This window comes from Suricata suricatta, chromosome 8 (assembly GCF_006229205.1).
Source record: "Suricata suricatta isolate VVHF042 chromosome 8, meerkat_22Aug2017_6uvM2_HiC, whole genome shotgun sequence".
Classification (NCBI taxonomy): Eukaryota; Metazoa; Chordata; class Mammalia; order Carnivora; family Herpestidae; genus Suricata; species Suricata suricatta.
In genome coordinates, this window is record NC_043707.1 from 29,292,778 (window position 1) to 29,405,615 (window position 112,838).

Here is a 112,838-nt window from a genome sequence, read left to right on the forward strand (position 1 = left end):
GAGAGAGAGAGAGAGAGAGAGCATGAGCAAAGGAGGGGCAGAAAGAGACAGGCTCTGAGCTCTCAGCACAGAGCCCGACATGGGGCTTGAAGGAGCCATGAGATCATGACCTGAGCTTAAGTTGGACACTTAACTGACTGAGCCACCCAGGCACCCCTTGCATCCTTTTTTCTTGAAGAGGGCCCCAATGTGCATCAGCCCTTGTGAAAGTGGCTCCAAATCCTGCCATGGTCCCTTAGGGACCAGTTGGCAGTATTGTGGCTCCAAGTCAGCTGTCTTTCCTTCTACCTCCTCCTGTCCTTCTTCCTGCCCCTCCCTACCCTCACCTTTATCTTGTTCCCACTATCCTCAAGGTGATTGGTTGCTATGTTTCCCCTGCTCTGTTTCTCTGCAAAGGTGGGAGGTAGGTTCATGAGAACTTATTGGCATAGATACTCTTACTTCACATCATATTTGGAAAATAAGTCTATAATCTCTGTTAAAAGGGATTAGGTTAACTGAGATTGTAAAGGTAGAAATGACACGGTTATGTATGTCAGCTCATTCAAAGGAAACTTAAACCAGCCAGAGATTTCACAGATGGATGGGTTGCCTGAAAAGGCAGTGAGTGCCCTGTCAATGGGTGCATGCAAAAAGTGGCTGGAAGCCATTAGTGACTAAAGAAGCAGATTCTGTATCGAGGGAGGGGTGGCGTTCGGGCAGGTGCTGTGTAAGGTAGAACCCTGCGAGTCCGTGAGGGCACAGGGAAAGAGACCAATGTCGCAAAGAGTGAGTGAGCACAGGACACAAGGTCTCAGGGCTGGGTTTGGGCAGGAGGAGGCTTGGAAGTGGGGGTGGCCGTGGCTGGACAAACACTGTCAGCTCAGCGTTGCTACATTCGGGGCAAGCAGCTGTCACGAGGGTGGCTCTCCTTGACTTTCCTCCCCGCCCTTCTCTGCCTTGTTGTGGGGCTCTAGCTTTTTTTGTTTTTTCTTTCTTTAAGTTTATTTATTTATTTTGAGGGAGAGACACAGAGAGAGAGGTGGGGAGAGGCAGATAGAAGGAGAGAGAATCCCAAGTAGGCTCTGCATTGTTGGTGCAGACCCCGAGGCGAGGCTCCATCTCACCAACCACAAGACCGTGACCTGAGCTGAAACCAAGAGTCGGACGCTTAACTGACTGAGACGCCCAGGCGCCCCGAGGTTCTTGCTTCCTGAGAGCCTGTCTCAGGCCCAGCTCAGCCCCTGCCCCTGCTGGATGCAGAGTAAGATACCTCCATGGGGTAAGCTTCTCCAGCTGGGACCCAGGAAGAACTGCTCGTTACCTTCACACAGGTGCGGCAGCGGGAGAACCTGACACCCGAGAGGGACCTGAGAGCCTTCCTAAACTGCCAGCCCATCCGCACACAGATCAGGTTCTCATCTGTATTATGGGAACATTAGTACACATCTTTTGAGATGGTGTGACATTTTTTGGTTTTTGTTTGACAGAGAGAGAGCGAGCGAGCATAAGCGTGAGCTGGGGAGGGGCAGAGAGAGAGGGAGACACACAATCCAAAGCAGGCTCGAGGCTCTGAGCTGTCAGCACAGAGCCCAACTCAGCCCAAATCAGGGCTCAAACTCATGAACCATGAGATCATGACCTGGGCCGAAGTCGGTCGCTTAACTGATTGAGCCACCCGGGTGCCCCTCAAGATTGCGTGAGGTTTTAGTGAGGTCTGTGGTTCTCAAACCTCAGCCTCCAACAGCATCACTCGATGGCGGGGCGGGGTGGGGGGGCTTTCGTTGTCAGACAGATTTTGGGATCCCTGCTCCCCCAGAGTTGCTGATTCAGTAGACTTGGGAAGGGGTCTGAAATTTGGCATTTCTAGCCAAGTGCCAGGTGTGATGCCGGTTTAGGGACCACACTTCAAGAATCATTGAACGACATTGGTGCCCAGGAGACCACCAGCCCCTCTGGGCCAGGGGTCAGCTCTCCCCCACTTCTGTTTCCGCTAGGTGGCCACCCAGCACGGGCACACAATAGATGCTTTCAGTACATGTGCGCGTGCAGTTTGAACCGCGAGTGAATGGAAGCCAAAGCAGGCTCTCCCCGCTCAGAGGCCCTTCCGAGATGGTTGTCAGTGGGTTCTGGTCACCATGGCAACAGCTGGCCGCAGCCAGGCCATCTAGGGAACGAAGGTAACCACGGGGCTCTTTGCAATATTGGGGAAAGAGCACAAAGGTCCTGGCCAAGCGCACATGGACAAGAAAGACAATGTGGCTTTCGGAGCCTCCCCTTTCCAGGGCACTGTTTTGCTGTTTGTGGGCAGCCAGCATCAGCTGCAGGTAAACCCACAAAGGATTTAAACTTTGGTTGCATAACAGGGAAAGGAACAAAGGGAAGGGTGGGTGTTGGAAAGAGGAGGGAATCCTGGTCCCTGAGAACCTCTAGGCGCTTGGCCTTGACACACATAGACCTCTGTCATCCTCACCCAGGCCCTAAAGGGGCCACATCACGTCACAAGGGTCCCCTGGGACTCTTCCAAGGCCACACAGTTTGCAGGGCTTTGGCAGTCCAGATTAGAAACCCAATCTGCGTTGCCAAAGGCCATGTTTGTTCCTTCACTTCAGAGCCACCTCATTGAAACTGTTGAACTTTGGACTTGGTTAGAGGGAGGCGGGGGTGTGGGAGTAGCAGGGAGGTGGTGAGGAAGGCTCGGGGAAGTGTTTTCAACACCTCCGGTAGCCAGGCCGATGTCTGTTGGTTGTATTCTGGGTGTTGCCCTTCATAGTAGCCGCCCCCTCCTCTTTATCAGCTTTCGTGTGTGGATTCATCTGAGCCAGACTTTGGGTGACGCACCCCCGCCCCCAGCTCTGGCCAAGTTAACCCAGTAAGGCAGTGGTTCTCGTATTCCCTTGTGGGTAAGAATGAAGATGATTTAAAATGTCAACTTCTGCCTCTGCCTCCAGAGATTCTGACCCAGTGGCTGGGGGCAAGGATGCCCTAGGAATTGGCATTTAACAGGCCCCAGGATGACTGTGATGGATGAGCCCATTGCCTGCCCTTTGAGACGTCCAGGGCCTCTGCCTTCCCCTGTATGTTCCAGGTGCTCTCTGGAAGCCCCCAGGTTTCAGGGCCCTCTTATTCCAGTGCCCCAGCTGCTTCTGCCCTCTCCTCTCTGCTGGTCCCTGGGAACAATTTATCCAGCCCCCATGGCATGGTGTACACACAGCAGAGCCACAGCTGTCCCCAGCTGGCCAGCTCACCCTGCGCCCAGCCGGGCCACATACACCTGACACATTAAGCCCAGCAGCCAGCCCCCATGCTCTGTTTCATAAGGACCTGGCTCATGACCAGAGGCATGAGCTGGGCGGCTGTGCGCAGGCCGGGCCAGCTGTTCCTGACATCAGAAAGGAACTATGGTGTCTGGAGCCCTTTGGACAAGGAATTTGGGCAGAGAAGCATCCCATCTGTGAAGAAAAAAAACGGACTTTGGAGTGCCCCAGCCAGATGGGGCTGCTGCTCCATTTCCCTGCCTCAATTTCCTTACCTGTAAAAGTGGGGACAAGACCAAGGGCTCATCAAAGAGCTTCAGGAAGTTCAGGGTCCTCCTAGGCATGAGATTTGGCCATGAGCTTAGAGGTCAGGGAGATGTGTCTTCAGGCTCTACCCTACTCCTCTCTTTGACAGTGAGCCTCACCTGGGTACCTGCCTTCTGCCCTGCTGTCACACGTCCGCGCTTTTGCTCATCATCACAAGCCTTGGGATGCTGGGAGAAGTGGCAGAGGCAAGCACAGGATACTTGTCTGTCTGCCCCCCCCCCCATTTTGCTGAGAAGGAAACTGATTTTTTTTAATGTTTTTTATTTTATTTTTGAGAGACAGAGAGAGCACGAGCAGGGGAGGGTCAGAGAGAGAGGGAGACACAGAATCCGAAATAGGCTCCAGGTTCTGAGCTAGCTGTCAGCACAGAGCCCGCCGCGGGGCTCGAACCCACTAATCATGAGATCTGACCTGAGCTGAAGTCAGATGCTTAACCGACTGAGCCACCCAGGCACCGTAGGAAACTGATTTCTTATCCAGGAAGGGAAATAAAAAGACTAACCATGCTTCTGGTTAGCAGTCAAAGCAGAATTTGGCCCTTGATCTCCTGTTGGAGGTTTTGTGCTTCTGTGCTCTGGTGACCGCCTCATCCCTGGCCTGTAGGTATCAGGAAATCTGTGGCATCAGGAAATCTGCAAAATCTTTCTCCTGCACACTCTTGGAATCCTCCCAGGGCAAAAGGGCCAGGGAAACGCTTAATTCAACAGACTTGGAGGGCCACTCGTGGCATTTCAGATACCGTGGCAGAGAGCTGGTGTGACACTAGGGCTTCTGAGCAGGGAGAAGGCCTCCGTCAGTTTCCCAGCTGCATCCCTCTGCATCTGTGGGAGCTGTCAACCCCACTTCTCTGAGCGCCCAGATGATCTGGGATCCACTTTTTCTTCTTACAAGAGGACAGGCCAGCCCCTTTCAGGCAGGCTTGGAGTTCCTGCTCAGGGCAAGAGGTTGTATAGCATGACCTTGGAGATTGTTTGTTTGTTTGTTTGTTTGTTTAGAGAGAGAGGAGGAGGAGATTTATTATTTTTTTATGTTTATTTTTTGAGAGAGAGAGAGAGAGAGTATGTGTGTGTGTGTGTGCGCGCGCAAGCAGGGAGGGGCAGAGAGAGAGGGAGACACAGAATCCAAAGGGGACTCCAGGTCTGAGCTGGATTGCAGGTCCTGAACCCACAAACCGTGAGATCATGACCTCAGCCGAAGTCGGACACTTAATTGCTCAACTGACTGAGCCACCCAGGTGTCCCATGTATACTTCTGAAAGAAGATTTGCAGTAACATGTGTAGGACGTTGAGCACAGAGCTTGGGATCTGCTTGGTACTCAATAAATGGTAGTTAGTCCCCTCTATCCCATAGTCAGCTGGAGCCCATTACAAGTGCTCAGTAAGCATGTGGTTCTCTAGAACAAAAGAAGGCTCCAAAGGATTATGGTGATCAAAACGTAGTGATACAAGATAAGATTAGCTTTGGTGGATGCTACATATTTAAAGGCTGCTCCCGGGGAAAGACAATGAGTTTTCACCTTGTTCATGTTCTGGAGAACCCGATGGGGAGGAGTATATGGGACTGGATCGCCTGCAGCAGACAATAGCCCTGGTGCCCGCGCCCCACCCCCCATCACTCCCTTAGAAGATCACACGTTCCTGATGAACCGTTAATGCAGCCACACCTGCACCTGTTCAGTGGAGATAGACACCCCCCCACCCCCCAAACCCAATAAAATAGGGCCCTGGACAGGCCACCAATTCCTTGTCCTGCAGTGACCACAGTTCAGTCCCTATCTCCCACTGACCCCAGCCTAGTCTCTGTAACTCCAGCCCACCTTTCCCTTGGCTCATCTTACACATGCCTTCGGTTGCCTGCATCTGGGAAGACTTGGGGGCAGAGAGACAGACAGAGGAGACCCCTGACACAGACCTGACCTGGAGGGACTCCAGATCAAAAGGAGACCAATATTCTGGAGACGTGACTTAAAGTAAGAAACAGTTGGGGCCTTGGAGGGCTGGACAGTAGTGAAGAAGCCGTCACTCCAGGAGGGATCAGGGCAGCTTTCCGGAGGTGGGCACACTGGTGGGACATGGACATACAAACATGAAACAAGTACGACATTCGTACGACATTCCTGATAGCTCAGAGGAATAAACAGGCACAGCGCATAGCAGGATTTGTTCAATTTTGCTGGAGTATAGAGTTTACGGAGGAAAGTCATGAAGACCAAACTGGAAAGAGAAGTCAGGGTAAGCATTTGAACACCCTTGCACTCCAGACTAAGGAGGCCCAGCCATTCCACACACTTTGATTGTGCACCTGCTATGAGAACTGAAACAGATAGGAATTCACACTCTGTCCTTGACAGTGATTAGTCTGGTTGGGGGCAGGCTATTGAGAACCCTGGAGGGGGTCTCTGGAAAAAGCTTGATAAACCAGATCCGGGGAGAGATTGAGGATCTGTTTCTTTTACATCATGCCAGGGCGGGGGGAATGAACCTTTGGAAACAGGGCGGCTGCAGAGCGGGTGATTGGCTCATCTGTGCACACTCTGCCCAATGTTACAAGAGCATCAATGCCGCTTGTTGACTGGACTCCCCACATGAGTCAAAGCCAAAAACACGTGTAGAATGTTAAGCATTATCAAGCTCATTCATGAAAATGTCGAGTGGCAGATGGCTGAAGGTGGGAAGCAGAGGCAGGGCAGAGAGCAACGAGGAGATCAAGGATACCGATAACGTTAGTCTTCGTGGAGTGTGAAGAGATATGCCTGCAGTGGATGGACGAGAAAGGTCCAAGGCTGCTACTTCAATTATAAAGATGACTAATAGAGGAAGTAAAGTAAGTTATAAGTAATTATGTTGAATGTGTGGGCAAGGGAGGCAGGTTGTGGTTTTAATAACCATTGGCAGGAGTCAAGAGGTAACAGCTCAAATATAGGACAACAGTCAGCCACAAAGACATTTATTTACCAGTATGGAAATAAGGACCAGAAAAAAGTGCTAAACAAGAGATGATTCTTTCTGGGCATTGGAGATAAAGGAGAAAAGGAGGAGAATTGGCAGGAAACGCTTGTCTGTAACACACACATCTGATTTTAAGAAAATTAAAGTGTGTAGTTACTAATATTAAGGAACTGGGAGCCAGTAAAAGAATTGGTTCTTGGGGCACCTGGGAGGCTCAGTCGGTTGGGCATCTGAATTCGGCTCAGGTCATGGTCTTGGGATTTGTGGGTTCGGGACCTCCATTGGGCTTTGTGCTGACAGCTCAGAGCCTGGAGCCTCCTTTGAATTCTGTATCTCCCTCTCTCTCTGCCCCTCCTCCACTCACACTCTCCTTCTCTCTGTCTCTCAAAAATGAATATGTTTAAAAAAAAAAAAGGAAGAAGAAGAAGGGGCGCCTGGGTGGCTCAGTCAGTTAAGTGTCTGACTTCGGCTCAGGTCATGATCTCACAGCTCGTCAGTTCAAGCCCCTTGTTAGGCTCTGTGCTGACAGCATGGGGCCTGGAGCCAGCTTCATATTCTGTGTCTCCCTCTCTCTCTGTGCCCTCCCCTGCTTGTGCTCTGTCTCTCTCTCTCAAAAATAAATAAACATTAAAAAATGATATTAAAATGAAAAAGTTACCCCAACTAAGTTTTGATTTGCATTTTTTTATGTGTGGGGTTGAAAAACTCTTCCTATGGTTAAAGGCCACTTGTATTTCTTTTTTTCTGTGAACTGATGATTCTTATCTTTTGTCCACTTGTGTTAATTCATCTTTTCTCATTAATTAGTGTGACCCTTTATGAAGGAAACTAATCCTTTGACTCTTAATAATAGCAAATATTTTCCATTTGTCTTTTGACTTTGCTTGGAGGTCTTTTTTTTTTAATGTTCAGTTTTGAGTGAGAGAGAGAGAAAGAGAGAGATAACACAAGAAGGGGAGCAGCAGAGAAAGACAGTCAGGAGCAGAGAGCCCAATAGGGGGCTTGAACTCACGAACTCAAAGATCATGACCTGAACCAAAATTGGTTGCTTAACCAACCGAGCCACCCAGGCACCTCCTGTTTGTAGGTCTTCGCCACACAAGTTTTTATTTTTATGTGAATAGATTTCCCAATCTTTTCATTTATGTCTCCTGGAGTTTGTCATAACTCAGAAAGCCCTTTTGGAGATTAATAGGAAATCCTCTAATGTTAGGACTTTGCCTTTTTCTCCTTTTTTAAATCCTTTAAATTTTCTTTTCCTGAGACTCCTTTAAATTTTTTACCCATCAGAAATGTATATTGGTGTGGGGTGTGAGGTGTGTGTACCCAACTTACTTTTTTCCCAGCAGGCCAGTTCTGGGAAGGGCTGGAACAGAGACAGGAAGGCAGGGTGGTGAGCAGAGAGGTACGTGGAAAAGCTTCCCTGCAAGTGGGTGTAGAAGAAACCGGAGTGACACGCACAGTCAGGAGCCACTGAGATCATCCAGTTGTTCCCAGGGAAGCCTGAACTAGGGCAGAGGCAGCAGATAAGGTGAGAAGGGGGAGGGAGGGTCCTGGATATAGAATCCATAGGGCTGGGTTACTGGTTCAACAGGGAAAAGCAAAAGAAAGTGCAGGTTCCTGCTTCAGTGATCTGTAATTAGCAGAGAGAACTCAGTGCCTTAATTTCTGGCCTCACAGAAGCAGGGTACAAGGATTTGGAGTCAAAGGCTGAAGCCCCTGGGGACACCCAGGGAAGATGTTCAATAAGATATTGGGAAGGTGGGAGGGAGTAGCAGAGATCTGGAAGATGAATTTCCTCATCCCTCTTTTGAGGGCCAAGTGAAGGAGTCACACCTTTCCTAGCTTGGTTGGACAGGGTGTGCCCCACCCTGAGGGCTATGACATTTATCACATCTGTTGGAGGGACTGGTTCTTGACAGACTGGACCCAGAAGCCTAGAACTGGGGTCCCCGGAATAATCCTCTCTCAAAGTATTGTTGTTGGTTGGTTGGTCGGTTGGTCCTGTGTTTCAAGATGGAGAATGGGCTCTGAAGGAAGTGAGTTGTCCACTGTTCTAAATGGAATTTGCAAGAGAGCCTATATTACTACTACTGTTGGCAATGACTTCCCTTTCTAGACCACTTACTGCTGCACTAAATTAAATCTTTTATTTTATTTTTAAATTATTTTTAAATGTTTTTTATTTTATTTTTTTTTTTTGAGAGACAGAGAGAGAGACAGCACGAGCAGGGGAGGGTCAGAGGGAGAGGGAGACACAGAATCTGAGGCAGCTCCAGGCTCCGAGCTAGCTGTCAGCACAGAGCCTGACACGGGGCTCGAACCCACAAGCCGTGATATCATGACCTGAGCCAAAGCCGGACGCTTAACTGACTGAGCCACCTAGGCGCCCCTAAATTAAATCTTTTAGAAACACAAGTTGTACCACCTAATGCTCCAAAACCAGTAACAAACAGGCTCCCAGCGGTCAGTGCACAGAAACTGATGCAGGGCTCAAACCCAGAAAACCGTGAGATTATGACCTGAGCCGAAATCAGGAGTAAGATGCTTAGCCGACTGAGCCACCCAGGCGTCCCCAGAGGTGGGATTCTTATCCACGACCAAGGAAGCCAGACCTTTCCAGCCGGAGGAGTCCTATGCCTCCTCTTCCCCTCCGCGGCACAGTGCTCGCCCCCAGACTGATCACTTCCCGTCTCCGCCCCAAGCATTCCCGTCCTGGCCCTCCGCGAACGAGGTTAGGGAACTGGGCCGCGAAGGAGAGGAAGCGCGAACACACGCAAGCGGCCAGGCAGCAGGCCAGACGGCGCGGCGCACAGTCACGGCCTCGCGGTGACCCACGAAGCGGGGCAGCCAGCCTGGGCATCGACAGTGTCTAGGGCACGGAGACGCCAACAATCGGCAAAGCCCAACGCCAGGTTCTCGGGGCTGGCGGTGGGGCGGGGCCTCTGAGGGGGCGCGGCCACGCCGGGCCGTACCAATAGCTCGGATTCTCCGGGGGGGAGTGGGGCGGAGGAGTCTGGCCCTGACAGTGCGCGCGCGGCTGGGTTGGGCGGGGCGGAGTCCCCGAAGGCCGCGCCCCCACCCCCGCAGCCGGCGCGGGCTGTGGTAGCGCCTCAGTGGTGTGGGCCTGCGTCCGGCTCAGGTGGCCTCAGTGTTGCCGGGCCGCCCGCGGTGAGTCCTTGCGATCGTGGGTGTGGGGTTGAGAGGTCAGCGCGTCAGGGCTCGGGGTGTCGGCGCTCCTGAGCTCGACTGCTTTCGGCTGCTTCGGCTGCCCGAGCCCTCGGCGCTGGGGCAGGCTCTCGGGCTGGGTCGCTGCGTGTCTCAACTGGCGCTCTCAGGAAAAGCGCGGCTCCCACCCTGGCCCTTCCAGGGGCAGCCTTTCCCCTCGAGCTGACCTCTCGCGGCGGCTTGAGGGTCGTGGTTTTCACCGCCGAGGGCGCCCGACGGGCCCTTCGGCCCAGGGCCGAGCCTCGGCGTCAGAGGGCTCAGTCTGCAATCTCCGCGCTGCCACTCTCTGCCGAACCACTTTTCCTCTCTGAGGCTCAGTTTCCCCATCTGTACAGTGGACCTCAGGAGAAGGCCAGTTATTGAGGTAACTCACGTAGGAGATGCTCTGTGAATGCGACTGGGACCCGAATGTGACCCTACAGCATCCGGTGGACTCAGTCGAGGGCTCAGGGGAGCCTGCCAGCCCTCCCTCTCCTGAGAAATTGCACGGAGTGCGGGCAAAGGCATCCTTGGGGAGCAGTGCTCCTCCAGGGCAGGTGCCTTGGCCGCGGCTGCGACACACCGTTGCTCCGGGCTCTGCTGGTCAGCCATGACCCCTTGAGCTTATGGGAGCAATTGGGTAAGAGGTCGAGGTCTTCTGGGAGGCGGGGCGGGAGGGGGCTGCAGGGAACTTGACCTCGACATTTTGCTTACATTTCTCAAGACCGTTGTGTAAGCTGATGATAAGTACGGAAGAGTTTGGGTCAATTTGGGTCCATTTCAGTGAAGGTGGCTGCCCCTTCTCTGCGACCCATGAAACACGGCCTTTCCTCCGAGGTTGGCGGAACTGGTATTGGAGAGCTGTCGCACCCAGCAAGATGGGGCTGGAGTGGGCTGTTCTGGATTTGAATTTTGGCACCTTGGCAGGACACTTAGCTTCTTGGAGCCTTGGTTTCCTCCTCAGGAGTGCAGCTAGGGATACAAGTCCCATCTGCCGTCCAGACGGAGTGGAGGGTCTGAGGATCACAAAAGAGGGTCTTGGAGGGTGCCATTGAGAAGTGCCTGTGAGCAGAGCAGTTAATGAATCCTCTGGGATCCAGTGGCTTTACTGTGCTGTTCCTCAGGCCCTCTCATTTGGGGAGAAGACGTTGATTCCAGCTACTCACAAGTTCTGCCTGTGCAGATAGACACCCCCCACCCCCTTTGAGTGGCTGTGGGCAGAATAGTCCAAAAGTCCTAGTTGGTAGAGTGGTGAACCCAGATGGGAACACGTTCCTTTCTCCCTGCCCCTCTACGGAGGTCTTCTTTTCTTTTCGAGAGAACGGACAGTTCTTGAGTTTATTGTGGCTTGTGTAAGCAGCTGAGATGAGAAAATGTTTCATCGGGCAGGTAGCCTAATCATTGGCTGGAGTGTCCAAAAAAAAAAAACAGGGTTGCATTTCAGAGAATGAAGGATTAGCCTCTAGCTGTGTTGTGTTGAAAACTGCAGAGGGGTCTTTTTTTTTAATTTTTAAAAATTTAAAAAAAGTTTATTATTGAGAGACAGAGAGAGACAGAGCATGAGCAGGGGAGGGGCAGAGAGAGGGGGGAGACACAGAATCCGAAGCAGGCTCCAGGCTCTGAGCTGTCAGCACAGAGCCCGACGTGGCTCGAACTCACAAACCGCAAGATCATGACCTGAGCCGAAGTTGGACGCTCAACTGACTGAGCCACCCAGGCGCCCCTAAAGGGGTCTTAACTGCCCCAAATTCTTTGTGTCTAGGACTTGGGGGAAAGTAGCAAGTAGGTTTGAGATGGAGAGAACCCCAGGGATGTGGTTCAGTACCTGGAAAGGTCAATGACTGCAGCCCGTGTGGGTCAGGCAGGTGAATACTTACGGGCGGTAGAGGTTAGTGAAGGGCCACGGGGTTGGATGGTTGCCTGACCTGACATTTTAGGACCTGCCAGTGTCTCTGAGTTGGTTCTTCCTTAACCCCTTGAAAGTCAGGATCTGAGTTCCAGAAGCCCACCTGTGCCCCAGAGGAGTATTTGGGATTGGAACTGCTTGGCACGTCTAGAACATTTATTTGCTAAACCTATAGAACATTTCAGGTTAAGAAGAGTTTAGCTTTTGGACACAGATCTTTCCCTCTGATGGAAGCTTCTGTAGCTGTATCGCCTTCCGTGCTTTCAGAGGTCCCACTGCAACATCTCTGCTTCCTCAAAGCACAGGACTGGGGGGTCACGGAACACGACTTCCAGCTCTGGCACCGGCACCATGTGGCTTTTGGCAAACCACCCTGGGCCCGTGGGCCTCGATTTAATGCTTTGGGATTTGACTTCTATGTCAGATTCATTTGAAAATTAAAATCAGAGGGGCGCCTGGGCGGCTCAGTCAGTTAAGTTTCTGACTCTTAATTTTGGCTCAGGTTGTGATGTCACAGTTTGTGGGTTTGAGCCCAACTGCAGAGCCTGCTTAGGATTCGCTACCCCCCGCTCCTCACCCGCTCATGCTTGCCCTCTCTCTTTACCTCAGAACAAATAAATAAATAAAAATTAAAATCAGAAAAAATTGAAATGGAGAAATCACTGTTTTTATAAAAGCGTATTTTTTCTGTTTACAAACTATTAAGTGCTCATTATTAAAGTTAGAGAAACGTGCAGTGTACTCATAGCCTTACACTGAGACAAAAAACCACCACTGGTTTTTTGCTCTGTACATATTTTTCTTCACATATAAAGACATTTGTTATCTCACCTTTTTTTAACTTAAAACAACAGGAATTTTTTACTATTTAAATTTTTTTAAAACATTTATTTTTGAGAGAGAGAGAGGAAACACAAGTGGGGGAGGGACAGAGAGAGAGGGAGACAGAATCTGAAGCAGGCTCCGGGCTCTGGACTGTCCGCTCAGAGCCCAGTGTGGGGCTTGAACTCACCCGCTAGGAGATCATAACCTGGGCTGCAGTCGGACACTTAGCCAACTGAGCCACCCAGGTGCCCCTTACTGTTTAAATTTTAAACACAAAATCATTCTGTTAAACAGTCATACTGTTTTGAGGGTTGCTTCTTATTCCTTACCATGATGTTTGTCTATATCACTTTGTAAAGATCTACCTCATTCTTTTTTAAAATGACAGACTATTCCAGTAACCAGTATTATTGAAAAAAATGTATTTTTCTGCAGCTTTTTGCTGTTATGAATTCTGCAGCCGTGAGTAGCCTTTGTTCTTTATCTTTGTGCCATTGGGCAAATATTTTTGCAGTATGAATTCTTAGAAGAGCTGGAACGATGTTTATGAGCGTTTAAATGTATTCATCTAACAGACTGAATACCATATACCAGGCACTACTTGGGTCTTGGAGGTTTAACTGTGAACAAAACAGACACATCCCCATGGGTCTGACCTCTTCCTGAGGACAGACAACATCCATGGTTTGTCAAATGATGATACCTAATTTGGGATTTGACTTTTTCTTATATAGCAGATTCATTTAAACACGAAAATCAGGAAAAAAGTAAAATGGAAAAACGACTTTTTATAAAAATGTATTTTTTCTGCTTACCAAAAAACTAAGTGCTCATTATTAAAAAACTATTACAGAAATATACAGTATAGACTGTGAATGCCCTTCATAGCCTTCCACCGAGACATTTTCTTTATTGAGAAAAATACAAAGGAGTGTGTGTGTGTGTGTGTGTGTGTGTTTATAGAAATGGTGTGACTTTAAATGTCAATGGGTATTAAACTCCCTTCCAAAAACAATACCTTATTATGTTCCCACCAGCAGAGACTCACCATTTTTAAAATCAGAATTCTCAGGTCTGTTGTGATGATGTGATGCTAATGGCAGAGAGTGCTTTTATTTCCGGAGAATTTACCCCAGACGCTGCTAAGTTTGTCTTATGTATGCACACACAACATTGTGTGCATGCGTGTGTGTGTGTGTGTGTGTGTGTGTGTGTGTGTATTTTTAAGTTCTTCTGATGACCCCAAAAGGCTAGTGTTTTCATGCCCCCTTCACAGCGAGGGAGGCCATCTCAGAGACACAATCAGTAGTTCAAGGCTGAGGGTGAAGCCAAGGCCTCACCAGGGACCCTCTGTTTCCAGAGCCTTCACTTTCCTTTTGTGCTGTTATCTCATTTTCTGACTGTAGGGGAATTTTTTTTTTTTTTTTTTTTTTTTGGTGGAAGGGAAATCATGTAATACACCCAGTTGCTCAATCATATGATGTCCCTCCTGACTTCCGATACCAAAGCACCAGTAAGTATGTCTGTCTTTTTTAATTGAAAAAAACCCTTTTTTTTAAGTAAGTTCTGGTCTAACTCACACCCGTGAGATCAATAGTTACATGTTCTTCCTCCTGAGCCAGCCAGGCGCCCCCTCAGTATGTGTCTTATATGCATCTCTCTGTTACAATGTAAGAAATATAAGTGAAATGAGTATCTTATAGAGAGACAAATTCCATTTCTTTATCATCATCATCATCATCATGGAGACTACAGAACAAAGCTGCTTTTTCTGTGTAGTTCTGTTGTCTGGCACTTGATAGAAATTTAGACCCCTGACAGGTGGGAGAAGCTGCTACCCGGTTGGCTCGCTCCAGGCTTTGTTTGGCTCAGCCATGAAATGGGAGAAAGAATCCACGCTCCACCTGCCTCCCGGAATCGTTCAAAAGGTGTTTATTTTCCAGTGGTTAATTCTCCCTATTCTCGGCAGTGTTTCCATCCCTGTGGAATGACACTTAAAAAACATGTATTTATTTGGCCCTCAGGCTCTAAGCGTCTGTGTTTGGAGCCTGGTGCAGGCGCCCTTGAGAATTCTGTCCGGGAGGGGGACAAACGTAAAGTAAGCAATTACGGCAGATTGTGTTGAGGTTGCTCTGGAGATAACGCGGGCGAGATGCTAATCCTTGGTGCTGAGCCCAGCGCATGCTGAGGAACACTCAGGGCCAGAGCTACTTTTATTTGGGGGTCATGCAAGCCTCCATAGAAGAGGTGACATTTGATTTGGGTCTTGGAGGGTAGGCTCACCTCCCCCAGGGAGTGTAGGGTGGAGGTTTCCTGAGGCTTGGAAGCAACCCCGGCTTATCTCAAGGCGTCTTGTGATCCATTTCTGAGTGATGAGAAGGCTTTGAACTAGGTGGGTAATGTGACTAGGACGGGGCAGTGTATTCTTGTACTGGGTTTTCAGACCTCATTGCCAGCATCCTCCTTCCTGGGTGAATTGCTCATTTGGCAATCTTACTCTGCTTAAATCTGTATCCTACCGTTTTGGCATTTTACACCCTGAAAGTGTTCCTTTACCAACTCCCTTCCCAGGTGAGGTGTTCACATGAGTTGTGTACCTGTCAGGATGTGTGTGTGTGTGTGTGTGTGTGTGTGAGAGAGAGAGAGAGAGAGAGAGAGAGAGAGAGAGAGAGGGAGGGAGAGAGAGGGAGAGAGGGGTGGAGGAGCCTTATGGGGCCAACTGGCTCTTGGAATGCTGGTGGCTCCTGTGGGTCGGGTCCACTGGCACCAAATTCATCAGCCTGTTATGCCTGATGCTGGCTGGTGTGGCAACTTAGTTAACAGGCTAGAGTATGTCGTCAACAAAGCATCTGGGGGACCTGGTCCTTCTTCTGGGTGTCTTGTGGAGAAACTAATGGGGGGCTTTCTTTCACTTGTAAAAAGGTGACTGTGGAGTGGGGAAATCTTATTTGATTGAGGTGCTGGAGGGGGAGGCATTCTGATCTTTGCACAGCACCTGCACACAGCTCAGAGGGCTGGACACGCACCTCCCAGAAACGAATCAGTTTCGAGGCTAAGCTAGAATATACTGATGGGTTAAGTGGTGGTATTGTCAGCCATGGACTGTTTCTCAGAATTGGAGTCTTTTGTGTTTGTTTTGAGAGAGAAAGAGAGCGAGAGAGAGGGGGAGAGAGGGAGAGAATGAGCAGGGGAGGGACAGAAGGAGGGAAACATAGAATCTAAAGCAGGCTTTAGGCTCTGCGCTGCCATCACAGAGCCTGATGCGGGGCTTGAACTCACGAACTATGAGATCATTAGCTGAGCTGAAATCAGACACTCAACTGACTGAGCCACCCAGTCTCCCCTCAGAGAACTGAATTCTTTCAGAGATCCTGTGGTAGGAAAATACAGTGGGAAAAGCTGGCTTCTTTACCCGGTGGTGATAATGGAAGAAGATGGAGCCTGTGGGGTGTGCCCTCTGATGTGGGACTTATGTAATTTGCTTCTGGGTGAAATTTATGAATTATGTTTAGTCATTTTCTTTTTTATCTCCCCTCGTTTAATCTTAAGTGCCTTTTCCGGTACCCTCCCACCCGCTGCTCCCCTTCCACATGATCTGTTGCTTTGGTGCTCACGTAACAACACTGTGACCTTCTGATACTTTGATCCTTTGGCACACCTCCTCACTGCATTGGGTAGGCTGGGTCTGTACAAAGGTTTGAGAACCCGGTAGGAACACATGAACTTATGCTCACCTCTGAGTCCAGAGGTGTTCTCTATCTGTAGGTCACTTGGGGTCGGTTTTCAACACTGCAAACAGGGATGGTGGTTCTCGACTGTGTTAGCCAATTGGGCTCAGCTGCTTCTGTGGGTGGTGGGGTTTAGGTTGGGACACATTCCAAACATCAGTAGGTTTTTCTGGCAGGGATCTGTGGTCTCATGAAGAGCATTGTTGGTTTCAGTTAAGGATGTCAGAACCTTTGTGATTGTTTAAGAAACCACACAGTGTCATGTGGACAGGTTGGGCGCAGTCCTTTATGTAATGTGATTTGCAAACTCTAAAAGGTTGCGTAGCATGGCAACAGAGGTGGAAAAGCTCACTCCTCCTGCCTTGAAACCCCACCAGCCAGGTCTCTCTCCCTGTTAGTGACCTCACCCAGTTCCTGGTCCCTGAAGCTCTAAAGGCAAAAGACAGGTTGGCCTCTGCTTTCCTCTTCATTCTGGGTTTCCCAATACCATGCAGTCCTGTCTCTTTTTACTCTTTGACTCTCTCCCCTGCTGTGGTCTTATTACAGCCCCTTCCTTTCCTGCCGCACTCACCCTGAATTGGCCCCCCTGAATCCATAATTCCTTCCCACTCCTCCCCAGCGCTTCTCAAGATTTGTCCATGGTAGCTTGGTCTCCAAGCCCTGCTTTTTTTTTTTTTTTTTTAATTGTTTATTTATTTATTTTGAGAGAGAGAGAGAGAGTGTGTGCTCGCAAGCAGGGCAGAGAGAGAGGGAGAGACTCCCGAGCAGGCTCTGCACTGTCAGTACAGAACCCAATGCAGGGCTCCATCTCACGAACCGTGAGATCATGACCTGAGCCGAAATCAAGGGTCGGACACTTAGCTGACTGAGCCACCCGGGTGCCCCCTCCAAGCCCTCCTTTTATCACCCCTCCTTTGCTCAAAAATTTACAGTCGCTCTTGCTGACTTTCCTTCTGCCATTTACCTCCATGGAGGATGTGGGAGTGGCGTATAATAAAAAGGAGAACCCAATTCTCTCTCTCTTCCTAATGGCAATGTGGTTGGACTAGAACATGAATTCAGTAAGAATAGGCACCTCCCCATCATGGGCACGAGAGTGAGCCAGTGTGTGGTACAGTGCCAGGCGTAAGGCACTCTTGCTGAATACTGACTGAACAGAGGAATGAGTGAATGAAGGGGTGATTATGGCCCCTGTCTCCCTAATTGCCTGCTAAGCTTCCTCCTGCATTTTGACTGAGCCCAGATGCCAATGTTGGGTCTGATCTGCATTTTTCGAGACTATTTTAGGGGGAATATAAACCTTTTGGAGGATGTTAGTTTTCCATCTAGGTATGAAAATTTAAATGTTTCAAGTTCCTCCAGCAATTAATTGTTTATTCATTAACTCAGTAATTAATCATTTTATCACTGAAAAAGAGAAGGAGCTTGGGTACCTTCCCCACAGTATTCTAGGTCTTCCCAGATACTTCTGGATTGTGATCTGGATGCCAAAGACATGCAAAATTTGTTTATTTAAAAAATTCTACTGAAGTGAAAAGAGGGTTCTAGCGTAACCTTTGATCACTTCTCAGCCTTTTGGCTAAGATCAAGTTTGGTGTAACCTTTGAGTGTCTGTCGTATGTTAGGTCCTGTGCTGGGTATTTTATATCTTGTGTAATCATCCTAACATTGTGAGGATGGTCAGTGAGGGGACTGAGGCTGAGTGACAATGTGCCTAGGGTCCCATCGTGTGTAGGTGGCATATCTGAACCGCAGTCTATCTGCCTACAAGGCCCGTGTTCTTTCCTTTCGCAGCTGGGTTTTAAGTTAGTTGAATTCCAGGGCCAACCCTCTTCTTAGCCAAAACCAAACCCAAGGAGACAACTAAAAGCCGAGAGCCTCTTCTTTGAGAGAAAGACCCTGGGAGGCAGGTAATTGGACCAAAAGGGGGTCAGGGGAAGCTATTGGATTAAGCACAAAAAAACTCAGCTGAGCACTTCCTAGAAGGCAAGCCAGAGAAGGATGGGATTGAACAGCAAGCATTATTGGAAAAAGGAAGCGGGGCCAGTTTAGCACAAGAAGCCTTTTCCTGGGCCTTTGTCCGAGGCTCATTGAGTAAGGCCATGGAGCGGGTTCCATGCCCAGCAGGCATCGGTAGAGCACCTGTGAGTACCAGGCCCTCTTAGAGGTGCTGGGACTGCACCTATGTGTGGACAGGATGGACAGGACCGACAGGATGAGGGTGGCTCAGGCCCGGGCAGAGGGAATGTTCTGTAGAACAGAGGAGCATGGCCCACGGGGAGCCCTTCCTGGGACCCCCTGGGGTAAAGGCAGAGAACTTCAGTCTCCATTGTACTTCTGCAAGGGCAGGTCTTTGGGGGATGGGAGCAAGAGAAGGCTCCGCATGATGTGTTCTGTCAGGCCAGAGGGAAAGCAGGAGAATCCGGGACAGTGAGTGGGGAGAGTTCCTTTGCCAGCAGCGGGAGGCAGGCAGGCCGAAGTGGAGGCCCTGAGGGTCTTGGCACCTCCCACGTGCAGTGTCCTGCCACTTTGCTGTGGAAGTTGAAAGGCTCCGCTTGGCTTCTTGCCCACCCCGGGTGACCTTGGGCAGAGCTGAGACTTGTCAGAAGTCAGTACTGATTCCGTTCCAGTGCTTCTGGCTGAAGGGCCAGCAGGCCATGCCGTCGGGTGTGGAGTGGCGAGTCTGGCCCAGGAGATTTTGGTGACTCAGTCATGTAGCAGCTGTATGTTGAGCCCCATGTTATACCAGGCCTCCTGAGCACCAGGGGTACAGAGATGCCAGGTAGCTCCAGCTGGACACCAGCATCCACATGTTGCCAGGGATGGTTTAGTTTTGAGCAACACCTTTCAGTACAGCCAAGGTGTTACTACCTGATGAACTCCTGGTCATTCAATGAAGAGCTTCCATCAATAATTCTGCCCTGCTCTGAAAAGGTTTTGAAGGGCAAATAAATGGAGGAGAGGGTGCCTGTGATGCCCGGCTGGTCTGGGTTTGAATCCTGGTTCAACCACTTACCTGTTCCCTGCCTCGGGACGGGGTCCTTTAGCCTGTGTGGTAACTGCTGCTCCTGCACCTCAGAGAGTTGTTATAAAGACGGAATGAAATAGTGGAAGGTCGTCTTACAGGTGCTTAATACATGTTAATTGTTGCCACTAGTATTTGTTTAGGAAAAAATAAATAGATGAGGCAAATAGAAAATGATGACAGTGGGGAGCCCAGGGTTAAGGATGGTGTGTGGCTGCTGAAGGCTCTTCAAGTTTGTCCAGAGTTTCCTGATGTCCAGAGAAAGAGTAGGGGGATAAATCAGGAATGGGGAGTGACTGCTGATGGGTACAAGGCTTCTTTTGGGGGTGATGGAAATGATGCTCGTGAATTAAGTAGGAGTGGTGACTGCACAGTGGGTGAATATTCCAAAAACCACTGGGTTGCATATTGTGAAATGATGGATTTTATGATATGTGAATTAGATCTCCATTTCTTACGTATATTTATTTATTTTGAGAGAGAGAGAGAGAGAGAGAGAGAGTGAGCACGAGCAGGGGAAGGACAGAGAGAGAGGGAGAGACAGAAGCCCAAGCACACTCTGCGACATAAGTGCAGAGCCCAGTGCGGGACTTGGACCCACGAAACACAAGATCATGACCTGAGCTGAAATCAAGGGTTGTATGCTTAACTAGCCGAGCCACCCAGGTGCCCCTAGATCTCCATTTGTAAAAATCTGATTAATAGGCCATGAGTCCTTGAGTAGCTGGACTCCCACTGACCCTGCCTCTGGCCTCCCATGCCCTCTAGCAGGTTCTGTGCACCTGTGACACACACATTCACTGCTCACTGCATATTTCTGTGCCTCCCCACATTTCCAACTCTCTGGAGAGCCAGTGTGTGTCACTTCCAGCCTGAAGCATTTAAGAGCTGGGGCTGACCCCTCACCTGGTCCTGTCCCCACCACAGCATCATGGAATTTATGCAGTGAGGTCATGGGGTCACAGTGAGAAAGCTGCTTGAATACCGAGTCCCCTTATGGAGGCCAAGAGCCTAGCAGTCACCCTGCTTCCACCAGACATTGCATAAAGTTGGGCATTAAGCCGGCTGGGGGGTGTCGGTGTCAGAGGAAGGCGGCTTTTCCTAGTAGGGTGGCCGGAGATATGTCCTCATTGCCCCTCGCCCAGGTGTGCTGTGTCACATGGCACGTGTCTTCCCTAGCAGGAAGCCACAGCCGATACAGCAGAGCAGTGGCTTTCATAACCCAGGGGTGTCCCCGCGGCTTGCCGTGGCCAAGTACTCAGCAGCTCTCCTGGCAGCATCCATCAGAGGGAGCATGAGCCCGTCAGCCTCAGGATCATCCCGTGGTCCCGGTACCCCGAGTGACAGCATGGCGCCAAAGGATTTTGTTTTCCTCATCTCGAGGAGAACGTGGTTCTTGTCTGTTCTGTCTGGGGAGCACAGCGAGGGTTGTAACCAGCAGGGACAGAGAAGGTCTCAGGCCCTTCACTGTCCCTCTGGATTGCTTGGCTGAGGGACCGCCAGTAATCTGCTCGCCCCTTAGGTCTTTGAATCAGTGTCTGTAAAATGGGTGAAAGATGTGTCGTAAGAATTCAAGGAAAGAGTTCGTATGAAGTACCCAGCACGGCGCTCAGTAGGACTCCGTGGGCCTTTCTCTCTCCTGCAGTTCTGATGACTTGTTTTTTGAGACCCAAGGGCATCAACCCTTGTCTCTTGGGGTTTCTGAGGAATCCAGGTCATCAGATATTTGTTCGGCAGTCGCTGGAGGAGTACAGAGATAAATAAGCCAAAATTCTTGATCCTAAGTTGTTTGTGATTAGGTGGGAGACGCAGGTGTGGAAGTAGGAGAAGGCAGGTGCGGCTTCATGCCGTCACGAGCAGGACCAGGAAGTAGGGCAGGTTTTACAGAGGAAGGTGGTGCTTGAGTTCATCTTGAAGACACAGTTTTGATAGCTGCAGACAGAGAGGGAAGAACGTTCTTTGGAGGGAGCACAGCAAGGCAAAAAGAGGCAGCAAGTCGTGTGGAAGGCGTTGGGGAACCTGATGGCGAGGCCTTGGAATAAGAGTGCCGCTGGATTTTTTTTTTTAAACTTTTTATTTTTAACCAATTTTGGACTCACCGGAAAGTTGCAAAAATGGTACAAAACAAGTTTCCTTTTATTTCTCACCCAGCTTCTCCTGACGCCAGCATCTTATGAAATTATAATACAGTTACTGAGAATAAGAAATTAACATCGTGTTCAGTATCATTAACCATTAACAGAAGGCTGGCAAACCTTTCCTGTACTTGAGGAAACACTTGAGGCTTTGTGGGTTATGTGATCTCCGTCACGACTTCCCCACCTCTGGTGTTTCAGCAAGCCAGCGCCGGTCATCCGTGCGTGAAGAGCATGGCTGTGACTAAAACCTGATTTTCACAAGGAGTCAGCCAGCGGGGCCAGCGCTTGACGCTGATTTTCCAACCCCCCAGACTAAACGACATCCCTTATTTGAAACCCATCCGTTGTTTTTCCACCAAAGTGCTCCCCCTGTTCTAGGGTCCTGTCCCACATTCTGCCTGGCACTTAGATGTCATGTCTCTGTCACCTCTTCCCATCTGGGACAGTCTCTTCACCTGTCCTAACCTTGCTATTTTCGGAGAATACTGGTCCATTATCTTCTAGAACACACCCCGCTTTAGGTTTGACCGATGTTTTCTCAATGCTTGGAGGGAGGTTATGCATCTGTGGCAAGAACACCACAAAGATGGTGTCTTCTGAGTACCTTGTCTCAAGGGGTTCGTTACCAGTGACCTGGGCCTTGATCTCCTGGTTGGGTTGGTGTCCACAGGGAAGGTTTCTCCTCCGTAAAGTTACTATTTTACCCTTTGTAGTTAATAAGTATCTGGAGGTGGGGGGTGGGCTGGGTGACTCAGTTGGTTGAGCATCTGACTTCAGCTCAGGTCATGATCTCATGATTTGTGGGTTCGAGCCCCGCGTCGGGCTCTGTGCTGATAGAGCCTAGACCTGCTTCGGATTCTGTGTCTCCCCCTCTCTCTGCCCCTCCCATCAGCATGCTCTGTCTCTCGATGATAAATAAGCATTAAAAAAAAAAAGTAATAAGTATATGGGAAGTGGTGACTTCAATACAATGCAAATCCTGCTTTTCCTGGGACCTTTGCCCAATAATTTTAGCACATCTGGTGGTAGGTCTTATCTGCATTAATTCTTACTGTGGATCTGTCTAGTGGTGAGTCTCTACTTCCCTCTTCCCGTCAACATTTATTAGTTGGTATTCTGTGAGGAAGAGCTGTGTCCATTTATTTATTTGCTTATTTGCTTATTCCATTATTTATATCAGTATAGACTCATGGATATTTATTTAACTTACTGTTAAAAACCCAGTAGTCCACTAGCAGTTAACAATCCAAAGAGGAAATTGAGAAAACAACTACATTTACAATAGCATCAAACAGAATAAACTTAGGGATGAGTTTAAACAAGGAGGTGGAAGAATTTTCCACTGGAAACCACTGAATGTTGCTGGAAGAAAATAAAAACTTAGTGGGAAGACGTTTTGTGCTCATGGAGTGCAGATCTTCATATCGGTAACATAGCATCACCCCCAAGTCAACACACAGATTCAGTGCGGGCTTTATCAAAATCCCAATAGCTTTTTATGCAGAAAAGGAGAAGCTGATCCTGAAAATCCTGTGGAGTTGCAGAGAACTTCAAATAGCCAAACCATTTTGAAAATGAAGAACAGAATGGGAGGAATCCTACTTCCTGAGTTTAAAACTCATTACAAAGCTATAATCATTAAGGCAGTGAGGTGCCATTATAAGGATCGACCTATGGTCAACGGAATAGAATTGAAATCTAGAACTTAATTTATGTGTATGTGGTCAGTTGATTTTTGACAAGGGTACCAAAGCCATTCTATAGGGGGAAAGTCTTTTCAACAAGTGGTGCTGGGACACCTGGATATCCACATGCAGAAAGAATGAAGCTGGACCCCTTACCTTACTGTGCACCATGTACAAAAATCAACTCAAGGTGGATCAAAGGTTTACACACACGTTAAAGATAAAACTGTAAAACACCCAGGAAAAAACATAGAGGTAAATGTTTTTTGTCTAATTTTTTTAATATTTATTTCTTTTTGAGAGAGAGAGAGAGAGAGAGAGAGCAAGCGAGCATGAGCAGGAGAGGAGCAGAGAGAGAGAGAGAGAGAGAGAGAGAGAGACAGAATCTGAAGCAGGCTCCAGGCTCTGAGCTGTTAGCACAGAGCCTGATATGGGGCTTAAACCATGAACCGAGAGATTATGACCTGAGCCGAAGTCAGAGGCTTAACTGACTGAGCCACCCAGACACCCCACAGAGGTAAATCTTAATGACCTTGGACTTAGCAGTGGTTTCTTAGGATGTCAGAATCGTAAGCGACAAAAGAAAAAGCAGATAAATTGGGCTGTTACGAACTGAGTGTTTGGGTGCCCCTAATCATCATATGTTGAAATCCTAATCCCTAATGTGGTGGATGTAGGTGGGGCTCTGGGGAGGGAATCAGGCCATGAGGGTGGAACCTTAGAGAATGGGATTAGTGCCCTTATAAGAAGTGACAGGAGGGTTTGTTTCCTCCTTCTGCCTTGTGAGGCTGCAAGAAAGCAGCTCTCTGCAAACCAGGAACAGGACTCCCCAGCCTCTAGAGCTGTGAAAAATAAATTTGTTTAACTGCCTCTTCTAGGATGTTTGTTACAGCAGCTAGAGCTAAGACATGAACTTCATAAAAAGTAAAAACTTTGGTGCATTAGAGGGCACTATCAAGAAAGTGAAAAGACAACTCACATGATGGGGAGAAGTATTTGCAAATTCCATATCTCATAAAGGTCATGTATCTACCGTATATAAAGAACACCCATAACTCAACAACAACAAGAAAACAACCCAATCGAAAAATGAGCAAAGGACCTGAATAGTCTTCCAAAGAAGATACACAGATGACTGCAAGCACAGGAAAAGATGCTCAACATCATTTGTCGTCAGGGAAATGCAAATCTAAAGTGCCATGAGCTACCATTTCACACCATTTAAATAGCATGACTATTTAAAACAAAAACAAAACCAGCCAGTAACTGATATTGGGGAACGTGGAGAAATTGGACCCCTCGTATGCTGCTGATGGGAACGTAAAGTGGTGTGTTCGCTGTGGATACAGTTTGGCTGCTCCTTAGTGCGTTAAGCATAGTGTTACCATGTGACCCAGCAATTCCACTCACACTCCTACCACAGGAGAATTGAGAACAGGAACTCAGACTGTACTTGGACATGAACGTAGCAGCATTATTTACGCTAGCCAAAAAGTGAGAACAACCCAAATTCCATCACCTAGTGAAGGTGTAAGAAAAGTGTAGTGATTCTGTACTGTGGAATATTACTCGGCCGTCACCAGGAATGAATGGCTGACACCTATAACCCGGATGAACCTTGAACACATTGTGCCAAGTGAAAGAAGCCAGTCACAAACGACTGCTGAGTGTATGGTTCCATTTATACGAAATGAAATGTTCATAATAAGCAACAAATTCACAGAGACAGAAAGTAAATGAGAGGTTGCCAGGGGTTGGACAGTGGGATTGATTGGTTGCTTCCTGGATACGGTGTTTCCTGTGGAGCGAGGAAGAACTTCCATAACTAGATGGTGGTGACGGTTGCACAATATTTTGAATGTACTTAATTCCACTGGACTGTACTCTTTAAGGAAGCAAATTTTACATGTACTTTGCCACAATAATAAGGCAAAATAACCTTGGAGATGAATTACACCTCCCTGATCCAAAGATATTATTTATCTGGGTGCTTAAATGGTTCTAGCTTTAGCTGTTGGGACCTCTTTTGGGAGGCCTCCTGGTTCTTTCGATAGCCCTGTGTTTTCTTGAGCTTTTCCTTAATTTACAGCACTCAGGTGTTCCGTGCTTGCCTTCCAATTTCCATGCTCCAGCTCTTTCTTTAAGGAGCCCTGGTTTCTTTTTTTGTTTTTTTTTTGTTTTTTTTTAAATGTTTTTTTAATGTTTTATTTATTTTTGATACAGAGAGAGACAGAGCCTGAGAGGGGAAGGGGCAGAGAGAGGAGACACAGAACCAGAAGCAGGCTCCAGGCTCTGAGCTAACTGTCAGCACCGAGCCCGACGTGGGGCTCGAACCCACGAATGTGAGATCTGACCTGAGCCGAAGTCGGAGGCTTAGCCGATGAGCCACCCAGGTGCCCCTAGGAGCCCTGGTTTCTTTTATTGGAGAATGATCTTTAGAAACCAAGACATGGGTGCTCGGGGACACTGCTGGTTTTCACTCTGCTCTGCCCCAAAGAATAGGAAGGGGAGGACCCAGCGTTCTTTGAGCATCTGCCATGTGCCCTGTGCAGTTTCTCCTGTGTGACTCCATCTCCATGGTGATGATCCTCCATTTTAGATAGGAAAGTGGCCGAGGGAGTTGAGATTTGCCCGGCCTCCTGGAACTATTTGGTGGCAGAAGCAATTTTGAACTGGCTTTTATTTTTTTTCTAAAGCTGCGACCCTCTACTTGCTCTTCAGGCCCTTGTGAACAGTCTCCCCCCAACCTCTTTGTGACCTGCCATTTGTGCCTCCTGTCAGGAAGCCCTCCCTAGCCACGTTGGCTCACACCAGCCTCACCCGACTGTGACCTGGCACTGTCCATCCTTCCCATTCATTTTGGCAAGGAAGTCACTGCCACTGGTCTCTTTTCAGCAGAAGGGCAGAGAACATTCCCTGACTTAGTTTCCCCTTGTACAGCTGGCATGGTGCTGAGCTCATGATGGATGTGGAAGAGCCACTGTTTAGTGTGAGTGGAGTGTTCCACCTCAAGGCAGTTTTACCTCTGACCATTGTACTCAACCATCAGCATTTCTGTGACCCTTCACAGAATGCTTTCACAAGCATCATTTGCACCAAAGCCTATCTCGTTGGCTAAGCTTCAACGAGGAGAAGTTATTTGCTACAATTATGGGAAAGCCAAAACCCAAATGTGATTTTTTTGAACTCCACCCTTTTCACTATGACCCTCTGTCTGCTTTGCTACTAATACTGTTTTATAATCCAGTGGACTAGAGAGAAATCAAAGAAAAAACTGGGGCTGTTTGCTCCCCTCGAGGTTATGGTCCCTTCTCTGTGAAACCACTTCTAACTGGAAAAGTCATGATTTGGGTTGAAATACTGCTTTTGGAAAGCAACCTTGATTTCCTTCACTGTGCCTGAAAGCTCGGAATTCCAGAGTCACTCCCTTTCCTTAGGGCCACCGGAATGGGGCGCTTGAAAATTTGATGTAGTGCTATCGCTGTGGAGTAAAAGGTGGGTTTTGTGTTCTTCTGTCTTCCTGCTGAAATGGTCTGAACAAGTACGGGCTGCCCTTCACCCTTCAGGGGGAGTTGGATAAAGGTGCCATCCTTTTCCATTCCGGCTAGTGGAAATTCCCAGAGACTGAGGTTTGCAAAAGGCTAGCCTTGTCTACTAATGGTAGACACGAGGCTTGACAGGATTTCAGAGTCCTAACCTGTGAGGCTAGCAGAGCTGTTACTGTACCTTTTTGAGGGTCCTTAGACCTTCTGGGCTCTCCTCTGTACCTGCCCTTTGCCAGGCATTGTGTTCTGTCCCCCTCACAGTAGCCTTTGTCCACTCCCTGCCCCCTGGCCCTTTAACTAGAAGGACTTGTACCGTGTCAGCTATGAAGTTGCTAGGCTTAGACATAATTAAGGTTTTCCTGTTGGAAGTCAAGGTGAGCTGATCAAGGACTGTTGAAAGACCATGCAAGTGAACTCACCCTGCTCCTGTTGGGCTGCAGGGGGGGGTGGGCATGTTTGAGGGAAGGGAGCTGGTCCCTCCAGGTCCAGTTCAGCTGGAGGCAGATCTCTGGGCAAGTCCTCTGATAGAGGAAAGCCAGAATTGACAGATTCTGGGAGTCCTAGACCTCAGAACCCAAACCTTGCTTTCCCCTCAGTAAAGGTTGGCTTTCTCCAGAGCTCTTTGAGTTTCTCCAGATCCTGTTTCTCTAAACTCTTAAGGAAATCCAGGAGCTTCTAGAAGTCACCCAGACTGGCTTCCAGGGGGTAGAGCTGAAGTATTCCATCATTTATCTACAATTTAATTCTCATAGTTTGAGGCATAGAACTGAACAACAGTGGTTCTTTTCTTCATTATTTACCCTGCACACATCATTGTCTTGAATGATTCCACCAACAGCAGCCCCATTTTATAAAGGAGGAAACTGAGGCGCAAAGAGATTTTGAGATTCGTGTGTGAGTGTGATGTCAGGACATGGATGTGGGAGAGCCGCTGTTTGATGTGAGTGGAGTGTTTCCAGACACAGGTGGTGTAAATGATGACTGAACTGTGCTTCCTCAGGACCCAGGTTCTTCCTTCCCATGTCTCCCACTGCCCTGCCTTGACAGTGTCCCACCAGGGAGGGCCCCAGGGACCAAGGAGCAGCAGGTAATGCATACCTCCCAGCAAGTGGAGGACTAAGTGATGGCACTTGTATGTCCCCAAGCTTGGGTCACTGTGTGGCCGTGACCCTGGGCCAGCACCTCCTCGCACGCACCTTTCCCACTCTATACCACAGGGCATCTTAACTCCTGGGAATGATTTCCATCGTTGGGAAGGCCCGTCTGGTCTGACATCTATATTTCTGGTCTCTTCTCTCTGCTCGCCCTTCTGGGACACAGGTGTCATGGCCTCCCTGGAGTGGTTACTGATTCTTGGATTTAGGGTTTGGTTTTTACTTCTTTTCCTCCCAGGCTTCTGTGAGCATGATGCTTTATAAAGTTGTCCAGGTCAGCAGGGTGTCCTGTAGAAGGAAAGCTGAAGAGAAATGTTGAAAATAAATTACTCTTTGGAAAATAATTTGACAGTAAGTCTCCTGACTTACCTTAAATGTGTTTATTCCTTTTGGCCCACCTGACTGGCTCAGTCAGCAGAGCATGTGACTCTTGATCTTGGGGTTGTGAGTTTGAGCCCCATGTTACATTAATACATGAAAATAAGCAGGACCAAATTATATGTGGTATAAAACTAATATTGTTAAAAACGAACTTACAATATACACCTAAAAAAATTGGTGGACCAGGGGTGCCCGGTTGGCTCAGTCAGTGGAGCGTGCAACTCTGGATCTCAGGGTTTTAAGTTCGAGCCACATGTGGGGTGTAGAAATTACTTAAGAATAAAATCTTAACAGACTGTTGGAACAAGAGCAACTAGTACGTGTGTGGGTTGTATTTTTTAACTTCATGTGTTTAAATTTAGCATATTTTCAATGATCATATGTATATATTTTTTAATGTTTATTTATTTTTGAGAAACAGAGAGAAAGCACTAGCAGGGGAGAGGCAGAGAGAGAGAGGGAGATACAGAATCTGAAGCAGGCTGCAGGCTGTGAGCTGTCAGCATAGAGCCTGACACGGGGCTCGAACTCCTGAGCCACGAGATCATGATTTGAGCCAAAGTACGATACTTTGGTTATGTAAAAAAATGCTCAACTGACTGAGCCACCCAGATGCCCCAGTGATCATATATATTTTTTAATTTGTTTTATTTTGAAATAGTTTCATTTATAGGAAAGTTGCAAAAATAGTAAATTCTTGAATACTTTTTACTTAGTTTCCCCAACTATTAATATTTTACCATATTTGCTTTATCATTCTTTCTCTCCACATATATATATGTGTGTATATATATATATATATATATACATATATATATATATATATATATATTTCCCCCTTCTAATCTACTTGAGAATAAGTTACAGATAGGGTGTTCATGTATCCCTAAGTACTTTAGTGTTTATTTTCTAAAATTCAAGGACATTTTTTTACATAATCAAAGTATCGTAATCCCCATCCTGAAACGCACATTGATACACTATTTTTCTAAATGTGGAGTTTATTCATATTTTGCCATTCACATCTCTTATGGCAAAATAAACTAGTTTCTTTTTCTTTTCCTGGCCCAAGATTGTATTTGACTATAATCACTCTTCCATGCCCTGAAGAAGTTCATTATTTCTTTATAATATTTGCCCTTGACATTTTCCAAAAAGGCCATACTTTTGTAGTATGTCCCTCAGGGTGGATTAGACAATGATAAAATCCAGATTGTGTATATTTGGCAGAATATCACAGAAATGACTCTGTGTCCTTTAGAGCACCATGAAAAGAGGCGGGCAGTGTCATTTTGTCCCAGTATTGGAGCCATTACCATTTTTATTTTTATTTTTTAATGTTTATTTTTGAGAAAGACACACACACATAGACTATGACTGGGGGAGGGGCAGAGAGAGAGGGAGACACAGAATCCAAAGTAGGCTCAGGCTCTGAGCTGTCAGCACAGAGCCCAACATGGGGCTTGAACTCATGAACATGAGATCATGAACTGAGCCAAAGTCGGATGCCCAACTGACTGAGCCACCCAAAAGTTATACGTGGATTTTTGACTATGTGGGGAGTCAGTGCCCCTCACCCATGTTGTTCAAAGCTCAACTCTACATTTTATCTGCTTTTGGTATGAATGTATATGAATATATGATGTATTTATATGTGGAGGAAATGAAGGAAAAGTCTAGAAAGAAAACAGCTCTGTGTCTGGTCAGCTTTTGGCCTTTTCCCCTTTAATATATAGCATTTGAGCAGGGGGAGGCTAGGACGGGAGGTAGTGAGGCTCCCTGTGGCTGGAGACTGCCGAGGCAGAGGCTGGAATTTCTGGACACATGGTGGTTGTGGCCCTGACGTTTTGGAGTCGGGGACTCCCTTTCCTCTCTGCCACACTTTACAGATTTGCAGTCTTCCCCCTCGAAGCACAGGAGTCAGGACAAGACCAGCAGGGAACAGCATCCTGAGTGCACAGACCGAGGTGGGTGGGTAAAGACACAGTGTAGACATGATGAAGGTGTCCCTGGAGAGCCAGAAGCCTCATTTACCCCAAAGGGGCTCCTCATTAAGGGCTGAAAGCTCCACTGTGTGAAACACATGCTGTTCTTGGGACTGGCTTCCTAATCCAGAGAGTCAGTACATCCCCCTTCCTTTTTCAGAGTTCTGTTCTCAGCCTCCCTGTTTTTCTTCCTCTTTTCTGAGTCCGTAGGCTATACTGTGGGATCCCCTATCACTCTGTCATCGTCTGCCTTTGCTTTCCATGGCTCTTCTTGACCGTGAACTAGAACTCTGTGTGTGTGTGTGTGTGTGTGTGTATTTCAAAGGGTTCAGTGAAAGAGACCCTGGAACCAATATTTAAGTCTTAATTCAGGTCAGAGACTTGGAGTTTGCCCCGCTGGCATTGTCACCAACCTTAGCCAGTCCAGTTTAATGAACATACACTTGGTTGGTCTATGTCTCAGGCTCCGGGGGTGGCAGGCCCTCTCTCTGTCATTGAGTAACCCAGCCTTCTGTTGACACATCTCCTGGGATGGGGGCCCTGACTCACAGCTGCTCATTCTCCCTTCAGACCCCTTTGTTAGAAAGTTCTAGTTGAACAGCATGTAAATCTCTGTCCTCTGTTACCAGGGCTCACTCCTGCCCTAAGAGGCCTTTGCCTCCTCTGTTCTCTGACTACCCAAGGAGCGGAGGGGCCCGCTGCCTCTGAATCTTCTTTTCTTTACAGTAAACCTTCCTATGCTGTTTCTCATGTGGCATGTTTTGAAGACCACTCAATCCTCGGACTCTTTTTTTTTCTTCCTAATTATTTTTAACGTTTATTTGTTTTGAGAGAGAGAGGGAGAGAGAAAGCAAGCAGGGGAGGGGCAGAGAGAGAATCCCAAGCAGGCTCTGCACTGTCAGCACAGAGCCTGATGCGGGGCTCGAACTCACAAACCCTGAAATCACGACCTGAGCCAAAATCAAGAGTTGGGCCACCCAGGTGCCCCAGGAGACTACTCCATCCTGAGAACTCTTTCTGATTATGTTCCAGTTTGTCCGATGCTAAGTGCAGAGCCCTTCTTCTGTAACTCTCTTAATGAGCCCTCGATGTTTGGGAAGACCCTCCTGGTGCTGGCCAATCGCATCTCCATTTCTTTTTTTTTTTTTAATTTAAAAATGTTTTAAACTTTGTAAAAGTTTATTTGAGATAGGGTCATGCCTGTGCATGCACGGGAGAGGGGTAGAGAGAGAGGGAGAGAGAAAATCCCCAGCAGGTTCTACACTGTCAGCACAGAGCCCAACGTGGGGGTGAGATCATGGCCTGAGCTGAACCCAAGAGTCGGATGCTTAACCAACTGAGCCACCCAGGTGCCCCTTGTTGTTTTTTTATTTTTATTTTAGGGCGGGAGGGAGGGTGTGCGCACACGCGTGCAAGCCGGAAAGGGGCAGAAAGAGAATCTCAGGCAGGCTCCACACTCAGCATGGAGCTGATGCCGGGCTCGATCTCACAACCCTGGGATCATGACCTGAGCCAAAACCAAGAGTCAGATGCTTAACTGACTGAGCCACCAGGTACCCCCTATATATATATATATATTTATATATATATATATATATTTTTTTTTTTTAATAGAGAAAGAGAAAGAGCTTGAGAGCCAGGATGTGCAGTGGAGAGGGAGGGGGAGAGGGAGGGAGAGGGAGGGAGAGCAAGAGAATATCCCAAGCAGACTCCACGCTCATCGTAGAGCTGACATGGCTTGATCTCACGACCGTGGGATCATAACCTGAGCCAAAATCGAGAGTCGGACGCTAAACCAACTGAGCCACCCAGGTGCCCCCATTCCCACTTCTGTACGCGGAGGAGAGCACCCTCGTACGCCGGGGCTTGCCGCCTGGATGTGCCCTGCAAACCATAACCTGCCCTGCGTGGGGAGGGTTCGGATTGTCCTTGGGGCTTCTCATCAGCCAGGTCACTCCTTATTCCTGCTGATGCTCTAGAGGCAGAGCCGACTTCAGAACTGGTCTGCCCAGAACTTGAGTTGGGCAGGTCCTCCAGCTTCTTGTGTTTCTCTTTTCCTCATTTGTATTCAGAATTGAGGCAAAGGGTTAGGCAGCAGGATGAACTGGTATGACTTTACATTAGAAAAGCCCAGGCCTTCCTCCTGTGTCTCATTTACTGTGACATTACTGCCACACTCACAGCTCGTCTGACTCTAGATGTGGGGATGGGCGGAGTCCCCCACAACAAGCAGTTCTGTGACATGAACTCGGTACCCTTACAGTTTCACTCTACTCTGACTCTACCTGGAGCTGATGTCAGATCCTGCACGTGAAGGGCTCAGTCCCATAGGACTGCTCCCCCAACCTCAGATGCCAGTCGCAAATTTATGTTGTCCCCTGTGCATCTCACTAATCAGCAGTAAATGGGGGTTTCCTACAACGCTCTCCTCAAGTTCAGTTTACTTGCTAGAGCAGCTCACACAACCCAGGGAAGCACATTTATTAAAGGACACGATAAAGGATACAGGTGAACAACCGGGTGAAGAGATACACAGGGCGGGGCCTGGGAGGGGCCCCAAGTGCAGGAGTCGGGGTGCATCACCATGCTGGTATGTGGACGGCCTCTGAACCCTGTACTTTTGGGGTCTTTGTGGAGCCTTCCTCAGGAGACATCCTCAGTCACGAACTCCCTCTCTAAAGAAGGAGACAGGCGGGGCAGAAAGTTCCAAGCTCCCAATCATGTCTTGGTCTTTCTGGTGACCATCTTCCATCCAGGAGCCCACCGAGAGAGTCTCATTAGAACTAGAGATGCTCTTTGTGCTCTTAGGAAATGACAAGGGTTTTAGGAGCTCTGTCCCGGGAACTGGAGGCAGAGACAAATACATATATTTTCTGTGATCTCACAGAACTCCCGTGAAGCATGTTGTGCCCATCAATGGTCCTATGCTAACTTGTAATAGTGTTCCTAAGTACACCCACCAAGTGCCCTGCATTCATTTGCCAAGGGTATCGGGGAGCTGTGGGTTCACCCCACTTGGAGTTCAGGCCAGGTGGCCGTGGCCCCGGCGGGGGTGGTAGGAGCAAGCCCACGTGGTCCTCCATGCCCGCTGCAGCCTGGTGGTCTGCTCCTCGAGGCTTTGTCAGCTCAATTTGTGCTGAGTGATGCTAGCTCTCTCCTTTCCTCCTTGCTAAGTCATGCTCTGACACATCCAGTTTTCCTGGCTTCCTTCCTCTTTTACATCATTGCATCAGACACAGGGCCAGTCATGTGTCTCCAGACCACACCCACCTTTTGTGGGGGAAAAGTCATCAGCTGGGGACATTGGGGGTGTGCTGCGGAATGTTGGCCTGAGCACAGTCCAGATTAGGATGCCTTGGTCAAAGCTTCGTGATTGTACTGACATGGTGGGTGGAGGCACCGTTGTCCAGTTTCCCACCAATAGTATAGTTGAAATCATGCCACACCCTGGCTGCCCAGGGCCCAAAGATCCCAGACACATACAGAGGTGCACCCTGGCCTCGGCCTGTTTCAAAAGGCTTGTCTCTTACTGCTCGCGCACCCACACCTGCAAACACATCCCGTCGTAGCACCCTTGAGTCATGCCAGATTCTGTAGCTACTGCTCTTCATGGTTTGAGCCTTGGTACGCACTTCCTCTGCCTAAATCCTCTTACCTCCCTTATCTGGCTGCTGGACCTGGGTCATTTTTTCGCCACGTTAGTCCCTAGGTGTCCCTTCTTTGACTGTCTCGGATGATCTTGCTTTCTCTTTCACCGGAACTCAATTTGTCCCCCCTGGTGTCATACCTACTGGGACATGTCTATGAATGACAACAATGAGTTGGCGCCTTCCATCCCCCAACTCGCATGGTGGCAGAGAAGACCTGATAAAACAGAGCATGTATTTAAGACTCAGAAGTATAACAACGTTTTTCCCAGAATGTCTAGGACACAATCACAAATCACTCCCCATACTGAAAACTAGGAAAATTTCAACCTGAATGAGAAAAAAAACCAATCAACAGTGATCAAGGTGACATCAATGTTGGAATCCTACAAGATATAAAGGAGAGCCAGACAATCATCTTAGAACTGAAAAATACCATAGTGAAAACTGAAAACTCCATGGATGGTAGAATGGTGAGGCCGAGGAGTTGAAGATGGAGTAGTTAGTAGGATTATCCAATCAGCAGGGAGCAAAATACATTGCTATTAGGCAAGAGCAGGCTTAGCTCCCTTGAGGGTTTTTCCTCACTGTTTTTTTTTAGAATTTATTTATTTGAGAGAAAGAGAGAGAGCACAAGTGGGGGAGAGGCAGAAAGAGGGGAGAGAATCCTAAGTGGACTCCACACTGTCAGTGCAAAACCCGATACAGGGCTAGAACTCATGAAGTTGTGAGATCATGACCTGAGCCAAAGCCTGACGTTTAACCAACTGAGCCGCCTGGGAGCCCCAGTTTTCCCTCATCTTGAAGCCACTGCTCCTTGGCAGAGATTTGTGAACTTGAGTACATGTGATTCCTACTGCAGCTGAGGGGGAATGCCATGAGGTGCCAGTGACTGCCACTGGGTGATGTGCACGCCTTAGAGACCAACTAAATCACTGCTCAGGCTTTTTCCCTCCTTGTTGCTTTTGGAGACCAGCTCACCCCAGTGTCACTGCCAGGTTGCTTGATCCGTCTGTTTACTGACCAGAAATTGTGTACAGTAAATGCAAAGCCACGAGGACTTCCTAGAAGAGGATTTTATGCTGCGGAGAAAGGGCCCTTCTGCCTTGTTTGCCTTTTTCAGAAGTACTAGGACAGGCGGCCCTTGGCCTGCGGCATCAATTGTTGAAATTCAGAAGGAATAGTTTCTTATCTGTCTGCCTATCTATGTACATCCTTTTCTGTATGTAATTGTCTTTTATAATAAAAACTGAAGTTCTCTCTACAGACCTAATTTGTAGTAGAAGATCAGCTCTGACCTGCTCTCTGTAGGGTTGGCAAGACCCAGTGGGGCTGCTCCTTTCATGTGCCCTTTTTTCTGTGCCTAGTTTTCCAGAGGAGGACATTAAAGCCACAGCCCCGTGGCTGAGAGCCTGCTCTGTTTTCTCATGTACATTTCATTTCTGGTTTTGTTTTTTATTTCTTCTGTGGACAAGTGTTGCGTTTGACCCCCAGAGCTCTGCGTTTTCCAGCGTTCCTCCTTTTCACTGAATGTGGAGGGAAGAAACGGCCTACAGATTAGAGACTGTTCCAGAGCAGAAAGAGTGCCCAGGGCTCCCGGACTCTCCTTGGAGTGTCTCTGGCCGACTCTCAGTAATCCTGCCATCCTCGAAGTGGGGGACGTTCACGTAAGGCAGGGTGCCCAAGATTTTCTTGTCACAATCTTGCAGTCATCAGAGGAGAGTGGGTTTTTTTTTCTTTTTTTTATACCAAACCACGTGGAGGTGGCTCACGGCCAACCGCCAGAGGCACTGAATTTCCCAGCAAGGCGCAAGTCACATCTGCCAAACTCAGCGTGAAGTATACCAGCTTGGGTCGCTGGACAGTCTTTAACATTAGATCACGCTGCCTTCCTTTGGAGGACTTGGGTCTTTCCCAAGCTGGGTTTTCAGTGGCTGTTTGGACCTGACTACTTCATAAACAAAGCTGTTTGGGCTTTGGGCTTGGGGAGACCACAGAAATTGTACTGAGCTACTAGGGGTCCATGAGCTGAGAAAGTTTGGGAACCTCCGTCCCAGCCGGTTACCGCCTGGGCACTCCGCCGGCCCCAGATGTCATTTTAATCTGCTCATTATGTGTTATTGGTTCATGCAAATTTTATATTCCACGTGTCATTGTATATCATTGACGCCTTCCATTCGTTCCAGGCATAGTTATTCTGCATTTCTGCATTACATTGTGTGCCAGGCACCGTGCCAGGAATGTGTGACCCTGGCAGAGTGCTTGTGAGTGACAGTCAAACTGAGATTGTCAGACCTCAGGTCTGAAGCAACGTCTCGGGTACGGGTAAAGGCACTGGGGCAGGATGCAGAGACTTAGGCTAGGGATATGGGGGGGGTGTCTGTCTCGTGTGTGTGCATCAGTGTGAAAACAGTGACTCGGTGTGAAAATGATGGTTTAGCAGCTCTCATGGCTTCGGCCCCGGGCACAGTGCTCCCATCCTCGGATGGAAGCATAAAGGGTGCTCCCCTCAGCGTGGCTGCTTCTTGCCAGTCTGCCAGTCCTTCCTTCCCACCATGTGCCAGGTACAGAGAGAGGTACTTCCAATACTGTTCTTCATTCAGGAGCTCACAGCAGAGCAGGGAAAAGCCTCGTGTCTGAAGGGTCATCCTGCCTAGATGGGCCCTGAACACAGCCCTCCCCTGGGAAGCTGGGGCCCCTTTCTTGGTTTCACTCCTTGGAGCCTTCATTCCCCACTGTAAAAGGAGGCCTCGGAGAAAATGATCAGGCTCGCCAGGTCCTTTCTACTGCTTCTCTGCCGCTCTTGTCTGAAGCTTTAAGCCTTGGCAGTCAGAGCTGCTCTGGGGGACATTCTCAGTGCTTTTGAGACCCCTGAGTGCTGGCCTTGTCGTCCCCCCCACCCCCCATCCTGGTGGGGCCTCAGGGCCTGAGCCCCTCCCTGGCTCACTGCCGGGAGTCAGCATCCCAGTGAGCGGTGACTGGTCCTCTCACGGAATGTGGGAATGTATGGAGTCCTTCCCCTGAACTTGAGCGGAGTGGCCCAGATGCCGAAGGAGAGGGTATATGCAGAGATCAGAGCCAGAGTGAAGGAGAGAGTGTAGCCTCACAAACTGCGGCAATGGCGTGTGTCTGTGTGGTGCTTTGCAGATTATAAAGCCACCCGGTAATCTGTAGGCTATGAACAAAGCGAAGTCCTGCTCTTGTGGGCTGACCCTGCAGTCAGTGGAAGAAACATATAATGCTAGGTAGTGATCGGTCCTGGGAGGGGGTACAGGGAGGGAGAATGACCGGAAACTATACTGAGGCAGAGTCTCTCTGAGATGGTGACATCTGAGCAGAGACCTGAATGAAGTGAGGCAAGAACCCTACAGATAACTAGAGGAGCCCAGCCCAGGCAACAGCATTAATGTGTGCAAAGGCCCTGAGGCAGGAGCGGACCTGGAGGCTTGATGCGCAGCAGGGAGGCCAGGGTGACTGGTGGTGGGAGGTGAGAGAGGTAAGAAAGGTGGAGGGGGCAGACCCTACGAGGCCTATCGGACAGCGTTTTGATTTTGTGCTCAGTAGGACATGAAGCCACTTGAGGGTTTGGGTTAGGGAGGGACATGATCTGGCTTAGTTTTTAAAAGGCTTCCTCTGGCCTGTGGGGCAGGCCCCTTCAGGGTCTGTGGCAGTGGCCCGGGCAGCCGGAACCCAGGGTGGGACTGTGAATCCACTACTGCCCCCAAGCACCCGGCTCTCCCCGCAGGAGCCCCTGCAGAATGAGCTTTCTTAGTGGGCGGCTCGTGTATGTGTCGGGAAAGGGTCATTGGTCGTTTTGCCTCATGGCTAGGAGTCTCCCCTTGGTAAGGGTGACCGAGTTGGAGGGAGGAAGGGCTGTGGGACAGGGAGCTGATTTCTGTTGCTCTGTGAGGGATACCGGAGGGGTGGGGGGCTTTCCTGTGTCAGTCAGGCTCTGGGGTCTGCACGGCATGGCCCTTTGGGACGGATCCTCTCCCTCTGTGGTTGTGAGAGCTTGACGGACGGAAGGCTCATGGGCGTGCCAGACCACACTGGCGGGGGTGGCCGGGAAGACATGTGGAGCGAACACTGAATAAATCCTCAACGCGCGTGAACCCATCCTTAAATATAAAATATATCAAACATGATTATCGCAGGAACTCAGCCATTAGAAAAGCACCTCAGATGAGCAAGAAAGCAGAGAGCCAAGCTCCAGGGTCCGCTCTGAGTGGCCCCTGCCCGACAGGCCCCAGAAGGGCAGAGGGATGCCAGGGGCTGGCCTGGGGCCCTCAGATGCCAGGGCAGCTGCGGGCCCGGCCCCGGCGTTTTTTCCCAGAGGCCGGGACAGTGAACAGAAGGCAGATGTGACTCAGTCCCATGTGCCTGAGCTGCCCAGATGTGACGAAGGCTTTCCCCACCATGGCATGGTAGTGGTGAAAGCAGCCGCTAGGTAACAGTGGCGGTTGTGAAATCGAGTGACGCGCGGTTGCAGAGGTGCGCCCAGCCTCGTTCCGTGGCAGAAGTGTCCTGCCGGGGCCTCAGGTGCTCCACGTCGACCTTTGTTGACTCGGACCTGCCTCCCTGCTGGATTTCAGGGGTGGAAGGACCAGGGTGGCATCTTTCAAGGGAGCGGACGAGGTTGGTGTGCTAGGAGTCCCCGGGAACACTGTCCCGGCTCCATGATTCGCCAGGACTGGCAGAGCTTCGAAAATTTCTCTACCCCCTGCCCCCATTCCACTTTATTACAGCAGAAGGATATTAGGGCACCGATGGAACCAGCAAAGGAAAAGGCTCCATAAGCCCGAGTCCGGGAGAAGCCAGGCGCGAGTGTCCAGTGGGCCTTGCCTGCTGGAGTCCGCAGACAGGGCTTCACACTCCCAGCAGCACAACACGAATGCAGCGTTGCCGACGAGGGGAGCTCACTGATGCCTTCACGTGCGGGGTTGGTATGGGAGTCAGCCCAGTAGGCATGGGGCACCGTGTCGCTAACCTTATCTACCCCATCTCCCACACCCCAGATGTCAATCCCAGACTATGTGATCCAGAGCCCCGGGCATTCACTCTGAATGACACGGTTAATGTAAACCGTCTGCACGTGGCCCCGCATCTCAGTAAACCGTCTGCACGGTCCAAAGTGTCAGGTACACAGACGTGCTCATCAGTCAGTGTATTCCCAGGGCTCAGAAGTGATTTCCCAGCAGGCAGCCCTGGAGGCCTTTGGGATGTGCAGGGTTTGGGGCAACCCAGGCCTGTCACACAGTTGGGGGAAAGGTTTGCCTCGAAATGGCCCCTGTTTGCATGTGGAACTGACCCTTCCAAGCTCGTGTGGGGCAGAGGATGCTTGGTGTCACTGGGAGACTGTGGCTTCTGTTCTCTGTTTGCAGGGGGCCCAGTCCCAGCTCCAGCGGTAGGACGCCCTTGGACTCTACAGGGCCATTTAATATTTTAGTTTCCACCCAAGGCTGCAACTGTGTCGTGGCGGGGCTGGTGGCCTTGTGTACCCCAGCGACTCCTGCCCCAGTGCCTGCCTCTTGTAGCAGCCCTTGGGGCCCCAGGACCCCAGGCTGAAGGCTTCAGGGGGTGTGTCCCTGCAGGCCTCAGGCAGATGTCACTTCTCCCTGCTCATATGCGACCTTTTCTCTCCCTGCAGATTCCCGTCACCATGGGCGATTCCAACGTGGACGCCAGTGCCACCGTGTCTGAGACAGTGGCTGAAGAAGTGTCTCTTTTCAGCATGACGGACATGATTCTGTTTTCACTCATCGTGGGCCTCCTGACCTACTGGTTCCTCTTCAGAAAGAAAAAAGAAGAAGTCCCTGAGTTCACCAGAATTCAGCCAGTGTAAGTGACAGTGCTCCGGGTCCCTCTCCACCATCCAGAGCCCGTTCGTCAGTTCCAGCGATGCCCTGTCCTCTGGCCTCGGGCAGGAGAGAGCCAGGCGACAGAGGTGCAGGCGGCCTTGCAGCATTTGGGGCTGAATCGGGGCTGTCGCCTTATCAGTGGCCTGTGCCTCAGAGCTGCCTTAACCCCTCGTGTTTCCATGGCGTGTTAGGGTTTATGAGGTTCTGTTATGTCCGTTCGCTTGTTCGAATCTCTCGTTGGCACCTCACAGAGACCAGAGTAGAAGGTGCCATTTCACAGGTAGATAACCTGAGGCTGGGGGGCACGAAAAGTGCTGCCCGAGGTCGTCAGCACATGGCAGAGGTGCAGCCGGCACCCAGTTAATACTTTACCTAGGCCCGTGATCTTTCCGTCTTGCGACAGTTTTATGAACAGATGGGTCGTAGCGGAGCTGTTTGCTCAGGACCGCCTCGGGCGGTGCCAGTCCTGATGCATTACTGCCTCGGCCGGGGCTGCAGTTTGGTGCTGCTGCGTCTCTACTACCAAACGCTTGCCGATTTCCCTTTTCAAATGAAGAGCGGCCTCGGGGTTAGAGCTGTGGGGGGACAGCAGGGGAGGAAAACTGTGTTTCTCCTCTTCCCGAGACCCACGCTGCACACTTCTGTGACCGGATGTGTGGGGAGTTCTCGCCCAGCATCAGGATGCCACCGGGTGTGCTGCTGCCTGCCTGGAGTTAGCCTCAGATCCCATGGGTGGGGGGCTCGGTCCCACAAGACGACCCCCAGCCTCAGGCCCCAGTCTCAAGTCCCAAACCAGAGGTTCCCAGAACCCCCCTCAGGTTGGATTCATTGGCTGGAGTGGTTCATAGAGCTCAGGAAAGCACTTTCCTTATTACTCGGTTACCGGTTTATTTTAAAGGATAGAAGACAGTGATAGCCAGGGGCGCCTGGCTGGCTCAGTCAGTTAAGTGTCCGACTCCGGCTCATGCGTCAACTCATGGTTCATGAGTTCAAGCCCCACAGTAGGCTCTATGGTGACAGCTCAGAGCCTGGTTCAGATTCGGTGTCTCCCTCTCTTTCTCTGCCCTTCCCCCTTCTCATGCTCTGTCTCTGTCTCTCTCTCAAAAATAAACATTGAAAAAATGAAAAAAGAAAAAAATAAAGAAGTCAGTAATAGCCAGATGGAAGAGATCAGAAGGCAAGGTCTGGGGAAGGCTGTGGAGCTTCCTGCCCCCCTTGGGGGCGCCACCCTCCCAGCACCTCCCAGGAAACATTCAGCAGCCTGAACTTGAAGCTCTCCAAACCGCGTGCTCTTGGGTTTTTGTGGAGGTGTCCTTATGTAGGTGCAGGTGTGACTGATTATGTCATGTGCCACTGGGGGTTCATTTGCCGACCACCCCTCCCCACCTCCCTGGAGGTCAGCGGCAGGCCTGGAAATTCAGACCCTCTGACCTCATGGTTGGTTCCCCTGGCAACCAGCCCCGTCCTTTGGGGCTTTCCAGAGATTGCTTTATCCACATAAACTCCAGCGTGGCTGAAAGGGGCTGGTTATGAGAAGAGGAAGACACCTTTATTATTTTTATGACTTAGGAGATGCCAAGGGCTGTAGGAGCTCTGTGCCAGGAGCAGTACAAAACCCAAGTACGTCTTTATTATAAGCCACGATATCACACACAGTCTCCGGCTTGAGTTTACTAATGACGTTATTTTTTTCCCCCTAAGTTTATTCCGCAAGAGAGAGAGAGGACATGAGCAAGGGAGGGACAGAGAGAGAAGGGGAGAGAGAATCCCAAGCAGGCTTCTCGCTGTCAGCCACCCAGGCGCCCCCATTTTCTTTTTACTTTACTGATTTTTTTTTAACCTTCCAGAAAGCCTCCTTGTAAGAAAGTGTAAGTACAGAGGTAAATTATCTTAGAAGTTAAGAGTGCAGCTGATTGTTAGCCACAAAAACTTGACGGTGAAGGTGTGATAGGGTGACGAAATCACTGTCCCCCGAGACTGAGTTCCAGACTCTTCCTGCAACCAGATCACTTCTTCACGTTTGCCGTTGGCTATGTTTCCCCAAACCCCAACCTCAGAGGCCTGCAGGCAGCTTTGAGTGAGGTCCTCTGCTGAGAGAGTCCCGGGCCCAGCCCGGCCCTTGGGGGGGCCCCCCAAGTCCTGCCCAAAGTGGGTCTCAGGTGCAGGCCATGGGGTCACACACTCAGGCCAGGATTCCCCAGGCTGGGCGCTCGGGGTCACATCCCCTCCTAATTCCTTCTCCTGTTTTGGTAACCATTGTCCCCCTCTGGAAAAGTTACGGTCTTCAAACAGAACAGGAGATATTCAGGGGACTCATTTCTTGTACCACCGACAGGACATTAGTTTCTGGTGTTAGAAAGCTCAGCAAATATCTACTGTGGCTCCGCTCCGTCCCAGGTAGCCACAGATAAAATAGAGGAAGTCCCCATGTTCAAGTTCACATCCTGGGTGAGGTCCTCCCTTCGCCTTGCCTCAGTGTTCCCCTCTGCTAAGTGGAGGTCATGACCCCACCCCCTGGGGCTCCTGTGAGCACTAAGTGAGGTGATGGGGATGACGTCACCTAGTGCATCCCTGCTAGGAACACGGAGTCTCAGAGTGTTTTGTGTCCAGAAGACAAAGGTGGTGTTTATATCAACGAAACCGAGCAGTCAGGACATTGAGAGGTGCTTGTCGGAATGCTTTCCGTATGTATCGTCTAGTCGTGGCTTCTGTGACAGCTCTGTGCTGGGCAGGGAGCGGGGCTGGGAGGTCTCAGGGCCAGGCCAGGAGACACAGGCTCCGGGAGCTCTAAGAAAGAGGGGCCAGGAGGGTGTGCTGAGGGAGGTGGTGTTGAGCAGGCCCCAGAAGGTGCTGGCACACCCCGAGGCTCGGAGGGCTTTGCCCGCAGGGGGCCAGCGGGAGGACGGAGAGACCAGCGGGCGAGTTGGCATGCAGCCTCTTGCACCAGGGCTGGTCAGGTATCTGGGGGGGCGGGGAGGGTGGTACTCAAGATCTGGGATCAGTGTCCAGGTCCTTGTTTGTAAAGTGGAGCTGTCCCACCACACTCCAAGCCAGGACGCAGGGGTGCCATGGGAGCACATGGACCCACCGCGTCACCTCTCTGGCTTTATAAGACGGGCCTGAAATAACACCACTAAACTAGGGGCGCCTCTAGCTTGTAGATTCTGTCTCTTTGCAGGGATGCGAAAACTGCCCCTCCCTCTGTGCAATCCTGAAGTTTTGGCCTTCTCACGGTGTCCTCTTGATCCGCAACGCTGCTTGTCCCTCGCTGCCCCGTGTGGAAGCCTGCTGGGGCGGGTCACATGTGTCCTCCGCAGGGAACCCCTTCACAGTGCAGTGGGCAAGTTCCAGGCCCCAGAGTGGGGTGACAATCAAGGTTCCAGTCCTGTCTCCATCACCTCATCTTCTTATCTCTATGCTCTGGAAATGATAAGGATTCTTATCTCATGGAACTCTGACGCTGAAATGACATCATCATCAGTGAGCACTTTGCTCAGGTCCTGGCCTGGGCCATGGTCATGGCCCTGCCCTTGAATGACATGTATATTATTGTTATCCTTGCTATTAATATCACATCCTGTCTCACCGTCTTACCCCACTTTGCGGACAAGGAAGCTGAGACACAAGCAGCCGAGGAGTTTGCCCAAGTCGCCCAACTTGCACTATCAAGCCACGCCTGCTGGCTGCACAAGCCATGCTTCTCCCTTCGCCAGCTGCCTGATTTCAGCAGGGCCCTGTGTGGACTGCAGGGCGGTGGATGGAGGGCAGTCGTTGGGGGCGGGGGCGGCGCTGCAGGACGTGGGCCCAGGAGAGAAGGGAGTCTGGGGCTCACACGGTGAGGGCACAGTTGACAGGAGAGTGGGCATGGCTGGGCATGGAGAGCCGGGAGGACCAGTCTGCACCAGGCAGCTGCTCACAGTGGGTTTGGGAATCCGGGAGACTGGGTGCCTCTGGGTGTCGGCGGCAGAGCAAGGGAGCCGAGCCAAACCCAAAGTGAAGGGATTTGGACCCTTGGCAAGCAGCAGGGGATGGGGTGACTAGGAAGAGCGGCCAGGCTGCTAGAAGGAAGACACTGGCTTTTTCTTTTAGGCTTTTGTTTCTTGTGTGAAGGCTGAGTGGGAGCTGTGGGTAGCCCCTCGTCACTCCTTTGTCTCTCTGGTCTCTGTGGCCAACGAGGGGAGATGAGGAGCAAGAGACCAGGGAGGGTCAGAGGGAAGGTCAGTTCTGGAAGGACTACTTTGTTTCTGTTCATCACCTTTTTGCCAAAGTGCATATAACACACAGACACAAGGACACGGGTCAGAGTGCATGATTTGAAGGACGTGTGTAACCAAAATGGCCCCACGTTGTCTGTGTCACAGCATGAGCTCTGAGGTTTACATGGAGTTCTCTGGTCTCATTTGGCATCCCATTCTATGAATAACCTGGGACTTGCTCATTCTGATGATGACGGACATTTCAACTGTTTCCAGCCGGAAGAACGGTTACAGAAAGTACTGTCGTGAACACGCTAGCAGACGTGTCTCCGTCCCCGTACGGCCGTGTTCCGGTTCCGAGTGTGCTGTGACGTGGCGCCAGCACGTCCCCACCTCACGCTTACTTTGATCACCGTTTTTATCGAAACCATTCAAACAGGCGTGCGGTAGCATCCTGCAGTCATTTGCGTTTCTCTGAAGACCTATGACCTTGTCTGTCATTATGTTTATTGGCCACTTAGGTACCTTTGTGAATGTCTGTTCAAGACTTTGCCCGTTTCTTCCTCTGGGCTAGCGGCCCTGTTCATTTGTCAGGGCTCTTTATATTCTAGATATGAGGCCTTGGATAGATAATGCACTGCAGATAGTTTCTCCCTTCCGTGACTTGCTCCTTCCTCTCTTACTAGTGCCTTTTGGCGATCAGAAGTGCTTGACTTACACTTAGTCCAATTCCTCAAATTGGATTGACCTTACACCTTTACGGTTGACATTTATGTGTCCAGGTTAAGAAACCTTAACTGATGCCATAGTCACAGAGAACATTCTCTTTATGTTTTCTTCTGAAAGTGTCCTTGGTGTAGCCTTTAAACTCAGATCTCCACGCAGCTGACACTGACTTGGTGTTGGCAAGTTTTTCCCCTGTTGGGTATTCGTCCACTGGACCCAGTGCCAGGTGCTGGGAAAAAGCCATTCTCTTCCCACTGCCCTTTAGCGCCACTGGCGACATAAATCAGGTAACACAGGTCAGTTTCTAGACTCTTCCACCCTATTGATATGTTTTCTATTGCTTCGTCAATACCACACTATTCCATTTTCTGTGATTCCATAGTGACTCGACATGGTATCTGGTAGGCCAAGTCCTACAGCTTTGTTCTTTTCAAAGTTTCTCTTGGCTTCTTCAGGCCCTTGACATTTCCATGTAACTCTTAGAACCAAAATGTCAATGTCTACCGAAACCAAAGGGGGAAGAAAGCAAACCCTGCAGGGGTTCTAGTTGGGATTGGGTCAGATCTATAAATTAATTGGCACCTTACAGTATTGAGCCTTTTATTTTTTATTTTTTTAACATTTATTATTTTTGAGAGAGAGAGCGTGAGCACGTGCACATGCAGGTAGGGGAGGGGCAGAGAGAGGGAAACAGGATCCGAAACCTGCAGACCTGATGTGGGACTCGAACTCACGAACTGTAAGATCATGACCTGAACCAAAGCTCAAACAACTGAACCACCCAGGCGCCCTTCAGTATTGAGCCTTTTAATTTACAGACATGATTGTATGCCCTGGGGAGGTCTTTTGAACTATATTAATAGCAATTAAAGGCTTGATAAAGAGCAGAACGTTCTCTTAGTGACGATGGTAGTAATTCAGAAAGTGCTGCTCCTTGCGATCCAGTCCCACCTACAGCCTTCACGCCGCTCGCGCCTCTGGACTGAGCGTTGCATGCCAGGGCAGCTCTTCGTCACAGAGCCCCCAGGGTGCGTGAAGCTCCGGGGCCCCGGGACCCCCACTTTGCTCGCACATGTCACACGGCTCCCTGCGTGGAGCACCCCTCTTGTCGCCTGGGCTTTTGTATTTCTGCCTCCCGCAGGGCAGAGAGGGGGCCCCATTCCTGTCTGGGCCCGCTGTTGAACCAGTGCTAACGTGTCCCTGCGGCTGCCTCGTGGGCATAGTGGCCCCCAGACTGGCCATGGCTTACATGGGAGTTTTACATTTTTATTTATTTATTTTTAATTCAAAAAAAATATTTAATGTTTATTTATTTATTTTTTTAATGTTTATTTTTGAGAGAGAGATAGCATGAGCAGAGGAGGGGCAGAGAGAGAGGGAGACACAGAATCCAAAGCAGGCTCCAGGCTCTGAGCTGTCAGCACAGAGCCTGACGCGGGGCTCAAACTCACTAACTGAGATCATGACCTGAGCTGAGGTTGGATGCTTAACCGACTGAGTCACCCAGGCACCCCAAGAGAGTCTTACATTTTTAAATTACAAATTTGTTTTAAATTAGAACATTGAAAAGGGTGGCACATAAAACCCAGATTTTCAGCTTCTCTTGAAAAAAACCCGAGGATCTGGGCCCACGGTGATGGCCGCCAGCGGTGGCTGAGCTGAGCAGGGCCACCCTCCCAGGTGGCCGTCCAGTCCAGGCTATTGGGCTCCTCCTCTGCTGGAGGCGGGAAGCACCCAAGTAGCCTTCACACATACCTTGGCTTCGAGTCTGGCGCCTGAGAGTGCTTTAAAGAAAAACAAAGCTTTTTATTATGGGACATTTCAAACAAACCCCAAGGACAGAGCAGAAGCTGTGAACTCCCGTCACCAGCCTACACAGCCCCCCACCTGCTATGGAGGCTCGTATTGTCCAGGCCCCGCCATTCCCGACTTATCTTAAAGTAACCTTATTTCATAATTAGTCACGTGTGAATTCTGAATAAAGGAATCAGGATTTCTTAGCCAGTTGGAAACATTTCCTAGGAAATGTGAAAACAGTTCGGTTTCTACAATCCAAGGGCTCTCCTTTTTAAACATGACTCTGTGTCATTGTCCTCACACCCCTGAGAGCCAGCAGCAAGCTTCAGGGTCCTGGGGCACTCAGGAGCCTTTGTTTGCAGTTCCCCGATTGACTGATATGGTGGTTGTTTTTTTTCACGCTTCTTCAAAACTCCAGGATCTAAACAAGATTGCAGTTGCACTTACAAATCTTAAAAGTCTCTCCGCCTCAGAGGGTCAGGTGTGCGGACGTATAATTTATGTGCAGTAAAACACACCTTCTTAAACCATACAGTTTGATGCATCCTAACAGAGGTATGTGGTTGTGCAGCCATTGTTACAATCAAGATCTAGAACATTCCATCTGTTAGGGTGGCCAGTGATGCGGGCGGCAAAGGATTGCACAGAGTGGAGCAACAAGCAGGGCAGAGTTTATTCCCTCGTGAGGGAGGAGAGGGGCCAGACATCACGACGGATGTCACCTGAGTTTCTGTCGGGCTGGACCTTTTTTTTGTTTTGTTTTTTTAATTAATAGTTTATTACCAAGTTGGTTTCCATATAACACCCAGTGCTCTTCCTCAAGGGCTGGGCCTTTTAAGGGCTTTTTGTTTTGGGGGCTTTTTTTTTGTTTTGTTTTGTCTTGTTTGAAGGCTGTGAGAGGAGTTGCAGCTGTTTCCTGGGAGGGTTATGGAGAGGGGTCGGTTCTTGGGCAGGCAGAGCAGGAGGCGGCAGGTGTTTCTGGGGGGCGCTCATCTGGGATGTGGGTTATGGTCAGGCTAGGGGAGAATATGTTTTGTAGTTGGGGTCTGTTTTCTGAGAATGTAGGGCACCTTGACCTAGAAAAGCAAAGAATTAGGGCCAAGTGTAGACACCTGTGAGTTTGACTTTAAGGGTTGGGGAGGGGGAGGGGGAGGGACTTTGAATAGCTTCCTTTTACCCCATATCCCCCCGCGCCCCCCCCCCCGCCATGTCCCTGTGCAGTTAACACCCACTCACCCCCACCTCTAGTGACCAGTGATCTTATTTCTGTCCCTCTACTTTTGCCTTTTCCCAAATGTCGTGGCAAATGGAATTATGTGGCTATAGCCTTCAGGGCCTGGCTCCCTCCCAACATGACAGGAAGTCCCACTGGCCGGGCTTCCCCTCCACGCCTGGTTTTTCCCTGCAGCGTTTTTGCTCCAGAGACCAGTTCATTTGTTTCAGTTTCCCACAGTCTGCATTTTGTCGATCCCACTGGCGCTGGCTTCTGAAAAGCCACAGAGGAGCTCATTTTCCTGTGTGACCTTTATCTGGGGGCTTGCTCTCGACAGAGGGGCCAGGGAAGCCAGGCGCCAATGCTGCCAGCTTGGTGTCCATCCATCTGCATCTTGTGGGTGCTGACAGATGGAGAATGAGCCAGACTTTGTCCACGTCCAGTTCAGGGTCACTCTTGCTCAAGAGAGGGCCTTGGCTCTGCCGATCGTGAAAATAGAAACACATGGGAATTGTACACAGAGGAGAATGCATAGGACAGGCATCTGTGGACGTGGAGGGTGGACGGTGTCTAAAGCCTCCCTCCGTCAGGAGACGCGGCAAGAAGAGGGGCGCTGGGGTGTTCATGGCACCCCTACCAGCCCAGGGCTGGGTTCTCCACTGCCCCTCCTTCCTCCCTGGCTCCCGAGGAGACTGGAAAGGCCTTGCTGTTCTGCCCTCGCCTGCAACTCCAAAGTGGCCTGTCCGGGAAGGCATGGCCACGCTGAGCCTCAGTGGACCTCTTGACCTCACTGGGCAGCACCCAGTGCTCGCTGCCGGTGGCTCCGTCTCTGTGCCAGGCACCAGGGTGCAGGGATAAGCTGTGTTCTCGGGGGCTCACGAGCATGTGGGCGAGAGGAGTGTTTCCAGAGGTAGTGGGAATGCAGAAGAGGGTCACTCCTCCATGGGTGAGCACGTCAGGACTGAGGTGCCCCCAAACTGAGTCCGGGAGGCTAAGTAGAAAGCTGGCATTGGCATAGACAGGTGGGCCTTGATGAGGGCCAGTGGCACAGAGCAGGGCACACAGAGCAGTGTCTCTTGCTCTCCTGCACAAGAGCACTGGCCCTGCCTGCACCCAGTCTTCCAGAGGCACCGCCCCGGGGAGTCTGTAGGGCTGGTAGGGAGAAGCCAGCGTATCTGGAAGGCAGGCCGCCTGGGCCATGCACGGGAGGTGTGGAGGCCTGATGTGTGTTGGTGGATACGCATCGAAGGCTGTATGGTAGGATGTCCCTGAGCCGCCTCGAGCCTCAGAACATGCCAAGTGAGAAGGACCGGGGATCCCTGGGAGGGGCCGTGAAGTGTGCTCCCTGAGCGTGCCCAGTGAGCCCTGTCAGCGGTGGTTGGCCCCACAGGGTGGGATGGGGGCTCACAGCCTGCTCTGCGCGTAGGGCCGGCCGTGCGCTGCCGTGGCTCTGGGCTTCCATTGGCCTGGAGTTGGCGTCCCTCTGTCCCCCGAGCCTCGCTGCCCTTGGCTGTGAAATCCAAGAGCCCATTTGGCAGAGTGAGGAGATTAAATGAAATAGAGCCCCTTGAATACTAGCTGTCATACAGTGGGCACTCATTAAGTCACACTTCCCGTTCCCTGCTTTGGCTTTGACCCATGACCTCTCACCTGCCAGAAGCATCCTCCTGGGGGGCTCCCCTGCTGACCTGCCTTTGTTGGGCTTAAGTGCCTGTTTGCTTAGCCAAGAGAGCTGTTGGTTCTTACTAAGCTCCAGAGAATCACTTTGTTTTCACCAAAGGAGGCTCTTGCACACAGTTAGTTTTCAGCCACAGCCTCAGGCCTGCTTTGCCCGATATAGAAAACTCAACAGAGAAAGCAGGGCAGCACCTCGGAGCCTTTTCCAGCGGCCCACCTGCGGCTCACCCCTGCGCCTTGCCCCCAGCGGGGAGGACCAGCCACCACACCCGGCTCTGGAAGGCAGCTGGTCCACAGCGGCTGCCCCGTGTGTTGCCAAGAGCAGGGAAGAATCGCAGGAGAAATCCGTGCTGTAGAAAAGGACACTTGAGTTGGAGTTTTCCGAACTCCTCTGCGTGTTGCCCGGGACTATAAAGGAAGTGAATCACCCTGGGGACATCTTGGTTCATCTTCATCCAAGTGACTCAGTGCTTTCATCCACCCTCCATTCCATGCGGTCTGCAGTTGACTTCTGAAGCATGAACGGAGAGACTCCTGCTCCCAATTTGGGAGTAGAAAGTTCTAATTGGACCCTCGTGGTCTCTGGGCTCCAAGCCTGGCCCAGCTGCCATCTCCTCTGCTGGCGTTTTGTCCTGGGAGCCGTCTGACAACCCCCCCAGGAGAAAACTGTCTGCAGTGAATGTGGGGTTCACCTTGCCGGCGGCAGGCCTGCCCTCTGCCGACATGCTACTCCCAGGTGACCTGGGCCCCACATCTTGGGCCCATAGTTCTTTTGTGGGGAGGAAGACGGGAACCAGAACTAATCTAATATGATCGTGAGGCGCCCTGGCAGCAGGATCACTGTGGCTTCCTTTGTGGAGAGGCAGCCTGGCCATAGCAACCTGCACAGCTGCCTTCTAGTGTCTGGAGAGGCTCTATTCAGCCTCAAGACTTCCTTTTTTTTTTATTTTTTTTTTTCAATTGGGAAAGGGGAGGAAGTAGGGAGAGAGGGCTCCGATATAAACAGTTACCAAGGAGACCAGAGTCGGGGTTGGAAAGGTTTTCTCCTTCCCTCAGTCCATAAGAGGGAGGAGGGGTGTGCGCCCAAACGCAGGGGATCACGGGAGGTCTCAGGCTTAAGTCCCAAGTCCTTCCTGTGCCCGTGGGGACAGATGCAGGCGGGGACTGGGCAGAACTTTGAGAGTCCGGGCCAGCCTGCCTCCGGCAGCACTGCGGAGGGATGGACAGAGCCTGACTCCCTAGCTGCAGGCTCCCTGCCTGTTTCCGCCAGACAGCAGGGACCTGCCTCTTCCCTTAAGTCCCGGGGTCGTGAGAGAAGCCATGGGGTGCACGTACTCCTCTCCGCGGGACGAGCCCACCTTGAGAAGGTCAGTTCCAGACATGTCCCTGGCTGCAGACCACGTTGCTGCCCCTTGGTGTGGAGGGGGGGCTTCCTGGACAGGGACACCCCAGAAGCATGAAGAGGGTGCCCTGTGGAGGTGACCAGCAGAGTTGGGGCGGTCTCCCACAGGCTCGGCGGGGTGTGGGACCATCGGCCCCTTCGGTCCTGGTTTGCAGGCTGCATTTCCCCACTTCTGAAGGAAGGGATTTGGACTGACTAGAAACCAGGAAGGCCCTAGAGTCCTCCACCTGGGAAGATCAGGTTCCATATGCACATCCCAGTGTGAAGCTGTTGGATGGGATCAGACCCTTTGAGGGCACTCGGGTGTGGGCCCGCACAGGTCACGCAGGTGAACTCTGCCCACTCTGAGCCTGGCGGCAGGGCTTTGCAGGGGGTGGAGGGTGGTGGTGCAGATTCTGCTGCTCCTGGAGGCCATGTGTGACCAGTAGGAACCTCAGGAAACTGCATCGTGTCATGTCAGGGCGGTGACTGGGGGGCACAGGGGTCCTCAGTGTCTTTAGTGTCCTCAGCTTTCCCTTCCCCCCTTGGGGTCGTCCACCCCATCTCGGAAAGCCGGCCCTGGAGCCAAGGGGGACGATGGGAGTATGCCTCCTTTTCCCCAGGGCTGAAGCCGGTGCTGGCCTTCAGAGGCGCTCAGGCTTCTTGGGAGAACTTCCCCTAGAGGCAGGAGGGTTTGCCCATCTCTCCCTGCCTCAAACATTCTCAACCAGACCTGGAGGGCCCCCCAGCTTCCAGAGCCGCCAGCCTGGCCTTCCGGCCCCATGCATCTGTGTTGGAGGCCATGCACCCCTGGCCCGCAGAGCTGAGTTCCCCGCCGGCTGCATGGGCCTCATCCAAGGGCCCGTCAGCTGCTCAGTTTCCATGGCTTTCCCTTGGGATCTGTTTTCTGTCTCAGAATAGAGCCCAGCCCTTTCGAGAGGCCTGTCCCGGCTTCTGCAAACGCCCTGTGGGTAGACTGTCTGGTCCACCGTTTTGGGCTTAGCACTAGCCACCTTGTGCTGCTGGCCGTTTTTAAAATTACAGAGGGACCCGGGTGGCTCGCTTCCAGGGAACACCCTCTTTATCCCCGAGAGTTAACCACCCTCCCGCTGCTCTACGAGGAACAGGGAGGGGACGCTGCAGAAGCCAAGACTCGGTGTTTTCAGTAAGAGAGGTCCAAGGCCTGGCGATGCCAACACAGGCCCAGTTGGTGGCAGATCCAGGGTTCGAACTGGAGCCCCCTTCCCTTCGGAGGGCAAGGCCCTTCCATCCTCCACTAGTGTCCTCCCTTGGCTGATGGGAGGCTGTTGGGAGGCAGAGGCTGGCGCGGGCACTCAGGGCGGTAGGACGCCCCTCAGGTCTTCCTTGAGTGAGTCTTCAACCCCCACTTCTTCAGATGCAGCTACGGAAAGCTCAGTCCTTGAGAAGCGACAAGAGTTGGCTTTTCTGCTGATGTCAGACCCTGACCTCATGTGGGTCAGGGGCCCTCCAACGGCCTTCTCAGGCCTGACTGCCCCAGAGGCCGTGCCCAGTGCCGGGCATGGTGCCGGGTGCAGAGGCCCCGACAGCCACCTCCAGGCCTCAGATCGGGCGAGAAGTTGCGAACATGGAGTCGAGGGCCTGGACCGAGGCCTGTGCCCTATAGAAGGTGGTGACAAACTGCCTTCCCATGTGAGCAGCTGGGCAGGGTGCTCTGAGGAAGAAATTGTATGTTGTGTCTTAAGGGACAGGATGCATAGGGTTCATGGCACAAAGTTAGAGAAAGGGCATTGTGGGCAGAGACGCAGGGGGACCGAGGGCAGCGGTGAGCAGGAGGTCGGTGTGGCCCAGGCATCTGCAAGGTGGAGATGCACTCACATCAGAGGCCTCTGTGCCCCTGCTCAGCCCTGTGTCTCTGATGCCATCTCTACTTGGGTGGAAGTTGTCCTTATTGGACAGAACCTTCCAAATCTGTTCATATCCACACATATTTCTGAACCTAGAATGTAATTTTTATTTTTGAGGGGGTTGGGAATAGAAATCGGCCATAGGAGGAAACAAAAGAGACTCACAGTCGCTCAACACTGGGACAGAACAATTCTTAACGTGCTGCTCCTGCCTGCCCTTCTTTTTTCATTAAAACTGTTTGTTTAATTTTACTTCAGAGAGTGTGTGGGGGGCAGAGGGAGAGGGAAGGTCTCAGGCAGGCTCCACGCTCAGTGCGTTAGTCTGACCCGGGGCTCGATCCCACCACCCCAGGATTGTGACCTGAGCCAAAATCAAGAGGTGGATGCTCAACCGACTGAGCCACCCGGGTGCCCGTCATGTGTGCGCTTCTGTACCTTCTCTTCTAAACAGAACCGGATTGTGCCGCCTGCATTACCCTGTCACCTGCTTTTTTCCACATAGTGAGTCAAGAACATCCTTCCACACCAGTGGAGGCAGTCCTCCCCGCCCCGTCAGTAGTGAACCGTGTCGTGTGGTGCTCTGTGATCTGTCCAGCCTGTCCCTGACTGTTAGACATCAGAGTTGCCCCCCCCAGTGTTATAACTGTAAACTGTATTTTTAATGGTAATGTGGAAAACCAAACCTGGGACCATCACAGGAATGGCCTGCCTGGCGTTCTAATTCTGCCATGTCCCCTCTCGAGGCGGCGGGGTACTTATTTCTGCGAACGATCAATGGCATGCCTTCCGTTTTTAAAGGACACAGGCTCTTGTTTTCATCCTGCTGCGGGCATGTCCTGCCCTAGGAGCGGCTGCACATGCGGGAGTGTGTGTGTTCAGCCCTGCGGGAGCTCAGCGCTGTGGTCGGTCCACACTGAGAGCGACCAGCTCCTGTGGCGGCGGCACCACGAACTAACTGGCCACACTTGAGAAATTGAGAAAGCGTTCCATATCCGTGAATATTCTCCAAACCCAAGCCTCGTGCATTTTTTAAAAATGTTTATTTCTTTTTGAGAGAGAGAGAGAGACAGACAGAGACAGAGCATGAGTGGGGGAGGAACATAGAGAGAGGGAGACACAGAATCTGAAGCAGGTTCCAGGCTCTGAGCTGACAGCACAGAGCTTGATTTGGGGCTCGACCCCACGAACCATGATATCATGACCTGAGCTGAAGTCAGACGCTTAACTGACGGAGCCACCCGGGCGCCCCCAGCCTCAAGCTTTTTAGGTGTCAACTAAATGCACTTAGTCTGTTCCACTTTTCATTTGAGGGGAAATTCATACCTCTTAAACTTTATCTTTCTGACCATTTTTTAAAACATGGGACTCAGTAGCCCTTGAGCAGCCAGAGCACCATCCAAATGGAAGTGGCACGTGCCTCTGCCTGTGCTTAGAGGGTCTAACCAGAGACACTCGCCTCGCTTGCTGATATGTAAGCATCAGTTTGGATTTGAGTTTGATGTACGTCGAAATGTGGGTCAGGGTGCCTGGATGGCTCAGTTAGTTAAGCATCTGGCTTCGGCTCAGGTCATGATCTCACAGTTCGTGGGTTTGAGCCCCGCATTGGGCTCTGTGCTGACAGCTCAGAGCCTGGAGCCTGCTTCACATTCTGTGTCTCCCTCTCTCTCTGACCCTCCCCTGCTCACACTGTCTCTGTCTTTCAAAAATTAAACTAAAAAACATTAAAAAAAATTTTTTTTAAAGAAAAGAAATGCAGGTCGTCTGCTCTCCTGGCTCAGAATTAAGAAGGGGTGCCGTGGGGGGTGCCCCCCCCCCACTGTACGCCTTGCTGTCTTTGTCTGGTGGGGGTCCTGGGGGAGCATGCATGTGAGCGTGCAGGTGGCGAGCGCTCTGGTTTAGGCAGAGCACGAACCGGAAGGGCAGGGAAGACATGGCTGTTTGTGGCAGAGCAGCGACGGAAGTTGGACATACGGTCTGAGGGGTCCAGACACCGGATTCTTCTGGAGAGCGGGTTGGAGCTGGGAGAGGAGGTGGGCCGGCCTGAGGGCCTCCATTCTTGCTCTTGCCAGGGCCCTGCTGCCACAGGGGTGGGTCTTCCCCAGGGAGTGCTCGTCAGGGTAATGGGGAGTCAGGGAGGGCCTGCCTGGGTCTCGGCCCTCTCCCGGTGTCGGGGAGCCTCTGGGATGGAGGAGAGAAGCTGGGGGCCCGCGCCTCCCCTGGGCCCACAGGTGATGTTATTCACCTCTGGGGCCCTGAAAATGCTCTGGTCCTGGACCCACTAACACAGTGAGGAACCTAGGGGAGTGTAAACAGGAACTTCTGTTGTCTTTATGTTTGCAAAATCATGTGTCTCAACAGCTTCGCAGAGGCATCCTTAAAAGCAGCCTTCACTGCCGTCTTTCCACAGACCCCAGGCCTCTAGCTCTGACAGGTGCCACATTCACGCGGTTATAGGATGTGTGTGCGTGTGTGTGTGCGTGCATGCCCGTGCAGCTGTGTGCTGGCACTCCACTCTTACTCTATGGCACTTTCCCGTGCGCAGGAAGCCCCAGGGTAGGGCAGAGAGAGCGAAGACTTTGACGTCAGACTGCAAATCAGGCCTCCGGCAGCCGTCCTGTAAAGTGGGCATCCGGTCCCCCTGGAGCCTGTGCGTGCCAGACTAAGGGCCGCGTGCTTTTTGTTCTTTTTCTTCATTTGACATTTGGAGAAACCTCCAGAGTGGTATTTGTCAGTCCCGTTTTCTGGCTGAGCATCAGTGAGACACTGGGTCAAGTTCACTCAGCTGCAAAGCGGCCCGCTGGGAATCGCCCCTGCTCAGCCCTCCACGTTGTTGCCACCCCTGCCCGCCGAGGGTTTTGGTTGAAGGAAAAAGTGGATTTTGGAAGCAAATCGTGTAAGCGTGAATGTTCTTGAGCTGCAGTGTCTGCAGGAAGGTCCCACCGAGAGGGGACCTCACCGCGTGAGCAAGGCGGGGGTTACTACCACTGGCTTGTGAGCTCCAATTGTTCTCAGCACCCTAGGAGCCCCTGCTGGCCCTCCCCAGTCAGGCCTGCTGCTTGTGGGGACTTTGCATAATGAAGTCGCACCAGTGCCTTCTCCCTCCCACCCCCACCCTCTCCTCGAGCTCAGCGTCTCGCCGTGAGACCCCTTCATCCCTGTGTGCGCACTAACCACTCGCTCGTCTTCGAGGCCGCCCGTGGAGAATGTTCCGTTGTGTAAATATGCCACTGTTTGTTTGTTCCCCTGTGGATGGACAGTATTAGGGTTGTTTCCTGTCTGGCACCCACATGTCTAATGCTGCTAGAACATTCTATGCAGGTATTTTGGTGCACGGGCACCGTGTGCTCTGCCCGGGACACACCAGGGAGTGAATTGCCAGGCTTAGGTTTACAGGGAATCCTGCCAAACAGTGTTCCAGGGCGGCTGGGCCGTGCGGTGCTCCCCACCAGAGCTCCGCCTGGTGTGATGTGCTCCATCTCTCCCGTAGTCTCACTGGGGTTTTGTTTGTCGTTTCTCTGGTAACCAATGATGTCCAGCGTCTTGTCACTCGTCTCTGGCCATTTAGATACTGTCTTTAAGAAAGTACTTGTTCAAGGGGCATCTGGCTGGCTCATTAGGAAAAGCACATGACTTTTGGTCTTGGGGTTGTGGGTTCGAGCCCCAGATTGGGTATAGAGATTACTTAAAAATAAAAACTTAAAAAAAAAAAAAGGAAAGTGCTTGTTCAGGTCTTTTGAAAAATTTTCTGTTGGATTTTCATCTTTTCCTAATTGACTTGTAGGGATTTCTGAGACTCTCAGCTCAAGTCCTTTGTCAGATAGACAGAAGTTGTGAACATCTTGTCCCGTGCTATGGCTTGCCTTTCATGTCCTTAATCATGTCATCTGTTTTATTTAAAAAAAATTTTTTTAGTGTTTATATTTGAAAGAGAGACAGACAAAGTGCGAGCGGGGGAGGGGCAGAGAGAGAGGGAGACACAGAATCTGAAGCAGGCTCCAGGCTCTGAGCTGTCAGCACAGAGCCCGATGCGGGGCTCGAACTCATAAACTGAGATCATGACCTGAGCTGAAGTTGGACACTTAACTGAGCCACCCAGGCGCCCCATTAATTGTGTTGTTTTGAGTGGAGACACCCATAGATTAGCCAGGCCATATTTCATACAATCTAAAGATTTGCCATTCAGAGAAAGGTATGTTTTTCGCACCTTGCTGGCTGAGCCTGAGAGTCCCTGGCGAGGCTCACCGGGCGTCTGCACCTGGCCCTGCAGGCCTGGGGCAGGGAGGGAGAGAAGGGAAAGGGCAGGCATGGGGAGGGGTGGGCAGGAGGCCAGCGGCTGGGAGTGGAGCGTAGACAGGCTCCTCTCTGGAGAGGACGGGGTCTAGGGCTCTAGCAGGTGCCATGGTCACAGAGGAGGGAACAGGTCATTGACCACACGGCCCAGTGCGGGGTTCAGGGACGGAGCAGGGGTCTGTCAGCAGTGGAAGTGGCTGGAGGCCACGGTGGGACAGAATGTCGAGGCCATCATGAGGGAGTGGCGTATAAATCAGTGCATCCGAGTGTGAAGGGGAGTGTAAGGAGAGGCCAGAGACAGCTTCTGAAGGGACTTGTGTGCCCCGGTCTGTGGCCTTGGGAGCCTGTAGGGATGGGAGGGGTGACCGGGCCATCAGGACTGTTGGCTGGATGGCAAGGGATGGGAGTGAAGTTCTCCACTATTCTTTGTCCTCTGTCTGGGGCCGCCGCCCTGGCTCTGAAGGTGGTGGTGTCTCCAGAGGCTTCAGGCCTGTCCCCCGGCCAGAGGCGCTGCTGCGTGGTCAGGCGGAGCGGCCCCGGCCGGGCTCCCTCCACGCTGCCGATGCGCCCTGTGCCCATCAGATGCTTCTGTTTTTCAGGACCTCCTCTGTCAAAGACAGCAGCTTTGTGGAAAAGATGAAGAAGACGGTGAGTTTTCTCTGGGTCTGTGCTGTTCGCGGTGGGCGGGAAGGGGGGGGGGTCGTGGGCCTGGTGGGTGGGGGGAGGTCCGGCTGGAGGCCAGCTTCATGGGCAGGAGGGGAGAGCGGGCCAGAACATTCTCATCTAACCGAAGCCTCAAAGCTGCTGCTGTGCCTTCCGGGACAGTTTACTCTCAGATGTTCACTTCGTGAACAAACCAGTAAGAGTCACCCCTCCCTCTGACTCAGGGGACTGTCCCTCGGCCTCCCTCCATGTCCAGGCTCTGCCCACGAGCAGACGGAAGCTGTGGCCGTAGCGCTGTTACAGTCTGATCCGGTTTTGTGTGTTGAATGTTATGAGAAGGTACCTCGTGTGTGTGGTCAAAATCCCAGACTATTCCGGGGAAAGCCTCTCTCCTGTCACTGCCACTCTTCCCGATTGTTCTAGTATTTTATGGATCCTTCTAGAGCTTCTTGATGCGGATACAGGGTGGGAGGGGGGAACACAGATTCTTATTTTACATCTTTTTAAAACACAAAAGGTGGCCTGTTACACACACTGTTACAAACCATGAGGTCTTTTTGTTTTTGTTTTGCTGATCTATGTTGGCATTCCTTCCTTCGGGATTCAAAGACCCCTCCCTCGTTCTTTACTGTAGCTGCATAGTAATTTCATTACATGGCCGTGAATCCTAGAACTTGTTTGCACGCTGCCCTGTCAGCGGGTACTCGGACTGTTTCTAACCCTCAGGTCTTACAAACAATGCCACTGTGACTCTGTAGGCCCATCTCCCCATCTGCAAATATAGTAAAATCCTGGACGTGGAATTGTTGGATCCGGAGTGTGTGCATTTGCAGTCATGATGGAAGCTGCCAGACTGTCCCTCCTCCGACCCCAGGTCACATCAGGGCACGCTCATTAGGAGTGTGTGAGAAAACCTGTTGGCCCACAGCCCTGACAGTAGAGCGTATCGGCCAAGCGTGGGGGTTGCCGGTTTTCTAAGTTAAAAGCAGATACCCTCTGCGCTTCTGATTTGCATCTTCCTTATGAATGAGTTTCAGCAGATTTTTGTAGGAGATGATGGCATTTCTTCCTTTATGGATTCTCTGTTCAAATCTTTTTTAAGTTTGTTTATTTTGAGAGCGAGTGAGCCAGAGCAGGGACAGGACCGAGAGAGAGAGAACCCCAAGCAGGCTCCACAGTGTCAACATGGAGCCTGACTTGGGGTTCGATCTCACAAGCTGCGAGATCATGACCACAACCAAGAGTTGGATGCTTCACCTACTGAGCCACCCGGGCGCCTCCTCTCTGTTCAAATCTTTTGCCCACTTTTCTGTTGGGATTGATCCTTCTCGAGGAACTCCTTAAAATTATTAGGGAGATGAACCCCTTGTTTGTGACACGAGTTAAAAATATTTTTCCCAGTGAGTAGTTTGTGTGTTCCTGTGTACCAGTTATACAGTGCACTTTATTATTTATTATTCTTCCTGTGACTTCTGGACTTTGAGTCATTAACTCTAAGGAGATAAAAGAATTCTTGCACATTTTATTCTAGTGCTTCCTAGAACTTTCTCATTCATAATTAACATTCAATCTGTTGGGAGTTTGACCTGGGGTCAGCCACGAAGCATGGGTCCTTTTGTACACAGTTCAGTTCCATGTCCAGCGTCCGTCTTTTCTCCACTGGTTTATATCAAGTACGTAATTCCCATAGGTAGTTGGGCCTTTCTCTGGATCTCGCTGTCCCAGTGCTTTGACCTGGCGGTCCGTGTGCAGTGTCATTCGGGTTCAATTACTGAGGTTTTCGAAAGCTTGTTTTGATAATCCGGGATGCTAGGCCCCGCCCCACCCCACAGCTCATATTTTCCGTCCTCCTGGCCATCATTTCATAGGTATGTATTTGGGGTAACAGCTTCAGTGAGGTACAGTTTACATTCCCTGCATGTCACCCTTTTAACGTACATGCTTCAGGGCACCCTGGGTGGCTCAGTCGGTCAAGCATCTGATTCTTGGTCTTGACTCAGGTCATGTTCTCCTGGTTCGTGAGATTGAGCCCCTCGTTGGGCTTCGCGCCGAGCCAGAAGCCTGCTTAGGATTCTCTCCCTCAAAAAACCACAGCCTATGCTTCAGTGGTTTTAATGTAGTCCGATTTATAGACACACCGTCACCACCACTTCAGAGCATCTTCAGCACGCCTGAATAGCCGCCCCCGTACGCATTAGCATCACCCCCACTAACTAATTCCTAACCCCCACCCGCAGCCCAAAGCAGCCGTTAATCCACTTCTGTAGTTGCCTGCATCCCTTACAGAGTTGCCGGTTTAGGACCTTTCATAGAAGTGGAATCATTCACTTAGCATCACGTCTTCAGGGTTCGTCTGTTCTGTGGCGCCCGTCAGCACTGTGTTCCGGTGGACGAATTTTCTATTTATCTTTCTCTATCACTTTGAGGAAGTAAAAAGAGCTGTTCAGATTTTTGACCGGCTCGTGTTACATTTCTGGACTGATAACGGAGAACTGACCTCCTCTGTGTTGAGACCCTTCCCCTGCAAACTCAGGGCCTTCCCTGTGCTTGAATTCTTGATCAGTAATTTCTTGCAGGTTCCTACTAAGGCTTATTTGTTTTAAGTTTACTTATTTAGAGAGAGAGAGCAGGGAACAGGTAGAGAAAGGGGGAGAGAAAACCACAAGCAGGGTCCACACTGCTAGCACGGAGCCCGCAGAGGGCTTGAACTCACGGACTGTGAGATCATGACCTGAGGCAAAACCAAGAGTTGGATGTTTGACTGACTGAGCCACCCAGGCGCCCCTTGTGAGGCTTATTTTGAAGCTCTTCAGATGCTTTGATGCCACTGTAAATATTTAGCTGCTATTTTATATCCTGTTTTGTCCCCTTAACCTGATATTCTATAAGCCTTTCTTTTTTATAAAGTGTCTTTGTAAGTGATTATTTTAAAATACATTCTTAGGGGCCCCTGGGTGGCTCAGTCAGTTCAGCGTCCAACTTGGGCTCACGTCACAATCTCACCGTTGATGAGTTCGAGCCCCAAGTCAGGCTTTGTGCTGATAGCTTGGAGCCTGGAGCCTGCTTTGGATTCTGTGTCTGTCTGTCTCTCTCTAAAAAATAAACATTAAAAAATGTTTTTTAATAAAGTAAAATATCTTTTTAAATGATGAGTAGAAAATTCAGGAAACGTAAAAGGTATGCAAATACTTTAAAGCAATTATAACCCACACTTTTTTTTTTCCTTTGTACCTATGTAGGGCTCAGCACAAAAATCAGCAACCTCTCTGGGGGCCAGGGCACTGGGATCCTAGTACAGAGAAACCTCATGGCTGCATAAAGGGACCAGAAGGTGGCCTGTACCTCACCTCCACTTTCCTGATCTTGCAAATTTGCTACCCTCCTCCCCCGAAAAGGGAGTCTGAGGTAGAGTTCAGCTGCAGAGCCACAGGAGGGGAGGGTGGAATGAAGAATGTGGGAGCCAGCTCATTGGGCACCTTTCCTATTGTCTAGATTTTTATAAAGAATAGGTATTCAGAAAAATTTACCCATAATCCTCTATTTGGAGACTCTTGGCATACTTCTTGCTAGATTTTTTTCCCCTGTGTGTGTGTGTGTGTAAATATATACGCAGACAAAACTGGATTATGCTAGAATACAGTTTGGTCATCTTTTTTTTTTTTTAATAGTTTTATTTTTTTTAATTTTTTTTTTTATGTCTTTATTTATTTTTGAGAGACAGCGCAAGCAGGGGAGAGTCAGAGAGAGAGGGAGACACAGAATGTGAAGCAGGCTCCAGGCTCTGAGCTGTCAGCACAGAGCCCGATGCAGGGCTCGAACCCACGAACTGTGAGATCATGACCTGAGCCGAAGCCGGCCACCGAACCAACTGAGCCACCCAGGCGCCCCTGGTCATCTTTTTTTACATGTCCTTTAAAAATCTGTCCCAAGTGTGCAGAGCACACTTCACTTCTGGATGGCTTTTGTCACTGTCCTCCGGAAGTAGCTGGGGCAGTGGGACGATCGCCCCCAAGTGACTTAGGAAGACTTGGAGCAGGATCGAAGAGGGCGCCCTGGACAGACCTCACCTGCCTAGCCCGCCCTGTGGCCACCTGGGGTCTCTGCTGAAGCCTGTGGCTCTTGGTCCCTCACTGATCCTGCGTGTCTGGCCTTCCCTAGGGCAGGAACATCATCGTGTTCTACGGCTCCCAGACGGGGACGGCAGAGGAGTTTGCCAACCGCTTGTCCAAGGACGCGCACCGCTACGGGATGCGGGGCATGGCTGCAGACCCCGAGGAGTATGACTTGGTGAGCAGGCCCCACTCCCCAGCCCTTCTCCTAGCTCTTCCTGTAGTGCGGGTGAGTCAGCCACCCGGACGGACGGGGACGGGCATCTCCTGTCGTTTGTCCGGGCAGCCAGCTGGCCCCCGGCGTGCACGTGTGAGCTCCTGGCGCGGTGTACCCTCAGCCTTCCCTGCGCTGTGCGCCCTGGGCGCCCCCATGCTGGGGGCTGCGCTGGGACGCAAGCACCAGGTGGGGTGGGCGTGGCCTGTAAATGAAGGGGTCTCAGCAGTCCCGGGATGAGGTGTCTCCGCTTCTCCCCTCCACCCCCGAAGTGCAGCCCTGGGCAGCTGTTGCAGAGAGCCCTTCGCTGGCTTTGAAACAAGGCTGCATTAACTTGTGTGTCTGACCACTTGGGGAGGGGCCAGGGGAGCCTGAGGTTTGGGGGCAAAGGTCCCCATTTGGAGCCACAGAATCCCCACCCCCGTCTGCCCTGGACGTGTCTACCACCGGACTCAGTCTGCAGGACTCAGTGTCCCTTCCAGGTGCCACTGCCCCCAGCCTGTCGCAAGCTCACCTTGCTCACTCTCCTCCAGACATTGGCTGCGTGTCCTTCCCAAGCTTGGAAGCAGCTCTCGAAAGCCCAAGAAACTTCTAGCCGTCTGCTTGCCTATTTCAGAGTCAGGGGGCTAATGACAGCCCGGCCACCAGCCCCAGGTAGAGGCGGTGGACAGGAAGGCGGGTGAAGCCGGAGTTGCCGTCTTGCTCCTCCCCTGACGGGGTCATTGTGAGGTAGCCCAGCCCCCACTGCCAGCTGTCCCTTCCCCCGGAACCAATCTCTCCTGCATTCACCACCTTGGGTCTTAGTGACCAGCACCGCCGCCCCGTCTGTCTGCACGCCTGGGTTTTAAATTAGCCAGCAGCTGGTTAGGAATTTGCAAGAGCCCAGGCCCTGCTGCGGTCCCAGGATGTTGTGGGACGAGGAGGGTCTCCCAGGGCCCCATGCACAGAACCGGGTTCTGAGTGCTGGCTGGTGGCCCAGACCCGAGCCTGCTTCTGCCTGTCAGCCCCTTACGCGTGTTCTTTCGTGCCTGCTGTTCCCTTTCCTTTGGAAAGGCACTGGTTCATATGCCAGCCCCCTCCATGCAGCCCTCCCTGACTGCTCCATGCCCCTTCCCAACGGAATCATTCTGTCCCATCCCACAGCAGCCGCCCTGGGCAGGGCCTGGGCTCACCTGTCTGCATCCCAGTGGGCACAGACCTGACACAGGCTCAGTCACGGTCGCTGGGCCTGGGCCCTGCTCTCGTCTCTCCAGGCCGACCTGGGCAGCCTGCCGGAGATCGACAACTCCCTGGCAGTGTTCTGCATGGCCACCTATGGTGAGGGGGACCCCACAGACAATGCACAGGACTTCTACGACTGGCTCCAGGAGACGGATGTGGACCTCTCTGGAGTCAAGTATGCGGTGAGTCTCCCCATCTTCCCCCCAGGGCTCTCTGGGGCCCCTGGACCCTCAGTTCCCACCAGGCCAAGGTGTCAGGGCAGAGGCTTAGAGCAGGGGCCTGGCGGGGAGGTCCAGGGAAGGCTGCTCGTGGGACAGCCCTCGCTTCTGCCCAGGGCTCCAGCGCTGAGAGTGTGCTCCCGGATCCCCAGTCCTGCTTTGCTCCAGGAGCACTGTTTGTGGGAAAGGGGAGAAGGGTGGAGCAGACTGACCACCACAGGCGGGGCCAGGAGGGTGAATCACCCCTGCTGGCCGCCCAGGGTTGAGGCTTAGGGGCCACACGTCACCAAAACAAAGCCACTTCTAGGGCCCAAAGGTGGCCCGCCTCACAGTGCAAGGTGCCTGGCAGGTGTAGAGGCCCAAGGGTGCAGTGTGGTGGCTTGGCCAGCCCGGGGGAAACCCACCCCTGACCGCTGACCAGGCCTCAGACGCGTCCCTCTGTCCACACAGGTGTTTGGTCTCGGGAACAAGACCTACGAGCACTTCAACGCCATGGGCAAGTACGTGGACAAGCGGCTGGAGCAGCTCGGCGCCCAGCGGATCTTCGAGCTGGGGATGGGCGACGACGATGGGAAGTGAGTGCCCGGGCCCCTCTCCCTGGAGCCCACAGGGTTAGGGCCCACCGGGACACACGAGGGCATGCCAGCCACTTGTCTGAGAAGCTGCCACAGGCCGCGCCAGCGGCAGGGAGGGCAGTCAACCCGTCCTTGCTCTTCCACAACCTCTGGGCTCCGAGCTGCGCCTGCTTAGCACAGCCCCCCCAAGTGCCCCCTGATGCCTCAGGCTCCTCCCCAGGTGGGGGTGGGGGCCCTCAGGCTGGGCGGGGAGAGGGGCTCACTCACTCCCCGCTATCCCCCAAGTCTGGAGGAGGACTTCATCACGTGGCGAGAGCAGTTCTGGCCGGCTGTGTGCGAGCACTTCGGGGTGGAGGCCACCGGGGAGGAGTCCAGGTGAGCGTGCGCGCACGGGGGGAGGGGCATGCCAGGACCTGGCAGACGTTCAGTCCCAGAACGAGGGGGTCCTGGGGCCCCCGTTAAGGCACTTGGGCTTTGCCTGGAAGGGACGGGCAACTGGGGGGGGGGGGCCTTTCCTCATCTTCTCCTAGAATGGCTTCAAAGCCTGTGGCATCCCAGGCTCCCGGCCCTCCCACCTCCTCCGGACCCTCCCCGCCTCACCCTGTCTCCCCTTGCCAGCATTCGCCAGTACGAGCTTGTGGTCCACACAGACATCGACACGGCCAAGGTGTACGTCGGGGAGATGGGCAGACTGAAGAGCTATGAGAACCAGAAACCGTGAGTAGAGAGCGTGGTTGGGGACCTGGGGCCGAGGTGCCCCCAACAGCTACAGTCCTTTGTGTGCCCACAGGCCCTTTCCCCCTGGACCCCAGTTCCACCCTTGCCTGCGAGTGGGTGTGGGTGGGGGCCCCGTGTTCACCTCTACCACACAGGAGGGCATAAGGCCAGAGCAGAGGAAGAGCCCCCCCACGCTCTCCCAGGGGTCCCTCAGGCCGGGGCACGGGTGCTGGGAGATGGGCACTTGCTCAGTTTGTACTTAACGTGACATTTTGCTCTAAGTAGCCCGGGGTGGGGAGGCCCCTACCAGTGCCTGGACCAGGACATTAGGGGTATGGTCATGGCTCCACTTTGAACCCGGGCAGAAAAGGCTCACTTCCTTAAAACCTGCCTCAGTATTTGGACTTTTAATCCAAAAACAGTGTTCCTCTCTTGGGCCCTTGACTTGCTGCCCAGACTCCTGGAGCCACCCAGGAAAGTCCCCCTAACACCTCGAGGATTTGAGATCAGTGGCCCTGCTTGAAGAGGAAACCCAACATTTCAGTGACTGTGCAGAGTCAAACTGTAGGCACACAGTCCGGGCCAGGTGGGGTGGAGGGGCTCTGCTCCACGATCACCGGGGCCCAGGTACCTTGTCGTGGGGTGCGGTCTACAGGGTCTGGTCCTCCTGTCACTCAGCCCACGAACACGTAGTGGGTGGAGGGTCTCCTTGACCTTTAGGGGCCAGCCTCAGTTTCCTTATCTGTAAATGGAGACACTGATAACCCAGGACCTTTAGGGGCCAGCCTCAGTTTCCTTATCTGTAAATGGAGACACTGATAACCCAGCTCTGCCCACTTCTGGGGGTCGTTGGGGGCACTGCCTTGGATGGGGCTGGGAGAACCTTTGACATAATTGGAGAGGTTTCCTGGGGCCCTTGGAGGCCGGCTCTAAGGTTCCCTGTGTTCTGTGAAACCAGAAGGGTCCCTTGGGGGCAGGGAGATTCGGACTGAGGGCTTGGCCAATCACTGAGCTGCTCTCTTCCCCACCCAGCCCCTTCGATGCCAAGAATCCGTTCTTGGCTGAGGTCACCACCAACCGGAAGCTGAACCAGGGAACCGAGCGACACCTCATGCACCTGGAATTAGACATCTCAGACTCCAAACTCAGGTGCTGGCAGCCGCCCCCTCCCCTGGCCCACCCCTCTCAGAGCCTCCTGGCCCTGCCTTCCACCCCCTCCTGAGCCTCAAATTCCCCCCACCCCAGGTATGAATCTGGGGACCATGTGGCCGTTTACCCAGCCAATGACTCTGCCCTGGTCAACCAGCTTGGCAAGATCTTGGGTGCTGACCTGGATGTCATCATGTCCCTGAACAATCTAGATGGTGAGTCCTGAAATGGAGGCTGCCCTCCCTCCAGCGGGGCCAGAGGCAGCCTGCAGGAGTGGGCCCCTGGCAAAGCCACAGCTAGGTTGAGCTGCTTAGGCCCAAAGCCCTGGTGTTCTCGCAGCCCTCATACCTGAGACCCCACGTTCCAGGTTCTGGAACAGTCTGGTCAGCAGCCACTAACCCCAAATGCTCTTTCCCTCTCCCTGCAGAGGAGTCCAACAAGAAGCACCCCTTTCCCTGCCCCACCTCCTACCGCACGGCCCTCACCTACTACCTGGACATCACCAACCCTCCACGCACTAACGTGCTCTACGAGCTGGCACAGTACGCCTCGGAGCCCTCTGAGCAGGAGCAGCTGCGCAAGATGGCATCCTCCTCAGGCGAGGGCAAGGTAGGCCAGCCGCTACCACCCGCTGCACCTGGGGAGCTGCCACCTCAGCCCTGTTGCCTGAGCCACGGTGCTCCCACCGCTCCTCACCCCGCGTTTGGCCTCCCCCAGGAGCTGTACCTGAGCTGGGTGGTGGAGGCTCGGCGGCACATCCTGGCCATCCTGCAGGACTACCCGTCCCTGCGGCCCCCCATCGACCACCTGTGTGAGCTGCTGCCTCGTCTCCAGGCCCGCTACTACTCCATCGCCTCATCCTCCAAGGTGGGGGCCCAGCCTGCTCATGGAGGACACAGCCTAGGGGTGCCCTGAGCTGTGGCCCCAGCTCTGCCCCAAGCACCACAGGTCCAGCGGGCTGGACCACAAGACCGAAAACGGCTCTCCGCTGGTGTTGAGCCCGTCAGGGTGGTTGCTGGAAAGGGGCTTTTGAGGTTTGGGCACGAGGAAGGATGAGAAGGGTCCTGAGCAGAGTTCCTATGCTGAGAAGGCTCAGTGACAGGGCCAAGGGGCACAGGAGGAAAAGGGCCTCAGGCGTCCTCACCCCTGCCCCACCCCCACCAGGTCCACCCCAACTCCGTGCACATCTGTGCTGTGGCCGTGGAGTATGAGACCAAGTCTGGCCGCATCAACAAGGGCGTGGCCACCAGCTGGCTGCGGGCCAAGGAGCCTGCGGGGGAGAACGGCCGCCGGGCCCTGGTGCCCATGTTCGTGCGCAAGTCCCAGTTCCGCCTGCCCTTTAAGGCCACCACCCCTGTCATCATGGTGGGTCCCGGCACGGGGGTGGCCCCCTTCATAGGCTTCATCCAGGAGCGGGCCTGGCTGCGGCAGCAGGGTAAGTAGGCGGGCACAGGGCAGGGTTCCACAGGGTTCCTCAAGCCCGGGGACCTGCTTACCCTTGCTCACGGCCCCAGGCAAGGACGTGGGGGAGACGCTGCTCTACTACGGCTGCCGCCGGTCCAACGAGGACTATCTGTACCGCGAGGAGCTGACTCAGTTCCACAAGGACGGCGCCCTCACGCAGCTCAACGTGGCCTTTTCCCGGGAGCAGCCCCACAAGGTGAGGCCTCGGGCAGCCCCTCGGGGCGGGACTCAGAGCCCTGGGACCCGCCTGGTCACTGTGCCACCTCTGCCCCTCACCCCAGGTCTACGTACAGCACTTACTGAAAAGGGACAAGGAGCACCTGTGGAAGCTGATCCACGAAGGGGGCGCCCACATCTACGTCTGCGGGTGAGTAGGAGCAGAGGAGGGGGAAGGGTGGGGCTCACCTGGCCAGGGTTGGGGGTACGCCCTTGCCCAGCACCACCTCCTTCCTACCCCAGGGATGCTCGGAACATGGCGAGGGACGTGCAGAACACCTTCTACGACATCGTGGCTGAGGGGGGGGCCATGGAGCACGCCCAGGCCGTGGACTACATCAAGAAGCTGATGACCAAGGGCCGCTACTCCCTGGACGTGTGGAGCTAGGGGTGGCCCGGCCCAGCCCCTCAGGCCCCACAGACCTGCTTCCCCATGTAATCACTTTCCTTGCTCCCTTCTGCCAGTCTGCTGGCTGGTTTGTGCCAGGCCTGGCCGAGGGACAGAGACCAGTCCAGGCCCCAGACACACCCTCCGGAGCACCCTGGCCCCAGGGCGCATGGTCAGGGGAGACGGGCCTGTGTTTTGTGAACATCTCAGGCCCTTGGGGGAAGGGCTCTTCTCAGCGGAGCTGGGACCCAGTCCCTCCACATTATTTTCAATGACTGTAAATAATTTTAAATAATCTCTGGTCCTTGGAATAAAGTTCTGTTTTCTGTATTTTGACTTCTATTGCTTGAGCAGATCCAGGGCCTCCCCTGGGTCTATTCAGACTCCCAAGAACCCACGCCGTGGTGGCACAGAGGCCCCCTACCTCACCCTTCGGAGAGTATACACCTCAAGCCACCTCTGTGCTGCTCTTCCTTTATTGAGGCTGCTGGCCCCTAGCTCCCCGCAGGCCCGGGCCTCCTCTCCAGCATAGCCTTCAGGGCCCACAGAGCCCACAGAATCCCAGGGAGAGAAGAGACCCTCCCAGATGAGGGGAGCTCCCTACACCCTCAACATAGGGGCCAGAAGCCCCTTCCAGGCCAGGGGTGCCGTAGGGAGCCGGGTGGGCAAGGGAAGGCCCAGACTCATTCCTTCTTGCTCCCACGCCTCTGACTGTGGAATTTCTGGTGCACAACGCGCAGAGTGGTGAAGAAGTTGCCAAGGAAGAGTAGGAGGAAGGGGAAGCCGCACATGAGCACCTGGGGGCGGAAGCGGGGTCAGGACTGGTGGGTAGGCGCTGGCCCTCCCGGCACACGCCTCCCTGGGCCCCAGCTCACCTGCCACTCCTTGCACTCAGGATCCCGGGCCAGGTTGAACAACGTCAGCGCATTAAAAAGCTGCCAGAACTGAGAGGGATGAGGGGTTTCAAACAGCAGATCCCAGTCCCTGCTCCAGCCCAAAGCCAGATGCTGGGAGACAGAGACAACTTACATGTCCAAAGAAAAGAAAGGGCAGCAGGAAGGTGAGGCCCCGCCACATCCAGGACTGGAAGCCCTCTGCAGGGAGGAGAGAGCAGGATGGAGGCGGACATGGTCTCTCAGAGCCACGTGGACTAGAAAGGACTTCCCCTTCCGGCTACCCCCGCCCAACCCCGCCGTCAGGGTTCCAGACCAGGGCGGCTGCGCCCGACTCACCCACAGTGAGGTCCATGGTGTGCCTCTCGCCCAGGGCCCGCAGACGGTACAGGCAGCCGCTCTGGTAGTAATACTGCAGGAACTGCACAAAGCCTGGGGGTGGGGGGCATTAGAACAAGGCTGGGGCCCCAAGTCCTCGGCCCACCCCTCCTCATGGGGGGATTCCTAAGCCAAGCGGGGCCCTCTGAGACACTCACTCTGGTACATGGAGAAGGACAAGAATTGGTTCCGGAACTTCTGGTACATGAGGCCGTCAGGCCTGAGGTAGAAAGCAGTGGGAAGGGTAAGGAGCTGAGGGGCACCATCCTCTGTTCCACACTCTCCCTCCCGCCACAGCCCAGGAGCCCACCCGGGCCACTCACCACGTCAGCATGACTCCCGACAAGAAGGTGGACACGTAATGATGAAAAACCCACCAGCCTTTGATCCTGTATAGAGAAGCCAGTGTCACTCCTGTCCCCACAGCCCCAAGGACTGGTGCTCAGGGACGGGGAGCGAGGCCGAGGTGGGATGAAACCAGTACTCTGATCCAGTGCCTGCTTCTCTGGGGCTCAGGGCCCCCACCCCCTCCCCACCCGCCTCGCGCTCTCACCCACCGGGAGCCGTTGTTGATGAGAATGCTCTCTCGGATGGTCAGCGTACAGTAATACCAAACCAGCAGGAAGTTGAAGGCAGCATCTGTCACCCTGTGGAGGGCACAGAGGGTTGGTGCCAGAGCCTGGAGGGGGCAGGGGGCCCAGTGCTGAGCGGCTCACCCACCTGGAGTTGAGGAGGAAGCGGCAGGTGAAGGAGATGAGGATGAGGATGATGGTGAGGTAGAGCTTGAACTTCTCATATTCGTCTTTGTAGGCAAACCTGGGTGGGCACACACTCGTGGGACAGGCTGGGACACCGGCAGGTCCCACCCTCGCCTCTGCCCAGAAGGGAGGCTCCTGCTCCGGACATACTTCCGTGGGTGGCACAGGCTGGCACGGGAAAGCGCCCCCTGCACCCCGAGGCTTAGCCGGGGCAGCTGGGGTGGGATGGAAAGGACCTGGGAGGGTGGACACCAGGGCGGGGACCCGGCCCATGACAACAAATTACTTAGCCTGCTTGCTCAGGAGTGTCACGTTGACATTGCCCAGAACCAGGCTCAGGTACAACCTAGGGGAGGGGGACACCAGGTGAGGAGAGTCTCTGATGGGGAGGGCAGCCAACGGCGCAGAGCTGGGGCTGCTATCCCTGCCTGGATTCCCCATGGCCTTGGCCTAGGGTTCTGACCTTGGGGAAGGAAACACAGAGGCCCAGCCCCTCCGCCTGCTCCCCACTCCTGCTCTAGGGTAAACCAGCAGCACCGCCTCCTTCGTCTCTCCCCAGGCTCCCCCACTCAGGGCCTCCAGGGCAGCCTGGCTCTCCCCTCCACGCCCCCCACCCCCCAAGCAGGGGCCAGCATCTCAGATCGCCCCTGGGCAGAGCTCAATGCCTATGCACAGGCCACCCCCCATCCCCTCCCCTATTCCTGCTACCTGAGAACTTTCCGCCACAGCAACCCACAGCAAGCGGCGCCAGGGCCCCCTTCCGACCCAGAAGGGCTCCCTCAGAAATTCAGCTCCTGCTCTGATCCCAAAGTGCCCAGCCTCCCAGGCTGGGTGCCTCATGCGGACCCTGGCCCTCCTTGAGACTGCCAGGCCCCCAGCGCCAGGCTCTTTTCCCAGCCAGCTGAGTCCCCAAGCCCCCCTTGCACATCAGCAAGTTTGTTGACCCCATAAACCCCAGCTCCCTACACCATCCTGCGGTGGTCTCATCAAACCCTCCCTCCAGGCGGCTGACATCTCCTGGGCCTCCCTCCTCACCCTCTCTGCACCCCCTCCCCTCACAAATGAGAAGGGCTCACACCCAGCCCTCCCCACCTCCCTTCACTGGGTCTCTCACTCCGAGGGCCTCCTCCACGCAGGCAGATGTGCCCAGGTACAAACTAACACACACACACACACACACACACACACACACAGCAAAAGCACCTCCCACCCCCAATGCCAAGTTCCAGCTGCTGGGTTCCCCTTCCTATCATGGCCAAGCTTTTTAAGAGCCGCCTAAGTGTGTCTGTCCCCCCGCCTCTCAGTCACCCCATTATCAACTTTTGCCACCATCCTGTGGAATGGTTCTCTCCAAGGCCACCCTGGCTTCTGGGAAACCTTTCCCTTCCATATGGCATGTGACCCCCTGGGCCATCTGGTCTGAGCCTGCTTTCCCCTCCTTCCAGAACATGCTCTTTCCCAGCTGTCTTGCTGCCTGCTGTCTCTGCTGGATGTTTTTTTACTCAGCCAAGGATCGTACACTGCCTGCTGCCACCCTCCTCAGTGACAGTGGCTGATCTAAGGGTCCCTCTGCCCAGCCTACTGGGCCTGAAGCAAACTCTGAGGCCTGGCTTCCCCTCTGGTCTCCCAGCACCTCCCTGAGCTCTGGCTGTACCAGCAGTTTCCAGCCTCCTGTGCCCGCCAGGCTCCCTCCCTCATGCTCTATGTTTTCCCTGACCCCTCACTCCATTCCCCGTCCTTCCTCCCCAAAGCACCCATCTAGCGAATTGTCACCGTCACTCGTGCCATCTCCCAGACACGGGCTGTGCTGACTGCTCGGCCCAGAGTGGGTCCAGGGAACATCTGCTGGCCAAGCGACCAGGCAAAGGAAGACCACGCTTCGAGCCACCTCCCAGGAGCCTCTGTGAACAGAGCTTGGGGGAGGGCGTCTCACCCATTCTTCTTGGGCAAATAGGCCTCCATATCGAAGAAGAGGCCCTGGCGCTCCTTGATCTGGTTCTCCAGCTCCCATGCGGCCTCCTCGGCACCCGACTGAAGGGAGGGTTTGCATCTGCAGGTGGACAGAAGCGGGAGTCAGAGCAGGGGGCCTGCAGGTTTCCCCAGCCGACCCCTGTGGGACAGGAGGGTAAACAGAGCCTGGCGAGGGGAGACGCCACGCCTGGGACACTCAGGAGTCAGCGTCAGCTCTCCCCCCACCCCAGATCTGACAGCCACTCGCCAGCCCTAGGCCGGGGTGGTACGGGAGGGATGGGCGCGGGGGGGGGGGGGGGGGGAGGTCCTAACTTCTTGAGGACAAGAGCCAGCTCCTGGAGCTGCTTCTTCTGCCGTGTGATGGAGCTCGTACAACTGTTCTGCAGCTTGATCAGCTCCTCCAGCTTCAGGCGGTACAGCCGGTGGGTCTCCTGGGGAGCAGGCAGGGGAGGCTTGGGCTGGTTGGAAGCCATCCCCCCCCCAACCAGCCACAGCCTGCTGGGCAGGGGGTAGGGCACAGATGCCCCCAGGCCCCCTCGGGAGGATCTGAGCAGGAAAGGAGGCAGCCAGCACAGGGACCTGCCTGAGGTTGTCCCCCTCCCCAGGCAGGCCAGGGGACAGGGCTCCTCCTCAAAGCCCAGAAGCCATCACAGCCCCCTTGTCCCAGAAACAGATTAGTTTCTGGAAGCTTTTCTTGGTCTCAGCCCACCTACTAGTTGTTCCCACCTCTCTCTGTCCCACCCTGAGTTTGGATTCTAGGTCCAAAGGTCTACCTTCCAGACCAATCAGGCTGCCTGAAGCCACTCTGGTCCCCCCGGATCCTCCTGCCTACCCAGCCTACTAGCACAGGGGAGCTGAGGTTGGCCAAGATGCCTGCTGCTCTGGCACTCCCCGCATCTGCTTCCTAGGTTAAAGGTCATCAGGCTCCAGCCCTTAGACCTCCGGCAGTAAGACCAGTCCTTCTACCCCTCCCCCAGCACCTTTGGCCCAAAGCTTCCCAGAGCACTTTGCCCTGGTGGGTGAGTTTCCAGGGGAGCAGCCTGGAGACAACCAGGGGCAGTATGAGGAAGGTCAAGCAGGGGTTGCCAGGCTGGGAGACCAGGTCTGCCCTGCTCAGGACTCCAGGAGAACCTCTAGTGGCAGCAGGCTTGGCCAGGCCTGGGGTGGGCAACAAGGGTTCGATGCAGACAGGAAGGAGATGGAACCAGTCCAGGAGACAGACAGCCATGGCCAAGTACCCAGCTGGCCTAGGCTCCACCCTTTTTAAGGTCTTGTTTCTCCTGGCCCAAAGGGGCCACCACATCCCCTTCAGAACCCAGCACGTGCTATATCTGCTGGCCCCTACCAACCACTTTCTCCGGTCCAGAGGAGACCAGCAGCCTTCACCCCTCCCTCCAGGACTCCCCACAGTACAGCAAAGGGTGCACACAAACCAGATCCAGACAATTCCTCCCATGTCTCCCTACTAGTATCAGAAAGATTCCAATCCCATCCGGGCCCATGAGGTAGGTCCCTGCAAGATCTGGCCCATCCACTTCTCACTCTCTTTACAGTAGCCACATAGTCCTTCACCCTGGATGGGCCCCGCCCATCCTACACACCTACACACCACTACCCCTGGCCCAGACCTTCCAGCGCTGCCTTAGGGTGGGGACCGCGCTGCTGGCGCTGCTCTGGCTCAAGCCGCGCCAGCGCCCACGGCACGTTTGCGGAGTGACTGACCCAAGACTGGGCAGGGCCGGCTTTGATTCAGGCGGCCGCTCTCCTGAGAAAGGACGGGGCAAGGGCCGCTTTCCCAGGCCCCCGCCTAAAGCCCCAGGTCCGCTAGGTGCAGTGGGTCCCCGCCAGGGTCTCAGCGGCGGTGTCGGCGATGGGGCTGCCACCAGACACTCATTTGAGGCCGAGAGGAGGGTCCAGCTACGGCCACCAGCACCCGGGGCCTCTTTGCCCTCCGGAGCCACACCAGCGTCCCGGACCCTTGACCCCAAGTCTCCCACTGCCTGACCCAGGGCTGCCCGACCCTTGACCTCGAGCCAGAGCGACGTGGCTCTGGGCCAATGGGCGCCCGCACTGGCATTCACCTGGATGCTCTGGAAGTCCTGCTGCAGCTCCTCCCAGTCTCGCAGGCAGTCACCTAGTGGGCCCGGGGCCGGGGGATGCATGGCTGCCGGGCCACAGACCGGACGAGCCGAGTCTTGGGACCGCGCCGCAACCCCGGGCCGCCCGAGGCACCTCGGCCGCCTACTCCGCCACAGCCACCGCCCCCGTCCGCTTCCGGGCTCGCGCCGCTACGACCACCAATGGGAAAAGGCCTAAAGCTACCAGTGCGCTGGCCCCGCCCCCTGCCCGAGCCAATGAGGACCCTGGGCGGGGCGGGGGTGGGGTCACTGCTGCTGGGGTGCCCTCCCAGCAGCTTGCAGCTCAGCCTGGGGTAGGCGCATGCCCCGGTCACCGGCTTTGCACCGCGGGTCGTGTCAGCCTCGTGGCAGAGCTCCGGCCTGTCATGCTGGCAGTAAACTGAAGCCCATGGAGGTGACCCCTGCCTCAAACACTTTCGTCCTTGGGAAAGCAGCGCCTCTGCAGGAAGGGGATCCCCAGCCTCTTTTCTGGCTTGGATTTTTACAGCGGCCGCCTTACGGTCTCCCAGCCTCCAGACTCCCCGCTACTATCCTTGCAGGAGCCGGGAGACTGCCCATCCTAATACAGGAGTCTAAGCCCCACCGTGGCCCCAATGAAAATGTGCCAGCAGCCCTGCCCTTCCTACCAGGATGTCCCAAACCCTCAGAGTCATTGCTTGCAGCCTTTCCAAACACTGTTCCAGCTCGTAGCCTTCCAGATTTCGGGCCTGAGCTCACTGGAAAGCCCTTATCCGTTGGACAAAACCCCACTCCTTGAGGGCTTGAGCTTCTGTTGGGGAGCGGGACATTTCCACTCTTCTGCAGAGTCCTGCTGGGTGAGGTGGCCTTCACCTCTAGGTCCCTCCCAAGCTATATGTGGGTAGCAGGGAACATTTGCTGAATGAATATGGACATCCTAAATTCTTGGACAGCCCCATCGTCTGTGCCCTCTCCTGACTTGTGCTGTGGGTGCTGCCAGGGCTTGGAAGCACATTCTGAAGAAAATTCCCCTTAAGGCCTGAGGAATTTCTAGAAGCATGGGTGTGGGAGATAGGAGGGGTGGAAATCTCTTTTTGGGGAATCCAGCCAGGAGGAAATGAGTGGGGAAGAAGGAAAGGAAATCTGAAGAAGCTGTCAGACTGGCTGGGGAGGTCCAGGACCCGGGATGAGGCAAACTATGGAGCCTGGCACCTGGGCCAAGGCCGGGCCTGGTATCTCTGGCACCAGGGGATCTCTGCCATGGGTGGGCACTGCGACACCCCGGCAGACCAACAGAAGGTGGGGGGATCCCCTGGAACTCCTCCCAGATAGCCTCCAAAGGGTCCAAGTCACCAGGGCTGTTCAGACAGCCTAATGCTCTTCCCGAGGCAACCTCAGGAGTGCAGGAGGGGCGGTCCAGGATGACCCAGGCACAGGGTGGTCCCCAAGTCTCACCTACTCTGTGCCATGAATGAGCAGCCGGAGAAAAACCACTACAGGAGGCTGACACATGACTCCAGGCAGCAAAGGCCTTCTCTTTCCACATCAACCTGGTTACACAGCCTGGCCCAGACCCCCCAAAAGCCCCTGAGCGAGGTGCTTCAGGACCCATAGCTGGGCCACAGAGAAGATCAGTAGTGTGGATCCATGATGTCTGTGACACAGTCTCCAAGGACGACCTTCTCCCACTCCGACAGCTGAGCCACCAAGCCCCGGTTCGGACGCATGTTGTTTTTGCACTTCCTGACGTAGGCCCAGGACTTCTATCAATGCAAGGAGAGAAAGCCAACTTCAGGGATTGAACTTGCACCCCTCCACCTCTGCCACAGCCAGCTCAGGAGGGACAGATGGCACCTGTCCATGGCTCAGCGGCTGCTGGATGGAGAAACAGCAGCAGCCTGAGGTGAATACGGTGAATACATCAGGGCCGGGAGTCAGAGGAGCTGCCTGGGTTTTGAGCAGGCCCCTCTGCACTTCTGCTGCTGGATATGGAAGCAGAGATCATCCTTAGTTCAGACGGCTCCGTGAGACAACATGGGTGAAAGCTCCCATGGGCAGAAGACTACCGTGCCCATACCCGGCACACCGTGCAACCCCGACAAAGGTCAGCATTGTGAACGGATAAATTAGTGGAAAGGGGAAGGGAACTGTGGGGAAATTCTCTGAAGAAGGAAGCTTGAAACTGCTTTCCTTCAAGCGTCCACGTTAAAATGGAGGAAAGGTCATTATCTGAAGGAAGAGGACAAACGAGTCTCCATTGGGGCTGAGGACAGAGAAAAAAGGAAAAATGGGGCCTCAGCAAACTAGAAACCGAAGAAATGTGCCTCACCATGATAAAGGCCATGTAGGACAAGCCCACGGGTAATATACTCAGTGGTGGAGGCCTGAAAGCTTTTCCCCTAAGATCAGGAACAAGACAAGGATGCCAGCTTGCACGGCCTCTATTCCACATTGTACTGAAGCCCTAACCGGAGCGGAAGGAAGGAAGGGAGGGAGGGAGGGAGGGGCACCTAAATTGGAAAGGAAGAAGTAAAATTACCTCTATTTGCAGGTGACATGATTTTATGTGTAGGAATCCTTAAAGATTACACCGAAAAATCTGTTAGAATGAATTTAGCAAGGTTGCAAAATTACAAAACAACATTTGAAATTAGTTGCAATATCTATACACTAATGACAAATGATCTCAAAAGTAAATTAAAAACAAAATTCCATTGACAGTGGCATCAAAAGGAATAAATACTTAGGAACAGACTTAACCGAGGGGATGAAAGACCTGTACCCTGAAAGTTATAAAACCTGCCAGCAAGATATTTTAAAAGACACAAATCAATGGAAAGACATCCTATGCACATGGATATGAAGACTTGATACTGTTAAGATATCAGTGCTGCCCAAAGTGATATACAGATTTAATACAATCTGTACAAATCTCAACAGCATTTCATACAGAAATTGAAAAACCCATCCTATAATTCATATAAAATCTCAAGGGACCCCCATATAGCCAAAACAGTCTTGAAGAAAGGGAACAGCACTAGAATTCTCACACTTCCTATTTCAAATCTCTGAAGTTATTACAAAACTATAGTAATCAAAATCAGTGTAGCACAGGCATAAAGATAGACATTGAGGCCAAAGAAATAGGATAGATGGCCCAGAAATAAGCCCTTGTGTATATGGCCAAATGGCTTCAAAGAGGGTGCCAAAACCATTCAGTGGAGAAAGGGCAAATGGTGCTGGGAAAACTGGATATCCACACGGAAAAGAGTCAAGTTAGTCACTTAACCTTACACCATATACAAAAATTAACTCAAAAACAATTGAAGACCTAAGTGTAAGAGCTGAAACTATAAAGTCTCAGAAGAAAACATAGGAGAAAAGCTCAGAACATTGGATTTGGCAATGATTTCTCGGATAGAATGCCAAAAGTAGAGGGGATTAAAAATGGACAAATTGGACTACATCAAAATTTAAAAAAAAAAAACTTCTGTGCATCAAAAGACACAATCAACAAAGTGAAAAGGTAAGCTACAGTTTGGGAGGGACATTTTCAAACGATATATCCGATGGATATCCAGGTGCTAATATGAAGAATATAGAAAGAGCTCCTAAACTCAACAAAAAGCCAAACAGCCCAACTGAAACATAAGCAAAAAACTTGAATGGACATATTCCCAAAGAAGATGCATGAATGCTCAATAAGCACATGAAAATATTTGCTCGACATCACTAATCATTAGGGAAATGCAAATCAAAACTACAATAAGATAGCGCCTCATAACCATTAAGATGGTTCTTATATTAAAAGAAAAACAACAGAAAACAACAAGTATTGGTGAGGATGTGGAGAAAAAGGAACCCTCATGTGCTGTTGGTGGGCATGTAAAACGGTACAGCCACGGTGGCAAAACAGTATGGAGATTCCTCAAAAAATTAAAAATAGAGAGACCATATGATCGAGCAACTCCACTTCTGGGCATACACCCCAAAGAACTGAAAGCAGCGTCCTGAAGAGATGTTTGTACACCCACATTTGTAGCGGCATTATTCACAATACCTGAAACATGGAGGTAACCCAAGTGTCCATCAATGGACAAATAGAAAAACGAAATGCGGCATATATACACAATGAAATGTTATTCTATCTTTAAAAAGAAGGAAATTCTGACACACGCTACAGCACAGATGAACCTTGAAGACATCATGAGAAGTAAATTAGGCCAGTCAACCAAAGGACAAACACTGTGTGATCCACTGATATGAGGGAGAAGAGTCAAAATCATCGAGACAGGAAATGGAATGATGGCTGCAGGGCTTGGGGGAGGGGAGAATGGGGAATTACTCTTTAACAGAGCTTAGAAGAGTTTCAGCTTCATAAGATAAAAAGAATTATGGGGATGAATGATGAGGATGCCTCTACAACACTACAAAGTATTTAAGGAGGTTTAAAATTTTTATTTGAGAGAAAGAGAGAGCAACCAGGCAGGGAAGAGGGGCAGAGGGAGAGAGAATCATAAGCAGGCTCCACCCTCAGCGCAGAGCCCAACCGCCGGGCTCAGTCCCATGCCTCTGGGATCATGACCTGACCCAAAATCAAAAGTTGGACGCTCAACCGACTGAGCCACCCAGTTGGCCCTCCAAAGTGTTTAATACCACTTGACTGTAAAAATGGTTAAGATGGACATAAATAAACAAATGGTTAAGACAATAAATGTTACATCATGTGTGTTTTAACACAATAAAAAGAAAAAAACCTGCAATGAGCTCTCACCTTATACCCATTAGGATAACTACTATTTAAAAAATAACAACAGAAAATAACAAGTGTTGGTGAGGACGTGGAGAAACCAGAAACCTGGTGCACCATTGATGGGAACGTAAAATGGTGCAGGCGCTGTGGAAAACAGTACAGTGATTACTCAAAACAGTAAAAATAGAATTACCATATGATCCAGCCATTCCACTCTGGGTATATGCCCGAAATAACCCAAAGCAGGTGGCCAGTGGGACTCATGTTTATGGGCTCAGCAGGACAGTAGCAAACAAAGAAATCGTTTGTAACTGGCTATCACCCCAAGGCTCAGTGTAAAAGGAGCAGAGATGCCTATCTTCCCATCTTCCCCTGAAATGGGTATATTTGCATATTAAGCTGCTGCCTGAAGGTCAGGCTTCCAATCAGCCCAAATCTAGATGCAGACCAAGATCCTCCCCTGGACAATCAAAAAGGTTTGAGAGACAACCAAGAACTAGGGAAAGGTTGAACAGTAAGTTCATTTCCTACACCAGTCCACTCCTTCAGGACTAGGAGTGGTGGCTGTTTTCCCCATTGCATAGAAACCAACAGAGCAAGGAAAATGAAAAAACAGGAATTATATTCCAAGTGATTGATATCCAGATGCTAATATGAAGAATATAGAAAGAGCTCCTAAAACTCAACAAAAAACCAAACAACCCAATTGAAGCATAAGCAAAAAACTTAATGGACATATTCCCAAAGAAGATGCATGAATGGTCAATAGGCACATGAAAATAGGTGCTCACAAGATAAACCTCACAAAACAAGATAAAACCTCACAAAAACATCTTAATGAAATGGGGATAAGTGATTTACCTGATAAAGAGTTCATGTCATAAAGATGCTCACTGAGGTTCTCCTTAACCTCCTTGGTGGGAATTCCAACTAAAAGACAGAATACATAAGAAAGTACCAAATGGAAATCACAGTGCTGAGGGATACAATAACTGAAATGAAAAAATACAACAAAAGGATTCAACTACAGACTACATGAAGTGGAAGAAAGGATCTGTGGACTCAAAGACAATGCAGTGGAATGCATCCAATCAAAGTAGCAATAGAAGAAGGAGGAGGAAGAAAAGGAAGAGGAGGAGAAGAAGGACACAGAGGAGGAAGAGGAGAAGGAGGAAGAGGAGGAGGGGGAGAGGGAGGAGGATGGGGAGGGGGAGGGGGAGGCGAGAAAAGAGGAGGGGGAGGAGGAGGCGAGAAAAGAGGAGGAGGAAAAAAAAAAGGGGGAGCCAGAGGAGGAGGAAGAGGAAGAGAAGGAGAAAGAGAAGAAGAAAAGAAAAACAAGAATACCTAAGGGACTTGCGGGCAATATCAAGAGGATCAATGTTGAGAGTACAGGGGTCCCACAAGGAAAAGATAAAGGGACAGTAAACTTATTTGAGGAAATAACACCAAAAACTTCACTAACCTGGAAAAGGAAACAGACACCCAGAGCCCAGAGAATTCCAAAAAAAAGATGAACCCAAAGATCCACACCAAGACATATCATAATTAAATTGTCAGAAGTTAAAGACAAGGAGGAAATCTTAAAAGCAGCAAAGGAAAAACAAGTTGGTAAACCAGGGAAGCCCGATTAGACTCTCAGCAGACTTTCAGCAGAAACATTACAAGCCAGAGGAGGTGATGTGATATATTCAAAGTGCTGAAAGACAAAATTGCCAACCAAGAACACTGTACACAGCATAACAGTTTTTCAGAATTGAAGGAGAGAGAAAGAGTTTTCCAAGCAATCAAGAGTTGAAGGAGTTCGTCACCTCTAGATCAGCTTTATAAGAAATGTTACAGGGACTTTAAGCTGAAATGAAATGCCACTAATTAGTAACAGGAAAAAAAAAAGGCAAGTATAAGTATTACTGGTAAAGTAAAATTCAAAATAATGTAAAGGTTGTAGGCTCACTTATGAATCTAGTATGAAGGTTAAAAGACAAAAATACTACACATAACTAGCTATAGTAATTCTTTTTTTTTAATGTTTTATTTACTTTTGAGAGAGAGAGAGAGGGAGAGAGAGAGAGCGAGAACAGGGGAGGGTCAGAGAAAGAGGGAGACACAGAATCTGAAGACAGGCTCCAGGCTCTGAGCTGTCAGCACAGAGCCTGACACAGGGCTCGAACCCACAAACCGTGAGACCATGGCCTGAGCCAAAGCCAGATGCTCAACTGACTGAGTCACTCAGGCACCCCTACAGTAATTATTTAATGATACAAAAGACAAAGATCTGTGAATTATGACATCAAAAGCATAAAACATGGAGGGGGGTAGTAAAAATATAGAGTTTTAGATTGTGTCCAAACTTAAGTTGCTATCAACTGAAAACAGACTGTAATAAGTTGTCTTATATAAGCCTCATGATAACCACAAAGCAAAAATCTGTAATAAACACATCAAAGATAAAGAGAAAGGAATAACCACACCAGTACAGGAATTCATAAATCACAAAGGAAGAGAGCAAGAGAAGGAAAAAAGAAATGACAAAACAGCCCAAAAAACAGTTATGTCAGTAACTCCAAACCTATCAGTAATTACCTTAAATGTAAATAGACTAAATTCTCCCATTGAAAGACAAAGAGTGGCAAAATGGATTAAAAGAGAGAGAGAGAGAGAGAGAGAGAGAGAGAGAGAGAGAGAGAAGACTCATCTATATGCTGCTTAATAAACTCACTTCAGATGTTAAGGACACACACACACACACACACACACACACACACACAGTGAAGGGATGGCAAAAGATACTGCAGGGAAATGGAAACCAGAAGAAAGCTGAGGCTGCTATATTTATATCAGACAAGGTCATTATATAATGATAAAGGGGTTAATCCAACAAGAGGACGTAAAATTTGTACATATTTATGTACCCAACATAGAAGCCTCTAAATATATAAAGCAAATATTAACAGACCTAAGAAGAGACATAGATAGCAATATAATAATAGTAGGGGACTTTAATACCCCACTGTCATCCAGACTTTAAACCAATAATAGAGCAGTGGACTTGAACTACACATTAAGCCAAATGGACCTAGCAGACATTTACAGAACATTCCATCTCAAAGTAGCAGAATATACATTGTTCTTAAGACATCCACCAGGACAGATCAGATATTAGGCGACAAAACAAACGATGATAAATTTAAGAAGACGGAAATATTTTCAAGCATCTTTTCTGACCACGATGGTATAAAACTAGAAATCAATTACAAGAAGAAAACTGGAAAGTGCACAAATATATGGAGATTAAGCAACATGTTACTAAACAACCAATGGGTTGATGAAGAAATCAAAAGAAATATCAAAGATATCTTGAGAACCCCGGCTGGCTCAGTCAGTAGAGCACGTGATTCTTAATCTCGGGGTTGTGGGTTCAAGCCCCATGTTGAGCCTGCTTAAAAATAAAATCTTTTTAAAAAATCTTGAAACAAATGAAAATAGAAATACAACATACCAACATTTATGGGTTGCAGCGAAAGCAGTTCTAAGAAGAAAACAAAAGCAGTTCTAAGAAGGAAGTTCATAGCAATAAGTGTCTACATTAAGAAACAAAAACACCTCAAGCAACTAGAAAAACAATAAACTAAGCCCAAAGTTAGGAGGAGGAGGGTAATAACCAAGGTCAAAGTAGAAATAAAGACTAAGAAGAAAATAGAAAAGATCAATGAAACTAAGAGATGGGTTTTTTAAAAAGATAAACAAAATAGACAAACTTTTAACTAGACTCCCAGGAAAAAAAAAAAGGACTCAAATAATATCAGAAATGAGAGGAAACATTATGACTGATACCAATGAAATCCCTCTTGATCATGGTGTATAATTCTTTTAATGTATTGTTGACTGGCTTGCTAAGATCTTGTTGAGGGTTTTTTGCATCTGTGTTAATCAGGGATAATGACCTGTAATTTTCTTTACTTGTGTCTTTGCCTCGTTTGGCATCAGGGTAATGCTGGCCTTGTAAAATGAATTTGGGAGTGTTCTTCCTCTTCTGTTTTTGGGAAGAATTTAATAACGATTGGTATCAATTCTTTAAATGTTTGGTCCAATTCACCAGTGAAGCTATCTGATCCTGGACTTTTGTTTCTTGGGGGCTTTTGATAATGGATTCAATCTCATTATTAATAATTGGTCTGTTCAGATTCTATTTCTTCATAATTCAGACTTGATAGGTTGTAAATTCCAGGAATGTATCCATGTCTTCTAGTTCAATATGTTGGTGTGTAATTGTTCACAGTAATCTCTTATCTTTTGCAATACATTAAAAGAATTATACACCACAATCAAGTGGGATTGACTTCATGGAGGCAAGGATGGCTTAACACCTGCAAACCAATCGATGTGATATACCATCTTAACAAAATGAAGGATAAAAAGTGTATGATTATCTCAATAGACACAGAAAAAACATTTAACAAAAATCAATATCCACTTATAAAAATTCTCCAAAGAGTATAGAGGAAATACACTGCAACATAATGAAAGCGATATATGAGAAGCTCATCATCATACTCAATGGTGGAAAGCTGAATAGCTTTTCCTTTAAGACCGGGAACAAAAGAGGGATGTCCACTCTTGCCACATTTATTCAACACAGTATTGCAAGTCCTGGTAGGAGCAATTAGGCAAGAAATAAAAGGCATCCAAATTGGAAAGGAAGTAAAACTCTTTCCAAATGGTATTATATTTGGAAAGCCCTAAAGTATCCATCAAAAAAAAAAAAACCATTAGGACGAATAAATTCAGTAAATTTACAGGATACATAATTAATACACAAAAATCACGTGTACTAATAATGAACTGTCAAAAAGAGAAATTAAGAAAACAATCCCATTTATAATTGCATTAAAAAGAATAAAATCCCTAGGGATAAATTTAACCAAGGAGGTAAAAACATGTACACTGAAAACTGTAAGACATTGATAAAAGAAACTGAAGAAGATACAAATAAATAGATATCCCATGCTCATGCATTAGAAGAATTAACACTGTTAAGATATTCATACTACCCAAAGCAATCTACAGATTCAACACAATCCCTGTCAAAATCCCAATGGAATTTTTCACAGAAATAGAACAATCCTAAACTTTGTATGGAACCATAAAAGACCCTCAGATAGCTAAAGTGATCTTAAGAAAGAAGAACAAAGCTGGAGGCATCACATCCTGATTTCAAACTATATCACAAATATCATATTCAAGGGAGTGTGGTATTGACATAAAAATACACGCATAGATCAATGGAAGAAAATAGTCCAGAAATAAACATGTATAAATTTTCAATTAATTTATGACAAAGGATACAAGAATATACAATGGGTAAAGGACCATCTTCAATAAATGGCATTGGGCAAGCTAGACAGTCACATGCAAACTAGTGAAACTGGAACATGTCTTCCTCCATACACAAAAATCAACTCAAAATAAATTAAAGGCTTGAATGTAAGACTCAAAACCATAATGTTCCTAGGAGAAAATGCATCTGGTAAGCTCCCTGACATCAGTCTTGGTGATGATATTCTGGACTTGATACCAAAAGCAAAGGCAACAAGAACAAAAACAAAGGACTACATCAAACTAAAATGCTTGTCACAACAAAGGAAACCATCAATAAAATGAAAAGGCAACCTACTGAATGGGAGAAGAGATATGTAAATCATATACCTAATAAGAGGTTAATAAAAGGTTCTAACATATAAAGAATTCTTGCAACTCAATAGAAAATCTGATTTTAAAAAGAGCAGAAGATCTGGACGTCTTTTCCCAAAGAAGGCATACAGATGGCCAATGGGTACATGAGAAGGTCCTCAACATCACTAATCATCAGGGAAGTGCAAATCAAAATCACAATGAGGTATCACCTCACACCTGTTAGAATGGCTATTGCCAAAAAAGGTAAGAAATAACAAGGGCTAACAAGGATGTAGAGAAAAGAAAACCTTGATGCTCTAATGGTAGAAATGTAAATTGATACAGTCACTACAGAAGTAATATGGAGGTTCATAAAAATTTAGGAATATGGGGTGCCTGGGTGATTCACTAGGTTGAATGCCCAACTCTTGATTTTGGCTCAGGTCACAATCCTAGGCTCCACTCTGAGCATGGAATGGACCTGCTTGAGATTCTCTCCCTCTCCCTGTCTCCTCTACTCGCATGCACTCTTTCTAAAATGAAGAAAAAAACATAATAAAATAAAAAGAATAGAACTACCATATGATCCACAAATTCCATTTCTGGGTATTTATCCAAAGGAAACAAAAATACGGGGTGCCTAGGTGGCTCAGTTTGTGAGTTTGAGCCCCACATCAGGCTCTCTGTTGTCAACATGAAACCTACTTTGGATCCTCTGTCCCCTTCTCTATCTGCCCCTCCCCTGCTCGCACATGTGTGCTTTCACAAGAATAAAAATAAGTATTTCTTAAAAAGGAAGCAAAACACTAACCCAAAAAGTTATCTGTACCCCATGTTCACTGCAGCGTTATTTACAATAGCCAAGACATGGGAACAACCTAAGTGGCCACTGAGGCATGAATGGATAAAAACAACACGGAATGGAATGGAATACACAATGGAATATTATTCAACCACTAAAAAGGAAGGAACCCAACTATTGATGGACCTTGAAGGCATTATGTTAAGTGAAATCAGACAAAGACAGACAAATACTATATGATCTCACTTATATGGAACCTAAAACAAATACAAAAACAAAACAGAAACACAAAGGCTGAACTCAGACACAGGGAATAGACTGATAGTTGCCAGAGGTAGGGGCCAGAGATGGGCAAAATGGGTGAAAGTGGTCAAAAGGTACACACTTCCAGGTACAAAATTAGTCCTAGGGATATACGTAGTATGGTGACTATAGTTAATTCTATATTGTATAATTTAAAGTTACTAAGAGAGTAGACCTTAAAAGTTCTCCTCACAAGAAACAAATTTGTACCTATATGTGGTGAGGGATGTTAACAAGACTTATTGTCATCATTTTGTAATATGTACATAACATTGTATAACTGTTATATACCTGAAATTAATGTTACATGCCAAGTATATCTTAATAAAGAATAAAGCAGGGAAAAAAAAGAACTGAAAGCAGGATCTCAAAAGATATTCATACACCCATGCTCACAGCAGCATTATTCACAAAATAAACAAAGGAGAGAAGTAACCCAAGGCCCATCAAAAGGTGAAGGGATAAACAAAATGGGTATATACATACCTACAATGGTATGTACCTAACAACATCAATGTATGTGAGGCAAGGAGAAATAGATGAATCCACTGTCCTAGAGACTTCATCATGTCTATCAGTAATGGACAGATATAGCAGGCAGAAAATCAATAAGGCCATAATTGAACTCAACAGCACCATTAATTAACTAGATAGAATTGACATCTATAGAATATTCCATCCAACAAAAGAATATATATTCTTCTCAAGCTCAAATGGATCATTCACCAAGATGAATGTTCATCTAAATCAATCATCTAAGTTTTCTTTCTTAGGAAACTAATAAGAGTAAATTAAACCCAAAGTAACTCGAAAAAATAATAAAAATTAAAGCAGAAATCAATTAAATTGAAAACAAGATCAACAGAAAAAAAACAATGAAATCAAAAGCTGGCTCTTTTGGGAAGAAAAAAAATCAGGGGCACCTGGCTGGCTCAGTTGGTTAAGCCTCCAACTTTGGCTCAGGTCATGATCTCACAGTTCATGAGTTCAAGCCCCAAGTCAGGCTCTGTGCTGACAGTTCAGAGGCTGGAGACTGCTTCAGATTCTGTCTCCCTCTCTCTCTGCCCTCCCCCAACTCGCACTCTACCTTTCTCTCAAAAATAAACATTAAAAAAATTTTAATTCTTTAAATAAAATAATCAGCAAAATTGATGAGCCTCTAGCAAGGCTAACTAAGGAGGGAAGATACAAGTCATTAATATCAGAAATGAAAAAGGGACATCACAACAGAGCCCATGGACATTAAAAGGATACTAAAGGAATACCATGAACAATATCATGTCCACATAGAATCTGGATTCTATCTATCGATCTGGAATCTAGAGATTCCAGCTCTGCCACTTACAGCTGTGGGGCCTCAGGCAAATTACTCAGCCTCTAGAAGCCTCCTGCAAAATGGGGATAATACATGCTGTGGGGTCATTGTGGTTTCATTATGCATGAAATACTCACAAAGGCCTGGCCAGTATTAGCCATTATACTGCCTTAGGAGTTGGGTTTTATTTTATTTTGTTTTGTTTTTCTTTGATGATCTTTTAAGGGACAAAGTTACTGTCAGCAGTTTAAAGGAATCTAAATAGATATCTTAAGGGCTTGCTGACTCTGGGATCCCCCACAACCTTGGGCCAAAGCTTTGAAAACCCAGGACAAGCAGGGTGGCTCTGGGTTCACCCCTTAACTTCCCGTTTCTGGTCTTGATGCCCCAGTGAGCTGAGCTGGGACCATAAGCCCCAGGAAGGAAGCAGTATATTGTCTGAGGGTGGCCCACACTTTTTTTTTTTTTTTTTTTGGCCAAGCCCTTTGGCTCTGACCATCACCAGTGAGCTGACAACAGCCAAGGACATGGCTTCCCCAGTGCACAGAGGAGGACGCTAGGACCACACAGACAACAGGAGGAGGGAATGAATGTCTTTCTCTTGACCCCAAGCAGCAGCATTGCTGAGCCCAGGTCAAACTCTGTCATTAATGCAGGGCATTGCTGGGTAATGGTTAGGAAAACCTAACTGCCACACAGGACTAACTCAGTCTGGAAAGGGCCCAACAAAGTCAAAGTGGCATTCCTTGCTGCCCACAACTCTGGCAACCAAATAGCATTTTTTGTCAAGAGTTATCTAGATGGCATCTGAGGGCAGAACCCCCAGAAACAGGACGTCCCTGCACATGATATAACTACCCACAGGTTCCTCTTGAGAGAAGGACTTGGGTCCTTCAGGGACCCCAAGCACCTGTCCTCCCACTGAGCAGGACAGGCCCTTGAGCTCACTGCTGGAGTTATGTGGGGACCAGTATAGGTCAGGTGGCGGCCTGCAGGTGCCACCGCATCGCCGAGGGGGCCTGGCCCTCGCTGCTGGAGAACTCAGAGGAGCCAGGTAAGCATCCCCTCCTTCTTGCACTCACCCCAGCCAGCTCTGGAAGCCTGGGAGCAGAAAGAGGACTGTGATGTGCCTGTCAGGGCTGGGAAGCATCAGTAAATGTCAGAGGTGCAAGGCTCTCCACCTTTTTGTGCCCAAACCTCACAGTGAGCAGTAAAGAAACCAGGGACCCCAGCAGGCAATGACCTCCAACAATCCCGCTTGCACAGAGTGAGAACAGGGGTCTGGTTCTCTCACTCCAGGCCCTGCAATTCTGCATCTGGACACTTTTCTTTTTCAGTTGTGGTACAAAATGCAGGACAGAAAATTTACCATTGTAACCACGTTTGGATGTCCAGTTCAGAGGCATTAAGTATATTCACAACGTCACGCAAACAGCACCACCATCCATCTCCAGGACTTTTTCATCTTTCCAAACCAAAGTTCCACATCCATTAAACAGCTCCCCATTCCTGCTGCCCCCTTCTCTGAGCATCCACCATTCCACCTGCGTCTCTGTGATTTTGAAAACTCTGGGTACCTCATATAAGTGGAATCATACAGTATTTGTCCTTTTGTGACTGGCTTATTCCACTCAGCACAATGTCCTCCAGGCTCATCTGTGTTGCAGCAGGTGTCAAAATGTCCTTCCTTTATAAGGCTGAGTAATATTCCATTGTGTGAATAGACCATCCACTTGTTTTCCTATCTGCTGATGGGACACTTGGGTCACTCCCCCCTCCTGGCTACTGTCCGTACTGCTGCCAAGATTCACTTCTATCAGGTATGTACCCACAAGTGGAATTCTTGGCCATCCAAGACTCCTTCTATCTTGCAGTTTCACCACCAAAGAGTAAGTGGGGTCGATATCCAAAACCACAGGCAGTAAGCTCTGACCGTGGTCATTCTTTGACGCTCCCCTTCCTCCAAGCACAGCCCTGGGCATATATGGGAGCTGGGTGGGTCCTTCCCAAGCCCTCAGAAATCAGGAAATCACGCATAAGTTGTTCCTCCCCTCAAGGCAGGCCTGCCATCCCCCAGAGCACTCAGAAGGCACTGCCCTCGGCATCACGAGCTCTGGTTCTTCTCCAGTCTGGGTAAAGACAGAGTAGGTGCCCTTGGAGCCCTGTGGGCATGGCAAGTCTCTAGCTCCAAGCAGTAGCCAAAACGTAGCCTTGGAGAAGCCTGAACAAGTGCCAGTAGTCAGACTGCGGGTGGATGTGACGATGGTGCAGCTGGCCACGACCTTGCCCAGCCTGAGTCCCTGGGCCTGCCCATACCTCAAACCTCTAATGTCATAGCCTCAGCCTCTGGCCCTGACCTCTGGGACCTTGCCCTTGGGTGTGGAATGCTGGGTAAAGCCCTAGACTTCGAGCTCTCTTCCCTGATCCTTCTCCCTCCCACCCCCCAGTGAGGGCCCCAAGGTAGTGCCTGGGCCCGCTTCCTCCAGGTCCAGCTCTGACCCTGCCTGCTGGAGGTAGCTGTGGTCTGATCCTCGCCTGGGGGGTGCGTACCTTCAAGGTCTGCTCGTTCCAGTGCATGAGGAAGGCCAAGATGGCCGCACAGCTGCGACTGATGCCCAGGGTGGAGAAGACCAGGACAACAGAGCCAAGGTGGAGGTGAATTTCTGCAAGAGGAAGGAAAGGTAGGGGACTGTGCATGGCCTTGTTCCGGTGGACCTGAGTTGCTGTAAGCTGACTGGCTTCAGTGGCCCTATGGTCCAAGAGTGAATTCAGACCCAGCACACCATGGCCTCGGCTAGTCACATGACCTCTCTGGGACACTGTTTCATCACCTGGCACACAGGGATCCTCAGACCTCATTGGCAGTTCAAGAGAATCACACTGGGGGTTCAGCATTATCATGCAAAGGTCTTTTCTTGGCTCTCCATGTTTCTAGGCCAGGAAACTCAGTTACCAGCTGGCCTCCTGGATGGGGTAAGATGGTTCCCCCAGGACACGTGGGTGCTGACAGAGGCAGTGCAGCCTAGGTGTGAATCCCATCTCTGCCACTCACCGGCTGTGGGGCCCCAGCCAGTTAGTCTAAGGCACAGTTTTACCATCTAGAAAACGGGGTGACAGTATACTACCTACCTCATAAGGTTTTGTATTGTGCTTAGCCCATTGCCTGACATGGGGAGGTCAGCCATGATCACACTTATTAATGCCCCTGAGGCTGAGTCTCGCCCAGTGAGGGGTGGGCAGGAAATCTAAGCTGGCATCCTGGGCTGATGGAATGGCACCAAGAACTGGAGATAAATATACCACAAGCAAAATCACAGACCGTCAGTGCTTCAAGGAGACCCCGAGATGGTTAAGGCCAAGTGCCTCATCATATGGATAAAGAAACAGAGGCACAGAGTGGTTAAGGACTGGTCCAGAGCCACACAGCAAGGTAGGGCTGGAGAGGGGGCCTCTGTGGCACAGGGCTCTGCCATCCCATGGTGGGACACAGGGCAAGTCAAGTGATAGTTGCAACCTCCCAGGCAAATAAGGATGTTTGGGCCAAAAAGCCATGCTCTGGCCCCTCGTGCAACCATGTGAGCTGGGGGCTGTCTTGGTGCCCGGCAGGCAGCCCTGGCATGGGGCCCCTGACTGGACTCAGCCTCTCTCTCCAGCCATCTTGCTCTCCTTAGGCAATCCTGAGCCCTGGGATGAATGAAAACTGCACCCTCAATGAGGTGATTGGTGGTCACTGCCATGTGTGATTGAAGCACCAAAGGGACATTGGGCACACATGCTGGGGACCCTGGAGGTCAGAGCTGGGAGGGTTCTGGAATTTTCCATCCACCTCACCCCATTGACTGAACAGGATAGCAGGGATGGAGTATGAATCACCTCTAGGTTCCCAGAGCCCAGCTCAGAGCAGATGCACCCACAGGGGGCCAACACTCTCATTTCCCGACAGGTGCAGTGAGGCGGGGCCAGGGCTTAGGTGGACCCAAAAGGGCCTAGCAGTCCAGCAAGGGTCTGGAGGCCATTCAATCTGCAATTCAATCTGACCCCACTACCCTTGAGGTAAACGAGTGGCCGCCCACATTGCCAAGGGCCAGAGGGACAGCTTGCCCTGGGGCTTGGCCACACCTGGCTGGGACTCACCCCTCAGTGCTGGCAGTCACAGTCAGGAAAAGGCATGTGGACAAGGTGCCATGGCCCCTCTGGCCCCTGGGTCCAGGCCAGTGGCTGCCTAGTTGGAGATTGTCCCTTACCGAGAAAGTGACAGAGGTGCCTTAAAAAGGGGGAAAGGTCGGCTTCCGGGGAATCTTCTATCTTGATGTGCAGGAGGTTGTCAGCGTCATCTACGAAACTAAAACGGAAGAAAAGCACAGGTACTCTGGCAGACTTACACACACAGGCTCGCTGGAGTGGTCCTCATTCACAGCAGCTGGACCACAGGGAGGGGACACTGAGCTAGCATCTGGGAGGAGTGGGCAAAAAACTGGACCTCTCCCGGAAAAAAAGCCCCTACCCCATAGGTGTGTCGTGTGGGTGAAGTCCGTTAATCTATGCACAGCATTTGGCAGTCTGCTTGGCACACTTCTTGAGTAAACGCTCAATAAACGTGACATCATCATGATTATTAACCAAACATGGTCCTTTCCTAGAACATGGTGGAGAAAGTAAAAGTAGGATGGGAAGGAATAGGTAATGAGCTTGGAGAATGCACCTGCCATGTTAAATGGAGGAAGCCCCAGGGGAGAGATGGAGAGTGGTGGGGTGGCTGTTTTAGCCAAAGCTGTACTGAGGAGCTGACATTTGAGCAGAGGCTTGAAAGAGGTGATGGAACAAGCCAGGCAGTCATCTGGGGAAAGAGGGCCATGGGCAAAGGAGATCACAAGGGCAAAGGTGCAGAGGGGCAGTATGCTTAATGAATTTGAGAACCTGCAGTGAAATCAGAGTGGCTAGAACTTTACGGCCAAAAGAGAGAGAGGAGGAGAGGAGGTGTGTAGCACGTTCAGTGAGAAGAGGCCTGCAAGGAGCTTGCAGAATGTCCGGCACGCAGTAAGGACTTGGTGGATGTTATTTACAAAGACTGTGGTCTACCGGTCACATTCAGCAGTATACAGACCACTGTGGCATGCAGGAAGCTGCAGCAGATTCAGAAACAAAAATAGGCTGGTTTAGCAAATACAATTCCCATCCATCCATCCATCGTCCATCCTTTCCTCCTCCATCTATCCCTCCCTCCCCCTCTCCTCCCCCTCTCCCTCCCCCACCTATCCATCGATCCATTCACACCCATCTATTCATTCTTTCCTCAGACGCTCACTCAATGCCTACTGTGTGCCAGACCTTGGGCTGGACCCTAGTGGGCACAAGATGAACTAAATAGAGGCCGGCCTCTGCCACCATCAAGGAACTCCCAGTCTGATGGGGTAGGCAGACACAGAAACAAATGGCTCCAATCCAATTGGCTAGGTCTGGGGATAAAGACCTGCACGTGATACTGGGGGGCAGGGAGAAGTTGAGGGACCTGGGGAAAACTTCACAATGTAGGAGGCATCTAGATGGAGAAAGTGGAAGTGTACAAGGTTACTACTATATAAAAATCAACTGCATTTCTATATACTAGCAATGAACAATCAAAAATTGACATTTTAAAAATACCATTTATAATTACCTAAAATATTAAATACTTAGGAAGAAATCTGACACAACGTGTGTAAGATGTTTACACTGGAAATTATAAAACATTTTTTAATGTTTTTAATTTATTTTTGAGAGACAGAGAGAGACAGCATGAGCAGGGGAGGGTCAGAGAGGGAGACACAGAATCTGAAGACAGGCTCCAGGCCCTGAGCTAGCTGTCAGCACAGAGCCTGGCGCAGGGCTCGAACCCACAACTGTGAGATCATGACCTGAGCCGAAGCTGGACGCTTAACCAACTGAGCCACCCAGGCACCCCAATATAAAACATTTTTGAGGGGAATGAAGGAGCTAAGTAAATGGAGAGATATACTACGCTCATAGATCAGAAGAGTCAATGTTGGTAAGACTCTCCCCAAACTGATCTATGGATGCAATTCAATCCCAATCAAAACTCGAGCAGGCTTTTTGTAGAAACTGGCAAGCTGATTCTAAAATGTATGTAGAGGGATACCTGGATGGCTCAGTTGGTTGGGCATCCAAATTCAACTCAGGTCATGATCTCGTGGTTCATGAGGTCTAGCCCAGCATTGGGCTCTGCGCTGACAGCTCAGAGTCTGGAGCTTCAGATTCTGTGTCTCCCTCTCTCTTTGCCCCTCCCTCGTTCATATTCTGTGTCTGTCTCTCTCTTTCTCTCTCTCTCTCTCAAAATTAAGTGAACATAAAAAAAATTAAAATGGAAATGTAAAGGAGACAACTTTGAAAAAGAACAAAATAAAAGAACTAGCTCTACCTAATTTCAAGATTTATTATAAAGCTACAATAGTCATGAGTGCAGAATTGATATAAAAACACAGACAAGTGAAAAAAGAATGAAGAATCCAAATATAATCCCACACACACATGGTCAATGGATTTCAACAAAGGTATCTAATCAGTCCAACAGGACAAGGATCAATTTTTGTTCAAATAAATAATGGCCTCCATATGCAAACCAATGGGGCCCCCTGGCTGGCTCATTTGGTAGAGCATGGGACTCTTGATCTCAAAGTCATGAGTTCAAGCTCCATATTGGGCACAGACCCTACTTTAAAACAAAACAAAACTTGGGGCACCTGTGTGGTTCAGTCAGTTAAGTGTCCAACTTTGGCTCAGGTCATGATCTCATGGTTCATGGGTTCAAGCCCAGTGTCGGGCTCTGTGCTGACAGCTCAGAGCCTGGAGCCTGTCTTCGGATTCTGTATCTCCCTCACTCTCTGACCCTCCCCTGCTTGTGCTGTCTCTATCTCTCAAAAATAAATAAAAAACATTAAAAATTTTTAAAAACAAAACAACCCCCCCCCAATACAATGAACTTAGTTCTGTATCTTAGGCTCTAAATTTCCCCGTATGCATTGCTGTAGATGCATCCACAAATTTTGATATGTGGTATTTTTATTTTCATATATTCAGTTCAAAATACTTTCTAACTTCGTTTCTGGTTTCTTTTTGACCCGCAGGCTACTTAGAAGTGTGCTACTTCATTTCCAAACATCTGGAATTTTTCCAAGATGTCTTATGATTGGTTTTTAACTTAATTTCACTGTAGTCAGAGAACATAATTTTTTATAACAAATTATTCTTTCGATACTTGTTTTAATGCCCAGAAAAGTCTATTTTGGCAAATACTTTTCCATGTTCCCTTGAAAAGAATGTGTACCATAGAACACATTCAGAGACCAGAAGAACGCTACTGTTATTGGGCAGAGTGCCCTATAATTACCGGTTAGGTAAACTTGGATGGTAGGGCTGTTCTAGTCTTTGAAATCATAACCTGTTGTCTGTCTGCTGAGAAGATGTTAAAATCTCTGCTAATAATTGTAGATTATTGTGGATTACTGAGCCTGGGTGGCTCAGTCAGTTGAGCGTCCAACTTCGGTTCAGGTCATTATCTAGTGGTTCATGAGTTCAAGCCCTGCATCAGGCTCTGTGCTGAGAGCTTAGAGCCTGGATCCTGCTTCAGATTCTATGTCTCCCTTTCTATCTACCTCTCCCTCCACTCACACTCTGTCTCTTTCACTCTCTCAAAAACAAACATTTAAAAATTAAAAAAAAATAATTGTGGATCCTCTAGAATCTAGCACCTACATTAATTGACCACCTTCCCTTAATGAAATGACCTTTGTTATATGTGGTAGTATTCTTTGTTGTGAAGGTCAATTTATCTAATAATGGAGTCTCTCCAAAAGCTGTGGCTTTTTTTATTTAGTCTTAGCATGAAATATCTTTTTCCATCCTTTTATTTTTAACCTTTCTTTGTTTTGTATTTAAAGTATGTTTCTGGGGCACCTGGCCTACTCAGTAAGGAGAGCATGTGACTCTTGACCTTGGGCTCATGGGTTTGAGCCCCATGTTGGGTACAGAGATTACTTAAATAAACTTTACCAAAAGAAAAAGTATGTTTCATATAATCAGCTTACAACCTCTGCCTTATAACTGGGGTGTTTAGACCACTTGCACTTAGTGTCATTATTGACATGATCATCTATTTGTTTTCTATTGGTCTCATCTCTTCTTTGTTCCCCTCAGCCTGCCTTCTTTGGATTGATTTATGATTCCAATTTAATTTTGTCTTATTAATTATAATTCTTTTATTTTTTGTGTTGTTCTATCTTTTCATTGTTGCTTTAGAGTTTCTAGAACACATTTTTAGCTTTTTATTACATTATACCACTTCCATACTTCTATTTTGCCTCTTCCTGGTTAAGTAAAGTCTGGGCATACATATTACCTCTATATATGTGATAATCCCAAAATACATTGTTAACTATTTTTTCTGGGGTCAGTTATGTTTTAAAGAAATGTAAAAGCAATAGGGAAAGTATTTTGTATGTATCCACATAATTATTATTTCTAGTGGTAAATTTTATTTGTTAAATTTGAAACAATTTTGGCCATTATTTCTTTAAATAGGTTTTCTGTCTCCTCATTTTCCTCCCCTTAGGAGATTCCAATTTACACATATGTTTGGCCCTTTGAATTTTCTTAATCTCACTGAAGTTCTGTTCTAGTTTTTCTTTTTATCTTTTGCTTTTCTAGGTTTCATTTTGGACACTTTCTACTAGAGTATGTCTTCCAATTCACCAATATGTTCTTCTGCAGTGTCTAATCTGCTGTTAATTCCAGTCAGTGTATTTTTTGTCTCAGACATTTTCTTTTTCATCCCCAGTCTAGGGCTAGTTTTCATCCCTAATCTAGGCCTCACAACTAAGGCAATACTTTTCTTTTTTTTTTTTTTTTACAACCATTTATTTTTTATTTATTTTTAAGTAATTTCCACACCCAACATGGGGCTTGAACTCACGACCCTGTGATCAAGAGTTGCATGCTCTACCAACTGAGCTAGCCAGGTACCCTGAGGCAATACTTCTTCTATTTGATGCCCAGTATTTTGTCAGTTTTGTCTCCTCTGATTGGAAATGCAAACTACTCCTGGCCCCACATAATCTCTGGAGATTGTACTGTTTGCTCATCTCTGCTGGTGTTTCTCCCAGCCTTGAGTAGTTTTCTCACACGCATGTGCTTATCAGTGTTCAGCTAAAGACTCAGGAGGACTCTGCAGATGTCAAGAGCTTTTTCTTGAAACTTGTGGTGGGGGGGGGGGTGCCCATAGGAGGGGCAGAGAGAGAGAGAGAGAGAGAGAGAGAGAGAGAGAGGGAGAGAGAGAATCCCAAGCAGGCTCCACACTGTCAACACAGAGCCCAATGTGGGGCTCAAACTCAGGAACTGTGATCATGACCTGAGCCAAATCAAGAGTCAAACAAACGCTCAACCGACTGAGCCACCCAGGCGCCCCAAGAGCTTTCTCTTTATATTCAGCTCTCTCTTCTCTATGCAGGTCTCTCCTGCAAATTCTAGCCAACTTGACCTCTCTGAGTTCTCAACTCTGTACCCTCAGCTCAGAAAGGATGACACAATCTGTCTTGGCCCCCTTCCTGTACTGTGGCCTATGAACAGTCTCCTACCAATAAACTGGGTCAACTGAGGGGCTCATCTGGGTTTTTTTCCCCTGGTCTCAGGAATCAATCTCCTATGCTGTCTGCTGGCCATTGTCTGAAAGCCCTTATTTTCGCATTTTGTCTGAGATCTGGGGGTTGTTTAAAATGAGACTATACATCAGTCATGAGGGTAGAGCCCTCATGGATGGGATTAATGCCCTTGTAAAAAAGGCCCCAGATCACCCCTTGCCCAGTCTATGGTATTCTGCTATAGCAGTCCCAAAGGACTAAGATGGGGGTCATTTCTCAGAGGGCCTGAGATAAGTGAAGCAAGGCAAAACAGGGATACGTTGCTCCATAACGTTAAATGCCAGGAAAGCATTAATTATGGTGAGATTTTTTTTTTATGTTTTATTTATTTTTGAGAGAGAGAGAGACAAAGACAGAGTATGAGCGGGGGAGGGACAGAGAGAGAGGGAGACCCAGAATCTGAAGCAGGCTGCAGGCTCTGAGCTCTCAGCACAGAGCCCGATGTGGGGGCTTGAACCCATGAACTGTGAGATCATGACCTGAGCCCCCCAGGCGCCCGTCGTTGTGGTGAGATTTAAAGGGCAAGTAATGAGTCTCAGAGGCAAAGGATGCCACGGCCAAGCTAGGAAATGGACTAAAACCCAGGAACAGATGACGATAAGTACAGAGCCTTCAGCTCTACAAATGCACAGCACTAGGAATCTTATATACATACTTAATTTTAAAAAGTCAATAGTATTTCTACTTACAATGGCCCAGCCTCCATGGAGATGTTGACATGTGCTTTGATTTTCAAATCCTTCTGAATTTTCGGGTCGCAGGCTTGCCTGAAATTGCCCAGGTAGATCTTACCTGGCATTATTTCAACAGGGTAGGGCTGAAATGCATCCAGTTCCTGAAAGAAAGGGAGGAGAAAGGCTGCTAGACTCTGTATGCTATATAATAATATCCTCTTATATTCCTTCCCCCAGGGAAGAGAGTTTTGATATTTTTGTTTTGATTTTGGTTTTTTCATTTTTGCTTTTTGTTTCTCAAAATGTGGCTCAGCAAACAAACTTAAAACAATAATCCAAGGGGGTGTCTGGGTGGCTCAGTTGGTTAGGTGTCCAACACCAGATTTTGGCTTGGGTCATGATCTCATGGTTTGTGGGTTTGAGCCCCACACTAAGAAGTAAGAACTTGAATAAGGAGTTAGAAGGCTGGTGGTAAGAGAAGGATGGAGCCGCTGAATCACTGGCCAGTGAGCCGCATCTGAGCACAGACATCCCGCTTACCCCAAGGCACCTGTGTGCACTTTTCTGGGCACACAAAGATTGGTGTCTAATCCTCCTTGATACAGAACTGTGTAAATCCAGGGTGTGCCCAGTAGGGGAAGGGGAGAGGGAGAGGGGACAGCCTTATATTATTATATATTATAATTATATTATGATTGAAGGGTTAGCCATTTTATTATATAACTGTATAATTATATCCTATTATTTTTGGAGGCCATCAGAATTTTAAAGGCTTCTTTAAAAAAAAGAACAAAACTACCCACATAGAGCCTATTTGTCATCAGGAAATAAACTCTGAGGCATTCTGATATAGACAGGGAGCGAGAACACGACACCACTTAAATGGGGGCTCACTGAATTCCAGGTCCAAAGTTATGATATGAAAAATTTGGGTTTCTTCAAAAAACAAAGAAACAGAGAGAAAGGTCATTCCTACATTTCCCAAAGCATGTTCTGGGAAACAGTGGTCCCTCACAATGAACTGTGAAAAAAAGGCTTCAGGGAATCAGGTAGACATGGGAAGCTGTACATGATATCCCTGCCTCAGAAATTGACAATGAACATGACCAAGTAAAGACTCAAGAAGGTCCCATGGTAAAACAAAATTCTGCTCATTACAGCCACTATGGAAAACAGTATGGTTTTTTTAAAAAGTTAAAAATAGAACTACCATATGATCCAGCCATCCCACTTCTTGCTATATGCCCAGAGTAAATGAAATCGCTATTTTGAGAAAGGAATACCTATGTTCTTTGCAATATTACCCACAGTAGCCAAGACACAAACAACCTAAGTGTCCATCGACAGATAAATGAGAAAAGAAAACGTGGCACGTGTACAGAATGGAATATTACTCAGTCGTGAGAAAGAAGGACATCTTGCCGTGTGTGACAACATGGGTGGACCTTGAGGGCATTATGCTAAGTGAAATTCAGGAATACCTCATTTTATTGTGCTTCACCTTATTTTGCTTCAAGGACACTGCCTTTTTTTTTTTTAATAAAACATCTGTGGCAATGCCACATTGGGCAAGTCCATCAGTGGCATTTTTCCAACAGCATCTGACCACTTCATGTCTTTATCACATTTTGGTAACGCTCACAAAATTTCAAACTTTTTCAGTATCATTATATGTAGTATTATGGTGATCTATGATCAGTGATTATGACTCCCTGAAAGCTCAGATGATGGTTAGTACTGCTAAATAATAAAGTACTTTTCTAAAATTTGTTTGATGTTTATTTTTTAGAGAAACAAAGCACACATAAGTGGGGGAGGGGCAGAGAGAGGAGTACAGACCATCAAAAGCAGGCTTTGTGCTGAGAGCAGACAGTCCGATGCAGGGCTTGAACCCACGGACTGAGAGATCAACTGAACCACCCAGGCACCCCAGTAATAAAGTATTTTTAATTAAGATACACCCATTGTTTTTTTTTTTTATATGTAATGCTATTGTACATTTAAGACTACAGCATAGTCTAAACAGAACATTTATATACACCAAAAAAGTCATTTGATTAACTTTCTTGCACTATTTGCTTTATTGCAGTGGTCTGGAACCAAACCCACAGTATTTTCAAGATATGCATGTAAGTCAAATAGAAAAGACAAATACTGCCTGATCTCACTTATATGCAGAATCTAAAAAGGCCAAATTCAGAAAAACAGAGGGTGGAACAGTGGTTGCAGGGGGTTGGAAATGAGAGATGTTAGTCAAAAGGGTACAAACTTCAGATATTAGAGGCACAAATTCTGGGGCTCTAATATACAACATGGGGACTTTAGTTAACAATACTGTATTGCAGGGGCGCCTGGATGGCTCCGTCCGTTGAGTATCCCACTTTGGCTCAGGTCATGATCTCATGGTTTGTGAGTTCGAGTCCTGCATGGGGCTCTGTGCTGACAGCTCAGAGCCAGGAGCCTGCTTAGGATTCTGTCTCTCTCTCTCTCTCTCCCCCTCTCTCTGCCCGCCCCCCCGCTTGTGCTCTCTCAAAAATAAATAAACGTTAAAACATAATTTAAAGAAGCAATACTGTATTACATACTTGAAAGTTGCTGGGACAATAAGTCTTAAGTGTTCTCACCACCACACCAAAAAATGGTAATTACTTTTGAGGTGACAGTTAACCCTATTTGGTGACCACTTCACAATATATACGTGTCGAATTAACACACTGTACACTTCAAACTTCACATAGGCTCTATGTCCATTATATGCAAAACAAACTGACAGCTTTGTAACAAAATTACAAAATCAGTTCCAAGGAAAGAAGACAAGAGTATCAATCAGGTGGTTGGAAAAAAATGGTCATCAAATGATAATTTATAAACTAGTTGGAAAACAGCCAATAAAACATGCCAGTCTAAAACTACTCTCAAGGTGTGCCTCCAGGGAACTGCTGAAAATCTTCCCAGTGGTTCCTTGGGTTGCATTTTCATAACTCAGATGCTTGTGGTAGGACAGTAGCTACATATTTATTGTTGGTATGGGTTGCAAATCTACCTGTGATATTTAATAAAAATAAAACCTAGGCATAATCTCAAGAAAACAAATAAAACCCACTAATACTGTATAAACAGTTGTTTCCAATGTGATCTGTGTAGAGGTCCCTTTTTTCCGTGAGTATTTCACACGAAATGCCATTCTATGTAATTTCAAAGGTCAAACCTCGTTCTAAAACTCCTCTGGCCCTAAATTGGACTCAGAAATAACATTTGGGGCTCCTGCGTGACTCAGTCAGTTAAATGTCCAACTCATGATTTCGGTTCAGGTTATAATCTCATGGTTTGTGAGATGGAGTCTAATGTCAGGCTCTGACAGCTTGAGATTCTCTGTCCCTCTCTCTCTGGCCCTCCCCCAATTGCAGGCACACTCTCTCTCTCAAAATAAATAAGCAAATAAAAAAATTTTTTTAAAAGAGAAAGAAATAGGGGTGCCTGGGTGGCTAAGTCAGTTAAGTGTTCAACTTCAGCTCAGGTCAAGATCTCACAGTCTATGAGTTTGAACCCCACATGGGGCTCTGTGCTGACAGCTCAGACCCTGGAACCTGCTTCTCTTTCTATCTCTCCCCGCAGTCCCCAAACACCCTGCTTGCACTCTGTCTCTCTCTCACTCAAAAATAAATAAAGATTAAAGAGAGAGAGAAAGAGAGAGAGAGAGAGGGAAATAACATTAAGTGGTGAAGGACCATAACGCAAGCTGTGGCCAAGCACAAGCTAGCACAACCCCCCCCAGCCCCTCCCTCCAGGTGGGAATAGTGTGACATTCCTCAGGCACTCCTGGTTGCCCAAGGACAAAGGAGAGGACAGAAAACAAATGGGTAAACTGATAGCTCTCCATCTGGTTTACAAATATGTCATCAATCACCTAATCTCCAGGAACTCCCTACTATCTTAATAATGATTTGCTAGAGGGAAAAACCACCCTAGCTGGACAAATAGCTAGGCCTCCAGTAATCTGTAAATCCTCTTTAGCAGACGGAAGTCCCTTAACGAAACTTCCTCTTGACTCTACCTCTCCCACTCCACAGGATATAAGCAGTCACTCTGCACAGCCCCAGTGCAGCTCTTCCTGCCGGCAGGGTCCTGTTCCTGGGCCTTAATAAAAATCACCTTTTTGGGACCAAAGACATCTTCAAGAATTCTTTCTTGGCCATCAGCTCCAAACCCCACCATCACCCCAAAACTTCATCACTAAGTCCCACAGGCTACTTGGCTGTCCACTGCAGGAGCCTCGGAGCCTCTGGCCTCAGCTCATCTGCTCTCCCCAAGAGCTTGCTGCAAGAGCACGTAGCAGGAGGAGAGTGGGGCTTTCATTCTTGCCCCTGAATTACTGACAGAGGTCCCAAAACAAATACTAGGTGCCTACACTCTACAGAGGGCCAGACTCCGACAGCATCCCACGCAGGCCCTGCTAGCTGCCACCACCAGCCACCCCTCTTCCCAATCTACATTAAGACTGGGCCAAGGGCAAGTCACAGGGGTATAGACACGTCAGTGCTGACCAAAGTGTACATTTAAGTATGTGCTGTTCATCCTATGTCCATTATACCTTACTAAAGCTTTTCCTTTTTTAAGGGCAGGAAGTGAGTTATCAGCAGTGTGATGTCTGCAGAGAAATGTTTATTTCACACACTAAAAATCCAAGAAGGGGGACTCCTCTCGGAGCAAGGGGTGTCTGGTAGGATGGGGAGACTGGCTATACACCTGGTGAGCTGAAAATCAAACCGTGGTTACATCAGAGGAAGGAGGGCAGGGAGTCACAAACAGCCTGGCTCCGGGCAGACTCTCCGCCTTTCTGCACCGGCTGGCTGGGGCAGCTGAGGCAGCAAGGTAAGGAGGGGCTGCGGCGAGGTTGGCCTGGGTCTCTTTTCTGACCATCACTCCCTTGTAGCCCCTTCAGGGATTCAGGTGAAGGAGTGTGGATGCAGTCAGGGGTCATAGACCGCCAGAGGAAACCAAGGGGTGCTTCTGGCAGGAGATTTCAACTGGCTTTCCCTGAAGGATCCTTAGTAATAACTGGGGCCCCATTTAGGGGCACTAAGGACACTGGCAACAGACAGAACAAGGCTGGGAGATGGCGTTTCCCCACCACTGATGGCAGCCAGTCCCATGAGGCAGGCCCCGCTCTAGACCCTCAGCACCAGAGTCACAGGCCCAGGGGCCCCGGGAAGAGAACAGATGTCCCTGAAGCTGACCCCCCGCCCCATGACTCCTACCCCCAGCAAACTGAAGACTATCTGTCTAGCTCTGTGGAATGGGAAGAAATGAGATTTGATCCAGATCTGAGATTGAAACGGTATATGAGCCTAGCTTGCACTGGACTGAATCTATTTTACTCTCCTTCAAAAAAATTATTTCAGGGGCCCCTGGAGGGGCTCAGTCAGTTAAGCATTCGACTCTAGCTCAGGTCATGATCTCACAGTTTGTGGGAGCCCCGCATTGGGCTCTGTGCTGACAGCTCAGAGCCTACAGCTTGCTTTGGATTCTGTGTCTCCCTCTCTCTCTACCCCTCCCCTGCTCACACTCTGTCTCTCTCTCTCTCTCTCTAAAAAATAGACATTAAAAAATTTTTAATTATTTCAAAAATATACAAGAATAGAGACATACAACATCATAAACCCTTGTGAAGATCACTCATCTGCAAACATCTGCCAATTTTGTTTTCTCTATTCCCTCACCAACTTCCCAACCCACCCTGGATTACTGAAGAAAGTGCCAGACTTACATTGTTTTACCCATAAATATTTCACCATGTATCTCTAAAAGATCCAGTTAATGTGGACACTTCCTCAATCATTTTAGGATTAGATTGGAAGTGGCCAGAATTTATGGAATCAGCCTAAAATGTTGCTAAAGACAAAAAGCTAAAGGCAATTATCAGAAAGAAGGAACCCTCCCGCCCCCCCCCCCCAGAATGTTTACATTCCACTGTCTTCAGACTCTTCAATAAGCCTGATACTGCCCTTCAGGGACCAGCCCCCTCTGCCTGCAGGTCAAGGCCACTCCTTGCCTGGCTCAAGCACCATCCACCCACTTCTGTCCACCATCTCTTCTTCCTTCCAGTTTGGCTCCAGGAGGTGCCTCTGGAGGCAGCAGATACTTGGGGTGCCCCTGGTCTCCCCCACTAGCCAAGAACTCCTCATAGACAGGGATGCTGGCTCACCCTGTTTTGGGTCCTCTGGACCAGCCAGGGCTTGTGGGTCCAGACAGCTGCGAATGGATGGTGGCACTCCTGCTGGTCTTTGATGACGGCCCACCATCTGGAGCCCCTCCCCATCAGGGATCCCCACACCCTGGGCAGGCCCCACCTCTTAAACACCACACTAACTGGCTTGAATCTGGCAATGATAAATCCATCACAGCAGTCTGGACCTCCTGGCTGTCCCAAGTTCATTTCCTAAGCGTAGTCTCCTACATCCCTTCCATCTTTCCCCTACCCCAGCTCCCTACCCCTCTGTTCTGGGGGAAAGACCAGCATCCACCAAAGCCTGCTGGGTATCCTGCCATACCTGTGGCATCCAGATGATCTTCTGCGTCCGGAAGAAGTGGTACCTTGCAGAGAAGCACTGATAACCTCCTTTCAGGATACAGACAGGGTGGCGGGTGAGGTGGGCCAGGGCTCTGCCACACTCAACAGCAGCTCCAGATGCCAGTCCTAAGAGTGGAAGCCAAAGAGGTGAATGTCCCATGTGCTCACCATTCACCCAGAGCTCCAGTAGATGGCCACCTGTCTGGAAAAGCAATGGTCTAGGAAACTGAGCAAATATAAATGGAGAGGAGTGTTAACTAAAATTTAAGGGGCGCCTGGGTGGCTCAGTTAAACACCCAACTTGGGCTCAAGTCACAATCTCGTGGTTAGTGCGTTTGAGCCCTGCATTGGGCTCTGTGCTGACAGCTCAGAGTCTGTAGCCCGCTTCAGATTCTGTGTCTCCCTCTCTGCCCCTGCTTACTCTCTCGCAAAAATAAACATTAAAAAATAAACTTGAAAAAGCCACTTGCTACTAATTGTCAATCCTTCTTTCTGTAAACTCTTACATAGACCCCACATCATTGCAAGGAAAGAGAAATCTCTCTAATGTATGTACGACACATATTGTACACTAGACAAGCCACCTAGTTTCGCTCCTTATTTCCCTTCAACAACCCAGCAGGAGGCAACCACGGATTGAATTTCTCTCTACAGATCTGCCCATTCTGGTCTTTTTTTTTTTTTTAATGTTTTATTTATTTTTGATACAGAGAGAGACAAAGCATGAGAGGGGGAGGGGCAGAGAGAGAGGAGACACAGAACCAGAAACAGGCTCCAGGCTCTGAGCCAGCTGTCAGCACAGAGCCTGACACGGGGCTCGAACCCACAAACGTGAGATCTGACCTGAGCTGAAGCCAGAGGCTTAACCGACTGGGCCACCCAGGCGCCCCCTGGTCTTTTTATATAAAGGGAATCATGAATATGGCATTTTGGGTCTGGCTTCTTCCACCCAGCATAAGGTCTTCAAATTTCATCCATGTTGTAGTGCGGGCCAGTACTCCATTCCTTTTTAGGGCTGAATACTCTTCCATTGTGTGCCTTTTGATTTATCCATTCATCTGCTGATGCACATAGGGTCATGTCCACGTCTTGACTATTGTGGACGGTGCTGCTGTGAACACGTGTGTGCAAGATTCTGTGGGCACGTGTTTTCGCTCTCTTAGGTACATACCCAGCAGAACTGAACCATATAATAACTCCATATTGAACTTTAAAAAAATTTTTTAATGTTTATTTTTGAGAGAGAGAGAGAGAAAGAGAGGTAGAACATGAGCTGGCCAGGGCAGAGAGAGAGAGAGAGAGAGAGACAGAGACAGAGAGACAGAGACAGACACAGAATCTGAAGCAGGCTCCAGGCTCTGTGCGGACAGCTCGAACAGGGGGCTCGAACTCACGAATCGTGAGATCATGACCTGAGCCTAAGTTAGACGTTTAACCAACTGAGCCACCCAGGTGCCCCTCTTCCACAGCACCTGTACCATCTTACACTCGGACCAGCGATGCCTGTGTGTTCCAATTTCTCCACATGCTCACTGACACTGGCTAACATCCATCTTTTCGATTATGGCCCTTCTAGTGGGTGTGAGTGATAGCTCTTTGTGGTTTGACAGCATGTTAATCTTAAATGCCCTCACTGATCTGCAAGGAGACCTTATGCAAACTTTATATATATATACATATATTATATATATATATATAAAGAGGAAGTTTACATAATTAAGGCTAAGCCAAGATACCCCAAGGCCAGGATCTGAGCCCTAAAGAGAAATACCATGCAGTGGACGACTCTGGAGCTGCTAGCCAGCTGATGGGGAAAGGGAAGGGCACAGACTCGGACTTTTATACTGAACCTTTGTCCAGAGAGAGAAAGCCACTTCCACCAGGGGCTGCTGAGCCCAACAGTGGCCTCCACATCTGTCTGGAGAGACTATATCTGGAGGAAGAACATGGAGTCAGCAACCAGGCCAGGAGAGACCCCAAGTGGCGAGAAGGAATCAAACTCTACCCAAGAAGGCCCGGCTTGGAACCCAGAGTGCTGGGTGTCTCCGCACCACCTCCCTCTTGAGCAAGAGCTTGAATAATGACTAGAGGGTCAGAGGGCCCAGGAGACGGGAGTCCCAGGACTCACTGCTGCTGCCTTTAAACCAGACAGTTGCTCCCCTGCCAATGTCACATGACTCGCTGGGACCTATTCACTGGGGTGCCATGGGGTCAGTGGAGGAAGGCCAGTTTCCAGGTGAATAATTCCAGATTCCAGGAGAAATCCATGAGAACAGACCGGGGCCCAGGCTGCCAAGCCATGGATATCATGAGTTTAATATTTTTTAAACCTTAAATTCAGTTTTAATTCCATTAACCTTGAGTTCTCCACTGGCATGAGGCTTCACACATGTCAAACTGGGGCACCCACTGATTCAGGAGGCCAGGGGACGCCATCCAGGCCAAGGGGCTCTCTGCTCAGCAGGGAGCTCAGAGTTCAATTATTTTTGGTCCTTGGCCAGACAATTGGCTGGAAAGTCAGGCTGTGTTGAGAGAGGAAGAAAAGAAACAACCAAATTCCCAAAGCTTCCCGCCATGGCTGTTGGAATGCCCCATCCCAGGGAACTCTACCCACGTGTATCAAGAGCCCAAGGTAGCAGCATGGGGCTGGGGTGTGTGTGTGTGTGTGTGTGTGTGTGTGTGTGTGTGTGTGTGTGTGTGTAATCCACATGTTACAGGGAAGGAAGGATGATTTAACATAAGGGAAATGTCTCTCCTACAAGAAGGGGGCTGCCCTTGGCCTGGTCAAAGGAGTTTAGAGAAAGAGCCCCAGGGGCACCTGGGTGGCTCAGTCGGTTAAACACCCAACTCTTGATTTTGACTCAGGTTGTGATCTCATGGTTCGTGCCCCATGTCAGGTTCCATGCCAAGTGTGGAGCCTGCTTGGGATTCTTTCTGTCCCTCTTTCTCTCTTCTGCCTCTCCCCCTGCTCGTGCCCCCCCTCCCCCCCTCTCAGGGGGCGGGGAATAAATATTAAAAAAGAAAGAACCCCAGTGGCCAAGACAAGGAAAGGTACTCTCCAGGTTCCTAAGAAGAGATCCAGCTGAGAAAGTGAAAACACCTCATCTGTAGGGGCCGGGGGTCCTAAAAACCACCTGTGTCCCACTTTTGCCACGGGAGGGCAAGAGGGTAGTTAACCTAACGCTGGATAGGAGAGAAGTAGCAACAGCCCAGGGACCAGCAGCTCCCGTGGAAAGCCTGGGAAAGAGGGCACACAGCTGGGGGTGGAAAACTCAAGACTCACACTAGATGGGGACAGGTCAGCCACAGACACAGCAAGGACACAGGCCATGCAGGTAAGCTGCAGGCACCAGGAGGACAGGAGAGATGGACTCCTGCTTCTAGGATGTGATGGAGGCTCTACCCATGAACAGATTTCCTTGGGGGGTGGGGAGGTGCGTGCTTAACAGTAGGAAGGGGAAAGGGATGTGAGAGAAGCCTCGAAATGATCTTTTATCCCAAAGACTCGGCATTCACCTGAAAGATGCCATTTTAAAGGAGAAAAGTACCTTGACTGGGCAAGGTGTGGATACACATGTGTGTGCATGTGATCTGAGATCTTGCTGTATTGTTTTGTGGCTGTGGTTTCCTATGGAGTGAGAACAGTGGTCTGTGGCAAGATGAGGTCAGTTATAGGACGTAGAGGGGCTTATCTTTATTGACAACCATTTCCTATGGTTTTAGGGTCCAGCCTGCAATCTTAGGACTGCAGACTGGAGCCCCACAAGATAAGCTTGAGAGAAGAGGGCACAGTTTCCTGGCTAAGGACCTCCAGTGAAGACTGGTTTTATTAAAGGTGGAAGCCTGGCGCCACCTAGTGACCACTTTGGTGAATGCCCCGGGCCAAAGGAAAACACATACGTATTCTCAACGGAGCCAGAAGAAACAGAGCCTCTGTGCCCCATCCCTCTCTGTCCCTCCCCGCTCACGCGCGCGCTCGCGCGCTCTCTCTCTCTTTATCTCTCTCTCTCTCTCTCAAAATAAACAAACATTTAAAAAAGAGGTTTAGGGGTGCCTGGGTGGCTGTCTGTTGAGCATCTGACTTGATTTTGGTCAGGCCATGATCTCACAGTTTGTGAGTTCAAGCCCCACATTGGGCTCTGCACTGGCCGCACAGAGCCTGCCTGGGACTGCCCTGCTTGCGTGCGCTCGCTCTCTCGCTCGCTCGCTCGCTCTCTCTCTCTCTCTCTCTCTCTCTCGCTCGCTCTCTCTCTCAAATTGAATAAAAAATAAACTTAAAAAATTTTTTTAAAAAGGTGGAATCTGATTCCCCATCCCTTCAGAGTAAGCTGCACTCAGTGACTTCCTACTAATGAACAGAATGTGGCAGAAGTGACCTTGGAAGTCTCAGGACTCAGAAGAGGCATGTGCCTTTCCTTTGCTCTCCCTCCTTCTTGGATGGCTCGCTCTGGGGAAAACCAGCTGCCATGCCGCGAGGCCGTGCAAGCGACCGGCGCTGTGGAGAGGTGTGGGTGGCGGGGAGCGGAGGCCTCCTGCCATTCCGTGTGAGGCACCTCAGATGCATGTCACCCTGGCCCAGCCACACCTTCAGATAACAGCAACCCTGGACAGCATCTCAACTGCAATCTCAGGAGAGACCCTGTGCCGGGACCTGGTACCGATTGATTAATTAATTAGTGTTTGCTGCTTTAAGCTACCGAGTTTGGGGGTACTTTGTTACATGGGAATAAATAGTTCAACATGTGGGGGACCCTGAGCGAGTTACTGCACGCCCTTTCTGGACCTCAATTTCCCCTTCTATAAAATGGGGGTGTTACCTCTTAGGACACCATTCTCCATGGCTTCTCACGTTTCTACATGTCCTTTGAGCAAAGGCCCCGGTTTTCCAAGAATATCTGCATATCACACACCTGTGGAAGATGGATGGCTCCTCCCTCCAGAGCCAGGGGCAGGCAGGCTTTCTGTCCATTATGGAAGACTCGGGCCCTTAAGCTCCGAGTTCTCCTGTTCCACTGTGTGGGTAGGTATTGCTCGGCCCTCTTCCTGTCACCCTGGGAGAATCGGGGCTTGGGCACCAGTGCAGGAGAATGAGGACATTCTGGTTACTTTCACTGCTCTGAGTCATAAAGGTCATTGACTCAGACTCAGGAACCTCAGTCGTCTGCCAGTGCCCATGACACTGGGGCAGGCTCACCTGCCATCTGGTGGGGACCAGGCCGCCCCAGTTCTCAACGTGACTGTGTCTCGAAGGGGCGTTCCGCACATTGCAGGCGCTGGCCCCAGGACAGCCTTTGGTTCTGTCCCCAGGACGCGGCAAAAGGGTTCCCTCGCTGTCAGAGCCTACCTGGCCTATCGTCCCCATTGTCATCGTCCTCCTCCTCCTCATCTTTTAAGAGGATCTCCAGGGTGCTGGTGCTGCTATCATACACCACGCAGTGTTTCACGCACTCCAGATCCACAGACTCCGGGAGAAGATACTCGTTTGCCTTCTAAAGAAACCACAAGAGAGGTCTGCGTGGCAGGTGGCTTCAGTCGAGCAAATGCCCCCTGCACCCCAGCACCGGAGGTTGGACCGGGCCTGCTCCCCTGACGGCACGGAAGCACCGAGAAGGGACCAGAGAGTTGGCTGAGCTCCAAGCACCTTCCGCACCCACATGCCTGGCTGCGAATAGCTGGCCACAGCAGACCAGGCCAGAGACGGCGCCTGACCAAAGAAGAGCTGGTCTGCTGACCGGTCCGCAGCCTGTGAGGCGGCCTGGCACCGGTGCCGCTGGAGCCACCCTGGCCAGACTGACGACACCCTCTCTCTGGGGGAGGGTCGTTGGCAGTGGCGAACAAATCTGAAATCTGGCAGTAAAAGGAGGGCATGGATGAGCAGAAGTCACAAGCAAGCGGATATAACAAGCTCTCGGAGAGTGGGAACTTTTGACTTTTTGTAGTTGCTGATGTAGCCTGATTCTAGAACAGGGCCCAGCACGTGGCTGGAAGTATGGTCAGAGGGAGGAAAGGGCAAACAGGAACCAGGATGTGGTGAGTAGCTGGGAGCCACCGAGTCGCCAGGACAGTGGACCATGGGGGCGAGAACAATGCCCAGGATCCCAAAAGGTGTTGGAGAGCTCGAGGAGGCCTGGCTGGGCACCAGCTGGGAAGTTAGTCTGCGCTCGTTCACAGTGCTCCCCCACAGCTCCCACTGCTCAGGGGAGCCTGCGCCCAACTCTATCCCTTGTGACCCGGCCCGACTGACAAAGGTGGCCAGACAGAGGACATGCAGGTGGAACAGGGCAAGTGCACACCGATTCTCCCAGGAGGCAGTCAGGCAAGGCCCGGAGGTCCAGACCAGGAAGCTGTCTAGGACTGAGAGGGGAGAATTCATCCAGAGGCACCAGGAGACTAGAGCTGAGGGAGCCAGCAGGGTTTGGACAGCTAATGAGGGAAGGGGGTTTCCGGCAGTGGAGACAACACGAGCAAAGGGGAAGGGAGAGGAGAGCCTGTGGAGGCTGGAGCAGGTGGGAGAGCAGGAGAGACAGGGCTGGACATGCGTGTGCCCGCTCTTACGAGTATTCGCAGAGGCTGCACTCTGCACTTAGGCCGTGAGAGGTTCTGGGATACAGAGGTTCAGAATGGCAAAGGGAAACGGCCGTGTCAGCTTGGAAGACTCAGAAAGGCCATGGAGGGTGGGAAGGTTTGGAGATGGGATGGCAAGGGGGAGGGGAAATTGGCCAGATGGACAGGGGTGGGGGATGTTCCAGGCAGAAGGTAGGGCTTACAGCTGTTCATTTTGGTCAACGGGTGCTGAGTTCATCCCAGATGCAAGGGACCAGACTGAGCATCTGGGATACAATGATGAGCAAACATACATCCCTGTGCTCCCAGCCAAAGTCCTGGAAGCTGGAGACAGCAGTGTGCTCAGGGGGCCATGAGAACTGGATTTCCTAGATTAAGAGGCTGTTGGTTGTGGGCACCTGGGTGGCTCAGTCAGTTAAGCATCTGACTTCAGCTCAGGTCATGATCTCCCTGGTTCAGGAGTTTGAGCTCCATGTCGGACTCTGTGCTGACAGCTCAGAGCCTGGAGCCTGCTTCCAATTCTGTGTGTGTGTGTGTGTGTGTGTGTGTGTGTGTGTGTGTGTGTTCATGTGTTCGTGTGTTCGCCCCTGGAGAGGGGGCTGGAGAGGGAGGCTGTGATCACCAAATTGGGGGCTGTATGTCCTGCTAGGGCTGCTAGCTGGAAAGTTAGGGAGGGGAGCCAAGAGGTGTCTGCCTGGGTGAGGCCCAGAGGAGGTCTCTTCCAGAACCAGGGAGCTGCCAGAATCAAAAGAACATGCAGATCTGAGAGTGGAGCCATGCATTACCTGAAGGAGCTCTCAACAGGTTGCAGAAGGCAGAGAAAGTTCTGAAATGGGGATGAAGAGCTAGAGTATGGAGCCAGAAGGAAAAAAAAGTAGGTAATGATGGGTAGGGGTGGGGAGGGGGGTTGTTAGGCTGCAAGTTTACCCTGCAGTCAGATGCTCTACCTCTACACTACACCCCCAAGCAGTGAACTTAATCCGGAAAAATGCCTGAGGCAGAGGGCCCACTCTGGCCCATAGAGGTACAAGCGACAAGGGCCAGAGATGGAGTACTCACCCCAGGGCAGCAGTGAGAAGGGGAGGGGTCAGTTTTGCCAGACAAAATTTTAGAAGTAAAACTGATAGAGGCACCTGGGTGGCTCAGTCCGTTAAGCATCCAACTTTAGCTCAGGTTGTGATCTCACAGTTTGTGGGTTCAAGCCTCGCGTTGGGCTCTGTGCTGACAGCCCAGAGCCTGGAACCTGCTTCGGATTCTGGGTCTCCTCTCACTGCCCTTCCCCTGCTCACTCTCTGTCTCTCAAAAATAAATACCAAAGGAAAAAAAATTTTTTTGAAAGTAAAACTGACAGCCCAGCTAATTGCAGTTGGATAGTTGAAGCCAGAAGCTTGGGTGAAATTTCTGAGCGAGAAAGTTCACGGACAGATCTGAAGGACACCCAGGACAGCAGCTAGAGAAAATGAAACTGAACGAGGGAGATAGAGGAGAAACCAGGGAAAGAAAGAATCTGGAAATCAAAGGCAGAGGATGTGATCGGGATGACAGAGGACGGAGATGGATCCTGAGTGAAGGATGCAGTCTTGGCAATGACCCCGTGGGAGTGGAGAAAGGAATTTCGAGGCAGGAAGGAGGTGTGTGGTGAATACATGCAGGGCTCGGTCTATTTTAAAAGTTGGAATGGGGGTGGTTCAGCTGTTTGAGTGTATGATCAAGTCATGATCTCACAGTTTGTAAGTTCGAGCCCCAGGTTGGGCTCTCTGCTGTCAGTGCAGAGCCCAATTCAGATCCTCTGTCTCTGTCTCTCTCTCACTCTCTCTCTCTCTGTCCCTCCCCAATTTTCACTCTCAGTCTCTCAAAAATAACTATCTTTTTCAATGTTGGAATGGGGGAAAGGAGGGGAAGTGGGGAAGAGAAGTGACTTCTATCTTTGGATTATAGTAATTATCTCAATGATTCATTGTCTGCTCCCTGAGTAGGACAGAAGACAAGGAACAAAGGGTTTCTTGTATCCTGTTATATCCCCAGGGTCTGGAACAGTGCCTGGCACATTAAGGAATTACATCAACATTTGCTCAGTGAAGCTGTTGGCCATGATGGGGGGTGGGGACACTTTAGGGAGTATGTGAAAGGTGTGGGAGACCCTCTTGGTAGCTACCCTGTGTCCAACACTGCACCACCTCCTGGATCTAGGATAAAATCCCCATTCCCCCCCCACTCGCCCCCACAACCCTCCCGTAAGGTAGCCAGTCTGCCCCGCATTCTGACTCTGCAGGAATACCTTCTTCACTCGATGGGCTGTAATCACATGGCTTTCATCATACTCCCATTTGGAACGCACATCTGGAAAGGAAAAGTGTTTTTTTTTTTTAATGTTTGTTTTTGAGAGAGAAAGCAAGCACACACACATGCAGGGGAAGGAGAGTGGCAGAGAGCGGGGGGGCGGACAGAGGATCATCCAAAGCAGGCTCTACACTGTCAGCATGAAGCCCAATGTGGGGCTCAAACCCAAAAACCGTGAGATCATGACCTGAGCTGAAGTCGGACACTTAACTGACTGAGCCACCCAGGATCCCCGAAAGGAAAAGTCTTTTTTTTTTTTTTAATATTTATTTTTGAGAGAGAGAGAGAGAGAGAGAGAGAGAGAGAGAGAGAGAGGGAGAGCGCATGCATGCACAAGTAAGGGGAAGGGCAGAGAGCGAGAGAGA

The 112,838-nt window shown here is 50.2% G+C and overlaps 3 protein-coding genes and 2 long non-coding RNA genes across 10 annotated transcripts in view; 1 reads left to right on the plus strand and 4 right to left on the minus strand.

Annotated features, from left to right (window-relative positions):
• Nucleotides 1-9,607: 9,607 nt before the first annotated feature.
• LOC115299980 (NADPH--cytochrome P450 reductase) lies at nt 9,608-68,026 on the plus strand. 2 transcript variants are annotated; one of them, XM_029949527.1, is made up of 16 exons: nt 9,608-9,683; nt 39,386-39,576; nt 57,362-57,410; nt 61,584-61,712; nt 63,002-63,151; nt 63,638-63,762; nt 64,048-64,137; nt 64,381-64,479; nt 65,512-65,628; nt 65,725-65,843; nt 66,056-66,237; nt 66,346-66,495; nt 66,793-67,063; nt 67,143-67,288; nt 67,374-67,459; nt 67,552-68,026. In XM_029949527.1, exons 2-16 carry the CDS (start codon nt 39,398-39,400, stop codon nt 67,694-67,696), a joined length of 2,037 nt encoding a protein of 678 aa, XP_029805387.1. In that variant the 5' UTR covers nt 9,608-9,683; nt 39,386-39,397; the 3' UTR covers nt 67,697-68,026. The 2 variants fall into 2 exon arrangements, with proteins under 2 accessions (XP_029805387.1, XP_029805386.1); XM_029949526.1 differs by lacking the exon at nt 9,608-9,683 and adding an exon at nt 38,520-38,677.
• On the minus strand, nt 46,037-46,875 carry LOC115299984. Its single transcript, XR_003912454.1, has 2 exons — nt 46,763-46,875; nt 46,037-46,302 (listed from the first exon to the last, which is right to left on the minus strand). It is a non-coding gene; the product is annotated as an uncharacterized LOC115299984 (long non-coding RNA).
• LOC115299983 lies at nt 61,250-65,649 on the minus strand. 2 transcript variants are annotated; one of them, XR_003912453.1, is made up of 4 exons: nt 65,111-65,649; nt 62,921-64,461; nt 62,263-62,585; nt 61,250-61,953 (listed from the first exon to the last, which is right to left on the minus strand). It is a non-coding gene; the product is annotated as an uncharacterized LOC115299983 (long non-coding RNA). The 2 variants fall into 2 exon arrangements; XR_003912452.1 differs by having other exon boundaries at nt 62,263-64,461.
• On the minus strand, nt 68,008-73,975 carry TMEM120A (transmembrane protein 120A). The gene is made up of 12 exons (XM_029949528.1): nt 73,778-73,975; nt 72,009-72,127; nt 71,659-71,775; nt 70,012-70,071; nt 69,688-69,783; nt 69,525-69,614; nt 69,291-69,356; nt 69,126-69,187; nt 68,929-69,021; nt 68,726-68,790; nt 68,572-68,640; nt 68,008-68,493 (listed from the first exon to the last, which is right to left on the minus strand). The coding sequence occupies exons 1-12, from the start codon at nt 73,856-73,858 to the stop codon at nt 68,380-68,382; spliced, it is 1,032 nt and encodes a 343-aa protein (XP_029805388.1). The 5' UTR covers nt 73,859-73,975; the 3' UTR covers nt 68,008-68,379.
• A 1,326-nt stretch (nt 73,976-75,301) lies between these two features.
• Nucleotides 75,302-112,838, minus strand: part of STYXL1 (serine/threonine/tyrosine interacting like 1) — a 67,156-nt gene continuing 29,619 nt past the window's right edge. For all 4 annotated transcript variants that reach the window (XM_029947654.1, XM_029947651.1, XM_029947653.1 and 1 more), the window contains exons 3-9: nt 112,412-112,473; nt 108,914-109,058; nt 103,550-103,695; nt 97,014-97,159; nt 90,880-90,977; nt 89,186-89,298; nt 75,302-75,555 (exon numbers count right to left, since the gene is read on the minus strand). In XM_029947654.1, coding sequence (XP_029803514.1) covers nt 75,424-75,555; nt 89,186-89,298; nt 90,880-90,977; nt 97,014-97,159; nt 103,550-103,695; nt 108,914-109,058; nt 112,412-112,473 — 842 coding nt within the window. In that variant the 3' untranslated portion in view covers nt 75,302-75,423. The remainder of the gene's footprint in view (nt 75,556-89,185; nt 89,299-90,879; nt 90,978-97,013; nt 97,160-103,549; nt 103,696-108,913; nt 109,059-112,411; nt 112,474-112,838) is intronic.

Coding starts and splice junctions, on each gene's coding strand:
- LOC115299980 (XM_029949526.1), top strand. CDS start 38,630: ATGCAGCGTTGCCGACGAGGGGAGCTCACTGATGCCTTCACGTGCGGG. Junction 63,152..63,637: donor TCTCTGGAGTCAAGTATGCG/GTGAGTCTCCCC, acceptor CTGTCCACACAG/GTGTTTGGTCTCGGGAACAA. Junction 67,289..67,373: donor CCCGGGAGCAGCCCCACAAG/GTGAGGCCTCGG, acceptor CCCTCACCCCAG/GTCTACGTACAGCACTTACT.
- TMEM120A (XM_029949528.1), bottom strand. CDS start 73,858: ATGCATCCCCCGGCCCCGGGCCCACTAGGTGACTGCCTGCGAGACTGG. Junction 72,128..73,777: donor AGGACTTCCAGAGCATCCAG/GTGAATGCCAGT, acceptor CCTGCTCCCCAG/GAGACCCACCGGCTGTACCG. Junction 68,641..68,725: donor CCTTTCTTTTCTTTGGACAT/GTAAGTTGTCTC, acceptor CATCCCTCTCAG/TTCTGGCAGCTTTTTAATGC.